The sequence below is a fragment of the Pezoporus occidentalis genome, unplaced genomic scaffold (assembly GCF_034315485.1).
Source record: "Pezoporus occidentalis ecotype Australia unplaced genomic scaffold, CSIRO_AGI_Poc_V1 ctg208, whole genome shotgun sequence".
Classification (NCBI taxonomy): domain Eukaryota; kingdom Metazoa; phylum Chordata; class Aves; order Psittaciformes; family Psittacidae; genus Pezoporus; species Pezoporus occidentalis.
In genome coordinates this window covers 7,297-116,334 of record NW_026913943.1, presented here as the reverse complement: position 1 = coordinate 116,334, position 109,038 = coordinate 7,297, and the positions used below count along the sequence as shown (strand labels likewise).

Below are 109,038 nucleotides of genomic sequence, written 5' to 3'. Positions count from 1 at the left end.
ACAGCCCAGTTTAGCCAATTCAGAACAGTTTAGCCCACTTCCGACCCTTTTAGCCTACTTTAACCCACTTTAGCCCACTTCAGCCCTGCTCAGACCAATTTAGCCCACTTCTGCACTGTAGAGCCTTGTCCAGCCCACTTGAGCCCACTGAAGCCTACTTTGGCCCAATTCACACCACTCCAGCCCACTTTAGCCCACTCCAAGTTCAGCCAATTCAGCACAGTTTAGCCCACTTCACACCACTTTAGCCTACTTTAAGCCACTTCAGCCCACTAAAACACAGTACAGCCCACCCAAGCAGAGCCCAGCTCACTTTAACCCACTTCAGCCCACTTTAGCCCTCTTCACACCAGTCCAACCCACTTTAGTCCAGTTTAGCCCACTTCAGCTCAGCCCAGCCTGATTTACCTTACTTCAGCACTGTGTAGCCTTCTCCAGCCCACTTTAGCCTAGTTCGGTCCAATTCACACCACTCCAGCCCAATTTAGCCCAGCCAAGCAGAGCCCAGCTCACTTTAAACCACTTTAGCCCTCTTCACACCAGTCCAACCCACTTTAGCCCACTTACACCTACTTTGGCCCAATTCACACCAGTCCAGACCACTTTAGCCCACTCCAGCCCAGGCCATTGCAGCACAGCCAAGTTTAGCCAATTCAGAATACTTTAGCCCACTTCAGCCCACTTTAGCCTACTTTAACCCACTTTAGACCACTCCAGCCTGCTTTAGCCCAATTCACATCTCTCCAGACCTCTTTAGCACACTTAACCCCAATTTAGCCCACTCCAGCCCATTTAAGCCCAACGCAGCCCAGCCCACTCCACTTCAGCCCACTTTACCCCTTCCCACCCCAACATACCACACTTCAGGCCAGCTCAGGCCAGCCCACTTTAGCCCAGCCCAGCCTATCCCAGCCCAATTTAACCCAGTTCAGCCCACTTTACAGCCCAGCCCACTCCAGCTCAGCCCAGACAAGTTTAGCCCACTTAGGCCCACTTGAGCACATTTCAGCCTGGTTTAGCTCACACCAGCCCAGCCAACACCTGCTCAGCCAATTCAAGCCCACTTTAGCCCAGCCCATCAAAATTGAGTCCACTTCAGCCCAGTCCAGCTGCATTTAGACAAGCTCAGATGTGTCCAGCCCCGTTCAGCCCACTTTAGCCCACTTTAACCCCCTTCAGCCCACCTTAGCCCTCTTCACACCACTCCAACCCACTTTAGCCCAGCCCAGCCCGCTTTAGCCCAGTTCTGCACTCTTTAGCCTTGTCCAGCCCACTGAAGTCTAATTTGGCCCAATTCATACCAGTCCACACAGCCCAGTTTAGCCCATTCCAGCCCAGTCCATTTTAGCACAGCCCAGTTTAGCCAATTCAGCACAGTTTACCCCACTTCACACCACTTTAGCCTAGTTTAACCCACTTTACCCCAGTCCAGCGCACTTTAGCCCACCCAAGGAGAGCCCAGCTCACTTTAACCCACTTCAGCCCACTTTAGCCCTCTTCAGAAGAGTCCAGACCACTTTAGCCCGCTTTAGCCCACTTCAGCCCGGTTTAGCCCAGTTCAGCACTGTTTAGCCTTCTCCACCCCACATAAGACTAGTTGGTCTCAATTCACACCACTCCAGCCCAGTTTAGCCCAGTCCATCTTAGCCCCAATTCAGCCCGGTTTAGCCCAGTCCAGTTCAGCCCATCCCCTTCTGCTGCCTCCCACCCTCAGCCTCAGCATCGCTGCTGAAATCCCTCTCCCAGCTCCAACTTCCCCATCCCCATCCCCTTTCCCCGTGCAGCCGCAGCCTCTGGTCTCTGCTGCCTCCATCCAACCCCAACGAGAACATCCCATGGCCATAAACCAACCCCTTCAGATAGGTTTTGGCGCAGTACCCATCCTAACGCAGCCACACAAGAGCCTCCATCACCCAGGCCATCACCAGGCACCATCCATGAACCCACCCACCCATCTGCATTACACTTTCAGCTTTTGTCTGTCACCATCCCCAGTTACCCATCCCATAATATGCACTGCGACTGCCATCCCCTTCAAGGTCCATGATTCCCTTTTAGCCCTTTCATCCACAGTGTTAAGGATCAACAGCTCACCTCCTCAGCAGACTCCGAGCCCCTTCCTGGAGGGTCCAGCCAGAAACACCCTTGTCCTGAGTGAATCCAGGGATGCTGGAGCTGGGAATGGGGCCTTGGTCCCGTTTAGGTCACCTGAGGACTCATCTCCCTGATCCCTGGTGCTGAAGTCCTTTCCCTGCTCCTCTGCTCGGCATTGATAAGGTTTTATCCTTGCTTCCATGCCAATCCTCAGCCAAGCCGGGTCTGTTCCCATTCCAGGTCCTTGATGATCTCCAGCCGGGTACCAGGTTCGGGGAGCTGGCTCTGAACACAGCCTGGTTTACGGTAACGCTTCCCTCTTGGCGTATGTGCCGGGGGTTTGGCTCCCTAAAGATGCTCGTGGGCACCTCTGGAGCCTGGATCACCCCATGGCTCCCCTGTAACCCCCCCCCTCCCCGACACAACCACTGTGAGAGGACAGACCCCATGGTACAGGGTTGCCTGGAGCCCAGTGGGTGCTGAGCATCCTTGGGATGATGCCCCACTGCAGCCCCGTGGGGCGGTGGCAGGATGAGGCCTTGGTGCAAAAGGGAGGAATGGAGCCATGTGGGGTGGATGGGGGCATCCGAACCCCGCTTTGCACAGGGGGCTCGTGCAAACGGAGGTGCTGAGGCCTGGCCGGAGCCAGTGTGGGCAACACTCACCTTGGTACAGGGGAGGCAAGGCTGGAGGATGTCCGGATGCAGCGGGCAGGAGCCGGGCTGGGCTAGCCAAGGGTGCCATCTCCTGGAGAGAGACCCACACAATCAGAGCGCAGGATGGGACCCCAAGGCAGTGGGGAGCTGGAGCTGCACCCCGAGGCTCTCCAACCACCCCAAATCACCCCTGCCCTTACTTCATGGATGGGTTGTTGGGCAGCCAGGGATGCTTGGGACGTGGCCACAAGCACACTGCGGGTCTTTAGGAAGGGGATGGCCACGGCTCTGCGGCCACGTATGGGTGCAGGTCCCGCACAGGCACCCCGTGTGCCACCACGCACTGAAAGCGGGCAGCACCAATGGCTGCTGTGCACCAGCAACCCTGAGGCTTCGGCCGTGCTGAACTGGTGACGGTGGCCGGACACGGAGGGATGGGCGCATCCTGAGCCCAGCACCTCCGAGAGCAGCCGTCCGCAGGGAATAGGGTGAAAGAAACGAGTCCTCAGCGGCCGCCCCGGAGCCATCTGTGCTCGGGTGCTGGTTTCGACCCAAAATGACTCCTCTTCCTCTCCCCCTCTCCCTGGCCCCTTCTTTCAGGTCCCGAAGGGAGCACGTGTGCCTTGGCCAAAGCTCAACCTTGCCTGAGCACAGGGACTGCAAAAGGAGAGGCTGGGAGGAAAATACCCCAGCAAAGCTGCTCCAGGGGAAGGCAAAGCATCCCAAAAAGGCTGTTTGGAGCCAAATGTCATCCGTCCTGCAATGCTACTGGGGACAAAACCGGCCTCCATCACCCCAAACAGACCGGGGCAGATGGGAGCTGAAGGATGCGAAACCACAGTGGGGATGCAGTGGGAACGAGAGGGGATGCCCCGCGCTGGGAAGCCGCATGGGGAACTGCTGATGGAGGCTGTGCCACCAGCGGCACACAGCAGAGGAAGGGTTTCACCTGGATGGCGCTGCCCAAGCCCTGCCCGTGCCCCAGAGCACAGGGGTGACCCCAGGCAGGGCAGGATGGCAGCTACCAGCGTGTCTGGGGGTGCTTAAGAGCCACACACCGCCCTTGGAGGCTGTAAGAGGGGCTGATGGCACTGAGGGTACCGAGGGTGAGGCTGCTGGGGTGCCCAGCACAGACCAAGCCTCACAACGCTGCAGTCACCCTGCGTGACGTGCTCAGCGATGGGGGGACAAACCACCCCCAAGTGCTTCTCACTTCCCCCTCGCTGCACGCCGGGGTGGAAACTGCGAGTGGCCCCGTGCTATTTACAGAGGCAGGCTTCCCCCTGCAAAACCCCGAGAGCTGCAGCATGGGGCTCTCACTCCAGGGCCACGCTCCAGCAGCACAGGCAATGCCTGCCCATGGCACCACGGGAGTGGGGATGAAGCCGTCCATAGACTGGCTATGGGTGGTCAAAGGTGTCTTTTCCTCCCCAAACCCCCCTCCCAGCCACGTCTCTGCCTTCCTGCTCCCTCCTGACACCCTCCATAGGTTTTCCCAGCGGGAGCCTCGAGCCCTGATGATCCCATCCTTTGCATCAGATGCATGTGCGGTCACAACACGCAGCGCAGCATCGGTGCTGCAGCATCCCTGTGGCCATGCTGTGCCTGCTCTCCCAGCCCGTGTCCATCGGATGATGCCAGTGCTGGTTCCCTCCTGCCCGCAGGAGCTGGGACACGATGGGCCACATCCGGTGACCATGGAGCTGAGCAGCTATGAAGTGCTGGGTTTCTCCACTTGGAGCCGGTTCAGGCTCCGATATCCCTGCCACGGACACCCTGCGTCCGCATGGTCACGAGGGGCACAAAGTAGGAGCTCCTGAACTGAATGGGAAAACCTTGATGCTGCCCCCACTGATGTTGAGAGAAAGCACCAGGTATTTGCTCCTTCCTTCCTCCTTCGGCTGCTTCTGAGCTGAGTCACTGTCCTGAAGGGCTCCCAGCACCAATTGCTCCTTCCCAATGCCACGGGCACAGCAGGAAAGGGGAAAACCTCCAGAAATGAACGTGCCCGGCTGCTCCTTTGCTGTTTGCACCCATTCCTCCTGCAGGGTTGAGGTGGGATCTATAAATACACTGGGAAAACCAATGCCTGGTGCACCTCCACTGCCCACAGCAAGGATGGAGCAGCACAGCCCCCTGCGACCCTGAGGCATGGATGCACTAGGGAAAAGCAGTGTTTAAAGTGTCTTACTGAGGCCCGTGAGAGGCTTTATGTGCCATGAGACAGGCCAATGGCATGGGAAGACAACCCCCTGTGGACAGGGAAAGGATGGGTGCACAAGGTGATGCTTGGTCCCAACCGGAGCAGGGTGTGAGGAGGACAGGATGACCAGCACCGAGCCATCAACGGGATGCTACTCATGGGGTTCTGTGCCGTGACAGAGCACAGAACGTCCTGTGGCTGCATGTCATACAATCAAAGAATGGGTTGGGCTGGAAAGGACCTTAAGATCATCCAGTTCCAACCCCCCTGCCATGGGCAGGGATGCCTCACACTAAACCATGGCACCCAAGGCTCTGTCCAACCTGGCCTTGAACACCACCAGGGATGGAGCATTCACAGCTTCCCTGGGCAACCCATTCCAGTGCCTCACCACCCTCACAGTAAAGAATTTCCTCCTTATATCCAATCCAAACTTCCCCTGTTGCAGTTTGAAGCCGTTCCCCCTTGTCCTGTCGCTGCAGTCCCTGATGGAGCTCCCATCGCAGCCACACAACACAAGGGCAGCTCCCTCACCCCTGCAAGCCCCTCTGCATGGCCCAGGACCCCCAGTGACACCACGCCATGGGGTACCTGGACACCCAATGCGAGGCACCATGCGTGCAGCCCATTTGCATGGAAGGGATAAGGGGAACCCCCCCGGAAACGCATGGCCCCGGCATTAACCAAATCAACCTCTAATAATAAACCTCTCGAGCGATGCAGGGGCTCGGGGCTGGAGCTCCCAGTGCTATGGAAGGAGCCGAGGGGGATTAGACACCGACAGACGTGAGTTACCCCACGGAGGGGCTGCATGGGGGAGAGGGGACACGGGGGCATGCCCACAGTGCTGGCAGGGAGCAGGGGGTGTCCCCACTGCTGAAGGCAGCGAGTGCCGTGGGGCTGGAGGTGGAACGGGTGCTTAATGCTTTGGATGGGGGGTCCATAGGGGAAGTTTGAGGTGCAGAAGCAGAGGGGAGATGCACCCGGCTCTGCTGGAACGGGCATGGCTACAAAGCCTGGCTACTCCATACCAGGAGCATCACGGGTACCTTGAGGCTCCCTGGGGAAAGGAGCTCAGCCATCGGGCAGGAATTCCCTAGATGGAGCCATAAACCACCTTGGATATAACCTTGGAGCATCAGCAAGGAAGGAGCTGCCCAGCTGCAGCCCCACAGCTTAGACACAGCCCTAGATCTCCCTTACCCCACGTGAAACCCCACTGTAGACTGAGGATGGGCTCACCCAGCACTTGCTGCCATCCATTCTCCTTCTTCTCCTCGGGTACAAAGCATCTTCAAAGAGCATCCTTGAATCGCTCTGCCCTGGGGAATGTCTTCAGTGAGCTCAATAGAAAGCAATTATTAGCTGTTATAGCAGTGTTAATTGAACAACTGGGACTGTAAGGCTGGCATCCCAGATTTATCCCTGAGGATGCGAGGCACTGCCCTGGATAGGCGCCACTTCACAGCAGGCAATGGAGGAAGCCCATCCTCAGCCCCTGTGCAGGGAAGGTGCTGTGCAGGACAGAGGCACATGCAAAGTGCCTGATGCTGCATGCTCCCAAGAGACAGAAGGATTGATCCCCATCAGAGCACGGAGGCTTCTCCATGTAACCATCAAAGGCACTGGTACCAGGACCCTGCTGTGGTGCTGGGGGAGCCTGAAACCTTCTGGTCCCCATCAACACCAGCATCATCCAAGCCCAGCAGGAAACAGCTGCGGCTCCCGGCTCCGGGGAAGGGATGTGGTGACCCACGAGCCCTCTCGGTTGGCAAACAGCACATTGCTGCTGGGCTGGGGCTTCCTGAAGCTGCTTGGTTGTGCTTGCCACAGGCCTCGGGCATGGCACGGCAGGGAACGGCAGCAGGACCCCTGAGCAGTTGGCATCAGCAGGGACCAGCACTGGCGCTCTATCTGCGATGGTAGAGATGAGGCCTCACACAGGCAGAAGCAGCACCCAAAGATGGGGACATGCAGGGATATTGCAGCTCCTAATGAGTAAATGCTTAATAGGAAGATGGTTGTTCAAAGTGGAAGCTGTTGGCTGGGGTTTGCTCCTCTCCTGTGCCTTTGGCATCGCACTCAGCCCACAGGGGCAGGGGGACAATGGCTCCTCGTAGGCACATGGGTTTGTCCACCTCCTGCATTGCTGATGGTGGTGGTTAAAGCAGTGCTTCCAGCTGTCAGAGAGACACGTCCCTCCTTCTGCACTGGGGAGTTTTACACGTCAAAAAGGGGTTTCATTATGAGGCCAGAACGCCAGCGAGAGGTGGCAGCAATGACACACGGGATGACACAAACCACCCTGACACCACGGAGGGATGCAGAAGTTTCCAGAACCAAACCTTGCGTCCCAGAAGACATTCCCAGGGATCACCCTGGTGCGTTGCTGTGACTGTCAGGGGAGCAGATCCCACCCCATCACTCCCACAGGCAGACGCGCCCATCCCTAGAGCCTCAGGGCACAGCCTATAAACCCGTGCGCTCTCCCTGCGTGTCCCCTGGGGCTGGCACAGGATGTGCTCACTCAGGGCTAGCACTTGAAGAGCTCTCTAAGCCTGAAGCTCCCTTTGGGCTGGGAGAGCAGCGCGGGTCCCTGCGCTGGGATGAGCGCAGCGCCGCGGTGATCGACCCCGCGCCTCCCTACGGTGCCTCTCACCCCACAGCCATGGATGGGCCGCGCTCCGGGCGGGACGATGCCGTGAGCAACTGCACGGATCAGCAGTACTGGGACACGCTCGTCTGCCAGTGCATCCCCTGCAGCCTCGTGTGCGGGCGCCCTGCCGTGAGGAGGTGCGCGGCTCTGTGCGGTGAGTGCGGCCCCACCGCGACCAGGGGCAGGGATGGGATTGGGGATGCGGCCCCGGGCAGGATCTGAGCGCAGCTGAACGGAGCCTTGAGCCCCAATTGCTGGGGTTTGATGGGTTCCCAGTGGGGGGAAGGCAAATGGCACAGACTTCAGGTCGGCCCTAGCGCTGTACTGCTCCTTTTTGGGGTCACAGGGAGCCTTACCAGAGCTGCATCAACACTTGTATCCCCCATCAGGGACATTGCACCCTCCAAAGGCAGGACTTTAGATGATCACAACCTGGATGATCCAACCCAAACCATTCTGTGACCTCAAGACGCAGCAGGCTGAGTTGATGTGGATAGGGATAAACTCAAGCTGTAGGTCTGCAAAGCTGCCCTGGGGCAGGCACCGAGGTGTAATGGTAACAGGGAGGGGGGAAGAGACAAGACAGATGCACTTTGCACCCAAACCCTGAGCACAGCCCTGTGCATGGCCCCTTCCCACCCCAGGCAGACGCAGTGTGGGACTGCTGCCCCCTGTCCTAGGACACAGGGGACCAGCCCTATGGATGGTGACAAATCACGTCTCCTCACTGAGGCAGGAGATGCTGAGCCAGGTCTAAGAGGAGCAAGCAGGAGCTGCGTGCTGCAGGTGAGCACAGCTCCATGTCTGGCTGCATCCCATCCCCTTCCCATGCAGCTGCATCACCCCAACATCCATTATACAGCCCAAAGCACCACAGATCTGTCCCCTGCGAGCCCTGGAGCTGCTGTTGACACCAGCAGCGCCCATCAGAGCTTGCTCAGAGCTGCCCCAGGCTCATCCTCACACAAACTCAAGCGCTGGGGGTGGTTTGGGAACCTGATGCTCACACAGCAGAGGAGGAGGAGGATGAGCTCAGCATTCCACGGTTGTTTCCCTCCCGTGCACAGAGTCCATGGACTGCAACAGGAAACCCGGCTTCTACTACGACAAGCTCCTGAAAAACTGCATCAACTGCAGCACGGTTTGTGGGCAGCATCCCAAGCAGTGCATCGAGTCCTGCGAAGGTAGGGATGTGCGGAGGGCAGGGGATGTGGGGCAGGGCTGGAAGAGGAGCTGGGTTACGGGACTGAAGGGAGGGAAGGGGCAGCAAATCCCCCTCTCTTCACCCTGGGGTGATGTGTTTGTGTGCTGCCATTCCACTGCATCCCTCTCCCATTTCCTCACGTACCCTTTTATAGACCCATCCTTGGGCTCTTCAAGCCAGGGGCAGGACCAGCAATGGTGTTTGCCACTTGCTGAGCTGCCCCCAGCCCTCGGGGAGGGGATGGGTTATAGTCCCTGCATTCCCAAAGTCCCACAATGGTGTTGAGACATGGTCACCGGAGGAGGGAGGGTGGGAAGGGATCTCCTTTACCTCGCCATAAGAAAGGGATGTGAGCGCATGGAGGCAGCGTGTGGCTGCTGGGTGCCTCTATTAGCACTTTCCCTATTGGAAAGCCCATAGCACGAAGCATGGACCTGCAGGGGTATCTCAGCTCACCCATCTCTGCCTGACCCACAGCGGGGGCCCTGGGGGCCACCCCGGTGCCGGCCTCGGCGCCTGCTCTGGAGCAGAAGACGTACGCGGAGCAGGAGCCGTGGCTGGTGGTGTACCTGCTGCTGGGGCTCTGCCTCTGCGCCCTGCTCTGCTCCCTGCTCCTGGGCTGGACCCACCTGCGGAGGAAGGGAGAGGGGGTCTCCTGCCAAGACAGCGCCGGGACCTGCCACCGCAGGGAGGACTCCTCCAAAGGTGAGCGCTGGATGCGCTGCGGGCAATGGGAGAGGGATGGCGAGCGCACAGCGGTGGGCAGGCTCCGGGCACGAGTCTGTGCGTGAAAGAGAAAAGACAGGGAAAGGGAAACGTGGGGTAAACCAAGAACATGGAATCACAAAGTGGTTTGGGTTGGAAGGGGCCTTAAACCTCATCTATTTCCAACCCCTCTTCCACTAGAGCAGGTTGCTCCAGGCCCTGTCCAACCTGGCCTTGAGCAATGCAGGGATGGGGCAGCCACAACGTCAAAGGAGAGGTTTTGATTCTCCCTCCTCCTCTTCTGCCCTGCCTTTACGAAATGAACTTGCCTACTCACCCATGCCTGCACGCACACCCCATGTTCACACACGCACAGCCCAAGGCCAGTCCTGTTGGATGTCACAGAGAAGCAGCCCTGGAGCCGTTGTGTTTCTTGGAGCCCCCCTCCAGCAGAACTGCAGGTCAAGCCATTCCTCTCTGCTCTGGTCAAAGGACACGCTGGCACTGAGCATTCACTCTGAAGGGAAGCCCTGTGTGCTTTTTCCATGCTCCCACTTATCATATCCCAGAGGATGGAGCGGAGTCCTTTGACCAGCTCACACACAGAGCGTGGTGGGTCCCTGCAGCCAGCCTGTCCCATTGCTGGAGCTCCAGCACCTCTCACCGTTGCATTGGCATGTGCTACAAAAGCAGCTTTTGATGAACACACGACTGACATATGATGTTATAAATACTACAAATGCTTAATGCTGAACCTGCAGCTTCCTTGTTCAAGGCACTTCCCGATTCCAGGAATTTTCCAGGTGGCAGGACTAGGTATGGGTATGGAGGTGATGCATGACAGGCACCACGGGCTTTATCAGAGAGGCGGGAGGTGGATGTCCTCTTCAGCCCCAGGAGCAGCTCTATTGCAGCTCTGCAGAGCATTCCATAGGGAAAAGGTGCTCCTGAACCCCTTTAATCTAACACACACTTCATTTGCAGATCATCTGGTGGAAGCAGGCAGCGTTGGGGATGGATCCACCGGGAGCAGGGTCCCAGAGCCAGTGGAAACCTGCGGCTTCTGCTTCCCCGGGCAAGGCTCCGCAGTACAAGAGACCAGATCATGCCACAGCACCTCCTGTCACACTGGGGAAAGAGCTGCTCCCTCTCACAGCGGGATCTGCAGCACGGGAAGCGCTGGGGCCGTTCCCAGCCCTGACGATGGCCACTTCAAAATCATCTGTTCTCCTTCACAAGAGAAGACGCCCATGGTGTGATGCCCACAGTGGATGTTGCTGCACAGGGTCAGGAAGGAGGGATGCTCCCTCTGCCCCCAGGGCACAGCTGCTTCACCCTCTGTTTCCAGTGACTCTAACAGCTTCTTCCAGGACCAGCACAGCCTTTGCCCAAGGGCTGTAGGTTACAGACAGTGCTGTCTTCTTCCACTCAGGAATTCTCCTTATTCTTATCTATTCCCCGTGAAAGAAGTCTTTTCCCATTTAGCAGTGCCTTCATCCTCTGCCTTGACCTCTGCAGGCTCCTCCATGCAGCCCATCCGTTGGGAGCGATGGCTCACTGGGGCTTTTCATCCTGGCTCCACCATCAACATCACTTTGATCTCAGCAAAGGGTCAGGGTCAGACCGTGGTGTCCCCATGGAAATCCCACCTTCCCCTGCTTGAGAACTCGACTGGGCAACACAAGCGATTGCAAGCAGAGCTGTAAGCACCTCAAACATGGATTCGCACCCAACAAGTCACTCATGGAAGTTACAATGCCCATGGAATGCCACTGCCATGCTCTCAAGAGTAGATTTATGACTATGAGTTTGCTTTCAGGACATTGTATTTGCTAAGACACAACATTGGAAGCTCCACCGCCACCTTTCAACACTGCTTGGAAGGGGAGGATGGGACATAGGTGACGGTGAGGCTTTGCCTTGCGACAGGACACGATGCTCCATGGGACAGGCATCAAAGCCCTGATGGAATTGGGTTTAACAGGAAAACTCATCCGAGGCTGAGAACTTTCTGAAAGACTGGATTTATGCCTGTCTGCTTTGGGCTACTCAAAATAGCTGGGGAAAGAGATGAACCAGCTACAGATACAGCCGCTTTGAGGGAGGGCTCTATCTGACCTGGCTTTGGAAGCTATTGTGGGAGACCCTGGGTTTCCATATGTAACTTGAAGTTCTCATTTTCACTAAAGAGCATAGGAATGTTTTACTTGGTGAGAAATCACCCCTGGTAGGAGCTCATCCCCTCCACTCTTTAAAACCAGAGCTTCCAACTTGGAAGAATAAACACGAGCCAATATATGCACAAATCAGGGCTGGGAAATGGAAAGATGGAGAAAGCGTGAGCAGATTGAAGTCACAGAGACCTGTCCTCTCCATATTATGTATTTGTTTAAACATCAGTGTTTTCTTATCACTAAAGAAAGCACCATGACAAAGGAAGGCACTATCACAAAGCCAGTGCCATGAGCAATGTCTGGTCACAAAGCAGAAAGGCGTTAGGACCACATGAAACCCACTAAACAAGAGCGAGCAGGAGGTGGTTTAAGGTGAGGTTTAAGAGGCCACGTGTTGGTCCAACAGTTGCTACACGAGGCAAAATGCTCCAGGAACCAGCCTGGCAATTCTCTTGTCTTGGTGCCTTTGCGCATTGCTTTTCACCTCTTCCCTCTGTTTAGCACAGTCCTCATCCCATGTAGCACAAGGGATGAGTTTTGTATTGTGCTGCGTTTGCATCCAGGGGAGAATAATGAGCCCTGTCAAACCCGCAGCCTTGTTGGACTCAGGTGGGTCTCCTGAATGTGATGGGTGAGCCCTGAAAGCCATCAGCCCAAAGTGCGATGGGGAGAGCAAGGGCTTACCCATGTGTGCAGAGAAGATAATGCAGACCCCAGTCATAAGCAAGCTGCTGGCAGGGTATAGCAACAGCTTCCACCTCCTATCCTCAGTCAATGGGACTCTCACCCTCCAACACCTGCCCTACCTCGTACCCTCTAAACCTAAGACCCTTCATGGCCTCCCACTCCCTCTTGGCACCTCCTCTCACATACCCAACGTGGCCCTGGTCTCAAGGCATCTGTTCCTATGGTCTCTGGTCCTGTAGCCTCCTGCCCTGCAGCCTCAGCTCTCGTATCTCCAACACCGTGGCCCCAAATACCACAGCATCATCAGCATCCCAATTCCTCTATGCCTCTGGAAGCCTTTCAGCCCCAGAAGCCACCCTGGCTACATGCATGCCCAGCCTCAATTCCTCCTCATCCCCCCACTCCTGCTCAGCCTCAGCTTTTCTTCAACCTGCTTCTTCGTGTAGACTCATCCCTACTGCAGCTTCCCCCGGTCACTTGGTCCCTGTTCCACTCAGCCTTGCTCTTTCTTCCCCTGCCACCACCTTTTGGCATCTGCTCTTCCCCTGCCTTTCATCTCCTACATGCTTCAGTCTCCACTTGCATTCTTGCTCAGCCTCTGCTCCTTCCCTCCCAGCGAGGATGGGGGTTCCAGAAGGAAAACCCTCCTAAGGAGAAGTGGTGCCTTGTCATGCTGCCCCTTCCCAGCACACTGCTCCTGCAGGGACACGTAGCTTCATCTCAGCTCTGGTGCCCTGTGGATATCCAGTGTCACCTCCAGGGACAGGCGTTCCTCACCCATGGGAACTCCCAGCAACACTGCTTGTGCAAGGAGAGTCAGCGCCTCACTCAAAAATAGCACAGGAATAAGTGAACGTGTGCCACCAGCTCTGCCGTTAGAGCATCTCCTGAGGACCTAGAGACATCCATTATTCAACCGAGAAAGCTTTGAGGAAAGCCATTATGCAGCCAGCTACAAGCTCACCCTTCATGGCACTGGCAACCAGCAGCGCCACTCACCTTCTGCACCATGGTGGGATGGGGTTGTCATCAGAAACCAAGTCACAGAATCCCAGACTGGTTTGGGTTGGAAGGGGCCTTAAAGCCCATCCAGTTCCAACCCCCTGCCATGGGCAGGGACACCTTCCACTGGAGCAGCTTGCTCCAAGCCCCTGTGTCCAACACTGCCAGGGATGGGGCTGTCCTTCCCTCCAGCCCCAGTACACAAGAAGGGAGCGTTCCTTCCCCCCCCCAGCCATGCCCACCCCTCCTTCAGGGAATGTTACTATACATATAATGAATAAAGGTAACACGGAGCAACTTGAACAAACAAGGTCCCAGCTACAACCCTTAGATGCTGGAAAACCAAGAGGCATCCATAGATTTGGTATCACATTTGCAGCCACTGGCAAACAGCCCTGATGGAGCATACCTGGAGCCACCACTTCCAATATCAGAGAGGCACTGCAAGAACAGGACACAAGCTGGGACGAGTTAAAATACACGGAATTAAGGGCACTGATTTTGAGCAAGAGCATCATGCCCCAGGGGGTAAAACCAATTCTCCATCTCAGCTCAGGCTTTCATTAGGCACCAGCATCACATAAAGCTTCGTCTCTAGTCAAGTGGCTGAGGGACAGGAAAATACTGTAACTAAAGCAACTTTCCAGCTATTTCTGTGCCCTATTTGCCCATTCCTTGCTGCTAACAAAACATAAAACAACATGAGCCTGCACTGCCACACGCACCTTTGTTTTCAGTCATTTCTGCAGATGCTTCCTCCCAACAGCCCAAGCCGTGCTGGTGTAAAACCAAACCTCAACAATCGCAAGCCCACCCCAAACCACTGCCTGAGATGAAGAGGGGTCAGCAGCTGGAGCTGGAGTCACTGAGGAGCAGCCTTCCCCTGTGCTCTCTGCACTGGGGAGGCAGAACCCCACCAGGCCTTCGCTAGTGTATTGCTGCACAGCAAGAACTGGTTCTGCAGGGCATAAACCAGTGCATGAGCTGCATGGAAGAGACTAAGGGGAAGAGGAGACTGTCTGAGAAGCAGCATCACAAGGCGTAGTGCTGCCTCTGTGACAACAGCTCTTCTTCCTTTTCTATAGGAAGAGGAGGGAATATTCTCTCTCCTCCTTTAGCAACCTGCACTGATTTACTGTCGCTAGAAATAGAAACACGCCCGGTGTGATCCAGGGAGGGAGGGTGGGGAAAAAGGAGAAGAAGAGCTTTTAATACACCAGGAATTCTGCTTTTGAAAGCGAAAACACAGCACTGAAATCTCCCACCAAACCCCATCTGTGCCGGTGCAGTGACAGATCACAGCCCTGGGGGGGGTGGGAACAGAGGATTGATTTCTATGACTGGCCTTACCCCTAAACAATTTGTTCCTAAAGGATTAACAAAGCAAGCTGCATTAGCTCCGGTGGCCATGCATGTGTCAGTGGGAAGCAGGATTCATTAGCTCAGGCTCCAGCATCACACGGAGCAGGAGAAGGCTAAGACCAGGGTGTCACAAAGCAAACAGCATCCCCGGCACGGTGAAGCCCATCTGCCGCACGGTGGCACTCCTCCTCCGGCACAGGACAAGGTGGGAGCAGTCCTGGAATGATAAAAGGCTGATTCTTGTCTTCCTCTGCAAGCTTGCTGCATTATTCAAAGGGAGCAGAAAGCGTTGAGCATCTGCACGCTACAGTGCAGGGCCCCCCCCCTCCCCATGGGAGCACGTTCCTCCATCTGCATTTCTCCAGCCGTATTTCATTCTTCCACGGGAAGGCTCAGGTTAAATCCTGCAGCACCCAATTACAACTGAACACAGTTTCCAAGCGTGACGACAGGGAAAGATGGGTTACAAATGAGAGGATGGGATTGCTCCTGCAGGAATCATGCAGCCTTAGGTACCTCCCGCACCATACGGAATGTTTTCCGTGTCTCATTTGGTATTCAAGGTGCTTCAATTCGCTGCCTTTTCTTCCTTCCCTGGTGCAAGCTGTCGCAGAGATCTCTTCCAGTCTTCTCCCAGTGTGTGTACAGATCAGACTCAGCTCTTGTTAAGATGCTCACTTAAAAACCGAATTCCTTTCCCTTATTTTTCCTCCTATTTCTTCTATTAAGCTGTTTTCCACCTCTGCCATGGGCACGTTGGACACCTCCCACACACTGCTAGAGCACAGAATCGAAAACATTAAGGCACATCCTTTGTTTTAACCATAGTGATAAAGTTTAAGGCTTGCCTGGAGCTCAATGACCTTTTTGGTGAGGCTCTTACACCCGTCAATACAGTGCCTCTTACACACAGCTCTCGACAGGCTCCAGACGAAGGTAGAACAAAGCTATTTTTGCTCTTTTCAGCACTTAAGGCTTTCTGCAATTCAAGCCCAGCTTCCTGAGAGCAAGACACAGCACAGGGCTAGATACTGCTGCCATCTCATCAAGCCAACACGGTGATGGAGCAGAACAGGAGCAAACCCATGTCTGTGACAAAGCCAGAGTGAGCTGGTGCACCGAGCGCTGCAAGTTACAGATATGGAGGCTGTGATTCTGCAGGGAGGAGTGTGTGAGGAGTTAATACATGTGGGAGGATACAAGGAACCAAAACCAGCCCAGCAGAGAGCAGGCAAATGTGCTGTTTACTTAAAAACCCGAGTGCACTGCAGAAGTGCTCCATAGCAGCAGCTCCACCGCTCAGTGCTGCCCCCAGCAGCAGCCGCTTCCAACAGATGGTACAGTTTTCAATGCTCAAGTTGTCTCCTGTGGCACACAGAAACCTTTGGAAGACAGCAAGGGAACAGGAAAAACAATAACCCCAAACCAAAACCAGCAACAACAGAACAAACAGTTTTGAGAAATTCAAACTTCTTCACAAGATTCAGGGGAAAAAGAACCAAGACCACTCTTACAGTATAAACACGCCAATTCATTCATTTTTACTGATGGTTGCATTTATGAATTTCATTCTCGTGGAAAAAAAAAAAAAAGGGAATAAAAGGAAAAAAAAAATTAAGAAAATAGCTATTTATAGAAAACAAAACCAAAAAAAAAGGGCTCAAACAGAAAAGAATCTGTGCTGATGCTTTTGATGAGCAGTCCGATGGCATTAACCATTACCTGTGCAAGCAGGCATGCTTGAAAACCTGTTTTGAGTGCTGTAGCTTCAGTTCCACAATCCAGGGTTTCCTTTATGGTTGTTGGAAAAGAAAGAGCCTAATAGTTTCATACTGTATTTATTTAATAACTAAAATTCACAAATAAAAAGATACTTGCAAAGTCCTTTAGTTCTGTCATCCCCTCCTCCTCCACTCTACTGCTTTCAGACCCATATGCATAAAAAATGGGCTTGGATTTAACTTTTAACTGTTATATGATTGGTCGTTGGAGCTGAAGCACCAAATGGAGAAGATGCTTTATGGAGATGAGGGTAGAACCCTTTGCCTTCCCACACACATGTTGGAGGAACATAGGAGATGTACCAGTGCCCGGACTCCTCTGCTCCCATTTCCCCCACCCAGAGCATTCCTTTCATTTTATATTTCCTCTGTTAAGTGACTGACTGTAGCCTCTTTTTTCCCCCTTTCTGTCCTCACACGTTGGACATTGTTCATTCCTTACTCCGCCAGGCTTTCAGTCAGTGTCAAGTAGGTCCTGTTACAGCTCAGTGCTAGTTGGTTTGTAATGGGTCTTTTCATTTCAGGTAGGTTTGTGTGTCGATTCAGAAGGCTTGCTTATTTTCTTCCTTGTTTGTATCTGCCAAGCTGCTGGATAAGGCTATTCATACTCCAGGAACTGTTTGTGATAGAACAGCAAATATCTGCAAGAAAGCAGAGGTACAGTTTCAGCTCTCTGCTATGCACCACAGCAGACTAGTGTTTCCATTCATGCAATCCTAAGAAATGAAGGCTATTAATTTTGTTTTGCTTTTCAATTTGAAGCCATTCCAGGGACATGCCAGCTCCCTACAGTAACCATGGATGAGGAGGAGGAAAGCCAGCTGACACAATTTCACCAGCAACTCAGGAAGCTGAACAGTTTTACATCAGTCAAACCTTCTTCTTGTACAGAATCCTCTTAGAGCCTGAAAGCTCTGGATGTGTTGGTGCCCAGACAGGGAGCATCCATTTAACAGTATCATGACACAAAACACAACAGAGGTGCTTTAACTGTTGCTTTGGAGTCACATTACCAAAGCATCAGACGCTTTGGATTATTGCAAACCGTCTGCCATTTACTGTTGCAGAAGCAGAATGAAGAACCAGGCATGTGGGGGAAGACTCACGTGTCCCAGTCAAACATCTCATGTCTCAATCTGTACTCAAATCTGGTGTTTTAACAGGATGGAATTCTTCCTGTCCTTAATTACTTTGTGTGTACTGCTACATGAGGGAGCCGAGTCCTCAAGCAGTTACATAGCAGAGGGAAGTGGACTCATCTCTACACACACCACACACCAACAGGGTCACTGCCCTACCCTCTTAAAAAGCTTCAAAGCACTTTGGAGACTTTCCAGTTATTATCATTCCATCTCATGCCCTATGGAGATTCCCTTGTACAATGCAGATCTCCTTAGTGTCAGCCTGAAGCTTAACCAGGGGAAATGGACCAGAGCTCAAACCAGCCGGATGGGCAACAGTTATGTCGCATCTCATCTCCTCCTTGCCTATGGCAATTTCTTCCACAGACATACCCCAACTGAGGGCCAGAGCTGGCCACTTGTTAGTGAATTAAAACAAACCCCTTCTGCTGCAGAAGTTGTCAAATCCTTTAGCACTAAAACTCAGATACTATAGGACAGGATTTACTTCATAGAATCATAGAATGGTTTGGGTTGGAAAGGACCTTAAGATCACCCAGTTCCGACTCCCTGCCATGGGCAGGGACATCTCACACTGAACTTCCTGACTGAATATTGAAAATAAATAGGGAAATCTGTTAAAAAAAAATATGACAAACTGAGCAATCCATGGAAATGTCAGGAATAAGTGACCAACAATAAATGCTTCTTTCTAGTACCAGGTCCATAGTTGAAAATGCAGACTGAAGACCTTTAAGTTACCTTATTCTTGAAACATGCATCAGTCCCCAGTGCTTCCCATAAATGAGGAATACCAGGATGCTCCCCTTGCAAACTACTGCTCTGCACTCCCAACCCTTGCCTAATGCAGCTCCAGACACTGCAGAGTCAGCCAATCAATCATAGAATCACAGCACACCAGGTTGGAAGGACTTCTGTTGGAAGGGATCATCTGTTCCATCCTTCCCAGGCAAAGCATGACCCAGACTAGATGTTCCAGCACCCCGTCCAGCCAGATCTTAAGTGTCCAATTTTGGGGTGTCCACCACTTCCCTAGGAGATTATTCCAGTGGCTGTTTGCTCTCAGTAGGAAATATTTTCCTTGTGTCCAGTTGGAATCTCTCCAAGAGTAACTTGTGCCCATTACCCCTCATCTTTTTCCCTGTAAAAAGGGAGTCTCCATCTTTGTAGCCACCATTTCAATATTGGAACAATGTCCCTCATCCTTCCCCTCTTCTTTCCACAAATCCAGGATTATAAAGCAACCCTCTGAAGCACTGATACATACAGAATTAGATATTCAAAGACAGAAATTATGTCTTCTCTATGCTGAAAGGGGTTTTTGAGTGAAAGTAAGGAAAACCTAACAAAATTCCCCTTCATTTCTCCTTTCCAGTTCACAACTTACCCTTCACTGTCTAGCACATCCTTAATGCTAGCCTTGGTGATAATGGCATCATCACACTTGAACCACTGGTCCTTGTGCTGCCGGATGAAGCTGGTATAGTGCCCGCTCTCCAAGGTTCCCTGGTGATTAACTACTGCAAACAAGGAATACCTGGTACAGGAAAGAGTTAATGAATATGTGGATCAAAAGGGGAAAAAGACAGGCAAAAGCTTATGTTCAATAGCAATAGTAAAGAATGTGATCCAGTAATAAAACACCAGCTCTTAACATTTACTGGGAAGAGGACATCCTTGCCCAGGGACAAAACCCATGTTTTTTCTTTTCTGCCTTGTATTACTACAAGAGCTCCAGGCTGATGACAGCCACCAGCTTTCCCAATACTGGCTACCAAAGATCAGTTTGTTCTAAAATACATCAGTATGGATGCAATTGCACTGCATTGACCACCGAGTATCTGGTCTGACCTTCTATTTCCCCAAATCAGATATTCTAGTGAACCAGAAAACACGTTTATTTGGGGATGGGGAAGGCGACAATCTTAAATATCTGAGATGGTTCTCATGATAAATTGCTGTACTGGTTTAATTGTCCCTAATCTGGAAAGTCTGTACCTATTTTGAAATACTGAATATATTCAACTTCCAGCTTTCAGATGCCTGCTGGCCTGAAAATTAGCAGACACATCTGTTTCCAAGGAAGGATACTGAAGTTCTTGGCTATTTTGTTCTAAAGTAAGATTATGTGCTTACTGGCTCTTTTTGACATGTTCTCCACTCTCTTTTTCTTAAAATGCTATTCTCACACTGGGATAGAAACACTGTAAAATAATCTCACTTGATATTGTCCTACTTCTGTTCAAAAATCAGAGCTCTTTGACACTGTGGTGCCACAACAAGGCACCCATTCAGTTGACTCTCTACAGAGCCACTGATGTACAAAGTCACCCTCTTCCTAGTCAAGTCCTTTAATTTAACTAGGATGGACGCTGCTCTTTAGTCCTAGGTGGAGGGTTCTGAGGTTGCTCCAGCTACTGGGCCTCTGCACTTATTACCTAATCATCTTCACTGTTAATAACTTCTCCACTTTAAGACACATGCAAACCCCAGCAGTGCTCTGTTGGGCTTTCTGTCAGACCTTTGCTAGCACTACTAAACACCATACATCTAATGAATCAATTCCTGTAGGACCACATATAACATCAGGCTGGTATCTGTTTGTATGACAACTGCACCAAGACCTGGTTAGGTAGTTTTTAAATCCATCTATTGTGTGATTCCTATTTCTTAATGAAACATTTAGTGCCAAATGAAGTGCACTGAAGAATTTTAACACACAACATCAGCTAATGACTGTAGCAAACTTATCTTTCTTTTTTAATAAGGTTTGTGTGACCACGTCTATCCCCATAAAGCTGTAGATATTTGTTTCAATTACATACCCTTTACATTCTTGAGCCAGTCCCATCATTTATTCCAACTGGAATGAATACCTAACCAAGAGACCTCACAATTACTGGAGTTCTCTTGGGACTTTGAATGTCAGTGTTCTATAAACTTTCATTCAGTCCTCTGGAACTCCCTTTGCTATTGCAATTGAAACAGGATTATTTAAAGAAAACACCCATCCCCTTTAATATTGTAACCATAGCTTTTAATTCTGCTCATAGACCCATTGCTGGGGTTATCACCTTTGGATCTGGAAGTCAGCTGCCACAAACCCACCAAAGGGTAGGCAGCTGTCACGAATGAAGCTTTACTTTGCCACAGTTCAGACTTACTGTGCTGTCAAATATGGTAATGCACTTCACACTGCAGGATATACAGCAGACTCTCTATCTCCCTTCTAGAAGCCAACTACCTTTCACAATAGGAGTCATGGAATGTACCACTTACTTATTATCATTGTTTAGACTATCCGTCGGCTGCTGGTATTGCCCGTTCATTCTGCTCTCTTTACTGCAACACACACACACACAAAAATCCAGTCACTTAAAGCAGTGGCTTCCCAAACCAAATAGGTTTTACACGACAGAGCCCCTTGCAGAATGCAGGTCCTTATTCAAAAGCACAATGCTGCTCAGTGGCAGAGAAGGGCTGATTAGGATGCTAACGATGCTTTATTTGTTCTCACAGCAGTGCTACATAAGAAACATAATTTCTGCTCCTGGTCAAGGCTTCAGTGCTGCAAATACAGATTTATTTATGACAAATGCCCTATCCAAAAAAAGCTTAAAAAGAGGTTAAGGAAAGATTTGTATTTTAGATCGGGGAAAAAATATCTAATTACATCAATCCTTTATCCTGTGATGGATCAATCACCCTGGCTCTGACTTGTAAATTCATTTTGTGTTTTGGCAGCAGCAATAGGATTATGCTGTTGATTTCACAGCCGATGAAATTCAGACTACTGAGTTATGCCTGCTGATTATTCCCATCTATATTCCATTATGCTTGATACCTTCCATCAACAGAGCCTATTCTATCCAGGGAGAATTCACTACAGAGGAACAAGGAAGTATTAGAATCTCCAGAATATACTGGAATAAACCATATATTCTTAATGTAACATTGTTTAACAGAGCTTCAGGGCTCTCTTTTCTCTCCTAGTAGAAGGATCTACTTTTGCTCTGGATGGAGTGAGGGTGGGTAAAGCTTAAAATTCTTCGTTAAGATTTCAGCACTAAATACAGCCCCTGTGTGTTAAGAGATGCCACATTTTGGGGCTTTCCTTATATAAATAAAACCTGAATATCCTCCTGTATATTTGAATAGAATACCTGTCAAACACTCATTACCTCAGCTTATTCAATTCCTTTCATAAAGGTATATTGATATAAATGTCACATCTTTCACAGGGGGGTGGGAGAAGTCTTCCTGTTAGTTTAAATACCAATTCAAAACAGCTATTTTAATCTAGACCATGCTTTTTAATTCTTGCAGCATTCTCTGAACAGAAGATGAAGGCACAAAACAAAAAAACCCTCCAATTTTCATGTGTGCAGGAATACAGAGGAAGGGGTTTTGTAACTTCAGAAATCCAAGGTTCGGCTTTAGGTTATGTCTAGTCTGCCTAATTACATATGGTGACTCGTGGGTGGGCACTCGAGTAGTGGGACTGAAGCAGAGATCTGAAGGCATGATGGATCTGAATTCTAAATTTAACATGCAACCACAAACAGAACACATAATATATAAATACATATAAAAAAGTTGAAATATCAAGCCTTTTCCAGCACATAAAACTTAGTATTTTATCTAAAAATGAGTTTAGAAAAGATAACGAATTGCAAGGGGAAGCTTACAGCAGAAGGATCATTATACATACTGTTCTATAACCTTGATTCAAGGAGGTTCCATGTTTCATGCTGCACATGTATGAACTGGTAAACAGTTCTGTCCAGGTCTTTGGGGGGTTTTGAACTTGGTACACACCTGGAAGCCATGAATGGTGTCATGTCCAGCTCCAGCGGAAACGAAACATACGTAGTGATCTTTCGCCTCAGTTTGGCTGAGTGTTCAAACCGCTGGAGACAAAGTGGAGGAATGAATTTATCCTCAGAGAAAGGCAACATTTTCTGTCTTATTTATACATGTCCTAAGCTTAGGAACAATAACATGAAAACAGATTAGCAGGCAGGAGTCCAGGGATATCCCCAGACCTTTCCTAGCAACTATATACGGACTGGGAACCCCTATGTAAATGCCGACATATTTCTACCAGGAAAATAAATCACAGTTTGTTGGGGAGAAAATACAGTATTAGATTGTTTACTTTAATATTTATAAATATAAACTTATTCCAAACTGACATTAAAACACATTAAACAGAGCACACACAGCCTTTACCCAAACCACTGTTCATTTGTACTACGCGCTATTCAAATAGATGGCTGCTGCCTACACAAGCACAGAGAACTGGTGACAATGAGAGCTTGCCATCAGATTCACACACTTAATCCACCCATCCAATCATCTCAAGTGACAGGAGTCAAGCCTACACAGGAAAACCAATTCAAATTCAGGCAAAAATGGCATATGAGAAGAAAAAAGCCTTGTCCCTCTGCCAAAGGAGCCTGCAATCCCCACCATCCTCTCCTCGTCTTCTCCATTGAACATTAAATGGAAACAGGAACAAATACCAGAGAGAGATGAATGAGTTTCTATTTAAAGGCAGCTTCTCTCCCCGTTTCTCAGAAATCCTGCTCTATTTACACTTCAAGTTAATTATTTTCCAATTGTGGTGCCATAACAATTCCCTAGCAACAGATCCAGCCGTGGAAAGCTGAGACTTCTGGAATCCTTATCAGTTGTGTTTCGTATTTTACTGTAACCCATGAAGTTAAACTGGCATTTTGCATGGACAGGACAACACAATCACCGAGGAAAAGCCATTCATTTCCCCAAGGAACATAAAATCTTCAGTCGCTTTGGATAACACACATACAGAACTGAGTGTAGGGAAGGGGCTGAGCACATTCACAGTGCCTTGCCCAGAGACAGCAGCATCTCCTGGGTGTACCTTGCCAACTACTCTGCAATAATAAACAGAAGATAAACCCAAGAGCCCAACACCCCCAGAATTCCCTCCAAAAGCCAAGCAGCCAGCCAAGCACTCCTGAAGCCTCTAGTTACTCACACAAGAATGCTTTCCAGGAAGATCACAGCCAAAAAAACCAACAAAGGAATTGTGCTACTATCTCTTCCAGTTTGGCTAACATCTTTGGCATGTAACATTGCATATCATCTTGGTTAATACTCAAGATGCAATCGAGTATATAGGGGTGACCATCTGAAAGCGTGATTGTCCCAGACAGTCTGTAAAGGCCTGTAAATTACAGGAGAGGGAATTCTTTTGACCTGTAACACCTTTTCCCAGTGGAAAGCAGAATACAAACCTAGGGCATTCTGTTTTCATGTCAAGACCTCATTTCATTAGCAAGCTTCTTTACAAGCCAGACTTTGAAAACCAATTTTATATCACTGCTATGCTGGATATGGAGTTGCTATGGAATTTAACAATTCCAGACTACAATCATTTCTTGCACACAGTCCATGACTTCCTCAGTGGGACCATGACACTAGTTACACACATCATTGGATTTTTCAGTAGGAACATACTGACCTAGCTTAGATGCTACAGCAAAGTTTAGCGTGCACTTTGCCATGACAGCTACAAGATAAAGGTCTCATTCCAATGCTATTAAAAATCATCCAGGTGTTTTACAGAACTCCAAAACCTAGAAACCCCATAAAAACTGAACAACCGAATGAAGTCTCTGGAGTAAATGGCTGGAGTGTGTGCTCTTTCAATCTACCATTGCTCAAATGGAAAGAGAAGCAATAGAAGGCTTCATTTGCACAGAGCATAAAAGCTGCTCTTTTAAAAGTCTGTTTCCAGTCACCATGATTGCAGGTAAAACGCCGTTTTCCTTTACGTAGCTCATCTGACATTAGCATCACCATCAGGAAAGCAGAGCTGAGATAAGGGATTATTAGTTGCTACCTAGCAATGAGAGGACTTTGTCACTCTGTCCCAGGAGACACTCAGGACCCTAGAAGTCTGCATCTGAACAGCTCGAGCAGATCATAGATGCAGATAAATTACCATGGTGGCTGCTTCTGCAAAGGCCTGTGGCATCACTTTGCAAGGACACAGAATGACCTTCATCATCTGCTATAGCCGCCTACTTTGCACCACATTCACCTTTAGTATTTAAGGCAGAAACTGTACTGGACTAAACTATCTGGGGGCACCAGTTATGACATTATCTCCCCATCACTGCATCTGACATAATCTGGATTGGAAATGTTGAAAACTACATCGCAGCTGAGAAGATACAAGAAGCTTCTCCATTGTGATAACTTTTTCATCCTTCCACACAGAGTTCCTCTGTGGCATTCTTCCAGTAGAAGAGTGGGGTAAAACTGTTACCATGCAGGATGAGTAAGTGTTTCTGCAGACTGGTTTCTATGCTGGTTCAGGTATTGCACTGGCCTTTCACTTTGTTTCTCAATTCTGCTTAGCTGGATTCCCACAGACACACTGCAAAGCTACATTATAGATAATGTAATACTATCTTAATAGAAAATCTAGCTGGGCATGCAAGCTGTTCTTTATATTAGTTTATGTCATAAAAGATTAGTCAGTGAAAGCCAGAAGAGATGTCCAGGAATTTAGATCATCCTCTCAGAGAGAAATACACATCCTCTGCTCTGTCTGCCCCCTGTGAACTTACTTTGAGATGAAAACAGGCCACGATGGGTAACTTCTTCATAGTGAGTTGTTTGGTAGATTCCTGGTAGCTATGGCAACCACTACATTTGATTTTGGCACTGCTTCCTAGATGTTCTGGCCTTGTAAACCTGAAAAACCACATTGAAAAGCAAAGGGAAGCACAAAACAATCAGATGATTTTCCATACATGCTGAAAACACTTCTCTTGCTTTTACTTCTGGGTCACTGGCACCACAAGGAACAGTTCATGGCTTTTAGCTGTCATTTTGAACGAGCCCAACATCTATAACAATGCAAAGTGCTATGGTTCAGACAGCCAAATCCGACATATATCATTGCTCTGCTTGGGAATGCTGCACTGAACTGCATCAGTGTCTGAGAAAGGAGCTAAATGTTGCTTCATGCCCTACAATAGGACAGCTGATTTCCATATAGAAAGCAAAGATCTTTCCTCTTCAAAACCAAAAACATTGATATGAAAGCTCTGAAGCGAGATGACACGACTTGTGGGCTCAGCTGCAAGACACTCTTCTGCCTTGCAGCCCTCTAGGGCTAGGATCAAAGCTCCGAGATGGAAAGGGCTGTAAACACAAAGTTCTTTTCAAAACACGGACATCTTCCAAGGAAACCCTAGTGTTGACAACTAGAAAAATCTCTTTCAAAATGTTCAGACAGAACTGCTCAAGGGAGCTCTAGGAAGAGACCATTACAGAGCAGAGAACTGCTCAGAGAAAATACGACTTCTATGTTCTCACAACACTAAAGCAAAATCCCTCTTCTTCAGAAACTGTCAGCACAGAAAAGGCTCAGAGAATGGACTAGTGAGTCTTTTCCTCCCAAGTTTAGACTTCCATGGGGCATATAAATCATCTCAGAGGCTGCTTTACATCCAGATGTAAAGAATGAATGTTTTACATTAATGCACGCACTAAGCACGTGAGGGCAACATGGTATCAGCTCATCACTAACCCTACCTTGTATCACTCTGTTGATGGCCAACGCAGCCTCCAGCATTAAACGATGATCACAACCTCCTGTTGTTTAATTAACAAGATTTCCTTTACCTAGCCTCTGTATTATAGAATCATAGAAGAGCTTGGGTTGGAAAGGACCTTAAGATCATCCAGTTCCAACCCCCCTGCCCTGGGCAGGGAGGCTTGACATTAGACCATTTCACCCAAGGCTCTGTCCAACCTGGCCTTGAACCCTGCCAGGGATGGAGTGTTTACCACCATCATTCTCTGGGTTTGATTTTGCTTGTGATTTACTTCTTATTCTTCTCTCTTAAGTCTGTAAACAGGCTTACAAATTTGGTGTAATTGTTAGGGAGTGCCTACGTCTTGCTAGTTTTTGTCATATTCCTGCTCAATCCTTTCTTCTTCAAGCCAACTTCCAAGTTGCATGGCCACACCAGTTGACATGAAGTTACACACGTTCCTTGTTTGAATCTAACCTGCTTTCTAGCTTTTGGGTTAAAATCCAGACCCATCTTTATCCATTACAGTTCAACTTCTTATCAAAATCCATCCTCTTTGAGAGTACACTTGAACCTGGATGTTTTCCCTTCCCATCTCTGATCCTACTAATCCCCATCTTGAAGAAAACCACCAAAATTCGACCCTTTTGGCCTCTTGATGCATTCCTGCATCAGCATTTTCTCATTTGCACTAATTCCCTTTTTCTCTTATTGATCTTAAAATTATCAAGAAGGTTAGAAAGCAGATGTCACAGGACATGATTTTTTACTTCAGGAGGATTAGCTTTGCCCCAGGCTACAGTTAACCTCTTCCTCAGACAAGTATCTTCAACAGATATCTGCATTTGCCACAGGAGAATGACTTCCAGATCTGTTAAAAGATCCAAGTTAACTGTATATGAATCTATAACATTCTCCCCAGTCACCTGTTTCCAAGATGCCCAAATTTCCTGCTCAGAATGATCCTTTCTTTTTGAAAGCTAAACTCCTTTAATTCTGAATGTGATCCTCACAACTACGCTGTAGCAGTAGCTGACCCTCAGCTCTGCCTAGAGCACAAATCAGATTCAGACTTGGTGTTGTAATTCAGATAAATGTTAAATGCATTGTGAACTCTTTATGTGCTTGCTTTGCTGACACAACCAAGAACATGGAGACAGACACCAGTGGTTTTGATTATTTCAACCCACATTGCCTGGCAGCAGCCACTGCAGAATCTGTTTTCTTCTTGCATCGCATGGCAACTGGTTTTGATTGCTTATTGTGAGATCAGTTGTTGCTCTGAGCCTTCCTGCCTTTATCACTTTCTCTTATAGACTAAAATCTGTATAAAAAGTGCTTCTTTACCCCACCACATTGTATTTGTCTCATTTCCTACCTTCGCAAGCAGTCTGTGAGAGTGGTGGTGCCTGATACATGGCTTTCCCCATTCACGACACTGCCATCACTCCCTGGACTCAGTGGCCAGAACGGGGTGGAGGAGCCTGGCAAATCCAAACTGATGTCCCAAAATGGGTCTATCGTTGTGGAAACGCCACTAGGAAAAAGAAAGCAGTTTTAAACACGTTTAAAGGAAGTCAAATTAACAACCCATCAGGTACTTTGAAGAACTCGGGATCTACATCACCCCTAGAGGGCACTCAAAGATGACAGAAAACAAGAGTTGTTGCTCCAGAGTATTTTCCCACAACTGATTGGTTTTCTGAATATTTAAAAGCCATATGGTTTCAGGAAACGTCTGTGATGTACTCAATGCAAAATATATGCACTTAATACATTCTCTCGCTCACTGAAGCCCTGTGACTCAAAGTGAACAAGCAGGGCTACTTGAAGACAGAGGTACCACTCATACAACTGACCAGTATAAACCAGCTGTGATGACAGTTACACGCAATCCAGCTAGTTTAGAAGCAGAGGTGTCTGGTCATGGCATAGAAGACTGTGTTTAAGGTTACTCTGATAAAGACAGAGCCAAATTTTGCTATAGAGTAGTGAACTGAATTAAGCTTTGCTGCTCCTGTTAGCATCTCCTACAGTGTGTGGAATTTGAGAGACCAAAGAAGTAGTGTGTGTTCTCAATCAGATTTCTCTACAAGACAGTTGAAGACAAGCCAACAGCTAAACTATGGAGGAAGCTTCCCAAAATGTTAACTTGCATTGAATCAAGCCTTTTCTTTCAGCATTTACATTGTTAGGAGAACTTCAGGAGTCTGAGCTCCTATTTGGAAGTACTGCCTGTCTGCACTCCTTATTCTTCTTCTTTGAGTTCTCTCTTCCTCTCAAAGCAGTGTCTCTCACTCTGCAATCACGTTCAGCCTGCAATACTCTGCCTTTTCTTTCAGCTTCATTTGTGCAAAGGTTGTCACTTTTCAAAAGAAAACTTCTTTTATTCAAGTTTCATCAATGCTAATATTGTGTCATAACACATTGAGCTTTTCATTATCATAGAAGGATTCTGTGGCTCTACCAGGCAAAGAACAAGATTTCCTATGTTTTCCTTACAGTAAACCTTCTGCAAATCTCTCCAGGAAACTGAGAACAAAAGCAGATTCAAACAAGCTCAGAACAAGTCCATCTGCAGGACATGGGTATGTAATTATAAAGAATGCAAGACAGAACAAAACCCAAGAACTCCAACTTCTGCACTATGGCAATACCAAACATGTTGAATGAGAAGTTAACTTGCTCCAGTACACAGAGTAGAACAACAGACACGTTTTTCCCCGCTCTTGTCAAACGTTCAATTGCTGGTACCCAAGATTACAAGAGATATCAGCCTCTTTGAAACCTCCCCTGATGATACAGCAGGCTCCTAACTGAAGGAAAATATGGTTTCATATCAGAATTTTCTTCAAACATAGTGGCAGTTACATACTTGGAAACCCAAATAAGTCTTTTCCTCACAAACTTGGAGAAGAACTACCTTTTACAGGCTAGTAAAAGGTCAAAGAAGCCTGTGGTACTTTCCAGGTGGCTTTTTTGGTATGTCTTAATAGAGATCAGTTAACTGGTAACTGATTGCATTTAGCTGATGCTGTATTTAAACAGTTCTTGTCTTGCTGGAACTTTGCTAGTATTTTATTGGTATTCAAGAAAGAAAAGACTCAGTTGCACTGGAGGATGTAAAGATTCAAATCAGAGTTCAGAACCAGAAAAAGAAGTACTTACTGGCAGACTTGACAGGTAACATCAGACTGCAGTCCGCCTGTGAAGATTTGGTCTATGATGCAGTTACAGTGGTTGGGGTTGTTGGCCTTCTTCCCATTATCATCACCTGGAGGAATGCAAACACAGACTCAGAAGTCAAAAATCCTCCGAGGGAACAGTGGTTGTCTTGGACTGTGTCTTCAGTAACTCTCTATAACTTAACAAACACATTGCAAGTTCACATTGTCAACATAGAACTCTGAAAATGTGCATTGAAAGAAAACCAAGAAAACAAGAAGAGAACTCCTAGAAAACACAAAAGACAATCAGAAAGTGATTAAATGCAGTTAACTTCTGTAGAGGTGAAGCTTTAAAGCCATTATCAGCTGTTAGCCAAACCCTTTTGGGGGTATAGCCCCCTTTAGAGAGATTTGCTTTGTCCTATCCAGTATAAAGATCAGTTCCCAAGATGAACGGGTTCTCAAGGCGGTTCATGAAAATGAATATTTAAGCTACACTTAAGAGTGCCACCATAAACACTTGTACCTAAGCAAGTGGCCAGCTCTTCACTACAGAAGCAAAGGTTTCTGCTTAGGCAGAGTATTCAATAGCACAATATTTTGCTAAATGAACAGAGAAAGGAACCATCAGCAAGTGCTACTCTAATTCTCTGCCAGTCAGCTTCTGAGAGGGGAGGTTTGTTAAGACCCATCAATCTCCAGCCTGCTGTCTGTATCCTGTCCTTTCACCATCAGTGTGGACTTGCCATGCAAGTTTCCACCAGCGAGAAAATGAAAGATATCCTTATCTGAAGCAGGAAAATAAGGGCTGTGTCTTCCTCCAGCTTCTTCAGAGACACAGCAATCTTCTAAGTTCCCAGGGGGCACAATGAACTCATACCCATCTTTCAGCCATAATCAACTATCACTGCAGGAGCACAGCAGCTCATTTTGAGTGCTGAGATTAGGCCAATTCAGCTCTCAAACTATCCAGAACACTAAATAACCAAAAATTTCTTGGCATAGTTCTCAGCTTTGAAGCATACTCCTTCCAGTCCCCATAGATGATATACTACTTTGATTTCCAAGACTGTACAGTGCTTGCTTTCCTTGGGCAGAACAGATGCAATTGGGCTTGCTTCGTACAGAGAGATGCACACCCAAACACTGCATCAGCTGATTGTTTTGTAAAGTACATCTTCAGATGTCTCCCAGTCTCTTCCAACAGAAAGCAAAGTTTCACCAGGTTTTCTCATATCTTTAACTTACTAGGAAGCATTTAATACCTGAAACACTAAGATGCTGACTCCACAAATCACAGCTATTACTTAAAACCGATTAATCTCTAGTCAAGTATGTAATGAAACCTCATCTGAAGGCCCTAACAGCATAGGGTAAACCCCACCACCTTGTGTCTAAGGTGCTCTAGGCTGGAGTGTTCTTCAGCAAGAAGGAATGTGACTTCTTTCCCAATGAAGCTTCAGTAGTTTGTTGAGAAAAGCAGATGTAGGCGATACCTACCAAGCTGCAATGGACCACTTTAGTTAATTCGATCCTCTCACTCAGCTGCCTGCTTGAGAATCTTGTTTGAATTGTCAAGAAAAGCACACTGTGTCCTGAAAATGGCTCTTGAACAAAACGCACTAAAATTGGATTTCAAATGTAGGAAGTTCAAGCGGGGTTATCAGACCCAGTCTCGGGCAGTTCTTGATGGGAATTTCAGCTAAATCTTACTGAACTGAAGATCTTTAGAAGGTCTCAATTACGCTAAGCTAATGAATGGAGGTACAGAGGCTGTACAAGACATCCTTCACCTTTGGAAAAAAGATCACATATAAGCTTTAAAGACTACATGTGGATTTCCAAAAAAAATTACTTTAATGCTTTCTATCCCTGTATTTAAAACTCCACTTTTCCTTTTTAAAGGAAAAAAATAAAAAACCCTGTCACATCCTGGTAATCTCACCATTTGAAACATTACTTTCCCTCTGGCTTGTTTCAAGGGGGCAGGAGCAGAGAAACAGCAGCAAGAGATTTCCCCTGGACCACAGGTATCATCCCTGTTGGACACTGTTAACAGACAGCCGTTTCCGCCTACAGGAGAGAGCGAATACTCCCCTTCCAATTACACAAGTCAATTAGGATCAGTGACGAGAGGGTCTCCAAAGAGGCTCCTGCAAGCTTGTTCCCAGCAAAACAGAAGGGTATTACACACTCAACATTATTTCCCATGACATTTGGTTGGAAAGAAGGGAAAAAAACATAAGAGTTAGATTACCACCTACTCACACTTGTCAATATGGAACAGATGCTGAGAGGAGGTATATTATGCAGCTGAGAACTAGAAGCTGCTAGATTGTTGTGCTCAAGTTAAGGCTCCCTTCAACATTTGTGTCTTACAAAACAGGTTTTGGTTTAATGCATGTTTTGTTTTTAAAGCTGCTCATAAATGCATAGATCAGTAAGAGACTGGCCAGCGCAAGCCTAAAACCAAGCTTGAAAATACATCCATGTAGAAAGTGACTATGAGAATGGCAGAAAATGGGAGTTTAGAAGTCTGGATTCAAATTAAATATCACTCTTTTAAACCAAAACAAACAGAAGTTACTACATCTCTGCAATAACCAAGTATATTAACTTGTGTTCAAATACATAGGAAGAAAATTAACTCCATCCCAGCTGAAACCAGGACAATATTTAATATATTACTAAAGGTAAATCATATGTAACAGCTATAATTACTTTTTAACATTGCTTTTGCTTTGAAATACAGAAGTTTTGCCTCCAATGCCTTTGTTTCCAATGAGAAAGGAATTTAAAATTGCCAGATTTTTAAGGGCATTTATCAAAACAAGACATTAATGCTAACTTTTCTGCTTTCCTTTGGCCCCCAGTGTTCTGCACAAGCACTTGTTGTTCTTTATGACAAAGCAGGGTACACATAGATTTAGATGGATCATAGCAGATGACATGTTCCACAAGCATATGCTTTCTCAGCTCCTAAGAATATCATGCAGCATTGAGAGAGCACGGTAGTGTTTTACTTCCAAACCTCAGCATAGCATTCTTTCTGTCATGACACCTAGCTTCACATTTGCTTTGTAGCAGTCCTTGTTGAAAATGAACGCAGAATGCTTTGTGAAAACCAGATAAATGAGGAATGATCAGCTTTAAAGTGCTACTCTGTTTTCGTTAGACAAGTGAGTAACATTGCCTGAATAAAGCTTGGGATAAAAACACTGGATTACCTCCATTTTTAATCTTGCTTTTTGAACCTTTGTGTACAAGTGCGTATCTCAGCCACTCTCTGCTGCTTTGATTGTTGTGGCTCTTGCAATAAGAAACAAAGTCAAACCACAGCCAGTGATTTCACTGGGCTGAACATTAACTTGTGAACTGCAGCCTTGCTCCATACAAGAAAGTAACAATTCTGGTCTCAGTACCTCCAAGTCTGACTATGTCTGAGACAAAGTCAGTCAGCTACAAAGCATCTGGATGACTGGAACCTCACTGTCATGGGAGCTTGCAGAAATAGCCATTAGTTATATTCCTCTACAAATGAAGAGCCCTGGAAGTCCCAAAAGATCCTACATGAAGAATGGGGTATACTTTGTACTTGTTCTTCATAGAGTCTAAGAAAACATGCAAGAAGCAACAGATCAGTATCTGACCATTTTCAGCATCTTCTCTAATCCAAACGTACATCAAAGTAGTTGTGAATTTGAAAGCCTAAAGGCAATACATGCCAAAGTCCAGGTGAATCCTTAGAGTTTAGTACAAAGAAAATGACTGTTCTCTATACAGCCAGGCTGTTCATAGCATTACTTTGGTAAAGAAGGTATTATCCAATGTAGAATGAGCTCTGAAGCTCAGCTGGAAGCTTTTGTGGTGAGAAGGACCACAAATACCAATATACAATGACAGTGCAGAATGTTGAGCACTATCGAATCAGCAAGAGAGACCAGAAAAGCACAAAACACAGGTACAACTCTAAATGTCATTTAGAATAGCAATGCTGGAACTTAGATTCCAGAAAGGTCTCACTTTTTGAGTTGGAGTATATGTTTAAGGGCAGACCTTGCGTATCACACTTTGGGTGGAGAAATAGAGAAACAGGAGTAACTCATATCTTAGGGTTTTTTTCCCCTCACCAAAATACTACTTTCTAGTTAGACCATCTTTCTCCAGCTGTTGGAATAAAAAGCAGTGATTCATCGGCATGACAGACTCGATCCCTTTTATTCAGAACCATTTTATACTGCTCCAGCAGCACAGAGGAGCCCTGGTAAGTGTTCAGAACATGCCTTGCAGATGCCACAGCTCAGCACAGCAGTGCTAGCACAAGGAGAGCTCTCAGCCCTGAGACATGATTTACATGGGTGATCACACAGGTATCCCCAGGCTTCCAAACTTCTCAGATGCACTAAAATAAAGTATATATTCAACCAGCATTTAAAACCACCCAAACAACCAAACCAACCAAGCAACTATCTGGGCCATCCATATAATCATAGAGCAGCTGATTTTATGCTTTCTAGGATGCAGCATTACAAAACTGATCTTTAAATGGACAAAAATCATATCATTTCCCCAATTTAAACAGTGGCAGGTATCAGTAACAAGCATTCACAGCTTTCCCTGACTTCCATTCCTAAAAACTTGAGTCGTAGAATGGAAAAAGGATATAAATGACCAATGTCAGCCAAACAAGTCTCACTAGATAGCTATACAGTTCTTAACATAAGGAAGACTTTCACTTACTTCAGTGTCTCAAGCCTTGGTGATCATGAATAATGTCCTGCATAGGGCTTTTAGTCAAAGTTGTCCCCATGAGTATTTTACTTCACTGTGTGTTAACCCTAGAACTGGACTGCTGTTGAATGAAAGCTTTAAAAGGTGGTTTTAGTCAGTAAAATAAATATGTAATATTAACAGCGGAGGTCTTATTTGCTTGTTGTAGCTTTAGGACACATTCTGTTAGTAATGATAGTTTTCCATATGTATACTTCACCTGTGTGTGTCTATGTGAATGCTTCAGTATGTAAGTGGGAAAATGTTCTCATTACACACCAAACTAGTTCATTCCAAAAGCGGTTCATCATGACCAAACTTGAAAGTCTGGTTTACAATAACTTGTTTGGTTCCCACACAACTGCTCAACCACTTCTTTTAAATTACCTTGATGTGGTATGGATTGTTTACCCTAGTTTAATAAAAGTCTCCCAATTCCTCCAGAAACAGACATGGAAAAACCTGGGTGCAGAGATGTAAAGGTTCTAGTGCCAACGCCTTCCCACTTGCAGCCCTGTAACGCCTTAGCTATGCCCATGCAGGTAGGCTCAAACTTAAGGACAGCCATTAAATAACTGAGTTTCAGTCCTTGTAAGTGGTACCTTTCCAACAACCCAAGCTCAGTGCTAAAAGTGCAAAACTCCCTAATTCAATTCAAGCTGGCTGAAACCATGATTAAACTGGATACCAATTCCGAAGTCAGTGTTTTCAACACATCTATAAAACCCAACAAGTAGTAACAGAATCCATCCACATGCACTCACTCTATCCACCAAAGAATATCCAACATATAACTTTCTAGTTTTAGGCCAGATCAGTTTCATTTTCATTCTGGATGGAGAGGCCAAAACAACCAAGAGTAAAGAAACTGCTGAGAAAACTTGTTGTTTGTTGGTAATTCCAGAAGATACAGCAGACAGAGTCTTCATTTAAAACCAAACCAAAAGGAGTCTTTACAGATTCTTTATCAGTTTGAAAAGAACACAGGGACCTTTATTGTTGCATGTTTTTTCTTTACAATTCTGAGAAGAAAATACTAGTACTTCATGAACTAATCAGGAGGTATTTGGATGCCAGAGAGGCACTCTTCATCAGGGACTATAGTGATAGGACAAGGAGTGATGGGTTTAAACTGAAACAAAGGAGGTTCAGGTTAGATGTAAGAAAGAAGTTGCTCCCTTTGAGGGTGGTGAGGCCCTGGAACAGGTTGTCCAAGGAAGCTGTGAATGCTCCATCCCTGGCAGTGTTCAAGGCCAGGTTGGACAGAGCCTTGGGAGACACGGTCTAGCATGACGTGTCCCTGACCATGGCAGGGGGTTGGAACTGGAAGATCTTAAGTCCCTTTCCAACCCAAACCATTCTATGATTCTATGGTACAGAAGAAATACAAACATCATTTTACATCAAAGATGATGAAAAAGCATCAAGATTCGTTAGATCAATGATTCAGAAACTTCACAGGAACCAAGAAGTATTTCTGTCTGCAGCTGAGTTTATTCAGTGTGAAGAAGCGAGAGGTCAGTATTTGGGTAGAGGCTGTTCCTCAAAGCACCTCAACACTAGTTACATCAGGCTTGTTGCATTTCAGTTAGTAATTATCAAGTGACAGACAATTATTACCAGAGAACTGTTCTATGTAATCCTGTCCTCAGAAGTACTCTCTTGGAGAAGCCTCTTTTGGAAGACACCTATTATGAAGCTGAATAAGCACATCTGCTACAAGGTACGACTATCTCAAAGATAAAAGCAAGACTTCACAATACTTCAAAGAAGCAGCAGCAGCCTTCCCTTTGACAGTCCTCTGATAAGCCAAAACCCTAACCTCTAGGTGCTTTTTCTAAGAGCATTAGAAGAAAGCTGAGTGCTTTAAAGCTGATTTTTTACTGACTAAGGACTTCATTTGGTTTGCTAGTATCAACCCTAGGGTTCCACCCCCTTACAAGAATGGGAAGAATTTCTGCACTTAAATAAGTGAACCAAACTACATTGAACATTGGCAGCTTGGGAAATCTTCAGCTTGGACTTAGTTCAGCTAACCAACATGAAATACATCATTTCATATGCTATTAGCAAATCAATTCAACACTTTCATACTTCATCTCTAAGAGCATATCAATGAATAGGTCTACTATTGTAGAACGGTTGTATGAGTACATATTTTATACACAGACTAACAAAACCAGATACCAAAACCAAATATTACTTTTTTTCTTATTCGTATTTCTATAAGCAATTGGGCCTCATAAATACAGTAGAATAATATTTAAGCAGAACAGCCATAGCCTCCCCTGTGTTATTTCCATCAGTCCCATGACACACTGAGTAAGAGTTCTAACTACCTCAAGTATAAATAGAATTAGAATGGCAATTGAAAAGAAAAGACAATGACTCACAACCAATAAGAGAACCCCACGATGGTGATTGAAGGCAATGCACAGCTTTGTCTGCTTCTAACTCTAGGTAGGTTTTGACAGTTATGGTTTATTTATAAAGGCTCTTCCTTTAAATCTACCAAACATTTTAAAGGGAATTTGCTAAAACTGCTGTTGGGAGACACTAAACTTGACTTAAGAAGCGATTGTTCTACCTCCTTTTGATCCAATATTCCTTGTTGATTGAAGACTCAGGACAAGCCTTACCTTTGCAGTGTCTGTGTAGCACATCTAATGCAGCAATGAGGAACTCGTGTGCATCTTGTTGCTCGTACCCTGCTAAATGCCGTGCATGAGTCCATACCAGGTGCAATAACCTATATGGAATGTGAGGAGATCGGTGCCCAGAGTAAAACTGCTCAAAGCAAAGAAAAGGACATGACTGTTAACAAGTTACACAGCCTCAGTGCATTTAATTATTAAAAACTTAAATGAGTGCAGTTAGTCAAATATATTTAAACCATTTAATTTTAATGGTCTTAATAATAAGAGACAGAGACAGCTTTTTATCACAGACTATTGAAAAAGTGATCTCAGAATTAGAGCACCTTGGTTTTCTCCCTTTCTCCTTTCTCCATAATTTTGTGATGGATTAGCCAAAACCAGGCAGAAGACGGATACAAACAACACTCCCAGAGTCCTTACTGATACCACTGGGGTTTATTAAAATAGCTGGAGAGGGGAAGGAAGAAGTATCCTACGTTTGCAAGAGATCAGGAATTTCATCCACAGATTGTACCTCCCTCAAAATCAGAACACTGAAGTTGAGAATATTAGATGCCAACTGTCAGCCTGCCCCTGAACCAAACCATAGTAACTGTCTTCTATCTATGTACTGGATGCACAGCATTTGATGGCTGTGCACAGTCCTGCCTTAATGGAAAAGATTTACAAGCAGGATGGTAGCCTCATGCCAGTATTGGCCTTTCACTGTATTGCTATAAGCAGCACAAGGCTTTAGAAACAACTTTATTCAGCACAGCTGCTTGCGGAGCTGAAGGTACCACTTCATTCTCCTATCCCTGCCCATTACCGCTCCTGCAGGGTGTCACTGCCTGGAGATCTGGTCCTGGACCAGCTCCTGCATCTGCTTCTTAGTCAGCTTCAGCCCAAATCTGATGAGCTGGCTACAGGAGTCACTGCAATTGCCCCAGGTGAGTTTGCCAAAAGCATATTAGAGTGCACAGTCAAGTCATTCAGTCAGCAAAACCATGATGTGAAATGCTGCTGCTGAGTGGTGGCACACAGCTGGGGAGGTAAATCAGCACAGAAGAGGACGAGTACCTGCCGAGAGAAGTTCATGCTTTCTTTTTGGTAATAAAATCCAGCCAGGTCCCCCTTAAAAACCACTCCAAAACCCTCTTAGTAAGGGTCTGTGTTTCCCTCAGTCAAGTTTCAACTCCTTCCTTCACCTTCCCTATTTATATCCAAGTGCTACTGCTGCAATTTTCACCTTCCTGGGTCTTCACTTCTGCTGGTGCCAATTCCAGCATCCAGAATCTGAGACCAAAGCTAACAGCCCTTTCTTGAGCAAGCTGACTTCTGTACCTGTTGGAGAGCCCCTGCACCATGATAACAGTTCCAAAAAGCAAAGCACAGATGCTTGTGGTATCCCTTCAGGGAGCTGGAAAGGCCCAAACTGAGTTTATTCACTTGGCCTTCAGGTTGCATTTAATGGAGTTAATGTTTTTGTTTTAATAAGTGAAAATTTGTAAGTCATTCTGCTTTCCCTACCCTTTGGAAAAGGTATTTGCCAGTAAAAGGGTTCCTGCAACACCACAATTATGTTTTGCCCAGATCCAGCTGATTCAATCGTGGTTTATTTTCAGTTACCCTTCCCAAACAGAAGACAAGAAGCAGCAAAAACACTGAATAAGGTTTGAAACCCCAGCAATGTATAATGTCTCCCTCTCATTGGAAAAGCAGGCTTCCTTCCCCAGCCCTAAGTTGCTTCCTGCCCAGTCTCTGAGCATTTTGCATCAGGGCAAGCACAGGCACTGTGCTACAAACCTGCCAAGATAAAACACACTGTATTTTAAAGGACAGACAGGCAAAAAGGAACACAATCTTCTCATCTAAGCCTCATATTTGTAGGCTCTTCTAAATGGCTTTAGTGTGTTTCCTTGCAAAGAGACGTCTTTACTGACTGCAAGCTCTGCTTTTTCCCAACAAGAAGATATACTTCTGCACCCGAACACCACAGAATGCTTCTATAAATAAGAAGATCAATAGCTAAACTCTGTTGCCAACAAGAATGACACCAAGGGACTGGAGCAGTAGTAGAGTAATTGAAATCTGCTGACGCAGCTGCTGCTCAACATAATTCAGGGAACTGCAGCAATAAAACTTCTCTGTTCTGTCCCGCCTTACAATTAGTCCCAGAGCTCTCTCTGGTCATTTTAACCAACAGCACTTTCTGTAATTGCTCCACTGCAGTTACTAGACCTGCCAGATTGTACATCCTCTGGTGCTTCATTAGGAGGGGAAGGATGTAACAAGAAGCTTTATCAAATTATTAGGTATTATCACAGAGAAGCTAGAAACGCACCTAGGAAAACGCTGGCGACTGTGTGTGGAGGGAAGTGTCACTGTTATAATAAATCATAATGAAACAAAGGAACCTGAGCACATTCAATAGCAGTATTTTAACTGGAATGTATAAAACAGCCATCCCTTCTCTGTCATTTCCTTGCTGCTGGGAAAAGCAGCCTATCAGAGCTGTTCCAGCCCACAAAAGGGAAAGAAGTCCATGTAAAGTCTGATTCAATCACTGTTATACAAACCTTTTCATTAAAGCATGCAAACAGAAATAATGATGGTGGTTTGCAAGTCACCTTTAAAATGCTTTAATGGCACAATTCTTCCAACCGTAACTTTAAAGGATTTGGGTTTAAATTTGCTTTCAATTCAGCAGTATCAGTTGTTTATATTGGAGAGAACTAGTTCAAGCCATTGGAAAATGCCTGTGTATTAAATAGTGTGTTTGAAAATACGCTGTTTAATGGCTATTCCAAGGGAAAGAAGGGAAAACAAAAGGGAAAAAAGGAAAAACCCAACCCAGGATTCAAAGCCTCCATTCTCACATACAAACCAAGTAATAATAACTTCCTTTTTTTGTACATAAAACACTTGCTTTTGGAGCATAAAACGAAGAATCTATAGGATTTTGAGGATTCTAAGCTTTATATTTTGCATTTTTGTTACCAAAAATACACAGATACCAGTCAGGTTTTAAAGCAAACCAAACCAACCACAACCACACACATCTCTGTAGTGTTTTCTCCTCCTCCTGCCAGAAAGTCATGCATGGAAGTTTCCCAATTACGTGAACAAATACATTTGATCTATGCTGCATACGGAACAGTCTCCAAGCCTTGTAATCAAGAATTTATAGGCATAAATCCTGTAGCAGGCTCCAGTCCAATTTGCAAAGTGAAAACCACCTCTTAGAAACCGGTTCTCAATTAAGACTTTAAACATTGAGAAAATTTACAGTGGATAAAGGCAGCGGGTAATACATGTGCCTTTAACACCTCCTGGAGCTTTCCCAAAGAGCAATGGTTCAAGGAGTCAGAAACTCTGTTTGCCTTGCACACACACTGTATGCTCTACATTTACATCAAGGATTTTACTAACTGGGCACTAAACTGCAAGGCGTCTGTGTAAAGACTTACCTACTTTTTCTCTCTTGTAGAGAGAAGTTATAACTTCTTTTATACATAGCCATTGCAACAGAATGCCATCTCAAGCTGCTAAAGCCTTATCATTGATTTTCCTTTCCATCCTCACTTCTCAACTCTCCCCATAGCTGTGCTGTGCACTTTGACAGGCTCATGAGAATGAGGAATGATGGGAAGATGATGTTCTTTACACCTCTGAGTGGATGCCCTGCATTCTGCTATGCTCCCAGGTTTTCAGTCAGAGTATACCAGGATACAGATCCACTACTCCTACCTTCCTAAATGGCCATTCCATAAACAATTCAGATAAACCTTAGGGTATGAAGTACCTTAATTTTCATTGAAGCAAAACACAAATACAAGTAAAAAGTAGTGCACAAACCCTTTCAGCCCAAAGGCTCAATGAACGGATTCTGTGTGTTCTATCTTCCCTCCATCCAGTTTCACCACTATCTGTTATTCCCAAATCCTTTTTATTCCTTTTCTTATGCAGTGTAATTCATGTCATGATTCTATTGAGAAATAGGTTTCAAGTAGCAAAAATGAGAATGTTAATTGATGCAGTCAACATATTTTTACAACAAACAGAGATCAATGCTTGGCATGTTTGTGAGAAAAGCTACCAGGAAAAAACCCTCAGTTCTGAGAACCATCTGATACTCATTACTCACCACCAACCTACTTCAAGGTGCAAGAACTTTGTAGCTTCCTATTTATTGCAGAGAAATCACACACCCCATTATAATTAAATGATCTTAAACCAGAAAGAAAGGAACAAGTGTTGTTTTGTTTGAGGAGCAAAACTTGCTTTTTAGGTAAGTAAGTTTCATTTAGTGTTCCAAAGAGTCTCTTTTTTCTCCTGGAGAGTTCTTCCTGGCAGGCATTCACCAGATCCCCTGGCATTCCTTTTGCCTAAGATCACACCTTCAGAAAAGAAGGGTGGAGGGGAGATGGAAGTTAACCCTTGCCCTGATGGTTTGTCACTGGGTGAAATGCCTTGGGATAAGTACATCACTTAATCCTGGTGGGAAAGCTACGTGAAAACAAGACACAACCTGAACCAAAGTTTCCCCAGTAATTCAATTACAAAGGAATTCTTAACCATAGCACTGAAATCTCCGCTCGTTAGCTTTCCTCCACTGAGTCCTTATCACTGCAGAGTGTAGGAATCTTCCTCCATATAGTTGGGACAGCTCAAAAAATGCAAGACTTTGGTTTTAATTCTGAATGTAGAGAGATTAAAACTCACTGGGAAACAAATGAGTGCTGACAGAGCTATAAACATAACATGGTATTTACTGCTTGCAAGTTAAAATACACTGAGTTGGTTGCAGCCACTACAGTTTTGCTTGTGAAGGACTAAGCTCTAGTTTTACATCAAGGTGGTTGAGTCACTTTTTGTTGTCCTCTCACAGCACGGATCTGCAGAACTTCAACGTGAGATAAGGGCAGAGATGCTGTCCTGCCATCTTCACAGTCTGATATCACAGCTATAGCTCTTCCCTCATTCACATACCCTCAATGTTGCAGCACATCAATTATTAGAACTAATGCAAGTTTAGGCATGAATTTTGATTGGGGAAAATGAAGGCTGAGATTCCCAAAGCTGTGTATGAAATTAAACTTGATTACAACTGAAACTAAAGTGAATGCTGCATTTAAGGCTCATTTTGGATAAGAAGCCTGTCCTTTGTTAGATGCTTGTATATGGTCTGGTAAAAGGCATCCCAGGCCATCAACAGGGCTCCACATACATTAATGCAAATACAAAATCATTACCTAGACAGTCTTGATCTTTCCTCCAGCCCCCCAGTCTGTAATGTAACACTCATTCCCCCTTTCCCAAGGGATTTACGTGCGTAAATAGAATGCGGTAATATTCAAAATGAGACTTTAGAGCACAGCTTGATGAAAGGATATCAAGATTTTAATGGTACCTTTTATTTTTAAACAAGCAAATAAGGTTTCTCTACTAACAGTGTAAGGAAAGTGGTATTTCTAGACCACGACTGAATTTTTTTACCTAGGCAGAGTGGTATTTCCCCCTTTAACTGCACATCTGGTTTCAATAATCCTACAGCTGCTACCTATTGGTATTCCTGCTTTTTGGTTTTACCTCCTTTCCTGACAGACTCGTGAGGAACTGAAAAATATACCAAAGAATAAGAAGTATAACTTATAACTAATGACTGAGAAGCAGCATGAAAAGGTGCAAATTCACTGAAACAACTTTGTACTGGAATGGCTAAAGGGATGCTTTGCCTTCCCTATGTAACTCGCCTGCAATAACCAAAACCAATCCTCTCTGGTGAAAAAAGCACAGAAGTAAAATCAAATTGAAAATCACAAGATAAAGGTAAAGTTATTTTAGGTTGGGCTCAGCTTGAATGAGCTTCCATGACAGCACATACACAAAGACATGCTCCGCGTACAGACATCTCCAGCTATTTTAAGTGCTCTGTGACAGCATGTACTAAAGCTTTTTTGGGGTTTTGCCTGACTTGCTTTGTCTGGGCTTTGGTTTTGGGGTTTTTTTTACTTCCCAAGAAAGCAGATCTATCACTGAAGGAAAGGCGCAGACTGGATTTGTTTGTTTTCAAAGACTCATCTTAAAACTCGGAGCCCATGTCTAGCCACAGCCCTTACATTACTGATGTGAGATTAAAATAGTTAATAAAGCTCTTTGACTATAAAGGAAAAGACTGTGCCTGTCTCATACAGCACAGACTAGACCTACAGAGAAAGGCACACTGCACAACCAGTCACCTGAGTGAGGAAGAGAAAGAAGAGTAGCTCCTACATGGAAGGTACAAACCGTACCAACAAACTCGCTTCTCTACCTCCTCCTGGCCATTAATGGGTTGCCACGTAAGAGATGATAGTGAAGATGTTACTCCCTGCTAGAAAGCACTGAATCAAGATCTTTAAAATATTTATACAGACCTACATAATCCAGTGCTCCAAACCACCAGGCTAGATACCATTGCTTTATTCTCACTCCCATTAGCACCCAAAGAGCCCATGACATATTTTCCAGTTACAACTTGTACCTTTAATTAAAGCACACATTTCAGCTCTAAGACTGAAGCCTTGCAGATCAGTCTCAGAAGAGCAGGCAGCACTGTAATTATTTCCAATACCAGCTTCGCCTAAACAAGGGTGACTTAAGAATAGGACTTAAAGGGACAATAGTTTCCTTTTCATCACTTGGGTATTAGTGACGGTAGGGTCTCAACTCAATCTTTACTGTTCTTTTACACCTTGAGGGGAAATGTAACTTGATTCCCTTTCTATCTGCAAACAGAACACAACCCCTTTTGGGTCAGGAACCAGCCAGCCTCTGGGGAAAGGCACTGTGTTTGTGGCAAACAGCACTCACCTCCTGAAAAAGCGTAGACATTTCACAGACCAGACATGAGCTGGGGCTTTGCATTTCACATTTGTGCCTGTCGGAGAGGAAGAAATCTCGCAGCAGTGGAGTGTGGGTAAGTGCCTGGACAATACAGTTCATAAAACATGTGTTCCCAAGATTGATTAGCCCTCGTAGACCTATAAAGACAGAAGGGGGAGGGGATGCATAAGCGTTATCAAGTTAACATAATATTTGCATTTTTATACAGTTTTCACAATATTGCCACAGATTTACTGTATACGCACAGCTCCAAGTACGCAGTTTGATATTGCTTTAGGTAGGCTATTGGTTTTGATGTACCCAAGTCACAAGCTGCCACTTTCTACACTAGATTTGGTTCTTTAATTCTCAGGAAACCTGCAGGTACAGCAACACCAATAGCATTATTTTGCAGTGGCTGTTTTGCCGTATGTGACCAAAACACCCCCTCCTCCCCGAGCTGATACCAAAGTGCAAATACAACTGGTAAGTCGCTACAGTAAGAAACCAATGCATTTAAATAGTTTCAGATAGTTTAAAAGGCTTTCCCTAATGCAAGTCACAAAGCCAGAATAAGGGGTTTGTACTGTTCTAATGCAACAGTCATCTTTCTAAGACAGGCAGCAAAGGAAACAGCCTTCAGAAAACCAAGTCAGGCTGCGACATCCAATGCAGACTTAGCATACCCTTTTTTAAGTTCAAAACCCAAGATCCAAACAACCTTAAAAGAGAAACTCTGACCAACACTAGTTCCACACTTGTTTTAGCTAAGTTAAACACTAAATCTACAGTATACATCAAAAAAATTCAACTTGGCATAAGAGGATTTATCACACCTTAAATGTTCAGTAACGCCCAGAGACGATTTCTTGTGCTTGGAACCCAAGATGCTTAAAGGAAAGCTCTTTTGTTGCACAACAGAAGAGAGGTTAGGAGTGGGGAAAGCTTTTCAGTCATTTGCAAAGTCTAAGCGAGAAGAAAAACATGCTCAAATCCTTGAGTATTCTTTCAAAAGGTTACCATAATACTAACCATATAGGAGTGCTAAATGAGAAGAGCATCAGTTGGACAAGAGTGCTTATTTGTAATCAAAAACTTACTTTGAAACAAGATTAAATGCACTGACAGATGACATTCTGGTATTAATTTTTAATTAGCATAGTCCTTCTCTGCAATATAAACACGATTACTACATGAGCAGTGAATGAAAAACCAGGATTACTTGACAGAGAACAAAGAATTTCCTTGCCATCCATGAGGGGCAAAAAAAAAATAATCAGCTGGCAATGCTGTGGCAATTAAAACTGGTGCAGTTCCCTTGCAGTACACCAGATAGTGCTCAAAGGGCTCTTTAGCATCTTTCAGTAGGAGGAGGTGTGGTCCAGTTGCTATGTTACCAGAGAGAAACGGCACTACATCAGCTTGAGCTGCACTACATCAGTTTCAACTGCACTACTCAGCTGCAGGCAATGGATACAGAGCCCTCAAAGTTATTTTCCTCTAGTTAATGCAGCACCATCCTCCTTCCAACAGCTTCCTGGTGCTTCCATTTACTCAAAAGTGCAGGACAAAGTTTCTCATTATATCCCAGTAACTTCTACTGGGCAGAAAGCTGATTGCAATTGCTTTGTTTTCATGCTGGGAGCCAACAAGTGTATGCACATTAGCCAAGTGTTAAATAATTTGTTGTAGCAGCTTGAAATACAGTGTGATGCTTCAGCTTTGAACACCATCCTATTTCATTCCCCAGCCTGCATGTCTCTGCAAACAATGTCACAACCGAAGTGTGTTCATGCTGTGCAAGTGGAGCAATGTTTGCCTGGTACCTCTTGCCTACCTCTCTCATGTATTTTCCATTTAAAGCTTACTGGGTTTATTTAAGTCACAGACTGCAAACCCCTGGACATGCCTGAGATGCGCCAGGGTATTCTGATGGGCAGAAGAGTCTCTCCCTGTTTCTGCCTGGAAAACCCAGTCCCTCTGGTTAGCTCTAGTATACAAAGTCAGCCTCCAAGCACAGAAGACTGCTGGAAAACCAGGCGTACATCTAGAGACTCGCCCTAGTGCTTTTCTTTTTGATATCCAATTGAGCAATCACAAGTAAAAGCAAACACATAAAGGCAGCTTTTTTGGAATCATTTATTAAGCATCATTTATTACATGCCTGTGGCTGGACCTTCTTTCCCTGTGACCACAAGAATCAACTCCTCCTTAAAGTTGCCACCAGAAGACTAGTTACAGGCGTCAAATTCAGAAGGTTCTCTGGGTTTACTCTACTTGCTTGGCCTTTTGGTGTCGTTTTTTTCCTGGGTCTAAATGGAGTGCCTCGTACGTTATGACTTCACTTGAATGAACCCAAAGTAACCTGCAAAACAGACAAGGCTGCAATGTGAGTACTCCAAACCCTAATAAAATCAGAAAGTGGTGAATGTAGCAAAACATGAGAACTTACTTGGCTGAAAAGGGAAAAACATAAAGGAGTGTATATCAGTCTTATCCTTGAGGGAGCAATAACTACAACTGCTATACTGTCTCTTAAACTGACATTGAAATGAAACATGTATGATGCAGTGAACTACAGCTATGCACTGCATAACTAATTGTAGTGTATTGGAAAACATAAAAAGATGATGTACATAAAGAGCTGACAGAGCTCAGAGCAACACATCCTCTTGTGCTTAACTTTTATGGGGGAAAGTGGATTTTGTTGGAAAGAAAAACAGCTAGAACTGAAAGCCTGTACAGAATTCTAGTCATTAAAACACTAAGAATGTAAAATACTTCTGTCTGCCACACCTATTCCCTCCACATTAATAAAGCCTGGCAAAATTTAACTGGAAGAGTCAAACATAGCAACACTTGGGTCATAAAGTAACACAAAAATAATGTGCCAAAACCTCAGATGTAGGAGTGCACTGATGAGATGATAGTAGAGATAACTTGCCATTTGTGCAGAGGAGTGGGGCTAACTAAGAATTGCCAACATTATCTTACCTCTAGTAATAAATCAGACAATGGTTTGGCTAGGAAAGGACCTTAAAGCTCATCAGGTTCCAACCCCTGCCAAGGGCAGGGACACCTTCTACTAGAGCAGCTTGCTCCAAGCCCTGTCCAGCCTGGCCTTGAACACTACCAGGGATGGGGCAGCCACAGCTTCTCTGGGCACCCTGTGCCAGTGCCTCAGCACCCTCACAGGGAAGAGCTTCTTTCTAATGTCTAATCCAAATCTTCCCTCTGTCAGTTTAAAGCCATTCCCCCTTGTCCCATCACTACTTAACTCTTATAAAATGTCCCATAAAGTTATTTTGCAAACTTCTGCTGTGCTCATAGTGTTATCTGTTTCTTATGAACTGTTCGGAAATAAGCAAGAGCAATCAGTGAGATACTCAACATGTTCTACATACATGTGCTCTCATGGCAAGTGCAGTTAGAAAAGTACTGGTTCACTTCTGAACCTTGCTAATATAAATGTGAATACTGGAATTAATATTGCTGTCAAGACAAAGTTAACCTGCATGGTATAATCCATAAACAAAACACATCATTCATGGTGTACACCCACTACTCTCATTCTGGCACATGCTGGACAGGCAGGGCATGAACAAAGAAGAAACCTACTTCTGCAATGCCCTGAGCACAGGTAAATCTATCTGGGAAATTCCTTTTACGTTCAGTGTCAAACCCAGGTTCTAAGCCCCTGGCTTACCTTTGTCAGCTTCAGTTCTTCTATCTTCTTCCATAACAGGCTTCTTCTTTTTCAAATGCCCGAAGTAACCGATGTGCCACACTGGGCAAGAAGGCTTGTTGCAATGCTGGGAGATCCAGAACACTGGTTCTGCAAGTCCACCCACACAGGCGAGATGGAAAAACCGAAACAAGATAAGGAAATTCCACTCTGTTAAATGCAACTGTATATGAAAGGTGGGAAAGCAGGGAAATGAGAGGACCACACATGAATACAACATACAGAAAAACCAACCAGGTGCCTCTCTTTTTATGCTGGAAGAGGGTCTGTTTATCTCTAAACCTAGAGCTTTGTGCTGGGATAGGACTGACAGCAGGTAAACCAGTCTGAACAAATACTACCACACAGAAACCTGTGATTTATTTGAATGAAGGTTGTAAAAGCAAGAACACAGGTCACCATATAATGCAGTTTGTGAGACAATCAGGAAATCACTCAGATGCACTAAAACACAGCCAGCTTGAGACCCTTTTAACATTAAACATGTTAGAGATATTTTTGCCCCTGTATCCCAGCCCTCCCAGTTCCCCATTTGGTGTTGATGTTTCCCTGAAGCTCCAGACAATACCAGAAGCTGGGGAAGAGCTCACTGAAATTATAGAGAGTTCCACATAATCCTTGGAAAACATGCAGTGTAGGCTGGCAATAAAGATCTCCAGATCAATATTAGGTTTTCATCCCATGTTCATACAGCAGGAATTACACCACCATTGAAAAGCATCCTTCTGGAAAGGCATTTCAGGGCAGAGCTGCCACACTTCTTAGCGCCTAAAGCTAAACCCACATTCCCTCTCAGCTCTCAAGTTTCAGGTGCAGACCATCACACACAGCACCAGAATGTATCTGTTACAAACACCAGCCGCAGCCAGCCCAATACATCCCTGTTCCGCCTGCCCACCAGAAGCAGCATGGTTTTGCTAATGGGGTTAGTGACAACAATTATCCTTACTATATAATCCCTTTTGAAACAGCAGTAAGAAAAACCCCCAACATTCCAGAAAGCAGCAATATTTAGATACATGGAATTGCAAATCTATGTGGGGAAAAGCCAGACATTGTGATATTGGTATCAAAGAAGGCAACCACGCTGCTTTGGTCAATCTATTCCACGCCACTTCAGCTGAAGCATCCTTTTCTCAGTGCTGCACGAAACCCACAAGGAACTGCAGAAGCAGGAGTGGAACGCATTAGAAAAGGCTGTTTCAGGTGTTACAGACCATTTTACAGACTTGCTGGGGACCCACTCAGGTGTTACATTATTTTAACAACAGTTCAAAAGTTCCAGCAACTTTTGCCACAGCCAAGTTAAATGAAGAGAGTTCAAGCACATGATCCTAAAACTTGACTTCGCAATTGAACATTTCCACCTCCAGCAAACACACAACGTGTAATCTATCAACTAGACTTATTACCACCCTTTGCATTGGTACTTCAGGATCCCCAGCAGACAAGCTGGGGCAGCTGCCTGAGGGAGTGCTCTCCAAGCTGATTCATTGATTCAGATTGGTTTATCAGTAAAGTCTTTTAAAGGGAGTATTGTAGTGATAGCACAAGGGGGTAACCAGTTAAAACTTAAACAAGGGAAGCTTAGATTGGATATAAGGAAGAAGTTCTTTACTGTGAGGGTGGTGAGGCACTGGAATGGGTTGCCCAGGGAAGTTGTGAATGCTCCATCCCTGTTGGTGTTCAAGGCCAGGTTGGACAGAGCCCTGGATGCCATGGTTTAGTGTGAGGTGTCCCTGCCCATGGCAGGGGGGTTGGAACTGGATGACCTTAAGGTCCTTTCCAACCCAAACCATTCTATGATTCTCTTTTGACAGACACAGTTAGCAAGGGATTAACATGACAGATCAGGGAAACGAAGATGAACACTCACAGCAACAATCTTCCCTCTCTGGGTTACTGCTGAACCAGGTGAAAATGAAATTCCCCTGTGTCTATTGCCTGACTTGGCTCCTCTTCTCCAGTTATTGAAGGGTGCCAGGTTAGTCACTGCTCATCCTGAATCACTGTAAATCCTTTCTGAACCAAGCCACCTTTCTGGAACCACTTTCACTACCACTACCCACCCTCTGTTCAGCTCCCTCAAGCTGCTCAGTCACCCACAGGCATGGAGAGTCACCTGGAGAGCTTCACTCTTCTGCTCCAGTTCACTTTGAAGCAAAGCCTTTTAAATCACAAGTCAGAACAGAGTTCTAGAACAGTATTTCTTAACTTATGAAGAGATATCTGATACTGACATTTTCAATTTTTTCTGTATCTGTTATACTCTATACATAATATTTTCCTGTATTATACTATTCCATTATCTAAAAATAACTATCAAATATCATGCATATGTATGTGCATCAAGAGTCATCATCCACATTGAGTCCTGCAGTTCTGGGAGGTTGGGAGGATGACAGAGTGCGGTGTAGTTAGGTAATATTGGTACACAAATATGGATTTAACAAATATTTCCATTTGGCACTGACAGGAGTCAAATATAAAGCCAGCCCCTTCCATCCAGAAGCCCCAGTACACACAAACGTGCACTCTGGTACAGCTGGAGGACACATTCTTTAGTTTAAATAGCTGACCTGCACAGACATCACCTGGGAAAACCACAGATATTCTGTAGAATACTGGGATCAGAACAGAAAGTAAGTTTATCTGTACTCACTGCAACTGCTTACCCTATCCAAACACACAAGAAGAGTGAAGTGGAGCTTGTTCCTTACACATGCTGACTTGATGTTGGCACATTTTCCCCTGGGAAACTCAAATGTAAGATCCAAGGTGCACATGAAAACCGATTTTAAACAAGGAAGACATTGAAAACAGAACCAGTCACTGTAAGACAATGAAGAAGTGGCTCAAAAGCACCAAGACAACATGTCAGGTCACATTTCCCAGTTTTGCTGCCTCCAAGAGAAGTGTTATGACTTAAATGCAAGCTTAAGTACTTCATTCAGGTTCACATGACAACTTGAAGCCTTTTCCTTTTGGCAATTTCTGGCATATCTGTGTGCAAATGGGCAGGTCTGGAGTGACCTCAACATTTCAGAGGCAACTTCCCAGATTTATCCAGGTTTATGTTGTGTTAGGATTGCCATTCACAAGTCTTTGGTTTTATCTTCTTTTCTCCCTTAAAATATCCATAACCCCCATGAAAAGTTACCAATAGGCAACAACCTACCTACATCAAATTGCCAGGCCGGGTTGGACAGGGCTTGGAGCAACCTGCTCTAGTGGAAGGTGTCCCTGCCCATGGCAGGGGGTTGGAACTGGATGCGTTTTGAGGTCTCCTCCAACCCAAACCATACCATGATTCAATGGTATATACATGGTGATGACTGCAGCATCTGTCCAGCAGTAGAGATGAACGTACTTTCGACCACGTCTATGAGAATGATTGAGTTCACCCACACCACAACATAAAACCAGCAGCAGTGGTTCTGTACAGGCAAAACTAAGAAGTCCAAACCAAGTCAACGTGGTTGTGTTCTTTATGCAACCAGCTTTAGTGCCTCTGCACTGCATTCTTGGAAGGCTCCTTACCTTGGCCACAGCACCACGTGAGCATGCTCATACTGACACTGAGCGCATTCTTGCTGCTCTAAGCCTAAGTGGAATCTGCATTGACTTAGCATGGATTGAGACACCAATGTTTTTCCAGCATTTAGTTTGCCCTCATCCCTCTTAGTTAACAGGGAATTTATTGCATTCACTTTTGTTCAATGGCTTCAATGACATCACATAATATACACCTACAGAAGGTACAGACTACATCAAGATAGCACGAATGCAACTGGAAGACAGGACAATAACTCAAGAGTAACTTGTTAAGTAGGAAAAACTATCTGAAATCAATTACATTCAATAAAAACAATTGTGAGGTAGGAAACAAGAAAAATTAAGTGGACAAACACAAAATGAGGAGCGATGGCTGCAGCAAAGCAACCTCAATGACTTAATACCGTGCTATGGTGCTGAGACAAACAGCGTTTTGAAGCTTCACAGGACTATGAGAAGGCCTGGGAGGTTGTTATTGTGCCTTGGAGACAAGAAAACCTCAGCTGGAACTGAGCACACGTTTTAGCCCTATGGAAACTGGGGAGAAGTTGAGAACATGAGGGAAAATTTCCATCAAATGAATATTTGACACTGGAGAAACAACCGAAGAACCCACTGGTTGAGTTTAATTAATTAAAGGAGATAGTGCTGATGGAGGAAGAGCCAGGCTGACAGTTCTCAAGTACGTTACAGGCCACTGCAAAGAGGATGTAATTAACTCTTGTGGCCTGCCAAAGCTATAATAAAAGACTGAGCTCACAAGAAGAGAAATCTAATTAGATATTAAGAATAACTGTCTCACCGTTAGAAAACACTGCAACAAGGGAGTCTGGGACTCCCAGTTGTTGGAGTGGTTCCAAGCGCTGCTCCAGCAGGAATGGCGCGTAACATTGCTCCTGACTCAGGAAAGGTGTGAGATACCCCTCTATTTGTCACCCCGTGACTGTTCACGCATCCAGACTAATATTACAGTGTGATACAAACCACCTTTGACAGGGAGGGGCAAGGTGAGGGCATTTGCACACAACAGCTAAGCCCATCTAACAGCTCACTGATGCCAAAAAGGCTGCTCGCCCTGCACTGAGCTGCATCTGCTTGACTCCATGGTGAAATGGGTCACCTTGCCTGTCTGGCAGGGGAAGCAGTCTCACCTTGAGGGGATGAACTCATCATTAGCAGCAAGGAGCCTTTGACCTGTCTGAGCAGGTTCACAGAGCTCAACAAGGGTCAGGACAAAATGCCAGTGCCAGAATGTGGGAGGGATGCAGGAGCTGTTGGTCTCTTTCATGGATAAACAGCCTCCTATCCCCTCTACTGTCACAAGCTTCCAGCACAGGCTTTTGTCTAAAAGCCACAAGCAGGGTAGCAGAACAGCCCTAATGTCTGTATCCTTATTCCTACCACATGGTTTTAGAAACCAGAATGAACTGCCCTCCCTCAGGAAGGGCTGGAGAACAGGTAACAGCTGCTGCTAGCATCAGGGCTGCTAACTATCCTCAATGTCATTTTTAGACTGCATAGGTATTCTGCATATGAGCTTCTGCATCTGTGGCTCAATGCATCATTCATTCACTTCAGCAATGCAAAAAATAGTCACAGGGTAACACAAAGAGGTCGCCTGGATCTGCTATTTCAGTTCATTTCCTCTGTGTCATACCTGCTAGTGAGTGTCAAGATAAATACATCTGCAGCTATGAGAGGTGCTATAAATCAAAACTGGAGGAGTGTCCCTGTATCATGTTGCACCTTCAGTTAAAAGCAGTAACTGCCAAAAAACACTGGGCTGAAGACACAGCATAGGAGCTACATGTTTGTGACTCATTTAAATACAGAATTTCTAGTAATGATCTAGTAATAATCAACAACAACCAGCAATGAGAATCAAGAAAGGTTCCTCTTTACTTTGCCAGATCTGGGAGACAAAACACACACCTCTAAAGCAATGACTACCAAAGAAGGCTTTACTATAGGGCAATGGATCAGCCTTTACACACATGCCACTCAGACATGGACTGTTGGAAGAACCTAAGGGCAAGTGACACCCTTAGAGCAAACAGATCAAGTAAGTTACCAAGAATATGATCAAACACAGGAAGTGCAGTGGTTTATATTACTATTGCAGAGATGAAACAAAATCCCCAAGCCAGACAGTGATTCCTGAGTGTACACACTGTGCCAGACACAGAAAGTACTCTCTATACTATACCCACAGCTTATACATCTTTGGCATCAATTCACCAACCAACCATGCCAAACCATGAGCCAGTCCATAGCCCAGAGGAGTTTGTTATTCGCCTTAGGGCACACTCCCTATGATTTCCTTTACCTGTAGATACTTTGTGGTGTTCAAGCATTGTGCCCGACTCTCCAAAAGAGTTCTGACCAATTACCCTTACTTGTATTTGTGTTTCTCCAGGCTTAAAGCACTTCCAAACAAGGTTAGTGATCTCTTATAACAGTGTGGGCATGGTAAGACAGGCTGTGAGGTTACAGTCTGTCATTTCCTTCACAGTAACTGTATGCTCGGGTTACGACCAAGCACACAGACAAGGAAGGAGCACTCCATGTCCTTTAAGTTCGCATCCCTCTGATTTGATGGTACTTGGCTCATGAGAGCACACCCTTGGCCTGGTAAAATGAGTCAGCAGGCCTAAAATATCTGGCAATACAAACAAACCAACCTCTTGAGGTTAACTTTCCATACAGGAGGTGTAAATAGAGGAGATGTTTCAAGCAAGTCAAGGGACTGCAAGGATCTCTTCCCTGCAAAACTAAATGAAGAAACACGCTTCCAAAACCAAACACAGGGAGTGGTTTTGAGCAAACCACTGACAGGGGTGTTGTGTCTTCCACTAAAATCACAGGAAAACATAGCTGTAGAAGATGGTGAGAAGTGACCGGGTCTATCCCTCTACTTCAAGGCAGAATTAACACTACCTGTATTATTCCTGACAAATGCTTCCCCGAATTATTCCTACGACTCTTCAGAGTTGAGATTCTGCAACATCTCCTGATGCACTCATATTCTGAAGCGTTCCAGTGTCATCTTGATCGATAAATTAACGCAGAGCTTAAGAACTGCAACAACATTAATATGGAAGATACACATCCACTATGAAATCCAGATAAGCTTCTCTACTAGTAGTATGAGAGCTTATAAGTAAGTTTTTTAATACTTCAAGTAGCAACAGCTTTAGAAAAGCTCCTGAAATGAGGGAAGAGACAACCTGTCCAAGATACTGAAGTATCACTGGTTTTCTGTGTACCTCAGTGGGTATGGCATGAGCCATTTTATTTCCTCTTATGTGGCCCCAACAAGGAAGAAAAGATAACAGCTGGACAGAAGCCTTCTGTGGGCCAAACCTAGACAAGATGACCCCAAATTGATCACAATTAAGAGTAAAAAGAAACAGATCAGAATACAAATAATACTTCCTTACAGAGTAAATACATTGCTGTCTTGTAGCAGCAGAACACGACAATCCTTATACAACCACACACAATTCCATGTGATGAGTCTGCAAGGGTTGGGTTTTCACCTAGGTAGGAGACAAAAAACTATTCCAGGAGCAACTTCTCCTGGCCAGGATGTAAAGTTGAATTGTTCTTCTTGTTACAGCAATGGCTGCCTTGTGAGAAGAATAACCTGAAGTAAAAGAAACAGCCAGAGAAAGGCCTTTTCGTAAGTTGATGTGAGACAGTTAAATCCACACCTAAAACCAGGCTTTAAAATATACACACAATGAGCATCTGCATGAATTTACTGTCTCCTGCAGCAAGCATATGCTTAAATTAAGTGTGGGGCAGGAAGAGAAAGGGGAGCTAAAGCCAAGGCCCTCTGCAGTATGCAAGACGAGCTTTGAACCTTTTGATAAGTCACCTGCTAACAGAAGGAAGACCCGTGAGCACTCTGCAAAAAGGTCTTTTTTTGTTTCAGCAGTATGGGAAATGTCAGGTTTTATATCTGTAATTTCTCATCTTCAGCATTCTTACCGACCATCTGCATTGCCAAATTGTTTTTCTCTCTCAGGTGTCTCCAGAAGAATCCAAATACATCATGTTCTCAAAACCAGAAAGCTATACAGCATGTTATCACCCACAGCAATTATTTCTCTCTATTCGATTCTCTCAGCTGAAATGAGTAAGACTGAAAAAGACATTAAGTTTTGCAGCAGAACTTGTACCAAACTTCCCTGAATCCCTATCTTGGCATATCAAGACCCACTGAACAAATTTTGTCTGTTGTGCCTCAACCTGATCCAATCTCTGTCAGGGTCTCTTAGCAGGGAGTGAACACATTGGGGAACGCATACATACAATCTGGATCTCAGATTCTCAGAACATGCAATAGAAGAGAACATCTTTCCTATGTGGCACTGGAAATAATCATGTAATGCTTTGATACTTGGTAATAGATTTGATTATCTGATCCCTGTAACGCTTGAAGAGCAGTTGGCTGGAGGAGAAAGATGGAACACAAGGCTCTCCAAGCACATGTTGCGTCAAGAGCTAGAGAAACAGAAAGGTGCCTAGTTCTGCACAGTAGAAAACATGACATGAAACGCCACATTTAGGTATCTGCACTGCACAAAATGCCTTAGTTTAACAAGGAAGCCAGGCCCCTTACAACTGTCATGCTCATTGTACACTCAGATATAGAGAGATGAATGGATTTAAAGAAGTAGAATAGAGGTATGGAGAGGCTCCTAAATCAACCACATGACTGAAGCAGGAGCTGCCCTGTCTCACCCACCCTACAAAGCACAGTTCAAGGCATTAAAGTCCTATAAACCAGAGCATGGAAATAACAATCTGATAATTGCAGGAAGGGAGCACAGAGAGGAGACACACAACATCAGGAAAGAACATCAGCAGGCAAAGACCAGGAACTGTGTCAAAAGGGCTGAAGGATCGATACAGAGCATTATGACAACTAGCCCTTTAGTTCAGCTCTAGACCCATCAAGGTATTTTTAAACAGCAACCAAAAAAAGCCTTCATACAAAACAAAATACATCAAAAGGTGGCACAGAAGAAAACAGTCACTTTGCCCTCCCCCAAAGCAGCCCAACTTCGAAACTCAGTGAGCTCTTGCATGATCTGCACAGAAGCGCAAGACTTGCAGTGAGAATCCTGTGCAGATGGCATCTTTAAAGAACAAGAGGTACTCCCACTAAACTGACAAACCAAGATTTACACCCGCAGCCGTCCTTTCCCCCCAATATCACACCATATGCTGCCTCCAAGTTTTTCCCCTTCCTCAAAACAGATTTCACAAATTAATAACTTGAGGAGTAGGCTAACAGCCAACGAAATTAACTGCCTCCAAATATATTAATATGCACAAATTCTTGTTGATGAACTGGCACCGAGCTATTCCTACAATCCACAACACACAAACCACGCCACATGCTGTTTATGCATGTCCCTAGTTTCAGTATATACTGTATCTACCTTCTGTCCACACAAAGCCCAGCTCCAGAAGCAGACAGGAAAGAGCAGAATGGAAGGTCATAGTAAATATACTCCAAAAGCTATCCACAAAAGAACAAAACTGAGATGAAGATTACTGGCCTTGTTGAAAATGCCATGCTCTCATGACACAGAGTTAATCAGGTTAAACCCACTGGTAAATCAGTTTGTTTCTTTGGGCTGGGTTTAAGAGTAGGAAGAAGAAACTTTTCATGCTACAGGTGCACCTCTGCCCATATTAAGGCTGCAACCAGCGTAGTTACAAGGGCTAACTCTGAACTTCCTCATCTGGCTCTTGATTTAGAGATTATGAAATTACCTTTGCATTGACTGAACATCAAAAACATACCCTCCATTTCAAGAAAGGCTTTGGTTTGTAGAGGATCACTGCATGATATGGACAAGAAGAGCAACAGTCTCCAGCTTGGCACTGTGTGGTCATACCTGCTAACCTCAGGGTTTGCTGTCGAAGAAGGACAAGGTGTGCTGTTTGTTCGGACAGACACAAAGCCAAGCACTTCTGGAACAACTTTTTCTGCATCCACTGTTTTGATTTAATTTTTAGTAAGTTAAACAACTCTCTGATAAATTTCCTTTAATTTTAAACAACCAATACTTGATCTAAATAAAGGTAGCTTGCTCAAGAAGGCCAGAAGGAAGTTCTGGCTATATATTGCTGTTGGGTTTTCTCTTGACAAGAAAACTCCCGTTCCCATAAAAACCTGTTCAAGCAGATGATGACAAGTGACTAACATTTACTGCATTTTTCATGCTAAAAGCCTAGTGTTTTGACTGCATGATGAAGTTATATAATGACTTAGTGAAGAAAGTACGGGGGGGGGGGGGGAACTACCATTAGAGAGAAATAGGTAAGAGAAATAATGGAGTCAGCAAACAGCTGACACTTGAAAGTTGAATGAGCATCTAAAATGGGAAAAAATGATTTTGTGCTGCTACCTAGCTGGATTCAATGATGAAGCTTCACCTGAAGAAGTCAAATTGAAACACTGTCTTAACTAAAACCAATGCGTATGGATTAGTAACAACCATGGATCCACTTTTAAGAGAGTCCAGGAGGAAAATCAGGTTTGAGTTTAGACGTCTGAAACCCGATCCAAGCCTTGGATTAAGAACCCCGTCTTCCAAGGAACTGCACATTGTGAACACCCACAGTGTATCTACCTTTGTCTCAAATCCCCAGGAGCCACCTAGAGTTACAATATTGAAGTATGTTCTATGTAAGCAACATGAACAGCAATATTCCAAGGCAGGGCAACACAGAACTTCAATCCCAATGACAATCTGCTTATTGAACACACAACTAGTTTTAACTTGGTACAGTTTTGAGGTAAATACCTCTGGAGAGTAGAATTCCAGCTTTACAAGCTCTGATGCTCACATCAACATGTCTTAATCTGCGATACTTCATATTATTGTAGCTAGGCACACACCTATACCCTGGTGCCTCTCTTTGCTCTTACTTCCCTACTAATAAAACATGTAAAACAAGCTTCAAATGGAAGGGAAAAAGTCAAATCATTCACAGGTTTTTATAGATATATATATATATTTATTTATTAATGAATCCTAAAACTTATACAAAAACCCACTGCTCCTCAGCCACCAAATATACCCAAAGGTTCTACTCAGCTTCCTGTTCTGTTTTAACCTAAACTGATCCCACATAAAGCCATGCAAACGAAAGCCTTCAAGCAGCCCCCTGAGCCTAAGAAACTCCTTCAGAACACATTTAGCACACCAGTGCAAAAGCTGTTTCCAATGCCAGCCTACCACCAAGCTTGAAGGTATCTTCTCCTCAAAGCTGGTTTTGACATTTTGTTAATGTTTACTGGAAACAAAGCAAAGATATGGGATTTATTCTGTACATAGACAGTGCAACAAACAACCTTTAAGACTCCTGTTTCTAAGAGCTGCTAATACTCCTAGATCCTCAAAAGTTAGGTCTGGTGGTTTCTTCAAGAATCCACATCCTACTGCAAGAAGATCAACCAAAAAGCACTGGGCAGCCTAACAAAACTAGCCAGGATTTCCTGGAATACATTATTTTCCAAGTTATCCCATTGCTGTTGCCCTATACTTCCCAGAGAAGAGATGTTAACTGGTTTATACTTCAACTTGTTGTAGCATTTCAACCTGAAAGTAGGACTAAGCCCTTGGGGGAAAGTAGCTCTTTGTAAAGGGAATCCGTATCCTCCTTTCATTATTCTTTACAAGCTGAAAAACAAGCCCTGCAAGTTTCAACTGTTCCTTCAATCATCAAGCACAAGATAGGCAAACACTGTATATTAGTTACTTCCAAAGAGCTTTTGTTTCTCTCGGGAAGGGGGACTGTGTATAAAGGCTGAAAAGGGAGAGCCACAGACTTTGAGGTTATGCACGTACAGCACAGCAAGAACACGGCATAATGCAAGTTCATCTGGATTTCAGCCTTACTGCTGATGGCTTTAAAAACTAAATAAATTGATAAATAAAAGATAAATTGTTTTAGAATCTTAAAAGGGAAAAGGAATTCATTTCATTACATATTTACTTTAAAAATATTAAGCAAACCATGCAACAATACAGGCCACATCACCGATGTCAGCTTCTCACAGAATTTGTCGTCTTCATATGGAATCCTAAAAAGCCTGAAAAGTTTGTTTTCTGTTTAAAACTGACTTCCTGGCTTATTCTGTGATCCAAGAGCAGTCAAATCTTTGCTGGCTTTGCTGTAGAGAAATGAAAACCACAGCTTGGATGCAGTGTGGCTTGCTGCCAGCAAAAGGAGGTTCCCCCTCACTCCCAGCCAGGCATCCCGTCCCTGTGCCGTCCCCTCCTCACGCCAGCTTTGTGCTTATGTCAGAACCTTTGTCAAGCTGTCGAGTGCAGTAACACAGAAGAACATTGCTCTTGCAAAACCACCACCAACAAAAAGCACAATGTTTTCTGCCAGCTTAATGAACTGAACAGACTCTGCAACCAGCTTGACTGCTCAAGAGCCAATGCCCAGGAGAGGGTGGGACCATGTGGCTGGAATTAAGGGGAAGCATACATAAGGGTGAAGAGAAAAGGACTGCCCCCTGATGTAAGAAAGCTGTCTCTCTCAGTTGTAGCATTACGTCTTCACCCTTAGCAAGTATTAGAAGTATAACTGCTAGTTCTTTTGCTTAAGACATGGCAGAAGGGGAGAGAGATAGATAATGAAGTCTTATTGATTTCATTAAAATGCTTTTTAAAGTCTGGTTCTCTTGATGTTCATTAAAGAGTACATCCCTGCAAAACCATGACATGAAATGGAAACACAAACAGGGTAACTCATATTCAGAAAGAAATCATAATTTCCTTGATTCATGATTCAATGAAATATGGAGATAGTAAAAGCAGAAAACCCCCTCGTTCCTGTGAAGCTGGCTAGAGATCAAATAAGTGTTCTGAAGAAGAACTGTTCATTAATAAACTCTACAAATGCAAAGGGTAAGATTACTTACCCTTCTGTAACAAAAGCTTCTATAACAGAAGTTTGCTCACTCCAAGCACGTAAAAGCTCCAGGGACTTTAGTGCTAGTGTGGTTGTCCCTAAGCTCATCCAGGAGCAATTAAATCATAGATACCTTCACAGAAGTTGAACCGTGTGACATTAAAGCAGGGATGCAAACTTTCTTTCTGCCTTGGAAAACCATCAATCGATACACAAAATCTATCCATCAATACATAAAAAGATGAGTGAAATGCCAAATCTGGAATTTCTTTTTGAAAAGCCTTTTGCAGAGGAAACCTTTGTATTTTGTATCGCTAAAGAGGTCAACTTCAAAGGTCTAAGCAAGACTTCCTGAAAGCATATCTCTAAAAACCTCAGCAAGGAAATCACAACTCCTTTAATGTTTCTTAGAATTCCCTTGGAGAGGAAAAGGGGGGTTTAAATTTAGGTTTACTACCAGGTTTATCAATGTGAGACCTAGATACTACACAACTCAGGCCAGCAGTCAGAGCTCGTGACAAGGTAAGACAGGAACTTACTAACCCAACCTTTGAGGAAACGGTTTTACAACCAGGCAACCATTCCAGTTGTGAAATTAGACAGAAAGAAAGAGTCACAGAGGAAACATGCACCTGAGCAGTCTCAAAGGTGGTTTTCGTTTCTGTCATCGCAGAGCAGCCTAAAACCAATTAAGAATCAAAGGCTTCCAATTCCAGGTGCACTTTGTGTGCTCATGATTTCAAATATAGAAATATTCTGCTTATAAATCAATCACTTTGCAATTTAAGTTACAGCTAAAAACTTGGTGCTGTACCAAACCAGGTTTTCCATTCCACTTTCCCTTTTCAGCTGCCTTAAGTAGCACTTAACTAGACAAAGTACACCAGAAAGCTGGTAGATTCACAAAGACAACTCTCGGGTACCAATGTAGCCTTCACCACCTGTAAGCGTTGAAGGTGCTTCTGCACAAGTGGGAATGCTCCTGGCAGCCTGTTTTAGAGAACCAGAAGTATTTTCCAGGCTGCTGTTCCTCTTCTCTTGCCACCTTTACATGAGAGCTCGGCTGCAATACTTACTCCACTTACGCTGCTCTTTATCACTCACATCGCGCTGCTTAGCACTGCACAGCTGCATAACCCACCTGCTTCTCCCATGTAGCTATTGTTTTCACCATCTCCCCCCACCTCATCATTCCTTCTGAAAGGATTTGTTCCATCCAGGCTATCCCCTCTGCCTTTTTGCAAGACAGCAAATGGGAATCCCAGATGGCTCCTGCTAATTACCCAAGTGCCTCCAGAGTCTAATTCTTCCTATTGTTACTACACCAATCTTTAGCCACGAAGTCACTTCATATGGTAATCGGAGACCAGCTGATCCCAAGCTAATACTTCGTGTACTCAGGAGGACTGATCTGCTGGGGGTATTAATGACAGCAGAGAAGATAAGCTTTGGAAAATAGCTCCCAAAAGATGGTGTACCACTTAAAGTGGCATTCCAACCTCATCAGAAAAACACTTTGCTTGTGAACGTGGGGGTTTGGTCACTACACTCACCTGTTGAGGGCAGCCTCTTCACAGACAAGAGACTGAAAAAATCCCTTTCCTTCCAAGCTGATTTAATCTGATTTAATAATTATTAAGTCTTCCCTAATTTTCCATATGAAAGCTTTGGTGTTTAGGGGATGCTTGAAAGCTTCAACTCAAAATCAAGATGAGCACTGCTATGAACAGAAACGTTCTATGAATTGAACAGTCTAGGCCACGATTCAGAACTGCTGCTGAGAAAAACACACAATAACTTACACAGTTTCTACTTTCTACTCCCCCTCTGCATTCCTCACAATACACCATCCCTTCAGGCTGATCCAGCTCAGCTGAAGAAATGAGCAAGGCAGCATGCTGTAGCAAATGGCACATCAAGGCCTGAGAATGCCTTGAGCCATACTGCTTCCAAAGGGTGCATGTTTATGGTCTGAGTAGACTAGAAAGTCTTCTTGAATGTCTTGAAACACAGACACTCCATTGACGTTTAAAGCCTGCTAGGACATTAGGATATGAAATGTCCCACAAACCCCACACTATATGAGGATTTTTCATCCTAGCTTCTTGCATGTAGATAGCTCAATGTTTCCAAGTGGTTCAGACTGACTCGAGTGACACTGTTAAGATGTTTATGTGCAACAGTGAGAACAGCCCTTTATATCCCAAAATGCAGGAATCAGCAGTTTGCACAGCCTGTAGCAGAGTCTGACAAGGGTTTTCATTTGAAGAGCAGTTTGCTCAATGGCAAAATAGTGACTGAAGCAAATCTTGAATCTTCAACCTATTTTATCTTCTTCCTAGTTGGAAAGATAAGCCTGAGATGGAAACACACATTGTTTCAAAGGAGAACCAAGCAAAATCTATGTGGTTTTTGTTAAGCTGAGGTTTTTTTGTTGAGTTTTGGGGTTTTGTGTGGGTTTTTTTGAGGCTGTGAACAAGAAATTCCATCTTCAATGCATTTCAAATTATCACTCAAGTGGAAACATCAAAAGCTCAGAGTTTTGCACAGTATTTCCTCTAATGAACTACCAGTTCAATCCTCCATTATAACATATTCATTTCATGACTGAGGATTCTTCAGATGTCATTTATGGTGCCAATGAAAGACAAAGGATCCTGCAGCTGTATATATATGTTCAAGCAGCTCAAAAAGAGCAGACACATCCAGCTGTTTGAGAAGCATCAAGACATTGCTACAAATCTGGAATTAAAAGGTCCCTTTAGGTACAAAGGAGGTTCTGCCATGGAGTAAAACATTCACACAAATAAATGCCATGCAAATAACATGTAACAGATGTAACAGGAAGTTAAAACATATTTCACTACATGTTCCAAATACGAACGACAAAGTTTAACAGGCTTAACATCACGTGCAAACGTCGCACATACAGGTTACATACACCCTTTCAAGGTCATGCCTGTCCAAGTTTCAAAGTGGCGTCCCATCTACTTTAGCTGTAACACTGTCACACTTGTCATACGCAAATGCTGAGACAGGCATCGGCACAATAACCATTTCATGTCATTGCAGAGCAGCTGAACACACCACCTCCCATGTGACAGCAGTCTGTATCAGACAGAAAGCAGCAAATACCCCAGCCTTCCTCTTAAAACAGCTTTGCAGAGAGCGTTTTATACATAAAAGGCAGCTGGCTATGTTTTAACGGACCCTTCTGTAAACAGAACTGATCAACAGATGTGCAATGCTTATTACAGATGGGTATCAACATCAGCTTCATTTTCAGAACCAATAAAACTGGACATTATGCCTATCCTCTGAGCCATTTACCTACCTCAGAAGATAAATTGGATTCACTAATATCTGCTATGGGATGGATAAAAACTTGATGTCAAAAGAATTGAGTATTAGAAAAAGAGAGAAATGAGCATGTCCAGATAATTGCAGCATTTCAGTCTACATACAGGCTCTTCACTGATCTGAAACCGCAAACAGACAAGTCAATGTGAGGAAAGCGAAGGGAAAAAGACTCTGAAGCAGATATATATTTAGCAGCAGGTTAGATAGAGAGAAAAGGCTCAAGGACAATGCAAGTCTTTTCTTCCCCCAGCTAAACCCCCAATGTATTTTTGTGAAAGAAAGCTACTCGTTTGCTTTTAACTGCAGCCCAAACTGCATTATGTCTCCTGGGTGCTTTGATTTTTTTTTCTCCCGTCTTTCTAAGTCTCAGCACATAGCCAGCTCGAGGGCTCAGGAGGAGAGATTCTTAAAAGCATGCCTGCAGAAGTAAAGAGATCAGTCACTTTCCCTTGTCCCCTGTGTTCCATGCGCGTTCCCCCGCCCGTGCGGCGTTGTATGAGATTACACGCAACCAGACACGGCCGCTTGAAACGGACTGGAAAATGTAAAATCCTTTCAGAGTAGGCAGAGCATTCCTTCCAGTTGCAAAGGGAAACACAGAAATGGGCCTCATTTCTTCAGAAAGGTCACGTTCACCTTCAAAATTCTATCAAACTCCTTGTTTTCCCCCTGTACAGCTCTATTATCTTAAGGAATCGGTAACAGCCTTTACAGCACATACTGGAGTCTCATAAAACACAATGTGAACATGATGCAAGCAATCTTTGCCTAGTGATTTTTTTCCTAGGCTGCTTGTTTTCAACGTCCACATGCTTTTCCAGCTGTCCTTCCTGTTTCACTATGGCAAATGCATAGGTCCCTTTAAAATCACCATTCTAGATGTGTTTACAAGTTACCACAACTTACTCTGTGCTGCTCAGTCCATTGTTCCAAATAAATATACACACATTTTGGATTAATCATGACTTATTGTATTAGAAACATGGCATTAGGAAGTTGTAGCAATTGTGGTTCGGTGTATTTGGACAATAGCAAATGTGCTGAAAGCATGATGTGTTCGTGTAAGAGTTAGTGGCTTAAAAAAACAGGAATAAGCTTTTTAAACAGTTTCCTGCTTCCAGTGTCTATAGCCACATTTTCAGCCTTGTACCTTCCCCATTAAAACATTACTGTGCATTTAACAGCACAGGAAAATGCCCAATAAACTCAGCCCTTATCAGGAAGCTACTTTTAACCCCCGAATCCCTAAAGACAGCAGAAAGAGATTGCAAAACACTGTTCATTTTCATCATCTTCACCCAAATACTCTCCATCCATAAGCAGATATATGTTAGCATTTCAGAGAGATCTTTGCTCCAGACTACTGAACTCCAGAACATTAAATGTTTGATACACATTTCAAGACTGCTGTTTTGACACACACTGGAGAATAAATTACCTCTTTTCAGAGTCAATATGACGTTGAAGAGACTCCATTTAGAGTTAGAACACAAAGCAGAAAGACATCATTGTGCTTACTGTCTCCTAAAACCAGATTTCCCAATAGATTGTTTTAGATAAGGATACATCTCAGCTACAGGACTTCCCTTCATACACTTGGCATGGGTTCTCTGAGCTGAACTAACATCACTGATTTCTGCTGAAGTCTTTAAAGGCATTTTGTAAAAAAAAACAATTCTGCTTCACAGTTGTTCCACAGATGACTCATCATCAGTACCTGAAGTGACAGAGCCGATATCCTTCTCCAGTGAGAACAAGGTAGTGCGAAATAAACTCATGTTGCTACCCTTATGTTTAGGAAATCCACTACAATAACCTCAGGGAAAAAAACCTTTACAGGACAAAAACACCACCACAGGATTTTGACCATATGAGTGGCTGAGGATCAGCTTCAGAAAGGATGTCTAGAACTTACCTATGGTGCAGTTTGTGGTTATTTTTCTCCGCTTGGGGTTGTGTCGTAGCAATTCTAACTCTCGTTTGGTTGGCTCCCATGTTGAATACTTCTCTCCAATGCCTAAGCAGACAAAAAGAAAGTTTCAGGAAGTTGTTTAGTAAAAGGATTCAAACCGCGGTTCAAGTAAAAGCTTTCAACATCCTGTCCATTAGGTTAGATTCAATCTATGTACAACTGCAAGAGGCTGATTTCTTTTTAGCCCTTCAGAAAGATAGCAATCTTCCAACAAGTAAGAACTCAAGAAAAAAGAAGCTGTTCTTTACCTAGAAGGAATACCTAGCCCAAATAAGTTTTCCATTATTGGATTATAATCCTCCTTTCAGTTAAAAGGAAATTCCAGCACAAGAATAAATCCACTATTACACAAAAATGCATTTCTTTGTGCTCAGGAGGTCAAGTGACAGAACCACTATATGATTTCAGGAGAAGATATAGGATAACCATGAAATCTCCTCTCCAAAGCTTTGACAGTTTATTAAACAGATCAAAACTGACCCAACTTAATGGACAGATACAGGCTTAATCTTTATAGATTAATAGCAGTATTTAGTAATTTGATATACTGAACAGTTGTTACATGTCTTAGAATTTACCATTACAAAGTATGACCTTTCCTTATAACCACTGTTGTAGGATTAGACATTAGCAAGTTCTAGCACTTGAGACTCACTCCACTGATGGATCTAAGATCACCTACAAATGCAGTTAGTAGTAGGTTTACATACAACCCTCCCCCCATCAACAAACCAAACCTCTCCAATTACTTTACTATTTCTCATGAGCTGCAGCTAAAATCTGTCATTATTCCCTTTAAACACCAACACTGATTTCCAATACATTAATTTTGTTCAAAGGAAAGTGCAGTAAAAATGAGTCAGATTAGTAGTATGGAGAACAGATCTGGAGTAAGCACAGAGTTGTGTGCAGTGTAAACCTGATACAAGAACAACACAACAGTGAAGACTCATGTGCTGACCAGCTAAGTACTGCTGCAGCATTCTACGCAGCACAGAGGAATTACTATGCAGGGTCAATTGTAGCGAGTCACAAAAGCATCTTGGCATTAAAACTAATAAGACGACAAGCAATCTATTCTAAAACTGAGGATTAAAGTCAATTAGGAGTTATTTTTCACGGAATGCATGGAGCAGAAACAGTGCTGTGCTACAGAAAATATAAATCATACATATGAAAAGAGGGAGAGCAGAAAACATAGCTAGAGGCTTACACATTCTGCATAATGTGCATGAAATTTTAATAGCTCTTTGATCTTCATTTTCAGAAATAGCTCTGCTTGTCAGAAGCTACCCACCCAAAACTGTTCAATTCATAGTTACTACTGACCCTCCAGCTTCTAGTAAGAAAAGGTCTCATTTTCACATTCTGGAGGACTAGAAAAGTCTTATTTACACGGATGCACCCATCTCTCACTTGGTTTGATTCAGCAAGAGATTATGTGAGAAGCATAAGAAAGAATACCAGAATCATACAGTCCCTTTCCTTTATCCAAGGTTCAGCATCAAGCTCCACACCCAGGAAAACAGAAAAGGAAACTAATTACTGTGTAACCGATTGATGAGATAAAACAGCTGCAATGCTTTGAATACACTATACAGAAGGCAAAGGCAGACAAATGAAGCAACTTCAGAGATGCACATATGGACAGTTCACATATGACAGAACATTGGCTGGCAACAAGTTTTGGATTAGATGTCTGCAGCAACCCTTTTCGTGTTTGTAATGCTCCCTTAGGGATTTATATGAATTGGATGGCAAAGAAAGCTCAACATCATTTTCAACACAGTGTTAGTACCAGCTATTGCACTGGCCAGCTGTAAAATCCCAACTCTGGCATTTGGGCTCACTGGAGTTTAAGCGTGGCCAAACACAGTGTTATCTGACAGTGGGATGAAGCCTTGTACTAAAAAACCCTTGGATATGGTTAAATCCTGGTTTAAATCAAATGTAACAAAACTTACACCCAGAAACACATCTGCACTCAGCTTTAGGCATGCAATAGTTCCACATATGTCAGTGGGACTATTCATATATATTTTGATATATATCTATATATAATCATATAGCTTAAAGAGGATAGGGACCAAAGCATTTCACAAGAGCAACTCTTCAAGACAAGTTAAACACGACAGCCTGCGTTACTTTGCAGGATTCTGGGTGAATCAAATATTGCTCAATTAAAATGGAATGAAATCAAACAGAAAACCAGGTGAAGTTAATGCCACAACACACACAGAGCACAACAGACAGAAAACTTTCTTACAGAAGCCTTTCATTAGAAAGGGCACAAGTTAAGTCAGAGACAGATATTAACGTGTTTTGTTCCAGCTGTGTAATTTAACATGAATACTGAGGTTTTATTACTCGTGAAAACGAGTGAGAAAAGACAGCACCATTTATTAGGAGTGGTTTGGTGTTTAAAACAAAAGTAAAACACAACTAACCACCACAAAGACGGAAAAAGGTTTAATGAAAGGTTTAACACCAGCCACAAACATGCCAGAAACTCCACCATAATCTACCTTAAACAAAACATGCACAGGTTACCATTTACAACTAAAGGAAAGGAGCGTTCCAAGAGTCAAAATTCATCATTTTGAAAATGATGCTCTCAAGCAGCCAGAGATTCAAGTCAGCATGTGAAATCTCCATCCAAGGATTCACTTTATTAGGTCAAATACACAAATTGTCATTTCTCAGGGACACACGGATGAGGGAAGGAAAAGGCGATGAAGGCTCTAGTTTATACAGGTCAGTTTTGCAAGTAATCATTAATATTGATTGGTTACTTTGCCAGACTTGAGCAAATCCCCCTTTTCCCCTCCCCAAAATCCAAGCATTCATTAGAACGAAGGGCTCTGTGTATTCACGCCTCCCTCATTATTAAAAGAGAATCAGAGGGGAAAAAACAACGGTAGAGTTGCGACTTGTTCAGAGTTATATCATATAACCCTGAACTACAGCTGGACACGGGGACTCATCACACTAAGTGTTAATATTACAAGAGAATGAAATGAATCATGATATTTGGGGGTTTTCTTAAAGTTGGGTTTTTTTTTCCTCCAGGCATCGTGTTGTTATGTGAGCATCTATTAAAGTATATACTAACACCCTTCAAGCACTGTGGATCCAAGTTTGAAAATACACAGCATTCACACTTCAGTTTTTAAGCCAATCTCAGCTTTTGCAGACTGGATTCACTTCTGAAGTTGCCAGCACTATCTGAGGTTAACTAACTGTGATAGAAATATAAAACCAAGACACTCAGTCTGGGGTCTGAACTAATCCTGACACTCAGTTTGGAGGAAGAAGGGTTTCCTCCCCCTTTATAATCTTTCAGGTAACTTGAGTCACTATGGGAAGGAGGGAATGGATTGATAAAAAAGAGACGTAATTCTCCATTATTTCTCCTATATATCTCCCTTTCCCATTCCTTACATAAATTTGTAGGGAAACACACATGGTTTCATGATGAAAAACCATAAAACAAAAGGTCTTATGCCATGACTTGAAAGGAAACACTATCTATATGGTGTACGCCAATCATTTAAAGTGGATTGTGTATTCCTTCGTTTTATAGCTTCACTGATCATCACAGATTTGGTCTACGGACACAGAAGATGCAGTGTGCATATTTATATGAATATACATTCATATATAGTATGGCATTCATGAGTCAGTTAACCAGTACAGAGAAGGTGATTCTTCCCTTCACCACACAACTCTCTGGTCCAAGACAAGAAGATTAACTATCTTAAAGCTGTTTTTTCCCTAGAATATAAGCTAGAGCAGCCTGAGGTCTACTGGAGGACAACTGGCTGCACCTCAGTCCAGAAGGCACAAATACATCATTTGTCAAGAATAAGATAATTAAGAAATTAGTCTTTGAATTTATATATTAAAAAATAAGGAACCAGGGTCCTTCCTATTCTATAGCATCACAAAGAAGCGTTATGTTGTTGTAGTTAACTAATTTGGTGCCTCAACTCCCTCAAAATGGGCATAAGCAGGAAATAGAATGGGATCTGCAGCAGGAACTAAATACCAGCAGCTATACTTTTGATATGCCATCAGAAAAACTCTGTTTAATACCACATTAGCTGCTATTTTTAAAATGGGAAATGAGGTTAAGAATAGTTTGAAGTCATATCAGCCCTGACTAAGGCTGTCACATTGAAACAGGATGCCATGGATTTGGTAAGAGACGTTACTAGACAGAAGTCAGCTGTCTTCAAATACACACTTTCCCACTTTAAGAAAACATACCCCCTGGAGGCCACTGGAAATGGAAGATGACAAGCTTTTATAACTGATGCTTAGAAACTACTCAGGTTAAGATAAATGCTACTTCCTTTCCTTTCCAAAAAATACACAGGGAGAAAAGGTTTGGTTTGGAGTAGTTCTATCAAGGAAAGGGCATATGAAATCAAGTCTGCTGTAATTATTCAATCACTGGAACATATCCAAACAAGAGGAAAACAACTGGCACGATTAAAACTGGCATTTGTAACTGTGATTCATGTCTATAATGGCAGGATAACCAGCAAAGGGACGCTTGTTAGTGAAGTGCGTCGCCAGCCCACGCCTCTTACCTGTCATTGTACACTGGTAGTGAGAAACCACTGTTGGGGTGAAGGCTAAAAAAGAAAAAATTAGGGAAAGCAAACTGAATAAAACAAATGTGGGTACAGATATTTTGTGTGTCAATATTTCTACATAGATACTGTGCGTGTACCATGAAAGCACAGGGTGTGTAAGTAAGCTGGCACGTTCTATTAGAAAAAAAAAGGAAGTCATTAAAAAGAAAAAAAATCACACACAAGGGTGGAAATTCATGTGAGGGGAACGGATTTATTGCCTATATAAGCCTAAAAGAGCAGACTGGTACATTTTCTACCTGATACAGATCTGACTCTGGTGTTTGGCATTATTAATGTTAAGTATTTTTATCTCTTCTTGCCATTAAAAAGGAAATAGTTTTGCTACACTTAGGTGTGGTGCACATATTAAACTAACAGTCTAACCCCTGGAAAGTAACAGCTAGACATCTCTCTCTCTCCCATGGCCTGCACTACTGTTGCTAAAGAGCTCTCTCTTCCCCTTACTGGTTTTTTGCCATTGACAAATGGGAGGGATAGGTATGATTAAAGCCAGAAACAAGAAATTCAGGCAGGAAAACCAAACCTTGTAATTTCCAAGCTTTTCGTTGTTCTTCTTTGGCAATTTGTTCCATGTCTTTGTCGTATATGTAATCTTGACACATAAAGCAGTATATACCCCCATACAAAAGGTCTATGGCTGCAAAACAGAAGGGAAGTTGGGGAGGAAGGAAAAAAAGACGTGAGTTTATAAACTAGAAGACATTTTAAAGCAGGTTTCCAAGTCAGGCACTTTCTTCTCAGCAGTTCACAAAGAGTAAAATCTGTACCTTAGAATCTGAAGGATAAAGAAAAAAGATACATTAAAATCCTGATTTCTTCTCCAGTTATAGTATTAGTTATTCAATTGCTTCTGGTACAGCAAGAAAACTGTGCAAGACAACAAATCATTCACTGCCTTCAAGTTGGTTGTAACTCACAATATTCCTCTCGAAGCCGTAAGTAACCAAAAGGCATAATTACAGTGACTGACTACAACACGTGCACAACTAGTACTGTAAGACTTGATATGTAAGTTTGATATTGCCTTTTTCTAAGACTTCAGTATTTCCTATTCAAAGCCATTAAAATAATTAGAAAGCACCTATTTAAAACCCAAATGAAGGCTTGAACAGAGGACAGAGCTGAAGACTCAAAGATGCTTGTGCAGGGGAATGTTTTTCCAGAGTAGTTTATTCCACAGGTTACACAGCTCACTCTCATTTCACACCCTCTTTTAGAATGGATGTAAGAATTTTGTCCATTGTTCAAAGTAGTTTTCTTACACAACCCTAAAGAAACGAAAGCCAAGAAATTAAATGGATCAGCTAACTGGGAAATATTTTGCTTCACTATACACTGAAGGAGGAAGGAAGTGGAAACTACTCATAGCAAATTGCTGATTTTCAGTAATTATTTGCACATCAGACAGATATGGAAAAAAGCCACAAAGTAAAATAAAACCAATTCAGTGGGCACTAGCAAACTCTCAGCCAGCTACTAAAACACAATCTGCATCTAGCAGCCAACTGAGAAACACATCACCATTCCCCCTCAAGAGTATAGCCCCATTTATTTCCAAATTCCTTTTATTTCCAGATAAATAGCATTATTAAAATAATCTCTCCACAGTGGAAACTTGTATTAAACAAAGGAAACCATTAGCACATTAGGTGGCCTGCAAGCAACAGCCCTGAATTGCGTTGAAGTCGTAAGCAAGCCAAACCACATGCCACGCAGCTGGAATTCTGCTGTTGGTCTCACCAGGCAAACAAAGGTGAAGTCTTTGTGCTCCCCCATTAGTGGGCCAGTGCTTGTGGTAAGGTTTCTTTCTAACCATGTTTTGTCCATCCCTCACAGCCTCTAAACCTCTCTCAGCTTCCTACCACTCTCCTTCAGTCCTGTGTGCCTTTGTTTTTCCTCTTCCTCCTCTTTCTAAATCACTTTTTCAATGATTACATCAAGTCATTAGTAATCGAAAACAATTACTGTAAGCAACTTTGCATAATGTCTGGTATCTTGCTTCATTCTTTTGTTCTGCCTATCTGGATCACCATCAGTTTCTAGAAGAGGAAAAGGTCTATCAAGTGTTACCTGGTGTCATGTCTAAACACTGCGATTTTCACGCTTGTGCTCAGAATTCTGCTCCTTCAGCAGAGTATCACAAAAGGGGATAAGAACTTTGGCTGCAGTGAAGATCAGTAACAACACTATGCAACTGCATTTGGGGGGGGGGGGGGAATATCACAGGCTACATAGTATTAGAGTTATATAGCTATTTAATCCATTATCTACTGCACTACCAGTTATACAGAGTTTTCAACAAAGAATAACCGTTGGAAATCTGAAATATGGTCTCAAAAGACAGAAGTCTAATCCTGTTCCCCATATATTCTTTTAAAAGATCCCACAAACAGCCCCTCTCCCCTCCAAACAGCAAAACAGGGCTGGCAGAATGTTGTATGTGTAAGACTCTGTGAGCACTAATACTTTCAGTATAAGAATGGGTAGGTGTAACCTGCACTCAGAGGATTGCTTCTCAGCTTTCTGAATCTACATGCACAAATGATAAAGTATAGCTGTCAAGATCAAAACCAACAAGAGACCACCCTACACAAACCACTTGTGCAGAGCAGAATGAATTTCTAATATAAAGAACCAGAAAGTCTAACACAAACACTGATGGAATAAGAGCTGTAATTGTCCAGAGCCTGATTAAGGACTCTTGAGCAAATGTCCTCTTTCCAGCATACTTAAGTGAACAATAGAGTTGTATATATGCCAATGCTTTCAATGTCATTAAAAAGACTGCAATAGGTTTTGGACAAATTACCTCAAACACCAGTGACAAGGCAGCTGTACAGGCCTGGTTATAGCACAAAGGAAGGGCAGCAGTTTCTCATGAGAGCCAAAACACAGCTGCTCAATTTCAGGATCCTAGTAAAGTGTGTAAGTTTACTGTTTCCGATCAGTATAAATTGAGTTTTCTCCTTGAAATATACTTTAATTTTCTTATTCTGGTCGTGTTGAGGTGAAAAAGGATGTTTTCTTTAGGGCAAAGTGCAAAATAATCACTACCAAGTCACTGCGGTGAGCACGATGTGCACAGCCAGTCCACAGGGCCTGTTGGGTGCTGAGCAGAGGGTCCCCAATGAAGGAACCACAGAAGGGACGGACTCACTGACAGAAACTCTTCCAAAGTAAGCGATTCGTTACAACTAGCAGAAACTCCAGCACACCAAAAGGATAAAGTCCATCTAAACCAACGAATTTCACCTCATTGTTATCAACAGGTTAAAACGTTTTGGTTTGTGAAAACAGGATGAGAATGCACACAGAACAAAATCTCATCTGTATTAGGATTTGGGATCACAAACCTAACAGGAACGGGCCTCAAATTCACAGGAAGTTTGCTTTTACACCTTCTATGCTGACAACCCTTATCTTCCAGTCAGATCTCCTCATACCTCTTCATACACAGAGTTCTAAGCAGCTGCAACACAAGAGAGAAAGTCAAGATACCTCAATATTCATTTAAAAATAAAGCTATCAGCTGATGGAGAAACAAGGTGGCATCACAGAAGCTCATGTGGGCATAACAAGAGCAATGTTATCTACTGGTGCAAGTGACAGCAAGCTTGGAAAGACAACAGCTCAGGGGTGAAAGTTTAAATTCAGGCAGCAAAAGGTCTTCAAACTCTATCTGGGAGCCAAGGAAAGTGGTTTATTTTAAGCCCAAGTGCTTTACTTTGCCAAATATAACCACTGACATCCTTGTGAAAATGTTAAGAGACCAGAGATAACGGGAACTTAAAAACATGTAAGAAAGCAGGGAAACGTGCCACATGCAGTGTGTGCATGTCTCATCCAGTTAAGAAACTTGCTATGTTTCAGTTAAGAACAACCCAGATGAACAGAACCAGCGTGGCTCAGATGAAAAGGGGATGCTTCACCATAATATACGACAGCCATCAAATATGACAGATCTGTGAATCATGTTTTCGTACCATCTTCTTTAGAACACTGGGTGCACTGAAGTGCAATGAAACATACAGCAACTCACATTGAGGTCAGTTTTTACCTGTATGGAAGTTAATTCCATTGTGAGTTTCTGTGACTCAATCTTGGCATGTTATCAACCTGAAAGCAACTCATTCTATGCAAGTCACCTGCATTCTCCATCCCTGGCAGTGTTCAAGGCCAGGTTGGATGAAGCCTTGGGTGAGATGGTTTAGTGTGAGGTGTCCGTGCCCATGGCAGGGGGGTTGAAACTAGACGATCTTAAGGTCCTTTCCAACCCTAACTATTCTATGACTCTATGATTCTATTCTACTTCTGTAATACAGCAGTAATTCTTTTAGACAGTGTTTTAAGTAAGCATCCTGAACTAGTTCATGCTCCCTAATTTCTCACCTTAAACATTAAATATTAAACCAGTTTAAGACAATAGTCTTAAATTCATAAGAAGTGATCTGCTAAACTCCAGCTCTTCACTTGCTCTTGTACCTGATGTATTAATACAAGTAACCGCTTGTTTTCCTCCTGTCCTCCTGGCATCTGGAACCTGCATCACAGCTCAGAATTCCTAAACTTGGAAGATACTATGGTTTACTGATAACAGAATGTTTTTACTAATCTCAATAAGAAACAAAAAATACACCCCAAAAACCCAAGAAACCTAAACCAACCAGAACAGCCCCAAACATATCAGACTCATCTGATGCATCAACCAACATGTATATTGGATTTTGCCAGGAACTAGTGAGCAGACGCATTAAAGGGTATTCGTCTTCTCCCTTATCCTCTCAGTCTCTATCAAGGTGACAACAGTCTTATCAGCTCTGCTAGTCAGAGATTCTTCAGAAAGGAAAAATAAAAGGGGGATGGGCCAGGAAAAAAGGGGGAGAAAAGAAAGAAAAAAAGGAAGAAAAAGAAAGGCTGATCCCATTAAATCACTATATGGTGTCCAACCTACCTTGGAACTACTGAGTACATGCAGTTGCACGTACTTCATTTCAGAGGGAGGAAAAAAGGAAAACCAAAACAAACCCAAACACAAGCCAAACGTCCTTCTGTTGCCAAAAATGAAGCATCAAATATCCACCCTTCTAACACATATTAAATCAATGGCCACAGCTCAGCAGTACCTAAGAGAAAGGGTATTTTCTTCTCCTAATACTTGAGATAAAACCGTTCTACTCTATGTACTTCTTCTATTTTTAAACCAGCAGCCAACAGATAAGAAGCGTTTTTGTGGGTTGTGCTTTAAAGTCTCCAAGATACCCATTGACCCCATCCAGACCTGGAATTTAGAGGAACCATGGTTTGGCCAAACATTTTATGTTAGTTTATTATGGGCAGAATATTAGCTCCAGCTCTTTGACCTCATTCAGAGGTACAGGTATCATATACACACACACTACTTACTATGTGTGCACACACTCTGTATACTCCAGAGCATGCCTACACTCAGGTTACTCTTTGCTTCCTATTATGTTTTGCCTTTTGTTAAGTATTGTCCCTGCCCTTCTCTGACCCCACAACCTTCAAGAGCTTCCCTGTTTGCAGTAAACCTTTGAAAACTGAAAAGAGTGAAATCCTCCTGCCTAAAGCACCTTCCCTTGATATTACAAACTATTATTCAGGTTTAAAGAAGAAAAGTTGTTAAATACTCCCTGTTTAATCCTGCTGGGTTTTCGTTTCAGTTTGTTTTGTTTGTTTTCTGCTTTGGGTCTTTTTCCCCAGAAATTTGGGGGCAGGATCCCCAAATCACAGACACCAAGTTTTGTACTGCTCCATATGATAGAATGCAAACTGCTTATACTCATCTGCACGTTCTCCTCTGATCAACAATGGAGACTTACCTCAAAACACTGTTTTCAACAAGAGCAGTAGTAAGATGCAGAACTGCACAGAAGTTACTAGTTGAGTCTGAGGCAAGAATGAGCAAGTGAATGCACAGGAGGCTGGCTTGCTGAGAGCTAAGAATATTCCAGACATACAGAGAACTCTCCAGGAGTCATTCCTGACACCAAGAGGAGCTCACAACTATCTGCACTTACCAGAGCAGCTCTAGCAGCAGACAATGGCAATGAACAAATACATGCTGCCTTCTAACTAGCCCAGTCTGGCTCCAAGTTTGAGCTAAGCTATAGGAATGCACATCACGGAACACACGAGAATTTGCCTGCAATGCTTTGCACACCACATCCTAGAACAGCAGGTATTTTTAGAGGCTATGAGGAGTGGCTGATGTGTATATCCTAAATGCTTTCCTCCTTCTCCTCTGCTTCCAATCAAATGATCCTCTGGTTGCCATCACGAGGATACTATTATCTTCAAGTACAAAGAGTTTGTACTTTCTATTATCAAATTTCATCTCATTTTTATCCTTGCAGTCAATGAGGTTATTTAGTTCTCATCACAGGACTACCTAGCCATCCTCAGTCTAAGCAGTATCTCTGAACCTTGTGCCTGTCATGAGTTTCATACAGACATAACTCCTCTTCAAGTATTAGAAAGTATTTTGACACAGATCTTCTCTGAGAAATCCTAGAATATACCCATGAGTATTTTCAACTGATACCATTTTCATGTATTTAGTGGGGATACGGGATGCCTACACATGGAAGAGAACAGTACTGAAAGAGAACAGGAAAAGGCTAGTTTGAACAGTCCCAAGTCTTCAAAGTCCTGGAAAGGTCAGTCTTATTACCTCTTTCTAAAGGATATCACACCTGTATAAAAGATATTTCATTGCATTAAGGATTCCCAAGCCAGTGGAAATATCAGCCTCTCACAGTGATCGACTAACAGAGACTGTGCAATGCAGAGATTAAAAACAGCAGCTCATATAGCTGGATCTTCACCTACCTGTCACCCACATCAAAGAATACACTAAGAGTACAGCATTATTAATAGACACTGAATAGGCAAGCAGATGCGAGAGCACAGGTATTTCTATAAGCTCAGAGTGTGTCTATTGCTCAGGGGAGCAGAGGGAACAAGAGATGTCTTTTAAAACCACACTGGGCTCTGATCCTGAAGCCTCTTGAAACACAGAGTCAGTTAGCTGCAAAACCATCACTTCCAGTGCTCAGACAGCTGTTAGAGCTGAAATCAATGATATTTCTCCAAGCTGTGATTAAGTGTGCAGTTCCTGCTGGTCTCCATGGAGACCGATGTTGGCTCAGCAAAAAGTCACCAAGTGTTTTAAAATAATCCCTGTCCGTTTTGAAATCTCAAAGCACTTCACTTGGTTTTGCCTATCAGATGTTATTTCCCCCTTCCAATGAAAACTGCAGCACTAAAAGCAACCCAAAGCACTAGGCAAAGCCACCAAGATATTTTTACAGCTCATTTCACATTCAGCTGGAAATTAAACACCAAAACATACATTAAAAATACAGAGGAAAGGAATCTCCAAAACTAGAAGTCAAGCAGGCAGTTGTACAATCTTCATATGACGTGGATTTCTGCAGAGTACACTATATTTAGCTGCAAACGAATCCTTTTGGGGATGATATACCAGACTTTATTCTGTGCTTCAATGGGTATAATTAACTTCTGCCCTTTTTATCTAAAGGCTATTCCTTTTGGGAAGTACCTTATCTGACATGTCCTTAATTGTCTAGTACCATGGCAATAACTACAACAGTCTTGAAACAAGAGAGCATCTTCAAAGAAGCTCCCTCCTCCATTCAGGGTGGGTTTTTTCCTTTAAGGAAACAGAAGATATTTCACTACAACAGACACCTTGCACAAAAGTTAACTTCAAGAATTGAGGCTTCCTAAATACATAAACAGCAAGTTACAACATGTGCAATAGTAAAGCTCTTTTAAAAGGTTCTCCATCAATATGGCACACTTAGTGGTAAAAATATTACAGTGCTTATATAGTATCTACAAACAGGCAAATACTGTCTATGGTGTTGATTTTTACATCTTAAACCTGGCCATAAGCTTAGAGTGGAATAAAAGTGGGTTTAATACACCTTTATATACACTTTACTGGAAATCCTTTGACAGATTTTACCTAGAATAATTTGTACTTCTGCATTGGAAAAGGTTCCTAAGTAACTTCACTTAATGAACTGGTTTCAAAAGCTCCTTGAGATTACATCCTGTAAAAGCCAATCAAACATGGTCACACAGGGCTGGTTTGGGGTTTGTTATTGTTCAAAGAACGGCTGAGGTTGGCAGAGGGACCTGGAGTTCACCTTGTCCAAGCCTCCTGCTCAAGCACTTAGAGCAGGTTGCCCAGGACTACATCCAGAGAGCTTCTGAATAAGTTTTTGAATTAAACTGTTTCTTTATTACTTCAGTTATTAACCCCAGTGGAAACAAGAAGACAGAAATAAACCTGTCACAACCCTCTTTCCCTACTCTCCCCCCCCCAAAGAAAAACAAGATAAAGCATAAAACAAACCCATCCACAGAAAAAGGCACAAATTTGATTGTTACTTGATTAGTCTTCTTTGCGAGAGGAATGGTGGTTTTTACCTCAGCAAGAACAAGAAAGGGAACACGACCTCCTGAAATAAAGTTCTCTGAAATAAACACTTTAGTTCAAGACACTAAACCCACCAGTTTTCACCCTTGGGGGAAAAATAACCCCAAGGTTATTCTTTTGCACTATATAATGACATTAATTCATATGTATTAAACAGTAATAAACTCACATTTATGCTGTGAACCAAAACTTGTCTTCGATGAAGTGAAAGTTTAAGCACCAAGTTGAAAACAATACCACCAAACTAATGCAAAATACAAACAAAATTAATCTCCCTGTCTACAAGAAAATACAGACTCAGAACGGTTTGGGTTGGAAAGGACCTTAAGACCATCCCAGTTCCAACCCCCTGCCATATTACCTTACTGGCCTGGCAGTGACAGGGCTAACAGAGCGAGTTAAAAGCACCAGGATGACGGCTTACCTAAATTGTGTCGCTTTGTCTTTGCGTGCTCGTGAATATGTTTCTTTGTAAAACAGCCAAAGAAGACACAGTAGAGGCAAGAGTGGAGTCTGTTCAGGTGGGCACCACACATATGACAAATGCACGACTTTGCCTGAAATAACAAAACAGAGACAGAGTATGAGTGACAGAAACAGATCTCCAGGTCCGTCTGAACAGAGGGACATACATCTAACTGCTTGCCTTCCCTTTCGAATGCTGCAAACCAGCAGGGAACCAGGTCCTGCCCCATGTGACAAACCCACCAATTAGATGTATTAATAGAGAAAGCTCTTTCATTTGTCCAGTACATTTATCTCCAAGTCTTGATAGGGAACAGGTCTCATCTAAGAGCAGACAACAGTCAACCCATTTACAACTCTCAGCCTGTAATTTAACGGAACACTTCAAGCAGGATAAGCAGGCACTGCTAAAAACACACAGTCCTACCATTCCCTCACTCCACCTTTTCTGTTCCCTGCCAACCACGCTCTAGCAGAATGACCTGCACAGCCACGTGCAAACCAGGAGAAAGATGTGTGTGAAATGAACCTGCCACTTACCCCCTCCAAGATTAACCCGTATTAGTTCCTCCATCCAGCCACACAAACAGCCATGGCAGTGCAAAGCTTTGGGCATTATGGTTGTGTAGCTTAGCATTACAGCAGTACAGATGACAATTACCAGGGGAGCAAGGTCTCGATGCTTTTGGTCTTCTTCAGTTCTTCATCCAAATCTGCTTACCCCCTACTTACAGTCTCTACCTTGAAGCGATGGGCTTTGCTGCTCAACAAGCCCTTTGCTGAGCTGGTTCAACTTGCTAACCTGGAAGCTGAAGATAGACTAAAACTAATCCTTGGTCAGGTTAACAGGCTTGAGGGGATGAGTAGACTTGGATGAACATTAGTGCTCAGGAAAAGCAGATGCCTGGCAAGGAAGTAAAAAGGTGAAGAGGCAGGAGTTTTGGGTGATGGGACCACAGTAAGAACTCTGCATCAAGCTCCTTAAGACACTCAAAAGCTGTAATATAACTTGAATATTGAAATGGCTGTTGGTATTCAGCATTCCATTTCTCTGCAGGGAGATTCTGCCAGATTCATTTATTAGATATCTCCATACCAGCCCATAAACAGTGGTTGCAACACCAAATCCACACCAGAATTACGGACGTCACTTGTGCCACTTTCAGCCTGGCTTTGAACCAAGCATGGAAAGCAACGTGCTGAGTATTTCCCAGGGCAACCCCAAATGGGGAGGTATGTGATGAAAGTTACCAGGACTCACTGGAGATGAGTGTATAAGCCCGACATGATGGTTTGCATTCCTATGTAACAATATATTTTAACAAGTATAACAGGAGAAGGAAAGAAGCAATTAGAAGGCTAAACAGACTTTTTGACTCTCAATCACAATTGAAACACTCTAAGCCAACAACACCCAAAACCTTCTGTTAGCATTAAACTTAGGTACTTTAATGAGTCTTTAGAAGTATTAGCCTAGTAAAAGACTTGAGAGTTTGACGGATAAATCTCCTGCCCCACAACAACAATTTGGGCCCAATACCATCTGACTGGAAGATACAGACAGTAGTTGTTCCTCACAGTAAAATAAGAGTAACCGAACTTGTTAACAGCTCAGAGCTACAGAGATCCCTTACAGAGTCATCTTACAGACTCACCTGAAAACACCATTCCTTTGCTTGTCAATACAGAAGCACCTTTTTCCTTCATATTATGATAAGAACTGGAATTAGTAAAACACTAAGCTATCACCTAATCCAGGCTCCTCAAAACTAACCCCTAAGTTCTTGTATTTACCCGATCTATCACAACTTAAAACCAGAGCTGAATAAACGATGCATGAGCCTGTTCCCTAGTCTGGCATTTTTTCTTTCAGAACACTTATGGCTGTTAAAGGAATCAAAGCAGCTTTGCAATATGCTGCACTGTGTCATTTATTTCCAAGCTTCTACAAATTAAGCCTCAAATCCTGGATCTCACATGCTGCGTGTGTGCGTTCAAAGTTCTCCCCAAGTTCTGCTAGATGAAAATAGACGGGTTGAATCAAACTCCACACACCTACAGAAGGCAATATTTTAAAGTAGGACCAAAAAAAAACATTCCCCACCACCAGCACAATTTCCATCTTTAGAAAAAACACTGCAGAACTGTCAAACTGGTGCCTAACGGTCGCTCTTTGGCTGCAAAAGCTAAATAGGATCAGCCTATCTGTTAAGATTGCTGCTATGACAACTCCTCGAGCAAGCAAGCAAGCTATTTTACTGAGCCAGCTAAAAATACACCTTTTAGCATTAGATGTATTGTAAACAGATAACAAGTATGTAAAAAAAAAAAAACACAGACCAATCATTTTAGGCTAAAAGGCAGAAAAGTCATACCTAAAAGAGTTTCTATTTCAATGAAGATTAAGAGAAATTGAGGAATGGAGAAAGAAAACTCAGTGGCAAGTTAAAAGAGGAGTTCAATTGCTTCTTTAAAGGAAGTGATTTTGTTCATATCCTCTATTTGCTGACTAGAGCTCAAGATAGTTTCTCTAAAACTGTAAGAAAACAAGGTTAAAAGACAACAGAGTGAGGGAAGAAATCAATATCCAAACCCATAGTGGCTGTTCTTAACTGGATTAGCTGTCTCCTTTTCATCTGCCTGTGCTTTTAAACAATTTGCTAAGTTAAAACAAAGCTGCCACCCTCCTACCCCCCCCAATAATCAAATCACTTTGTTTCATAATACTCCCACCCCTGCTCCCATCTCTTGAGGCTACAGTCCAAGATGAAACAGAAACCTGCAAATGAGTAATCAAAAAATCAGTCTGATGCAGAAAGGCTTTAAAACACAACTCAAGTTTTGCAAAAAGCAAGTTAGGTCTTGCTTATGGTCTAGATGCTTTAGGAAAGCCAACAGCATTTTGGCTGCAGTATCAACCCGTCAGTTCTTTTCTCTCGGACATCCCTCCTAGACAAAAGAACACCCCTTCCTTATCCTAAGGTGTAAGTGTGGACTCTTCTCCTTCCTCCATATCCTCTCCCATTATTATCCTACTCCTTGCTTGCTCTTCTCCTTTATTCTTCTGTCCCTCAAGTACACCACTCTCCATCTTTACCCTTATTCTCTCTCCCCACACTCAGTTCCTTTTATCCCCAGCCAGCCTCTCCCCCTTACTTTTGCTCTGATGCTCTAACAAACTGCACAGAAGATCCAGTAGAGGCTTCAAGTGTTTTCTTTATGGAATACTATAACGATTTTTATCAATGATAGAAAACTGGAAAGAATGGTGTTGCACAGTACGAACAGTAACTAACATGTCTGTGCCGCAGGAGTGAGATGCCCAGCCAACACCTAAATAGGGCCTACAAGAAGCCTGGAAAGGGACTTTTGACAAGGGCCTGTAGGGACAGGACAAGGGGGAACAGCTTTAACCTGCCAGAGAGGAGACCGAGATGAGCTCTTAGGCAGAAGCTCTTCCCTGTGAGGGTGCTGAGGCACTGGCATAGGGTGCCCAGAGAAGCTGTGGCTGCCCCATCCCTGGCAGTGTTCAAGGCCAGACTTGACTTGCACTAAGTATTACAAGATAAATAAATGCATCCTTTAAGTTCCATCCCCTTTTCCTGGTGATGCTTCCACACGCTGGTGAAAGAGGCAAGTAGGAAAAAACAACAAATGAGGGTCCACTTGCCTGGAGCCTCAGGAACGTGTGACAGCTCCTGAAATAGACCTCTGCTTTCTTGAACAATTAATCCCTTACAGACATGTGAAGAGACCAGTTTAAGTTTGCAGCATTCCCTAGTTTAAGAGCAGAACAGGGGAAAACAAACAAACAAAACCCCAAAGAGAAAAGTCAGATAAGACAAGACGTGCAAATGTCCTCACTGAGCCACAGATCAAGACACATAAGGGAAATTTAAACATTTCCTCACATATTTAGAGCTCCCTAAATGGTCTTAATAAGCACATCTGAGGTACAGTCAGTCCTCTCTGTCCATTTTTGCCTCTGCTATTCCCTTTGGATGTCCACACCACAGCCTGGGCACAGACTTGTTTTTATTCTTATCCATCCATGCTGCAAACAACTCTTGTCCAAGTGTAACACAGACACAGCAGCTCACACAGAGTGACAAACAGCATGCTTCCCTTCACCTATTGTTCAAAGGAAAATAGGACAGATAATCACAAAAGGTCATATAACTGACCACTGTTTCTTTCCTTGCTGAAGATGGAGACCCTATGGCTATTCCAATAGCAGCATTTCTTCTGCCTTGTGGGAGGAGGAAGCCAATATTAAACCAGCGCTGACAAGATTTATTACTCTCAAGTACTCTGCACAACAAGAGTAACAAATTTAGGTCAAATCTGCCTTATGACATTTCTATCCCTTCTTAGTCTCCATTAACTTCAAGATTCATTGGTGCCACAGACCCACTATTAGCAGAGTAGTTGGGATACTGCATATATTTAAATAGTTGAAACTTCAGAGCCCTGTTCTTAGGTATCAAGAAGCAAGCAATGGGAATTGATTCCACAGTTCCCAGTGGTATGGCATATACATCACTCCTCCACACGCTGATAGGATGATTCAGAGGTGCTCTGAGTCAGTGCACATTTCTGACACATCAGCTTTAAAGAAAGTGAAAAGATCAACTTTAGTATTTTCCACTTACTTCCTGCAACCAAGTTTTAATTATGAGCTTGTCTCATTACAAGTGTCAGTTATTTGTTAAAAAGAATGTGATCCATAGCGTAAGTTGTGGTTCCAGCTCCACTATTAGTAAAGGTTTTAATAAAGACGAGGAAAACTGTACTAGTTACATGATTTAGTGGTTTGAGAAGTGTTCAGAAAGTCACCTTAAGAAGAAAAAAGCCAAGTACAGGTAACTTCTTAAACTGGGTTATTCTAAATAAACACCTACAGTCTAATAAATACCTCAACAGGCTTACATGAAATCTGGGGATGGACTTTTCCTGGTGCATGTAGGGACAGGACAAGGGAAATGGCTTTAACCTGCCAGAGGGGAGATTGAGATGAGCTCCTAGGCAGAAGCTCTTCCCTGGGAGGGTGCTGAGGCGTTGGCACAGGGTGCCCAGAGAAGCTGTGGCTGCCCCATCCCTGGCAGTGTTCAAGGCCAGGTTGGACACAGGGGCTTGGAGCAAGCTGCTCTAGTGGAAGGAGTCCCTGCCCGTGGCAGAGGGTTGGAACTGGATGAGCTTTAAGGTCCCCTCCAACCATTCAGTGATTCTGTGATAAATGTTTTAACCAGCAGCAGAAAAAGCCAGTTTTCAGCTCTGTTCAACAGCAAACATTAAATCTAAGGTCCTTGCTCTGCACCACTGTATTTGCTGGCTCCCATATTGCCATCAGGTGCAGCAAAGAAGATGACCACACAGCTTTCCTCATCTGTTAGCAGAATGTTTGGCTCCAACTATCTAAGCACAGGTTTGAATACAATGGTATCACCATTTATAATTAAAGCTGAAGCAGCCTAAGCTGTTAAATAACATCACAGTTCTCAAGCTGAGTGTAAATAAAAATATACCATTCTGAACATCTGAGCAGCCTCCTGTCCTTCCGTAGATTAGATTAACCCCATGAATCCTACTTCTGCCTATAAGAGAAGAAACACTGTGAAAGAGGGAACAATGGAAGTACTGAACATGTTATAGAAGATGCTAAAAGCAACTTAAGGCAACTTCTTCCCCTTCCAAACTGGTCAAGCTATTCCGTTACACCTTACTCACAATGCTGAACCCCAGTGAAGGCACAAACTACCTGTCTTTTGATAAGGCAAAGTAACATGAACATTAAGCTCACCTGGGAGAAACTCAGAACCAGAGAAAGAATGATTAAATGTCTTCTGAGTTCCAAGTCTGAAGGTGATTCTCCCCTTGCTCCCTTTATTTTTTCAGGGTTCTTTTTCCCCCTCCTACCTTCATGGAGGACACATGAGGAACCACGCAAGAGAAGCAGACTTACAGGTTTTGATGCCAATATCAGAGTATTTTGAATGATCTGCTGCTTAATTAATACTTTTTGGTCTAAAAGTTTCAAAAGCTCATTAATCCTATTCCTTTCTCAGTTGTGTTTTCTGGTTTCAACAAATTATCTCCATTGCCTCAGCTGGCAATGACAAACCTCTGCCAAGTGTTCTGATGCCAAAGGCTGACAAAGTCTATGGGAGCTTATCCTAACTCATAAAGCAGCCTGAGCTACCTTCTGCAGGAGTGATGGTTTGTCACAGCAGCACCATGGCCAACCCACTTAGGAACCAAAGCACAGTTGACTAGACCAGAATCCACATGCAGAGAAACAATAATGGTAGAACTGAGTTGGGAGGAAAGAGGAAAAGGAAATAAAGAGATCACTTATGTTGTTTCCAGTTCCTGAACAGGTCTTCTCAGGTGTAAAATTAACCATAAAAAATGACTGTGGAAGCCTGACAGCACCTGGTCTCGTGCCTTTGGACATGGTAAGCAGTTGGTTTTATTCTCTGCTCAAACGGTGGGAAGACGAGACAGGTCCATGCTTTCAAGAGGTAGCTGAACACCAGAAAAATGCTCTACACAAAAGAGCATTGTCAGTAACAAAGGGAGAACATGGACCTAAAGACAAGGCAGAAAGAACACCAATCCAAAGATAAGGTACAAGAAGAACATGCAGGTAAACCCTTCAAATTCATGGGGCATAGGACCTATTTCATAGCACATGAGAGAAGGTGGCATTGGGAGAAGCATCTTCCACACACATGAGCTGGAAGCAACAACATCCAGGACGGACCACAAACATCTTCTGAAATAACACTACCCATTCTGAAGGATGAAACATCTCGATTAAGTTATCCCAAAGGCTTTCACTAAGCAGGTAATATCCCAGCTTCCACTGACTTAGGAATCCATAGTAGGAGCATTCACTTCCCTTCTCCAAAGTGCACAAGACAGGAGAATGGAGAGTATTAAGCAGTGCTAGAGCACAGTGAGTAGTTACACTAATAACTTCTGAGCATGGCAGTACTGTCCAAGCCTTAAATTAACTGTGGCTAAAATAATTAATTAAATTCATTCCCTATCCTTGCTTAAGGAAAACATGGATAACTTTTCACTGAGCAGCAGCTGGAAAAAGGTGCAGTATAAAATAAGGAGTCACTGATCTGAACTGAAGGAAGCATGTTTGAAACACCTCTGAGTCCATTAGAAAAAGAAGTAGAGAGCACAGAGGTTCCATATAAAAAGCCTTTATAAATGCTTCTCTCCAGGTAATATAGTAGGGTTTTATGGCTCCACATGCCCTTCTGAACTGGGGGCATTAATTTAGACAACAGTGTTAAAGGCCATTTTCCACTGTGTCCAAACATGCTACAGCTGCTCTGAGACCAGCAAAGGGGAGAGAATAATAGAAGCCACTGAAATTTATCTCAGAAAAGCCAATCTTCTTTCCTCATCCACATATACTGAATTTTAACACACACAAAGATTGACCTATAGGAGCCAGAAAAGCCTTCCTAGAGCCCCCACCTCCAGAAAGGACCAGATCTCTTGAGGACAGATACTTTAGTCCTCATCACTAAACTTGACCTAGTAGTTGCTCACACCACACGCTGTTCTACACCAGGATCACCCTAAACTAAAGCAACCCTTCCCATTCTTAAGTAAGCTACCTCAAGTAAGTCTTTCCCCCAAGGACTTAGAACAAGAATAATTACTTGGTTTTGATGTGGTCTTTCATTCAATATGATCAGAGCTCCAGGGAAGCTCTGCATTAAATGGAAAGATGAAGAACATCTCTAAACTCATCTTTTTTTCCCCCCTTCCTACTGGAAGGGACTGGTTTACACTGTTCTGCTTCAGCTCATACATTTGCACTTAGAGGCATGTTTCTGAACTAAGACAGGTGACTTCATGCTCAGGAGGAGCACTCGCATTCTTTGTTCCACTGGCTCAACTGCAGGTAGAGCCATCACCAAACTAGGAGCAGCGACACAAACCTGGGGCAACAGGAGCGGTCTGAGCAGTGATCACATCTGCCTGCTCTAAAACAAGTGACATCTGCAGCTGGAGAGCTGCTTCTAATGCCAGCCTGGGCTCCATTCAACTTGGAGTGTGTCTGCCCAGAAGGGAATCGCAGCTGAAGCTCCAACACAATGAAGTTAAGGGATTAAACCTATGGACAATACTCACAAGAGAGAAAACACATTCTTCTCAATCAACTCTGACATGACCATTTGTTCTTAAATGAGAATGATGCTGTAGCCAAAGTCTACCCAAGCTCCAAAACCACAGCTTTGAGCCAAGGGCTCTTCTCAAGAGAGCACAGTGCAAGTCAATGTAAAAGCAGGGAACTTTGGTTCACCCCCAAATACAACTGTTAATTTCATTAGAGATCTGACTAGTTATCATTTAACCTCTAATACAGACCGTTTCCTGCTCTCCTTACTCTGAGTTTTACATATATAATAAAATGCATATTAGATATAAGTATATATATTCATATATATATTTATACTTATATATATATATATATACTTATGAATACACACACACCCTTACAATGCCTCGGTGGTGAAGCACTGGAATGGGTTGCCCAAGGAAGTGCTGAATGCTCCATCCCTGGCAGTGCTCAAAGCCAGGCTGGACGGAGTCCTGGGTGACATGGTCTAGTGTGAGGCATCCCTGCCCATGGCAGGGGGTTGGAACTGGATGGTCCTTTCCAACCCTAGCTATGCTATGATTCTTTATATACATAGAAATTTAATATACAAATACACAATATATAGAAAGAGATAGACACAAAATCAGATTATTTTTTCCTTTAAAAAACCCCCAACATTTTCCAATTTGTTTCACACAAAATTCCACAGCAGGTACAGGCTGAAACGAAACTCGGAAGAAAAAAAAGTTGCACTATTTCAAAAGACAGCACGAGCTAGAGGAGAAAATAGAAAGATGCTCTAAAGATGCAATTTTGGTTTCCCCATGTACAGTCATAGTAGTAGGAAGCTGTACTTCAACAAGAACAAAGCCATTCTCCGGTATTCAAATAACTATGCCGAAATTGCTTATTTGCTTCTCCTTTGGTAGGTGCTCAGCCCCCACCCCCAGCATTTACAAACCTAACTGATTTCTCAAGTACTCTATAAAAAAATGCATTTAAGAGTCTATTGTGTTTTTAAACCATTGCTATAATGAAGCCTGTTCCAATTGAATTGCATGTCCTTCTGCAGCATGATCCCTTTACAAGCGGAAAGGGTCTTTGCCTTGTGAAAGCCCATCAGCTGCTTCAAGTTCAAATGCATGTCTCTCTCCCTGAATATGATGCATGGCTGTGTTGTGTGTGTTGATTTTTATCTATTTCCTGCAATGCACCACTGCAGTAAGGAATTTCACAGGAGAACAAGGGGCTTGCCAATACCGCAGTCGTGTATTCCGAGATCTCCTACAAAATCTATTTCTTTACTTCACCATTCCCCCGTTGTCAGCAAATTGTGGAAGTGTTTTTAACTGTCCTATTAGGTAATGTATTGATCTAATCTGGCAGCACGTGACTTGGGAAGCAATTCAAACAGCAAGTTAAACAGACAAACCTGCCTGATGCTGGGCAGACTCTTACTAAACCCTGCCCGTGCTGCAGAGATTGTGTTTAGCCCTGCACAAAACTAAGAGATCGGATCCTTCATGTGAAAACAGCTCTTGGGAAGCTTGCCATGGAAATACTCTGGATATGATCCTTTCAGAAATAAAAGGAACTTAAGGATGCATAGGATCAAGCCCTAAAGAACCCTAGAGCCTCACGGAGACAAGCCCAGCTATTGCAGCTATCTCTTCTTTAACTACTCTAAGATGGCCATAAAAATACGTGAACTTAGTCCACCAGAAAGTCAAAGCAATTCTGCTGGTAGGAATGACGGATGGGATGGTGCTACAGCACAGATCGTAACATAGAATCACAGAACAGTTAGGGTTGGAAAGGACCTTAAGATCATCTAGTTCCAGGGATGGAACATTCACCACTTCCTTGGAGAACCTGTGCCAGTGCCTCACCACCCTCACAGTAAAGAACTTTTTCCTTACATCTAACACGTGAACTTCCCCCGTTTAAGTCTGAACCCATCACTCCCTGTCCTACCACTACAATCCCTGAAGAGTTCCTCTCTAGCATCCTTGTAGGCCCCCCTTCAGATACTCAAAGGCTGCTATGAGGTCTCCACACAGCTTCTCTTCTCCAGGCTGAACATGACTTATGTATGAGACAAATACTCTCAGCAGAAAAAGGGGACTAGTAGAAAATGAGCAGCAACAGAGTGACAAACAGCTTCTATTAGCAACTATTTTGCTTTATTATAAACAGCCCCATAAACAATGCCACAGTTAAGTAGGGTACATCCATTGTGGAGCCTCACCAAGAAATATTAGGCTGGTAGAAAATACTTCTGGCTTTTATAAGCTTCCTATGAGTTATGCACCATTCTGCCCAAGACTTCAAGAGTTACTATACATGACATTTTATGTTTGCTGCAGCAAAGTCAGCCAACTGGCAATACAGAGATTAACCCCACTGCTTACAGCTTTTCTGACAATTGTGGGTTTCAATGATGGTAATATAGCAAACAAAGTAGGCATACAAGCCAAAACCTCTTCTTGCCATGAGAATAAAACATCCTTTTTGTCTAATAAGAGATGAAGACAAGTTCTAGTCCCCTCTACAGTGCCTACAAGAAAAGCTATTACAAAACAATAAACTGAAATTTCCCTTTTGGTTTTACAAGAGCTATAAGGCACATTGGCTGATTCTCCTTCCATAGAGACTGATCTGCCCAAAGCACCACAAATAACTCCCAAGAGGCATATTCCCCCCTTAGAAACATGCCAGAAAACGTGCTGACACAAAAAAGACCACTAATCACACATGCTGAGCAGTCTTCATCACAGAGCAAGTGCATCCTCTAAAATCACACTGCAAGTCTTCTGTAGAAAATAAGAGAACATCCACAGGGTCTCAAACTGTTTTCACTAGCACAAAGTGTAAAACAGAACTACAATGGACAAACTAGAAATAGAATCATGGAATGGTTTAGGTTGGAAAGGATCTTAAGCTCACCCAGTTCCAACCCCTGCCACAGGCAGGGACCCCTTCCACTAGAGCAGCTTGCTCCAAGCCCCTGTGTCCAACCTGGCCTTGAACACTGCCAGGGATGGGGCAGCCACAGCTTCTCTGGGCACCCTGTGCCAGCGCCTCAGCACCCTCACAGGGAAGAGCTTCTTCCTTAGATCCAACCTGAATTTCCCCTGTTTAAGCTTGAACCCATTACCTCTTGTCCCATCACTATAACCCCTGATGAAGAGTCCCAAGACATCATCATCTGAGGACATATTTAAGTTCACCTAGCTGTATGTACAGCTTCCTCCATGTACAGGAATACTCTAAGCCAACTACCACATTACTGCCACAGAATGAAAGCAAATTCTCAACATGCTTGCACAGAACATGCTTTGATATCTTGTAAGCTGAAGCTTAATGTTCCCTTGCACCTCAGTACAAAACTAATTAATAATTCATTTTACTGGAGCAAAAGAAGAGCTCTTTCATTCACTAGGAAACTTCCATGCAGCTTCACAAACCTGAAACTCTGGAGATAAGACGGAGGTGGTCAGATCTGCACCCTTTAGATTTAAGATTCAGACAGTGAATACTCTAAACTCTACAGACATGCAAGTTGGCTTAGAAAAACGGGTATTAAAGCAATATGAACATAAAGTACCTTCTGGAAGGGGAAAGGAGCTGGTATTTCTCACACTACATAAGCATTCACATGACAAAAACTTGTTCCTTTATCCATTTAAAGAGTTTGCAAACTGCTGCAGTCCTACAGGAGAATCATTAGCGACAATGTTGGTAGGAAGGTGGGTGAGAGTTTCTTAGTGAAGAGCTTCTGTCTTTTTATATAGGAATTGCAGCCAGTTATTATGGTTTAATACTTCATGCTGCATTTGGAACAGTAACTTGTCTTGCCAGCCCCACAAAGGAATGAACTGGGAGGAGGGTGCACTTAAACTGCCTCTCAAGAAGAGGACACATGAAATTCTAGCTCCTGCTGCTTAGGAGGGCTTGTGAAAGGGATGCTTTTCAAGTAGAGATACATGTAATCACCTACATGGAATCAAGCAACAACTAAAATCCCTCCAATGTAACCTCCCCCTCCCCAAAGAAACAAAGAACACCCCCAAAATCCATCATATACCAAAAACACAATATATTCTCAATTTGGCACTTCACTAATAAGACTCACTTCTGGAGCTGAGTTTAGAGCATCTTGTCCAGATGTCCATACTCAGATTAACCTAGAACAGGTCTCCAGGCTGGATCGACTCTTGAGTAACCTGGCCTAGGTTATTAAAAGGAATGCTAATAGGAAAAAAAGGTTGGTTTTTTTAAGTCCCATTCAAAAGTTTGCCTTTTTTAACACTGGAATTACAAAAGCAATTCTTTGTATCTTTTTGAGGCCTCATCATCAGTAGTTTTGACTTCAAGAGATCTACTTTGATTCTGATCAGCCACAGTTTAATAAACATTCCAGGCAACCCTGGAAGTGAATGGAGTTGACATCCAGGCCCCAAATCTGTCCACTGACATTTGTGTAAAGAAAAGAGAAAGTCCAGAGCCAAACTGCAATGCAATTCTTTGAAGAGCAGCACTGAGAACCATCAAATACATTCAAATCTTTGCCTTGACCCCCAGCTCAGACTGCTGCCTACAATGAATATGAGAACAGGAGAGCATTTATGTGCAGGTCAGATGCCACTCACCTTAGCAGCAAAGGGAGAAACTTCTACTTACAGCAGCTTTAAACTACATGAATTCAGTAGAAGAAAAAAGCCTGTCCTTACTACTGGGAGAATAAATATCCAAAGAGGGTTAAAGAAATGTATTTTGGTTGTTATTTTTTATTATTGTTATGGGGGGGTTTATTTCATTTCCAAAAAGCTGCTGCATCTTACTAAAAAAGCCTCCTCTGGGACCTAACAGCAGAGTGGGACGCAGCCAGAGCTTTGTGTATTTGACTGGTTACTATATGAAAAGCTCTTATCAGTAAAGCCAAAGAAGAGGCCAGCCATGTCTCTTGTCCATGCTTATGACTCTGCTGAGTGTGGCAACTTCAGCTGTAAATGAGGCCCAGAGTGTCTGGAGGAGAGGAAAAGGCAGGAGGGTGCACAGACCTGACAGAGAAACAGGTTGAGAAGCGAGAACTGTGCAGAACCCAAACTGCTGCTGTGATCTGCAAGACCATAGACACAGAAGCAGAGAAGCCACGCTCCATACAGCAAGTGATACAGCACCAGCTCTGGACCAAAAGCTCCGCAGCCATTGAGAGCAAAACCCCCATTACAATAATGCATCTGCTACTGGTAGCAGCCACAGTAAGTCTGTCTTTGCCTACAGCTAAAGAAGTATGATCCAACAGTCTCCCAAATATGTGAGCAATCACAGAAAACACAAAGAATTTCTTTTCCCACTGGCAAATGTTTTAAGACAAAAACATCTCACATCGCTCACAACTACAAAAACTGAGGAGAAAAGGGCCATAAGAACTAAAACATTCTTAATTTCCACAAATATATGAAGAATGATCTTGCAGCAACAACCCCAGTGCCCCTGTCATAGACTTGTAAATGGTGATGCATTACTATTGTGAAATAGGATTTCTATTCTGTGCTTCACAGAATCCCAGATTGGTTTGGGTTGCTTTAAAGGACCTTAAACCTCACCCAGTTCCAACCCCTGCCATGAGCAGGGACACCTTCCACTAGAGCAGCTTGCTCCAAGCCCCTGTGTCCAACCCGGCCTTGAACACTGCCAGGGATGGGGCAGCCACAGCTTCTCTGGGCACCCTGTGCCAGCGCCTCAGTACCCTCACAGGGAAGAGCTTCTGCCTAATGTGTAATCTAAATCGATCCTCTTTGATCGTCTGACATTTACTCCATTCATCATCTGGACCAAGCCTGAAGGGCACGTGGCTGAATTTCAGAGAGTTTGAGCATTTGGGACTTTTATAAACTCAAGAGGTAGCTGCAAGACTGCAGCAACCGTGAGAAGCAGCCCATCAGTAGACTCCAGCAAAGTGCTCCATGTTGATGGCATGCCTGATCTCCTACAGCAAGAGATGCAGATTTAACAAGAACATTTTGTGCTGACCAGCCAGACCCTGCTCTCTTCACTTGTCTTCCCTGCTTAGGGGAGGAAGCGCTAAAACCTTACCTCAATATTAACATTCCCTTCTACAAAGGCTCATCACTTCAGTTTAGCACTGTTTACATGCCACAAGTATTATGTCCACATCTTTTTAGCAGGCTGCTGGATTACATAATGCGACATTGAAAACAAAAATTAGCAAATTATAGGGTTTGGTTTCATTTATGGCCATTGTGCTTTGTTTGCCATTTAATACAAAAAAGTGTTAATGTAAAGCATGGATATAAAAATGAGTTAAGACAAAAGACATACAAACTGCAGCAGCCAGCTGGGCTCATTGGCCAGGAAAGCTTATTAGGCAAAGCACATGCTTTTAGTTAGAACACACCTCTGCATTCCAAAAAGAAATCCCAGCAGGACAGCAAGCTTTCGCAATGCTGGGATAAGAAAAGCAAGCAGAAACCATCCCAAGCCGCTAATGACAGTGAAGACCTGTTTCATAACATCAACAACATCTTTCTTGCTATTTTTCTTGCTCTTTAAAGGACAAACTAAAACAAAACCAAGGCACCTCCCTTTCACCATGTGTTAAAGAGAAGCTTGTCTCTACAAAAGCTTCCCCTACCCTTTACCGTTCCAAAAGCAGATGTTGGAAGGGCTGCAGAAGAAAGGGTGAAAATACAATTAAGTGCAGATAACGTTACTTTCAGGACTAAACCACCTCCTTCTTCCTTGATAGCAAGCATGAAATCATAGCCAGAGCTGTAAGCATTATACAAGCTGGCTGTGTAAACATCAGTTGCTTTCTGAATAAACTAGGTTTCATAAAATTCTAATGTCTCTATTAAAATATGAAAGATGGATGAGGAAGACAATGCTTCAGCCAAACTGCTACTCAACCCTAGCAAGCTAAAAACCCATCCAACTTTATGCTACTGAACAGCAAATGCTGAGCCTCCTTGTGATTACCTCCAGGAGAAGGTGGAAAGTACAAAATCAAAACAAATACCTCAAACAAACCAAACCCAACTCAACATTCCTATGGGGTAAAGACTTATCTTACAGAGCAACTGGGCAGCTCTGAGGAACATTTCTGGTAGCCAGTTGCAAACACTTGTTAGTAACCTTTTGAAAGGAGTAACAGCTTTGACTATACAGAATTGAGTAACTGAAAAGCTGAGGTTAACCCTAAAACTATTCCAGTTCTTGAAATTGTTCAGAGTTCTGCAAACAGGAACTGCCAAGACAGAACACTTCTGACACGAGGCAGTTGTTTCACTCCATAATGCATCTTTCTGACAGTGCTTCAGAACTCAATGTGCACGTTGCTTCACTTTCTCACAACAGAACCTTTAAATACTAGAACAAGTTACAAAAGAGCAAAGAAAAAGGTTTAAAGGTGCTGAAGAACATCTTAAAGCTATATCCAAAACAAGAAAAGCTTACCTTCAGCAGTTTTAACTAATGCCATTACACATCATAAGTGGGAGTATTCAAACACAATACTCTAACCTTTAAGATGCTCTACTAGGTGTTACATCTGTGCCCTGTAAGCAAGAAAAGGGAACATGCTACATAATGTTTTCCACCTCTTTTTTGATGAGGAGATGAAGATTCCTATTAAAGATTCAATTCTGTCCACTGCCAGAGCGCTGAAGAACAGTACTTTGATGTAGAAGACAATTTGCTTGTCAAAGTTAATGAATTACTCCAGTTATTCTCTGATTAATCACACAGAAATTAAGAACACAGAGGAAAGGTTCTCTGAAAAACTGCCTCTCTCTTTAGAAAGTTTGCAGGCAAGTTCAAGTGGTTTTCATCAGCACTGTGAATCCGTGCCTGGGCATTTCTTCCTCAGTAATGAAATCATTCTTGGAATTAAAGTGCCAAATTTCCTGATACCCATTTCTGATAATCAAGCGATGGCAGTGGTAACTGATGGAGGAAATGGGGAGACAGCACTGCCAACGTGTGTTTAGCCCAAGATGTGCATGAGGACTCCCCCAGTTCACCAATTCCAGGTAAAAATTATCTCCTGAGAAAAATGCCGAAGAGATTTATCAGGTGTACTCATGCTCCACAGAAACCTTTGGACAAGTGTTTTTGGACAGCAAACTCATCACTAGAGTTTTGCCAGAGAGAAGTTAAATGATGACACTAGAGACAGAGGAGAAAAAAAGATCCACAGAGTGGACAGGTCAGGAATGCTGTGAAGAAAGGTGGATACCAGAGCTCTAGTGTGACAACTTCTTAGGTATCACACTGCTACAGGCAACTCCTTCAGCACTTGGTACAAGAAACTTGAAGTATATATAAATGCTGTTTTGTGCAGTGTCCAACTGTTAGAACATTTAAATCCACAAGCAATTAGCGCAGCTCAGTTAGTTTCACCATTCATGGAAAGATTCATCTTCAGTTTCATGTAAGGCTACTTCATTAAAACAAAGACAGTAACTTCCAAGTAACATTCCATGACAAGCAAGCAGGAATAGCTATTTGCATACATCCTAATTCTTAAACCAGCTCAGGTTTTGTTTCAAGAAACAAACAAAAAGCCAAACATGATTCTCCTCTCTAGATTTTGCAGAGCAGGAGTACGACAAATAAGATCAAATCTGTTTCAGCAGTTCATTCATGTCTCCCTTTTCCTTCACTGGCTCTTGGGAAACTGCAGTTTTGAAAAGAACTATCCCATATATATAAATATTCCTTCTCAAATGAAAATATAACTTATGTACATATATATACACACACACGTGATAAAAGTGTAACCATTCTACACAGAGGAAAGCAAAGGGAATTTGAATCTCAGTTTCCTATAAGGATGGTTTCAGAATGTCCTTTCTGTACTCAAGGAGTACACAAGGAGGGCCAGGAAGCCACTACAAATTTTTAACTCAAAAATAGTATCTGAACACAGGTATAGTTTGCATGATAGGAAAAGATATGTTTTTTTATAGAGGCCTTGCTCTATTTATGTCTATTTATATTAAGGCCACAGACACTCAGTGGTTGGCAACACACACTTGGACAGAAGCATCTCAGCTTTTGTAAGACCCGAGAGACATTTAAAGAGAGACAAATGCACAAGGAGAAACTACAATACATTCATCAGTTATTGAATGTTCTGGAACGCAAACACCTAACACATCAGTAGCATATGGCATTTAATAAGAACAGTGCTTGCAGAAGATGCTTGAAAGCAAGAGTTGAGTCTGCTCATGCATTACAGGTGATTGCCAGTAACTACACACATGGCACTGATTCATTCGGACAAGGTAGTCACAGCCACAGTTACTGTCACATTTGCCAAGCATAAAACGATGTCACTTTAATTCCACCTGATATTAGCAAATACTGAGCCCACAGCATGTCCATTAACACTAATAATTTAGTGTTTCATTTACCAAGAGCACCTGCGCAGGAGAACTGCAGGCTGCTTCCAGAAGAAAAGTTACTCAGGTATAATTTACAGTTTATCTTATCAGAAGACTAAGGGTGTACGTGCATTTCTGTGTGAAGCACAACACAAAAGAGAACTTCAGCTGTATAAACATAATAATTGTGTGATTTAAATCATCCCCTTGTAAAGCAAAAATCACAGATCTAAGGACTCCCAATTGGAAAGATGACACAACTCAAAATTAGAACATGTATTGGTGGAACAAACTGCTTTTTAACTGCCATGGCAAACACAGAATCACAGAATGGCTTGTTCTGGAAGGGACCCTAAAACCTCATTCAGTTCCAACCCCTGCCACAGGCAGGGACACCTCCCACTGGAGCAGCTTGCTCCAAGCCCCTGTGTCCAACCTGGCCTTGAGCACTGCCAGGGATGGGGCAGCCACAGCTTCTCTGGGCACCCTGCGCTAGCACCTCAGCACCCTCACAGGAAAGAACTTCTGCCTAAGAGCTCATCTAACTCTGGACACTTGCTTAGGTCAGTAGAGCTTCCTCAGAGCTATGAAGGAAATACCTGTTTGAGTCTGGAAACAGGACAGGAAAGCAACATCCAAGCACTCTTCAAAGTACAGCTTCAGATTTGAAATAATGCCCCAAAACAGATGGGAAAAGAAGGCTCCAGCATTCACATACTTGGAAAAAGATTCCTGCCATGTCTACAGTAGAAAATACTGACATCTTGATAAGCCTAAAATATGGGGCTTGAACACATGTGGAGTGAGTTACGCCAACATCAGTGTAACTGCTCTGTGTACCAATGTAAAGCTGCCTGCAGGATGAGCTTTTTATTAAAAGACTGAATTGAAAACCAGAGACAAGGCTACATCTGAAAACTAGAGACAAAGCTACATCAGCAGCTCTTTCAAATTGAGGAAAAAAACCCAAACAAACAGAAAGGATTATTGGAAAATATAGTACAGTAGCTGTAAGGTCTCACAATCCACTGGGCAAACAGGTTCTTCTGTTACTTGATGCAGAATGTAAGGTGGTCACCTGAACCAGAAGGGCTTTTACAGCTCATGTTAGATTATTCCTGGACAAACTCAACACTTTTCCCTAAGCTATAGCAATTTGAACATCAGAAGTTCAAACTCGCAGGCCAGTATGTAAACAAGAGAGGCAAGAAAAAGCCTGTTTCTTTGCCAGGGGGGTGCTAGGTAAAGAGGAGGAGGAGGAAGGGAAAGCACTCCTATACAGATGAATTCCAGCTACCTAAAACTGCTGGGCAAGCAGATAACAGGCTGAAATAACCAGAAGTCCATTTAGAGATAAGAAATCATTCTGCAGTTCCTCACAGAAGGGATTAATACCACTCAGGATCTGCAAGCGTGACAAGATGGTCAGCTGCAGCACCGTAACACACAGATTTGTTGCGTTTGATAAATATTCAAGCTACAGGCCATCCTCAAAGCCACCGCAGTACACATACAGTGTAAAAGGGGGCTTTGAAGATTTTACAACCAATCCTTCATTATTTTAGTCCCAAATTAAATCAAACAAGCGGGTCCTTTCGTATTTTACATACTGGTCAGACTTCATCTCTAATGGTCAACATAATAATATTGACTACAACATTACCAGAAGAGGGCTGGAAAGGTTGCCCACCTCCCTTGGGGTTTTCTTCCTTGTGTTTTTGACAGGGATTGAAGAGCAGCACTCTCCAGTAATGACAAACTTTCAGCAGTGACCACTGTTTCCATCATTCTTCAACAAGACTCTTGGGAAGGGAGCAGAGGAATGGCACATGCATTTACAAGAACATTACTGTCTCCATTCACCTGTTCTTTGCAGCAGTTTCATCTTTCCATCTCTACAGCAATAGAAGATACTTTCTCTCCTTGGGCAGCTACATTCTGCTTCTACTAAGGAAAAAAAGAGTCAGAAACAGCAGCTATTCCAAGGGGTAGCAGTTCTTTATTCCAAGCGTTTAATGCACCTCTTTTGCTGCCAAGCACTCTCTTCAAAAAGGAGGGGGAAATAATTCAGAGTAACCGTTGATATTGTATATAATTAAGGCAACTATTAAATCCCTCTTCTAATTAAGCAAGAGGAGATGGGAATAACGACAACCATACAGGGTAGCAAAACAGATAAAGTGAAGGGGAGTTATGCACATGGTCTGGTTGTACTGCTCTGACAAAACTCAGCAGACCTTGAGTCATCTGTAATTGAACATTAAAAGGAGTGAACCTGATCCTTAAAAAGGCAGAGAAGAAAGATTCTTTACTATAGTGGATACCACACACCTTGAAGAATCTCGCATTGCCATTCTCCACTTCTTCCCAAGGCTAAGCAAATTACCATTAACTAGACCTGTGTGGGGGTTTTATATACAATATACACACAAAAAAAAAAAAACACTAATTAAAGCAAAAAACCCATGGCACTGATAGTCTATGCAACAAAATGAAGCACTAAAACCTTAACATTCAAATTGGGACTTCAAAAAGTTTATATTTGGAAACATTTATATTGGCAAAAACCAATCCCCTACAGCAACTTGACAAGAAAGAGGCAAGTGTTCTTACAGGCTTCTAAATACCAAACCACATTTTATCTTCACACAGTTCTGGTCCCTCATGACATAAGATAAAGTTCAACAGGAATCTTCCATGAGATACTGGGATTGAAATGAGAAATAAATGTTAAAACTAACTTACAACAGCTATCTGCATTTTTAGTAAACTCTAGATGAAGTCACTCTATGATTAACACTAATACAATAGCACAGCGACTGTTCAGTGTACTAGTACTTAATAACAGATTGTGGACTGGAACAACCCACATGACATTCTTCTTTCATGGCTAACATAACATGGAGAAGGAGAAAACTTTACCAAAAGCAACTCCCAAACCAGCCTCTACAGACATATTGACTTCTTTTAATCTAGTTACCTACGGATACACATACATCTACATAGAAAACACCACTTTAATGCAAGACACTGCCTGACAGAAGAAACAGAATGGTGCAAAAAGACTTAAGCACCAGCCCCACACTTCAAACACAGGCCCTGCTAGCAAAACAAATCACACTAATGCTTTGTTTGCTAATCATACATGTGCTACCATTACAGTTTTATTGCCCTGTACTTTGGTCAAATATACCCCACTGGATCTGGGCACAAATCTATGCTTCGAAAACGTCAATGGAGTCAGTAGGGAAGCTGTAGAAACTTAGTACATTGAGTAGTATTTCTGTAGTTTCTCCTAAGAAACATTAACAGACACCAGATGCCAAGAGTAGTGCTTTTGAAGGGACTTAAGAGTAAACTTATTTGGTTTTCCAATTTAAGAAGTTATCATTCCCAGCTGGCTTCCCATCAGCCAATATAACATTACTTCAAAATTCTCTCCAAAACCAAGGACTGGTGGTAGAATCAAGAACTCTTCCATGCTACTGCAGCACCAAAGTGACAGGTTCTTGGTTTTCACTCTTCTGCTGAGGGGTTTTCAATTTCAATGGCAACACATGCATCATTTATGTGTCACGTTTAACACACAACTACACAGACTTTGCACAGAGTTTAAGCATCGAAAACAGGCAAGAAAAGCAAGCAGGTCCATCCATAAAGAAAAGCTGTGCTCATGCAAACAGGGAGGTGAAGTCTACACAAGTAATTTCTACTGATGTTATCCTCTGGGGAAATGAAACTTGGCCCACAGTGTCTGTGCCAAGGCCTCCTGTTAGCAGACATGTATAAGAGAACACATTGCTCAGATGGACACAGTCAGCAATACCACCAACCACCACCCTGACAGAATCAAACAATAGTGTTTGACCTCTGAGGTAGAGAGGGATGGTTACACCTGAATAGCACTTGGCTCATTCTACGCTGCTCAAGTAGCTGGTCACTAGTTACGTCCCTGGTGTATCCTCACTGCTTACACCAGGGATCTCCTCAACACTCTGTATTATGCAGGGGTGTTGGAACTAGGTGATCTTAAGATCCTTTCAAACTCTATTTTATGACACTCTTCACCCATCATCTCCCCACCCAAAACAAGAAGCTTTACTTCCAACTCCCTCCCCTTGTATCAGATGCTGCCTGTGCTTGCTGCCTGTGCTTCCATCTCTCACTAGTTTCAGCTTACTTACTTTCCATACTGAAAGGGTTCTTTTGTTGTGCTAGAAGGCGATCATTTAATCAAGTGGATATAAGCAGAAGACTGAACTGCAGAGAAGCCTGAACAAGCCAAAGGATGGATGGCATGGGTTCTGCGTGCCCTGCTTTCCCTTCTGAATTTCAGTTCTCTCCCCACGTCAGCATGGAGGGTCTGTTGGTATCCACAGCTTCCCCTTCGGTGGGAAGTCATCTGATGCAATCTCCCAAGTTACCACATTGCATTCCAACACAGAAACATCATCAGAAAGGTAGGACTCCACAAGCTCTGCCCCAAAGCTGCAAATGACTGAGGTCTGAGATCAGTCAGTCCAAGCAAACAGATAAGCTTAATGCTTCTTGTCTCCCAACTGAACAACTGAATCTGGGAGGGGGAACAGCTACTTTGGACTTGATCTGAAACTGCAGTCTCAGTGGGAAAGAGCGAACCAGGGATTTAACAGTATTTGCTTTCCTTGTTCTTCCCCATACTACAGGAACATTAACAGTTTTCAGAAACTCTGAATTATTTATTGCCACCCCCAACACACTCACAAATATTCTTTGGCAGATGAGGCGTGCTTTTTAGTCTGCTCTTCTGTTGATCCAGCTCAGCCCTGTTTCGAAAACCAAGACAGACTTCCCAACACTTTCTGCTGGTACACTAAACAGCTCATTAAAGCTCCAGACCCCTTAAGCAAAGTTAATGTTGTTGTTTTTAGCAACGCCGAGCATGCGCAAACTCCTGCCATGACAACAAAAGTGTCTGCTAGTAAAAATAACCCCAGTACAATCTGAATCTTTGCAAGAACAGAAAACTCATCTGGCGATTTGTTCTGAACAAATCCCTCACAGAAACAGCACCAGTAATAAATTCAACACCGCGAAGGCACATGATAAGGCCCAGTCAGCCTCAATCTATCATTCATTCAGATGTGTCAGTGGAGGCCAGAAAGAGGCCACAGAACTCAACCTTTCCCTCTTCAGCTCCAGAGCTGTGCAGGCTTTATCCCAGCAGCAGGATAAAGTTGCCTGGGCTCTTAAGGCCCCTGTACACAGGAAAACAAAAGGCTAATACATAGGCACAAGCATTGGGATGGGGGTAACAAGAGAAAACACGGGCATGAGGGAGAAAGTGAATTAAGTCTTTTACCTGAGCAAAAACCAGAACTGCCTTGGCACACATCACTTGAAAAACCAGTTAAGGGCTGGAAGCAAAACCAGGGGATTCTTAGGAAAAGTATTACAACTGCAAATCACCAGTAACCCCGTATAGAGCAGAGCAGGAGTATTACATGAGATCCCAGATTTCTAGTTCTGATCTCTTACTTTGTTTCTATGGTTATAAATACACAGAGTGTTTTGTAGACAAATACGTGGTCTTTAAGCTTTACAGCAGGATTAAAGAATTTGAGAGTACTGCCTCAGGCCTTCTTGAGAGTACCTCAAGTTACTCAAGAGCCATCCCTGCCACGGTTTACTCAGGTCTAAAAAGCCCTTCCTAGCTCTGATTTTCAAGATAGCATTGCCTATAATCTGGTAGTGCAAATAACTGAGGCACAAAGAATGACAAGTAGGGAATGCTGCGTGACATCAGCTGGGTGACACTTGAGCGAACTTTCCAACACTGCATTTCTGCCTGGATCTTGACCTATGGGAAAAGAGTCATAACAATTAACTTCTATGGCAACTTCTCTTAAAATGTAAGCAAGGCTGAAGTTACTGGTGCCACAATGCCTAGCCACTGGACATGAGATTTACACTGGAAAAGTACTGGGAAATGCATGTTAGTAAGTTTATGTCAGACTGAACAAGCAGGAAATCTCATCTCCCCGGTAATCAAACACCACCATGCATAATATATAGGGATTTTATGACATAACTTGCATTTTCTTACAGCATAATTATGAGGGCAAATGTTGTTTCAGGGGAACTCGGATCCTGTATCCAAAAGCCACCAATTTTCCTCTTTGGAGCTCTACAATGTCTCAGAGACAGCACAGCTACTGATGTTAAGGGCTTGCAGAAGCCTTACAAGGGACAGATGTGACAAACAACAGTGACCTGTATTCTGTGATCTGGCTTACAGCATCATCTCCTAGTGAGCCCAAATAACAAAGAGTTTGAAGTTACTGCCATAATTCCATGTATATATCCTTGGGCATTTACAGCAGCATAGAATAAAAATATCTGAGTGAGATAAAACTATTACCACCTAACCTAGCTAAAGCAGCTGTAACTAAATCAAGCAGCATCTTACAAGCCAGTGCCCAGATGTGCTGCCCATTCTCAGACCAGAGTTTACAACATTTCTCCCTCTTTTGAGAGGTGGTAAGGACGCAGTAGTTCCAGTTCTTCAAAATCAAGGCAATCTAGTCAGCAGCACATGTTCTTAAAGGAAATAAACTTCCACAACACCCAGCTATCACAGAGAACACAACCAGAACAGCAAGAGGACACCAATTCCTTTTTAAATTCCCCTCACCCTATCTTCTTTCTTTTTAACCAGAATGCAAACCAGAACTTCCCTAAAAGCAAAAACCAGCAAAATTAGCCACCACCAGAAGTCCATCTACGTCTTTCCCAGTGCTCCACAGGAACGTGGTTCACCCTCTAACAGTTTTTCCTCCCTAAAGTCAGAACAGTCATAAAAAAGGGGGAGGGGAGGTTGATTGCACCAGTTCTACAGCATCTGGCTATGCAATAAGACACTTGAAATAATTCTCTCTGGTGTAGCATATAGCCAACAAATCTGGCGAGAAGCAACGTGAAGCATGTGTTGCTGTGACAGCAATGAATTATCACCCCAATCTGCAGCACGATTAACACTTCCAACCTTGGCATGAAGAGCAGTGGGTCCAGATAGCACGGCAGGAGGAGCACGCCATCATCGGACTGGAAAGGGTGGGCTCACCTTAAGGAGTTAAAAGCATGGAAATGCAGATGTTTCCTAAACTGTAAACAAACAGATCATTCCTAGGGGGGGAAAACTCAAACCAAAGCACCGGTGTACAGCTAAAGAGTTAGGAACACCAATGGAAACTCAAGGTATGGGAGAAAGAAAGAAAAGCAGACACTGAAAACAAGGAACTGCCCATGATGGAGAACCTGAACAAGACCAGAAGTCGGGAAACAGCCCACTGGATTTCTCCTACTTCACAGTAAAAGTAAGTATCCAGTCAAGCCAACCTGACATGAAATAAGCTGCTCTGAAGGGTGCAAACTGTAGGTAAAACCCAATCAAACTCAGGGCAGTACTCACGCTGAGTTAGAGTCTGTCAAACCTTTTGTGCTCTGCAACAGCACGTGCCATTACCTGCGAGTTAAGCGCAGATTCAAAACCAGCTCTGGCCTCACTGCAAAGTCAGAGATGACATTACATCAAAACCAACTACTAAGGAGCTCTGTTCAGCAGAGCCATGTTCCTCCATTCCAGCTGACTGAGCACCACAAAGAGAAGAAAACTGAAACAAAAGTCCCTTACCACAAGTTTCTCTACATAACAACTGCACAGGGAAGTGAAGAAAGCCATGAAGCTGAAGAAAACATTGTGGACTGTCCTTCCTAACTGAACAATCACAAAACACAGACCCTCTTTGCCTTTGCAGAGTTGATAGACTGTAAAACATGACTTCTGCTCTTTGTTCTGCAAGTGTAGTTTGGAGATTCCACCAATTATCAGCTTCAGCTCCTGATACAACTTTACTCTGCTTCACAAACCAGACAAAATGTGTAATATCAATGCTGATACAACTGATTTCACACACTGTGTTCCAAGATCTGAAGCTGAAGGAAATACTTCAAGTTAAGCAGTGTGAGGTGAAGCATACGAAAAGGTGAGGATAAGGGAGTCAGCGATGAGGAAAACTAAGGCAAAAGAAGCATTTTACAATTTCCTTGGAAAGCTTTATTTCAAACACATACCTTTAAGTAGATATAATGTACCTCCAAACTCTTAAATAAGACACCATGAGAGAGAATTCAAAGAACAGTATGCGTTGAGGATTTTGTAAGGAAGGATTACAATTCACCTACTATCTTGCTAGGAAATCGGCTCCAGTTCCCCAAGATTAGAAGCTTCTCTGCAACTAAAAAGGTAAGAAAACTGTTGTCTAGCAAAGAGGAGGAATAAATACTGAATTGAAGCAGATCCTGTAACCGAAGTCAGTTTGGAAGAATCTACTTTGTAAAGAAATTGGGCAAATGTATCTACAGCTTTTTAATACTGGCTTATAATGATGAAAATCATGCTGTTTGGCTGGGAAGATCAACCTCCATCCAAGGGACAGTTTAGTGCGGTATCTTTCATCAGAAGTTTTAATTCCTTCATTTGGGAAACTGACTTTATAGTCTTTAACATAAGAAATTAATTTCTTGGAATACCAGTGAAACCTGTTGTTGCTGTTAGTGCATTATATTCAGGTATATGGCGGTCCACCTCAACCCTGTGGCCTTTGTATTCAGGTGCAAGCTTACTCAGAGTAGTCTCCCAGCAGCAGCAGAATAGTTTCATCTGCAGAAGGTGCACCCCACAAATCCCACATGTTTGAAAATCTCCAGTTTGTGGAGATGAGGACAGTAAATGGGTGAAGCTCCTTGAATTGTATTACCTGGTGGCTGCTCAAGCAGTAGATGTTTTCTAGAGGAGCCGAGATACACCAACTTACCCAGTGTTTCATCACACTCCTGCCACAGAAGAGTTTGCTCTAATTGCCCCATTAATGCAGCTAACACTTCTAATCCCAGCCCAAAATAGCTGGCAAGCCTGGATTTGATTCTGCTGGCGTTTGCTGCACAGATAGTTGATATAACGCAAGATGCTGGAAAAAAGAAATCCCTCCCAACAGAGGTGCATAAGTCTATTTTGGTCAGGTATTTCCAAGCATCTGAAATAACCACACTTGCTCAATATTAAGACAGATTTTCTTTGATTTGATTATCTGTTCAAGCAATGGAAATTACTATTTCACAGATAAAGAAGAGAAGCATAAAACTAGAAAAAGGAGATACTAACACTCAAAATGTTTCAAAAGCTGAATCCTGGATTATGCATGTCCTCAGCAAAATAGAGACCCACAGAGATCCTAGTCAAATCCTTTCTACGGCTGCACAACAGTAACCGAGTATGAGCACAACCAGGTGCCAGGGGACACCCTGATGGGGTTGCAGAGCCAGCACCTATCCTTGACCCCAGGCAGCATGTCAAGGTTTTACTGGAGTGCTGTCTTGGGGCTGCTCTAGACTATGCAAGGCAATAGGTCAGGGGAAAAACAGTACCATAAAGACCTTATTTACAATTCCATTACCCCATCATCCCCAACTAGATGCAGCATGAGCATGATTGAGGTACATACCCCATGACCAGATGCTTTGAACCAACAGAAGAAAGTTAAAATATCTTAAGAGTTTAATTATAAAACACAAACCTTAACTTAGAGACAGGCCTGTTTAAAGAGGCAAACAAGTGGCTTATAACTTGATTACTCAGAAAAACACTATTCATTTCATTAAATGTAATATGAAAAGTAGATTTGCTGTAATAGCTGATCACGGATTACAGGCATTCTACACTTCCTGCATCATTTATTATTCACTAGGAAACTGAAGTAGAAGCAAATTATTGTCACGCAGGAGTAAGTTCTAGTAACTGCAGACTTACGTTCCACCCAACAGACTCAGCACACACCACTACACCAGTGAAATCCTTCAACACTTACAATAGCAGGTATCATCATACAACCGTAGCAGTAACATCGGTCACTTCTCAGAACCTTTCAAATGAAGTCAGTACCAACCACACTTTCTTCTGTGAAGAAGAAACCATTTGTACATGGAGAACATTCAAACAGAGCCAGTCTGTCAGTGGCAAAGTCCAGTGGAAGGCAGTGGTTGTTACTCAAACTGCCATACGCAGCCTCTGAGCATCACCACTCAGGTCCTGTCCCATCACCCAGGCACGCCTCCCCTCAAGCTACCAACACTACAGCTGCTTCCTCAACCCTGCATTGACACATAACATAGTAGTATTTCACCTGAATAGGCACTAAGAAGAGGAAAATACTATTTCTCATCTTTATTTGTTCTGGTTCACAGCACAATTGCATCAACTCGATGCAGCGTGTGGTACAACAGTAGGAACACACAGCCAAGAGCTGGCAATTCCTTACACTGTTTGGGAAGGCACACATACAGGCACTCCTAAAGAGCTGGCTTCCATGCTCCCCACTCACCAGTCTTCAGTGATAACGCACTGAAAAGTCCAAATTTCACATCGCTTTCTCTGCTCTGGTAAATCAAATACTGCCCTGTCCTGTAGCTGAATGACAATTTTCTCTTCCAGACCATTTACCAATTCCATAACCTACTTGTAACTCACTAGTCCCCACACACAGAACTAGCTATGAAATTTTAATTCGTTTTAGTTTAAATTTGTCAGATTTTCTAACACAATTTCTCCTTCATGTCATTTCTTAGATTTTTTTACCACTGCTTAAAAAACAGTTTGTTTGCAAAAAGAATTTCAACCTACAGATACAATGTCCTTACAGAATTACACTACTCATTGTATAAAGAAATGCTGCAATAAAGCAGTTCTTCAGGTTACGGCTGAACTGGAATCCTGATTTTCTACAGTCAGACTTTTGCAGCATGCAGCCCAAGAAAAAATCCCCACCTCCTACTGCCTGAAATCTTTCAACAAGGGCCTAAAAAACTTCCATTCCAATTAGAAGATGTCCCTGCGACCTCAGACATAGCAGGATCTCTCCCCAAAGGTTTCCTTTCATCATATACTTAATCACGTGGATGAACAATGCTCCCCGAGTACTTTTCTTGTTCACAGTTGACACTGTCACAGATAGATAGTGATACACTCTGTATCATTATGAACTCTGGTACCACTCCATCACACGTTGTGGTTTAGGCCCCTTTCATTAGCAAACTCGTGGTTGAGAGCAACTCTTTTGCATGTGCAAGTTTGAATCAGTTCTGGTGGCTGAATCCATGTAAAAAAGCTACTAAGAAATGGAGAAAATTAATTTATTGAGACAAACCTGGAACTTGCACATCAGGAAAAGTTATAAGCAGCAGAATTACTATGTGACAAACACATTGCTAAGGGCAGCAAGATAAAATTACACTGGACAAAGCGAAAGATCGGTTTCCCTAGGGAACAGCCTCCTAATGACAGAAGAGCCTTGTTCCTCTTCACACACACATAACTGCAACAGCTCTTGAAGCTATTTTCCCAGCTTTCCTCATTCTGTTCTCAACATTACTGTTAGGAGCATCCCACAACCAAAACCACAAAATGTAGTCATGAAGGACCAAAGAACTGAGTGTTATTTAGAAAATAAGATCCCATCATAAGCTTTTGGGGGAGGGATGCTTGCTAAGAGAACATGATGGAAGTCAGCAATATACAGAAAACAAGATTATATGAGAATTTCACCTGGTCACTAGCTGCCAAGCAGGACAATGATCCACTTTCAGAACAAAAGTAAGCAGTAATATGAAGATAATGAAGCACAGCAAAGCAAAATATGAAACTTCCAGACAAATCTTGCATTTGTCACTGGAGGGCACAGGGTCACCAGATCTCACCTAACACAAATGAGGTACTGAAATCAGTCAGCTATCTCAGCTGTCTTCACTTAGGAAGTTGTCATACATCTGCTGTGCAATAAATCTTACCTTTAGTTACCAGTGATATTGTAAAGGCCCCTTACCATCAGATTTACATGCAACAAGTCTGAATGCACAGGACAGAAGCACATATTACAAGTAGACAGACTTTGTGAAATAACATTAGGCGGTTCAAAGACACAAGGAAAAGAAAATTTACCCTTTTTTAACAGAAACTGGGGCACGAGGGAGGCAAAAATAAAGGTTATAAGCTGCTGGTTTCTCTCCGTGTGCTAATACACGCTGAAGCAATAGAATTCAAGTTTGTACTTTATTCAAGCCAAAAGCCCTTTAAAAACAGAAGCAAAACATACCTATAAAAGCCCTGGAATTCAGTAAGATTAATCCAAAGCCAAATCCTATTTTAAAAAGGCCACCTGGATGCATGAGGTGACAAGTAAGGCAAATGCCACAGATGGAACTCAGTGCCACGTTGGCGTTTGATACTCACTCCCATCATTCCAGCGCTTAACTGTATTCAAATACTGCAGAGACTTTCATGTGTTTAGGCAGAAATTAAGTTACTACTAATTTGGTAACTTTTACTCTTTGAATCATACATGCTACTTTTTAAATTGTGGATCAACATTGGATGGATGGACGGATGGATGAAAACTTGGTTTAATACATTAGGGCACAAGTTGCAACACAGAACTCCAGATTAAGATGCTAATGAAAAAGAAGAGATATTCTAATAATCTCTTAACTGAAAGGCAGATCAG

At 43.3% G+C, this 109,038-nt stretch overlaps 2 protein-coding genes across 3 annotated transcripts; one reads left to right on the top strand and one right to left on the bottom strand.

The window, feature by feature from the left end:
* The first annotated feature begins 5,507 nt into the window (after nucleotides 1-5,507).
* TNFRSF13B (TNF receptor superfamily member 13B) lies at nucleotides 5,508-12,285 on the top strand. The gene is made up of 5 exons (XM_062618959.1): nucleotides 5,508-5,739; nucleotides 7,620-7,763; nucleotides 8,677-8,793; nucleotides 9,291-9,518; nucleotides 10,503-12,285. Exons 2-5 carry the CDS (start codon nucleotides 7,622-7,624, stop codon nucleotides 10,775-10,777), a joined length of 762 nt encoding a protein of 253 aa, XP_062474943.1. The 5' UTR covers nucleotides 5,508-5,739; nucleotides 7,620-7,621; the 3' UTR covers nucleotides 10,778-12,285.
* A 4,280-nt stretch (nucleotides 12,286-16,565) lies between these two features.
* LOC134163797 (ubiquitin carboxyl-terminal hydrolase 22) lies at nucleotides 16,566-101,320 on the bottom strand. 2 transcript variants are annotated; one of them, XM_062618958.1, is made up of 14 exons: nucleotides 101,189-101,320; nucleotides 78,861-78,993; nucleotides 70,472-70,585; nucleotides 69,880-69,924; nucleotides 65,228-65,329; nucleotides 43,692-43,861; nucleotides 36,840-36,987; nucleotides 29,432-29,537; nucleotides 27,642-27,800; nucleotides 25,289-25,415; nucleotides 22,485-22,576; nucleotides 20,946-21,008; nucleotides 19,054-19,203; nucleotides 16,566-17,165 (listed from the first exon to the last, which is right to left on the bottom strand). In XM_062618958.1, exons 2-14 carry the CDS (start codon nucleotides 78,970-78,972, stop codon nucleotides 17,123-17,125), a joined length of 1,431 nt encoding a protein of 476 aa, XP_062474942.1. In that variant the 5' UTR covers nucleotides 78,973-78,993; nucleotides 101,189-101,320; the 3' UTR covers nucleotides 16,566-17,122. The 2 variants fall into 2 exon arrangements, with proteins under 2 accessions (XP_062474942.1, XP_062474941.1); XM_062618957.1 differs by lacking the exons at nucleotides 69,880-69,924; nucleotides 101,189-101,320.
* Between the last annotated feature and the right edge of the window lie 7,718 nt (nucleotides 101,321-109,038).

Bases quoted from the DNA above. Each gene is read 5' to 3' on its own strand.
- TNFRSF13B (XM_062618959.1), top strand. From the start codon at position 7,622: ATGGATGGGCCGCGCTCCGGGCGGGACGATGCCGTGAGCAACTGCACG. The intron at 8,794-9,290 runs GTAGGGATGTGC...CCTGACCCACAG, and splicing joins GTGCATCGAGTCCTGCGAAG to CGGGGGCCCTGGGGGCCACC. The intron at 9,519-10,502 runs GTGAGCGCTGGA...CTTCATTTGCAG, and splicing joins CAGGGAGGACTCCTCCAAAG to ATCATCTGGTGGAAGCAGGC.
- LOC134163797 (XM_062618958.1), bottom strand. From the start codon at position 78,972: ATGTGTGGTGCCCACCTGAACAGACTCCACTCTTGCCTCTACTGTGTC. The intron at 69,925-70,471 runs GTTTGGTTTTCC...TTTCTTTTTTAG, and splicing joins AAAAGCTTGGAAATTACAAG to CCTTCACCCCAACAGTGGTT. The intron at 43,862-65,227 runs GTAAGTTCTAGA...CTGTCTTTATAG, and splicing joins AACCACAAACTGCACCATAG to GTCTACGAGGGCTAATCAAT.